At 37.8% G+C, this 144,179-nt stretch overlaps 1 protein-coding gene and 1 pseudogene across 4 annotated transcripts; both read left to right on the top strand.

Moving 5' to 3' along the window:
- Nucleotides 1–1,346: 1,346 nt before the first annotated feature.
- LOC309585970 (nuclear receptor subfamily 0 group B member 2-like) lies at nucleotides 1,347–6,599 on the top strand (annotated as a pseudogene). Its single transcript has 2 exons — nucleotides 1,347–1,952; nucleotides 6,346–6,599. The product of its transcript is annotated as a nuclear receptor subfamily 0 group B member 2-like (transcript).
- Nucleotides 6,600–24,087: 17,488 nt separating this feature from the next.
- Nucleotides 24,088–141,970, top strand: BCKDHB (branched chain keto acid dehydrogenase E1 subunit beta). Of its 3 annotated transcripts, none has more exons than XR_014227340.1 (12): nucleotides 24,088–24,248; nucleotides 26,775–26,852; nucleotides 29,396–29,464; nucleotides 47,135–47,268; nucleotides 47,956–48,111; nucleotides 51,900–52,008; nucleotides 61,197–61,294; nucleotides 64,509–64,619; nucleotides 92,865–92,951; nucleotides 135,328–135,480; nucleotides 140,490–140,685; nucleotides 141,308–141,970. XR_014227340.1 is itself a non-coding variant. In XM_082302639.1 (11 exons), the coding sequence occupies exons 1-10, from the start codon at nucleotides 24,113–24,115 to the stop codon at nucleotides 135,466–135,468; spliced, it is 1,119 nt and encodes a 372-aa protein (XP_082158765.1). In that variant the 5' UTR covers nucleotides 24,088–24,112; the 3' UTR covers nucleotides 135,469–135,480; nucleotides 140,490–140,826. The 3 variants fall into 3 exon arrangements, 1 of the variants encoding a protein (XP_082158765.1); XR_014227341.1 differs by lacking the exon at nucleotides 141,308–141,970 and adding an exon at nucleotides 139,518–139,561 and having other exon boundaries at nucleotides 140,490–140,826; XM_082302639.1 differs by lacking the exon at nucleotides 141,308–141,970 and having other exon boundaries at nucleotides 140,490–140,826.
- The last annotated feature ends 2,209 nt before the right edge of the window (nucleotides 141,971–144,179 follow it).

Genomic DNA, 144,179 nt, shown 5'->3' with positions numbered 1-144,179 from the left:
CCAAGGTAAGGATAAGATTGCCATGTAAGCTCCCCTAGCCCCAGGAATGGACAGCAGCAGGGAGCTGTTTTATGAATGGGGAGGTGAACAAGTAAACCCCACCAGGTATTCAATGCTGTGTGTGCCCTGGACCTCCACAGCAGTCAGTAGTAGCTGCACCTCAGCAGCACTACACTCCTAAATTTCTCAACTTTGGAGCAGTCACCTCTTTCTCCATTTTTTAACTCCTCAGAAGGGGAAAATTTTGCAACATAAATATCATGAAGACGTAAATAAATGAAAATTTTAAAATGGCCCAGCATGGAAAAAAAAAATCCTGTTGTAGCAAAACCCAAATTTGCAGCTATGCATCTGATGGAGGGGGGCTCTTACATGCCAAAGGCTTGGAGATCTGTCAAATGAAGACCTTCAGGCTGTTGTTTTTAATGCTTGGTTTTTGCTAAGACATGCTAAGAGCCCAGATGGTAGGAATGCATAAACATTATGCTTGGTGAAAAAAACTTAGTACCTTTTCCCCTGTATAAGAGCAAGCAAGAGAGTGTGAAGTAACAAAAACCTGAAGTTCAAGTTCTTCTTATTAAGGCAGAGTTTCTTTCTTTCCTGCTGCTTAGTGTTCTCTGAGGTTGAGTGAAGAGTCCTGACAATTCAATCATTCAGCTCTTGAGCTGCTATAGAAGTTCACATGTACAGCAGTATGAATTGCCATTTTTTCTTCATCAGTTTGTATGAGGAGAATTTAATTACACGGCCTGTCTGGGAGAAACATTCTAAAGTTAAGGAGGAAACTGTACTGGATGTCTTACGTTGTCTTGTTCTGCATCGCTGCCCAGATGCCCAGACACCATTCCCAGAGGCATTTAAAAGCATGCAAATGTGGCACTTGAGGACATGGTTTAGTGGTGGACTTGGCAGTGCTGGGTTAATGGCTGGCCTTGATGATCTTAAAGGTCTTTTCCAACCTAATAAATTCTATGACTCTTAAGCCCTCATATTCTGAGTTTGAAACAATCATTTGTGAAATGCAAGAGAGAACACTGTCATGAGCTCCAACAGCTGACTTTCTCTGAAGTCTCTCTCAAATCTCACAGAAACAAGAGGTAATTCTGAAACACAGGTTTTCCATCCCCAGGACTGTCCCCAGGACTGGCCCACACCACCTGCTGCCCTGGGGCTACAGCAACCTGCAGCCACGCCTTGTTCGAAACACACTGGTGCAAGCAAAGTTCAAGGTAACCTCATGGATCAGGGTCATACTGCTTTTCAGCACCTGCCCGTGTGTATGCTAGCACACAATGCCTCCCTGCATGGCAGAAATGCCCTCCCCTGCTGCTGACATAGCTTCAGACATGCTGTTTCCTGCCACAGGGAACTCTGCCTCCATGGCTGTCAAGATCCCAGCTGAGAAATCTGGGAAATGCCAGAGTGAGACACACCATTCTAAAAGCGTCCTGTACCAGATCCTTAACAAAGAGCATGGAAGTGAGACCAAGTGGCACCAGCAGCACTGCAGTCCCCACTGCTCCACAGGAAGCAAAGGCTGCCCTTGTTTGGGCAGGAGAAGAGTTGTCCTGAAAACACCAGAAGCCACATGCTGAAAAGCTTCTGAAGTGCTGTTGAAGACTTCAACTTTTATTAGAAACTTACCTTCCTTTTATCACATGCCTTGGGAGGATCAGTTTGTCCTCATACAACAGAACTGGGCCCCTCTTTTTGTTCTGGGTGTGGCACAAGAAGGGGTGGATTTTGACCTGAGAGAGATTCCAGCCATTAGTTTATTGAAAAAAATCCTCTTTGTCAGTCTTTGACAGCTATGAATGAACTGGGCAGCTCATCAGCAGGAGCATCTTTAGCAGAAGTTCAGAAGATGAAGAATTTAGTGTGGAAATTCTGGGACCTGGACATAAGTGCAAAATAATATGCCTCTCTTAAAGGAATTATTCTTTTTAATTCTGCTAAGTCCTCCAAGAACTTACATAGATGATTATGTGCCTAGAAAGATATTTGACATTTTCATTTACATATAGGCAAATGTTTAGTTTTATTCTTTTCTATGACTGTAGTTAAATGTTCTCAAACACCTGTATTCCACGATTTAATGGTTTTTCTGCCTGATGTGGTTTATTTTGGTTCCTTCGACATGTGCAGTAGGTCACTCACTGTAAGCCAAAACAACCTCTATTAGACAAATTTTAAGTCATGAAGAATTAACTGTGTCACTTCAAACTGATTTCCAGTTCAAAGGTAATAAAGCAGCCTCACCCTCACTTCACAGCAAAGGAGAGATGGTACCTGGGTACGTGATGTGAACATTAGAAGTATTTTAACAAAGGCTCCCTCACTGGAGGAGAAGATAAAATAACCATCTGACTTTCATCAGTGAGGAAAAGGATGCTGTGTTGAGGTTACACAGCCTTTATTTATTTATATCCTTTATTTATATAATTTAGTATGTCTACATTGAAACCCTGGGACAGCAGTCACAGAGCAAACTAGGACTACTGATTGCATCCTCTCGCTTCTGATGCCAAGTTCAAGCTCCTTAGGAAGGAAGGTTGCCTCGGTCAGCACCATGGAGTGCATGAGTCAGTAAAAGCTGAGCTCTAAGTACACTAAAGTAAATGGAAAGACTTATTGACTCCAGCTTGCGCTGGCTCAGACCCCCGGCTCCTTCCACAGCAATCACTGCTCTTGGCTGCACTGTCAGCAGTGTGCTATACTTGGGACTGCACCAAAAGGATACTTGAATGCTTCGGTTGTTCCATTATATTGCTCGTGGTGGATGGTTTATAGGCTGCTCAAAGGCTGTGTGACTTTATATTTGTTTCCAGTGGGATTCAAATTCTGATTCTTGAGGTGTAATGTCATCCAGATGCTTGGTATTGCCTTGAGTGTCTATGCTGCAGCATCAAACCAGCAGAGTTTGTTTCAGTGCAAACTTTTTTCACAATAAAATCAGGCTGAAAGATCTGGGGGATGATAAGAGGAGAAAGGCCTCATCTACAGCAGCTTACACAGTTTAACTAGCTGGCATTTTTATTGTCTCTGTGGGTAAAATGCAATTTTCACCTAAGTAGAAAGTAGCAGAAGCAGGGTTATGTTCTGGATTTGTGCCTTCTAAGGCCTGCTGCTTCCCCCGGGTGCTGTATGAGAGAGCCAGCAGCCCTTGATTCTGTCTGCAAGCACATTCCACAGTGTCATTCAGCTCTTAGGTGGATGACCCTATTCTCTAGAATATTTCTCCATGAGCTGCAGAAGGCAGCCTGGAGAACTTCAGTTAATCCTAAATTCAGTTAAGCCTCCATATGAAACAGACTCACCATCTAACTCTGGGCTGAAACAGGTACTCAGAGTTTATACACAGCCCAAACCACCCTTTGCTGCAAACAAAGCTGTTGTTTCACAATTACTATTTTTAATAGTTTTTCAGCACTTTCCACCAAACTCAGAAAATGTTTTCTACATATTTGCAACACATTTTCAAATTTTTCTGGTTTGGCTTGATGTTTGGCAAAATGTTAATATTTTTGCAGGCTTCAGTTCTAAGAGGATTTCAAGAAGCCACCAGCAGTGACAATGGTACAATTGACAATCCAAGAGAGCAACATCTCTCTTGGATTATGGAACCTCATAACCACCCTTAATGTTTTACTTCTTTTAAGACCACCAAAACTGACTGAAGCAATGGGGAAGGGCCAGGTACAGAGCAGTCCAGAGCTGGGTCATGAGCTGGAGTTCAACAGGACACCCAGGCATGCAGCTGTATCAGCAATTGCTTGGAAAAGAAGTATACAACTATGCAAAACTTTGCTTGTACCCTGAGTGATCTCTTGTGACAAAGATATTGTGCTTACTATCATTAGAAAAATCCCCTTGGCAAGAGGGTGGCAGGCAGCATGATGGAGTGTAGAATGTGCTAGAATCATGCTAGAATCATAGAATGGTTTGGTTGGAAGGGAAACTAAAGATCATCTAGTCTAACCCCCCTGTCATTAGGAGTGACACTATCCACTAGACCAGCTTCCTCAAAGCCCCATCCAGCTGGGCCTTCTGGCCAGCTTCCAGGGCTGTGAATATGGCATTCACATGTCTGGGCAAGCTGTTCCAGTGCCTCACCACTCCCACAGTAAAGGATTGCTCTGTACACATCTGGCCTAATCCTGCCTACTTTATTTCAGTTCAAGGCCATTCCCCCTTCTCCTATCACCACAGGCCCTTGTAAAAAGTCCCTTTCCAGCTTTCTTGTAAAGCCCATTTAGGTACTGGAAGGCTGCTATAAAGTCTTTCTAAAGCCTTCTCTTCCGCAGGCTGAACAACCCCAGCTCTCTCAGCCTGTGTTCATAGGAGAGGTGTTCCAGCCCTCTGATCATCTTCAGGGCTGTCTTCTGGAGTCATTCCAGCAGGTCCATGTCCTTCTTATGCTGAGGGCCCCAGAGCTGGAAATAACAACAGAATCTGTGCAGAACCTCAATGTGGGAGGCTCTGGCTGGGTTACTGATTGACCACATCTGGGCCAGCAACAACATGCGAAGAAGAAATTGTATACCCAGCCCCTGAGGGGAAACCAGCACCTCACATCAACAGAATGCAGACTCTCCAGAACATATTGGCATCCCTGCTCTTCCCAGGGGAGCTTTGGCTGGGTAGCTTTGGAGTGGTCTCAGTGTCTGTGGGTTAAGGGTCCAGCTGCAAGGCCTTCTCTACTAGGACCCAGGCAATAAGTCAGAGGAAGAAATAGGACTGTTCTGCCACACAGAAACAGCACAGAGTGAGGTGAAAACATTCTTGTGTTTTTGACAGTTGTCTGAAGAGCAATTGGGATTGCACAGTGAAGAGATGGGAACAGTGAAACACGGTGCTGTTATTATATCAGTGCCATAGATATACATATTTATGTGTGCATATATATTCAAAAACTCCATCAAGGCTGTGACAGGGCTTTTGTTAAAAAAAGAGATACTCCCAAGAGAGTTACAGTTCAGCTGGAAACATGTGTTTTACTGAATATTATTACAACAGATCTCAGAACAAGAAGAGTCTCATTATATGTAAATTAAAACCAGTGTTTGGTTACATAGAAAAGAAGACCAAATGGAGAAATTAAACATATTTGAAGGGATATAAACTATTTCAACTTCATCCTGAATCCACAAAATCCTGACAATTTCCTTTCCATGAAAAATCTAACATTTGGAATTGTGGTAATCCTGGGGGAGATGATGACTTTTCCAAACTCTTCATTTCTGGCTAGCCTGGTTGCAGGTTTGGCTGACACTTCTCCTCTGGAAGTGATGTTTAGGAAGAAGAGAATTGCTGAAGGCTGACAACAGTCAGCCAGTTACAGACTTACAGAAGAAAACCCAACCAGGTTGGTTTTGCCCTAGTACAGGGCACGAGGCAAGAATGCTGAACTTCCACACTTAAATGAATGATCCTGTGTGAAACACTCCCTGCTGTAAGATATTCAGATTCTCTTCCAGGTAGGTATGGAGTCAGTCGCTGTAAAAGATGACAAATGGTGTGTTCTACCTTCTGTCCAGACTGCAACAATCCCAGGAAAGAAGAGATACTGTTATCCTTAGAGAGTGAGGACAGGAGGCAACAGGTTGCTGAGAGCTACATGACAAGGCAATCCCTCCAGAGGCAAAGGATGAACACAGGGTGTCCTTAGCTCTGAGTTCTGGCACCCACAAAAACACTCAGTGAGCCAGCAGGTCACAGGCTTTGGGAGGTATGTGATTGAGGCTCCAGACCATGACTCCACAGGGCAAAGACCACTCCTTCTTCAGAAATGGCTGAGGCAATCCTCTTGCACTTTTTAGATTGTAAATGAAGATACCCACATAGTGTGGTGAACCACAGTGCCCCAGGTTAGTCTTGTAGGCAACAGTAGGATGGAGATGGGGCTGGGTGTACTGGAAACCTATGTCTTGAGGCTGCGAGCCTGCTCACTGCTCCAAACCATCACCTCCATCTCCTGATGTTACCTGAGTAGGGTAGATTAGACCTGGAGTATTTCCACCTGCCCAGACTACTATATCAGCATCATTTGGTGGCTAGACAACACTACAAAACTTCTTCTCCATCTGTACTGAGTCAAAATTACCTGCTTTTTTCAAAGCTGAATTTTAATGTAATGGGCTAGATTCCAATGTGCTTACAATGCTGCCCAATGCTCATTCAAATTATTGAGTTACACATATATTCTTTTTCCAAAAGCTATGTTAGAAAGTGGTTTTTTCTACAGAGAAAGTAATGCTATAAGCCAGAAATACAGACACCCACTATGAAGGGCACAGAACAGAAGTGTTTACTCAGGATTCGTTATTTTACTTTTTGTTTCAACAGAATGTCGTGTCCTGAAATGTCTCCCTTATGTACAAACACTGCAGCAGGAAGCTCAGAAAGCCCTGATGGAGTTTATCTCAACAATGCTCCTTGGAAGCCTTGGAAGGTTTGCTTGGATTCTTCAGGTAATCACCTCTCTTTGAGACATTGATGCAGATGCTATTGACGAGCTCTTCTTCAGGCCTGTCCTAGGAGAGGCCACCCTAAATGTACTATTTAGAGAAACCCGATATATCAAGCCAGACTGGCTTTGAAAACAAATGACATCTGAGCTCTAAGATATTTAATTTTGAAGAGATGAGAGAATACTATGAGCTAAATAAACACATTTTGAACAAATCATTGATGTATATTTGTAAGCCATATATGCTTCGATGATGAAGTGATTTTGTAACATTTTAGAATTAAAAGCAGAGAAAATGAAGCATTTCATGATACTGTGTGCTTTAACCTTGGTCTAAGTATTTAAAGATTCTCTAGGAGCACCAGCATGCTTTGCAGTTGTGCTAGGTTCAACTGTATTATTTCTAGTGAGCATTTTTACAGCAGTTTATACTGTATGCTTTTGGCTTTAAGGACCAGGGGCAATGGCCAATTTTATTCAATTGAAGATAGGTACATAAAAGGCTGATCAATGGTAAAATCAGTATAAATCCTTCCTTTTCCTTGCCAGTCCCTGATCCCAAACCTTTTTCTGTTCCACTCAGAACTCTAGTCCTTGGCTGTAATTGCTGGATGGAGCTCCCCCTTACTACTTTCTTAGAGGTTCTTTTCTAAGTCTTGCAGCAAGCAATGGGCATTAAACCCCTCTAAAAAGTCCTTCCCTAACTAAGGAACTACACAACATGAATCAAAAGTTTGTTGATGGACAAAAGCCATTGTGCAGGATTGTTTCCAGAATGGGAATAACAAAGGCTGAAAGTTACTGTGTCATGCCATAAGTGGCAGAACTGATGTAGCCCAGTTTCCTACATATTTAAGACCTTTTCCCTTTAGCACTCCATGTACCCTCTTATAATTACCCTCACTTCCTTCCAAATAGATGTCAGATATTCCTTGGACAGCAGAAATGCTAAAATATGGTTTCCTACAGATGTGTACAATCTGTTCCTACGTCTCTTACTGCAAGAGTTCCACATCTCCACCTCCAAATGCACTATGGCATGCCCGAAAAATCTCTCTGTCTCCTACCCTTCTGGCTGGAGAACAGGCAACACGTGTTGGGATGGGTGCCAAGTGATGTGTGTGCTGACTGGCCATCTGTCAGGATGAAAAAAACATTGAGCTTATACTTTAGTGGCAATAGGGGAAGCTATTTGTATCCATTTCCTGTCCCGTTCCTCTCCCAATGGTTTCCATGAAATTTAAGGGAATTAATTTCTGAGTTTTTTCAGTACTGGGTCTAACCTAGTTTTGCTTGGCAAGGGGGCTCAAATTCACCAAATGGGGGCTGACAAACAGGGAGACAGACAGGTCAACAAAAAGTATGATAGCTTAGAATGCCTTAGAATGTCAAGCTAAAGTCAAAGGAAAGAGAACTTGTGTACACATATATGTGTATATATATATATGTACCAATGCACATCAACAGAGATGGATGTTGAAAGGACTCTTAGAAGTCAAACAACTACAGGAAAAAAGAAGTTTAAATAATAATAAGAGTTTAGTACCTACCAGTTTTGACAAAAGAACACACATTTTCCCCCCACTTTGTTAACTGAGGAGTAAGTTGCAAAAATAAAGTGGAAAAAGCAAAGCCCAAACAAGACAAACCAACTAAACCCCTGGGTACTAGAGTGATCATGGAAGTAACACCCTCTACACAACTCACCTCCCTATGTCCCTAAGCTAATGAAACCTTTCAGAACTGAATATTTTTGGGCTGATATTTTCCATGGAAAGCCCTCAGAGCAGAAGTTTTTGGTAGCTTTTCTTTTGTTAAAATGGTTCAATAGTACTGCCACAGACGAGCTAGTGCAGGGTAACATGGTTAGTTGTTTGTGATGCTGAATGAAAATATTAGTTCCACACATTTGCTTTTTGTCTGTTCTTCTTAAAATTTAAGCAAGCAGAATACATCCAAAACTGGCATTTGTACCTTTGGTATTTACAGTATCATTCGGTAGCAGATGTACGAGTTTCTCAAACACCTCCCAAGTCCTATAAGCTTCTACCTTTACTACAGATGCTCCACTTGCACCGAGACAGTGCAGCACAGACCAGGGTGGAAGGAGCAGGGCTCAGCTGACCTTGCACATGCAGCCTCTTCTGTAATGGAAATGGGAAGAGCTATGCTCTCATCTCAGTGCTCCCACTGCTGGTGTGAAGAGTGAAGAGAGGGGAAGAAATACCCTCATCTCAGTGGGATGAGTGAGGAATTTCAGAAAGAGGTAAAATGTACAGAAAACATGTAAAATGAGAAACAGCCTTGGGGGCTTAGAGAGAGGAGCAAAAAGGATGAACAAAAAAAGGAGGAGAGAGGGACAGAAGCAGCTCATTAAGAGTGCTCATTTCTATGCAGAATCCAGCTTACCTTCCTAAGTCAAAGGCCTGCTTAATGACTCACCAACAACTTGAACCCAGGAGAGGGTTCATGGTTCTGTAGCCTGAATTTCAGGCTAATGAGAGCACGCCAGACAGTCTCTGCTCACAGCTTTATTTCTTATCAAAACCTGTTCAAGGTCTTTGACTTTATCTACATGATATACAACAGCTTCCACTCAGCTTTCCTTGAACTGGAGGGCACAACGCCAACAAGTTCCCATGGCTTGGCTCACCTGGAAAACAATGCTGTATTTGCTGATGATTCTTTTAGCCTGGTGTGTGTCTATGTAACCAGCTGTCTGAAAAGAATGCCTAGTGCTCCACAGGGAAGATTGTGGTCAACGTCTTGGGTTTTCAAGATGACTTCACCTTCTACCATGAAGACAAATACTAGGCTTCAAAGGGAACTCCCACAAGAACTGATACTCATGGATCTCACCTCACCATGCATTGAATACAAGATTCAGTCCTTCAACAGGTCTTTAATGAAACACATCTTCTTTAGTATGTATACAGTTAAAAACCACAACAACCTTGAGCTAATGCTGTGTAACCAAACATTCCCTATCTCAGACCCGATCATGTAGGGAGCATGAGTTGTAATAATCTTGGTATCTTGTTCAGAGGGGCTGAGATACCACTGTCTTGCTGAGGACAGAGTAAGAACCTGTATTTACTGTACTTAAGCTTCATATGAAGGTGGAGGCTGTGCAGGTACAAGAAACTGGCAGGAACAGGAGAGGTGAGGGATTGTGAGCAGAGGTTAGGAGCAAAAACAGGAGCTCTTCCTGGAAGGTGGAAAGGCGTAGCACCAGAGAGCCTTTGGAAGTCAATGGAAATAATGCATCAGAATGAAGGAGCAGAGACAGAAATGAACAGAAGGCAAGAAGATAACAACAGAAAATCCCTACACCAGAAAAAAAAAAAGAGAGAGAGTGAGGGAGAGAGAAGCAACTAGGAAAGGTTTGTAACCACTTTCTTTAGCTTCTGGAACTGAAAACAGAAGGACTGTTTCTCCAGCTGTGAAATCCACCAACGAAGCATGTGTATCCATCCCCCTCTAGTGCCCAGGAGATGACAGCATTGCCATCACCTAGACTGTGAGCTTGGCTGCTGGAAGCGTGCCAGATAAAGCACCTACCACTGCTGATGACCCAGGCAGAGCTTTCACTCAGACACCTCTCCTCTCCTGTGGCTGACTTATTCAAAATTGTGTATGGCAATATTTTTAAATTGTTAGAAGAAACCTATATTTGCAAAATCAAGAATGAAAAAGTAAATTCAAATTGCTTGTGAAACCTTACTCCAGTCTCCTTCTGAACATGATCATAAACTCTTTTAATGACCTGGTTACAAACTCCTGTGGTTTCCCCTCAGGACTCCCTGCCTTACTTAGGGCAAAGAATGGCCTGTGCTGTGGGAGTTTGTTATGACTGTGAAATGGAGGAGGCTGCTGTCGGCTGCAGCTCAGCTGCTTTTGTTGCAGCACCATCATTGCAGAACCTGAATTAAAATGGATCTGCAGGGCCAGGAACAATGCCCTTACAGTGAAATTGGATGAATGACACCTTACAGACTGTGGGCCAGCCATGTAAATTCAAGTGGCATTATTCCAGAGTAGTATTGTCCCAGGAAAAGATTGCTACTAACAGTGCTGACTGGAGTAAAAGGTTATAGTTTTTCACAGTGGCAAATACAAGACCTGGGAAAGGTCACCACAGGCTGTGTCTCACACTTCCAAAATGATGTATAGTGCTGTAAGCTCTGAAAAATCAGTCTGTGCACACCTGAAGTGCAGGAAGCTTTCAGCGACTCTAATCTAGGTGTTTTCATTCCTCCTATGTAAAAGGAAGTGATAATAATGCCTTTCTTTTTAGACACATCTTTGAAGATTTTAATCAGTGTTTGTAAAGAGCTAACAAATACTGTACTTGAGAACATGAGGGAATCCCACTGAAAATTAATAAATTCAGTGTTCTATGCTAAATTCAGCAGCACACACTAAAATAATGGAGAAGCCTACACACTACAGGGAAAGGATAAATAGAGAAGATACTGAAGATCAAGCTTTAGTAAGCACCAAGTAAGGCAGTGATCCTGTAGCAAAAGTAACATGCCATTTCCAGTGGTGGGATCCATCTTGCAAGAGAGTCACTTGCACTCTTTCTAGAGCATGGAGAGACACATGCTCTGAGGGAGATATGCCTCCCTTCTCTCAGACACCTACCTTAGTTTTGGATGAATCACACTATGAAGTGCTTTACCTCTGCCTATTGATACGGCTGAGGAGCCCACCTGACCATTTGAGATTCACTGCCTAACTTCATATAGTAAAAATGAGATTAATCCTATCTCTGCGGCATATACAGAAGTGTTCTGGATCTGGTTTGCACCTGCAATACTAACTTTAATGTCTTCCAGTTAACGTCAGAAGCATGCTTGGATTTGCAGTCCTGGTCTTCTTTAAACAGTAGGTTTTGGACTTATGCTTTCAGCTAAACATGTATTTCTAATAACAAAAACCTGATCTAGGCTTGGAAACAAAGCTAATTGTGTGATTTTATTCATCTGCCCATAAATGCCTAAGAAGGCACACACAGGACATCACATTTATAAATCTATGTCCTATCTATATTATCTATGTTAATATTTCTATGGACTTTTTTTGTTTGGTTGGGTTTTTTTGTTTTTCCTGTGGAATGCCTTTCTTACCTCTTTTCTAGAAACAAAGATATTTAATTCAAAACCTAAAATTTCACTTTTGCTAGAAAGCACTTGTAAGTTACAATCTCAGACAATTTTATTTGCAGACAGGGCACTCTTGTAGGGTATGGGTGTGTGAAACGTGCAGTTCTTTACTTCATATTAATAGAGGCACACAAGGAAATACATGCCCCTTTTCTATCACAGGTCTGCTGATAAAAGCAGCCTGACTCAGGGGAAAAAATGGAGACAAGTTTCTATAATAAATGTATAGTCTAAAAAAGCATCAATTCCTTTAATGGCAAAAAAGGGATCTCATTGAAGACAGTGTTACTATTTGTACAGAAATCATCAGTCTTTCCCAGTAGGCTAGGAGGGTGAGTCAGTACTTTGGTTTTGCTTGGGCTTGTTATCAACTGTTGTCCTTATTAGGTTGTGATTTTGAAAGTACAAGTTGTCATTCTTCCTGTGTTGTCTCTCTCTTTCTCTGCCTGGGGGGTAGCAGAAATGTTGCAAGATGAAGCACTCCACATCTCACCTAAGATAAGAACATCTTCATCAAAGGAAGACATGGCCACAGCTATCTGCAAGTAATCTCAGGAGCCAAGAATGCCAAGCTTCAAGTAGCATGGGAATGGTCCCCTTTCAGTCACAGCAGAAACAGTGTGACCCACACACACTCATAAACTGTAGATTTTTACTTGGAGGGAAAAACGGAAATCTAGTGTGAAAAATAAAGGTCTTGTTTGTGCAGACGACCACACTGTGAAGGGTCCAATAATCTTTCCTTACCAGGATCTTATTAGCAATAAAACATAATCTGTCATACACCTATAACAGACAAATGTTTGCTTCCAAATATACAAATATTAGTTGGTGCCTTGGAACATGACTTGATGCAGTAGATGGCTGTGGTCACTGTGGCATGAGCAGGGCGTTGCAGATCTGTTGAGAAGCAATGCAGCTCCTGGGATCAAGACACAAAGTGTGATCACAGACAAGGAAGGGATGCTCTAACCAGGAGGAACAGTGGCACCATCTCCACTGTGCAGCGTTGTCTAGGAGCTCAGCACAACTGGGAGGGCAACCAAAGGCGTAAGAGTAAGTTGTCATTCCTGGTGACATGGTACATAATGGTGGTGTATCAGACCAGTCTGCTACCAAACACCAATCTGTCATACAGAAGCAACCACAGAGATGTTGCATGTGGCTCCTGACCATGCTGCTGTGGCACCCTGGACTGGCAGATGTTGGTACTATATTTCTTCTGGGATCTTGAGTCCCCACAGCTCTGCTACATCATCCTGTACAGTCCCTCCATCCCTAATCTATGTAGTTTTCACACTCCTCTGAGGCACCGAACATGTGAGCTCTGCACAGCTTTCTGAGGGTGTGTGGATAGGTGTGGACACCCTCGCCCACACTCCAAGTTGGACGAAAGCAAGCCAGTTCAGATCTGAAAGTCATGTATTTGCACAGATTCAACAACTTGGGTAAAGCCCTGGGCCACTCCAGCTACACAGATTCCAGAAGTGGGTGGCATCCAGTTGGCCTGGAAAGTGAGTGAGGCAAATGTGTGTCTGTCTGCACCTGTCCTGGTCAATATATATGAGTCAACAGCATCATTATTAGGAAAATAAGATTAGGGCAGGGACTAGGAAGGTCCTCCTACAACATCCAATCTGGTCTCACTCATCGTGGATTTCAATTCTGTATATGATTGCATCCCCAAACTTATCAAGTTCCACCTGAAGATAATCTAGGATGTGTTTGCATACCCTCTTCCTAATAGGACAGAGCATAATGGGACAGAGCCTCCTGATCTGATGGCTGGAAACTTTCTAATTCCAGAACTTTCTAATTCCAATTCTAGATTGCTAACATTTTATTATATGTACATACTTTCTACTACCGGTATCAATTCAAACAACTTTTCTCACTCAAGGTGTTGGATATCCAAGATGTTTTTAGACAACTGTGGTGTTCCCTATCCATCTGCCTCTCCTACTCTGATAGGTTGCAACTTCTGGTCCACATCTCAGTCTCTTGTTTTTGACTGATGAGCTAACATTATGCTCACTTGACCTCCTTGATGAATCTCTCTGATACAGAGGTGAATCTCAGGTTTGCTTCCATCTGTTCTTTCCTTCACCTGGAGGTCATTTTGTTTCCTGTTCTATGTCAGTATCACATAAGGCTTCATTGCTTCTTCTGAGACTCCACCTCCTAGCTATCTCAACCATATTCTCCCTCTCCTCTGTTGCAACTGGCTTCCCTAATTTTCTCTTTTGCCATTCCATCATCTGCCTGCTTTTCCACATCCATTCCCATTACTGCAATTTAATTTCTCAATTTTTTCTTCTCTTATCAGTCTTTTTGTTTTTGTTTTTGTTTTGTAACTGCATCCTTCTTCCTCTCTTACCCTTCAGGTTGGTTTCCTAGATCCCAGCCTTAAAGAAAGGAGGAAAATTCTCAGATCTCCTCCTACAAATTGCTACACAAGCCACCCTTGCTGTTGTTTGTTTTGGGAAGGTAGAGCATTGCTTGCAAGAGTAATTTTTCCTTTAGTCTTGCTTATAACAGTCTTTCACAAGAAGCTGAATGTGTGCAGTCGTAGGCAGTAGCTTTGACAATACATATGAAACCACCAGTAGGTCTTGTACCACCTCCTGGCACATTTGAAGGAAAACAACCCTAGGCATTCTTCTACTGCAATGTAAATCATCCCAGTATCTTCAGACCTGAGCAAAACCATTCCTGTTTTCTATCTCATCCTCCTTCTTGCTATCATCTTTTCAGCATGCTAAGGAAAGTGTACTAAGAAAGCATACTTCTTTATTTCCACTAATCTCATCTCTGGGTGATGCGAGAAGCCTATCAGGAAGACAGAGCAGCATGTTAGATAGCATGAGTGTTCACAAAGTCGTCGTATGCCTAGGAAATACACTTTGTTCTGCTGATCTCCAGAATATTTTGACTTCTCCAGCTAACTTGCTTCTGCTGTCCTGCCTGAGATCCCTTTTTCAAAGGAAACAGTTTTCATTCATTAATCTGAGTTAGTTCAGACCAAGGGTTTTCCTACTATTTTACAGTGAAAGATTATCCCTTCTTTGCATTCCAAAATATGTTTTAGTTTACTGAGGGTTCCTCAAAAGAAAGCACCGGAAAGTACAAATCTACAGTTTATTATTTAGGTAGCTCAAGAAAAACAAAACCAAACTGTTTCATGCTTTCTATAAAAAGGAGATGATGCACAATACCAATAGTTGGGTTTTTTTTTTTGGGGGGGGGGGGAAGGGGGTTGAAGCAGATGATTTTTCAAGTTCTTGTCTTTATTATATCCACCTCAGAAAGTAAATGGAAGATGACAAAATCCCGCAAAGGGGCTGAACTATGTCCTCTTGGACACAGCTTAGGAGAAATCAAAAAGGTGGTTGTGCCCACTCTCGCAAACAACTGTAAATTCTAAGGAGAATTCAGGAAGACTGAATCTTGTTTAGGTCCTTACATTATCAAAATATCACAATAAGTCAGAACATATTTATCCTCTTCTTGAGTAGACTTTCACATCTGATTGTAAAACAATGAAGGGACCAAAGGTAGAAACAGAAATATTCAGGATTTCAGCTCAGCTGAGTAAGCAACTCTTGACACTTCTGATGAAACTGTAAAGAACAACATAAGGAAAACAGGCTGATAACATATAAACAGTGTTTCCTAGCTGCAGGCATATGGTAACCTACACTTGAATTATGCAGAGTGGAAAGACCTTTCCTTTGTGGAGATCCAAATATTTCGTACTACTTATCTGTGGTTTTAAAAATATAAGGCTTGATCATTATGATTGTTCCTCCCTTTCCCACAAAGATAAGTAAACCACCTCTGCCCCAGACCGAATCCCAGCATTAACCACTGTCCCGTTAGGCTCTGTGCTAGTGAAAGCCCAGCAGCAGCATCAGGATGTGCAAACAGAGATCAGTTCCTGTGCAGCCCACCCCAGGGCTCACAGTGCGCTGCAGGCTCCAGGGACAAATTGCAATGTGCACATGGCTTGCACTGCATGTTGCATTGCATGGCACCCACCTGCTCCCAGCAGCCCATCCTTCGCAGAGCCTGCGCAGCCCCACTGAACACAACCCCCTCTGAGAAATACACTTGCTTAGTGATTCCTGTTTTTCATCAATCTCTCAAAGACAAAAATGTTTGATTATTGAACAACTCACAGTGCACCAGAAAAAATACTGCTTGTTTGGTTTTGCACAGTGTCCAAGCTCAGTCTCCAAACACACTGCACTCCTCTCCCATGATCTCCAGGGCTGTGTTGCAACTTTCCTGGGAGGGCCATGATCTACACAGTTAGAAGGTAGAAACAGGGTAGGGTGATCTATAGATTGACTGCAAGACTGATCCATTGGGAGTACCAATACTGCTGTCAGATGCTAAGGCTGACAGCATGTTGAATGAGATTCAATCCTGCTTGGCAGCTTTCTGAAATCTGTAGCTATTATTTGTGAAGGGAAGAAACTGCTGTTGAAGATGACCCACCTCTTATGCTTACAGCCATGGTGGCCATGAGACTGTGATGAGCACAGGCATTGAGTATTTATATCTGGAAGGAATCTGATTTTCTGCAATCCAAGTTAATAGAACCTGTTGCTTAAGTCATCTTGTGGTACCATCATTATTATTGGGTTTGGCATTTTTAACTATTGAAGATTCCTGTATCAGATAGAGAGTTTCCCACAAGATTGCCTATGTCTGAACTGTGTGGATACAACACAGTGACTAAAACTCAGAGACTAAGATTAAAAATATTGAATTTTAATTCAAGCAGATGTGGACTTCACAGATAGTGAGGTTACAGTTTGTGTAGTTACTGTCAGTGTTTTCAGGCAATGCTGGGGCTGAACAGGAGGAACAAAGGACTCCTTGCTTCCAGAGGCAATTGCCTGACACAAGAGACACACTGTTAACAGTTCTCTGAGTTGCTACCACACATTTTTTTGTGAATAATGAATTTCCATCTCTTTACTGTCACTCACTCACTCACTGTCACTGTTATGTTAAAACTGCATTGAGCTGAATATCTCTGCTTATCAGACTAATCAATAACAAACCAACAAAATGTCTCTCTTGTGCTTCTCTTCCTCTCAGGCATTAGCTTAGCAAATGGGAATGGCAAACTGCAGCTGTAAAATATTTTCTGGAATTGTTACTTCTCTGGCACTAGATTATTACATAAACATATGGAAAAATCTGCTTTGGGATTTTCCAGTTAAGCACGTGTGACAATATCTGTGGCACAGTTCCTACCAATAGCACTTGACAAGTTTGATGGAACAAGGATAAATCTCTTAGAGGCTACTCTTCCAAGGGATTTAATTCCACATTTCTGGGAAATGCTGAGCAAAGATTTCCTTATCTCCTACAGTCACTAGTAGTGCAATTAACTTCCCATACATCAATCACTGAGTGAGTTATCAAGCAGGCAAGTTTTGCCCTGTGATTCCTGCCACCTATCCTCTCACCAGTGACATCCACTGCAATTCTAAAATCAGCAACCAGCTGGGTTGAGAGACACAAAAGTTGCTGGCAGTATAAATTCCCTATCTTTTTACTTGCAGCTATCTGTCTGTCAGCCTGGGTGTCTAAGCCTTGTCAGTTCAATCCTTTTGTACCTATGCTATGTAAAAGGTCCCTATTTATAGCTGGATCCAGACAAAAGTGTAGCCCTTACAACCAAGGCTCTCAAAAGAATAATAAACTTTCTTGCCTTCCACCAATGCCTACTGAATTAGACTGGCCTAGGGACTCCTTCCAGCAGTCAGATTTAGCCTGACCAGAAGCAGAGGTTAGAATAGTTAGATACACAACAGTGCTGATGTTTAATTTTAAAGAACTCCCAGTAGGGTGAATATGCCTTGGGTTTTTTTTCTTATTTCACAAAAGGATTGCACAAAAATGAATCTGAAGCAGTTTTGATGAAAGCAGTGAGTCCTGCTGATAAGTCATTTGATAATTAGCTAAACAAAGCTCTTGACAGTTCACAGTAGGAAATCTGATTCAAAAAAGGGTGGAGAGAACAATCTGATAGATCTGTATTTCAACATATGTATTTCATCAAGTAAATCTTTATTGTTCCCTGCCACCTAATGGTATACATGAAAAAGTACAAATCAGTAAGACAATTCTCAACTTATGCTATATCTAATAGACTTTGATATATTTATTTAAATATAGAGAAAGATGAAAGTTGGTGATAAAAATGTGAATTACTATTGCTGACTTTCACTGAGGTCCAGGCTGCCTAAATTAGTCTAAATTCTGTGTTTTAGTGAAGCTGTATTTCTGCATTAAATGCCTATGCTACCTATGGGTGCCACTGAAAACCTATTTAAAGATGTTCTGTTCATCTAAATGAAACGTAGGCAGAACTTTTTCATATACATATTTGAAACAATCTTTTATATAAATTTAGAAAGCTTTAATGAACAACATTGCCACGACCTAGCTGAATTTTTGAAATGGGGCATAGAAATGCTGAACCAATCCTAGATTTCCTAGAGTCATACAAATTGCATGAGTGTTAAGCATTCCTTCTCTTAGTGGTGACCAACAGAATTCTCAGGTACTCCATGGTGATGAAAATCATTAGTCAAAAGAGACTATAGAAAGATACACTCTTTCTATATTAAAATTAAAAAATGTACCTAGACATTTTTTTCTCAGATGAAGAAAATTGATTGGGTGAAGGAAAAGAGAAACAATAATAAATACCACAACCATCTACTTTATTTAAAGACAGCTGGGAGTGGGTGACTGCAGTGGTGCAGACACCAGTGCTACACTGAAAGAAACCTTAGAATCTGAATGTGATCTGATACCTGAAAAAAATACATAGAATATCCTATAACTGCACAGATGATCAAACTAAAAGGAAGAGATATGTACAAGGAAAAAATCCCTTGCAGTTTGGAATAAATTCAGGCAAACTGACAGCTGAGTATGGGGTTTGGCTCTTACAAAATTAATAGCACAGGTATCCCTAAAGTATGATCTGTTTTTGGGTAGCTTTGATTATTGACACTCTGACTACAGTTCTCTTCAATCTTCTCATGCTTGACAGCAAAGAAACATGGGGCTGGATACTGCACTGACTTATGCAATACTGCTTCTCTGGCTAGAGATATTAGTTCAACAAATGGCCAGGCGATGCACAGAAATTGATGTCTCCATGTGTAACAGTATGGCATATTTTACAATTTTATGGCAGCAGTAGGACTTTCACTTCTTCACCAGCTGGTAGAGTACAAATTCTGTATGTTTAATTTCAGAAATTACTATTAACATTATGGGGTGATGGGAGATTTATTATTTTGTAACTGATCACAGCTCCTTCTCTGATCAGCAGCTAAAGGCCAGTCTGTAGCAAGGTGAACAGAATCTCAAACATTTATTTAAACCTGTTGAATGTGTTGCTTGGTACATGGTTATCTCTAGAGCAGCACCTGCCAGCAGCAGGCAGAACACTGTGGAAACCTGTTGGGAACTCATGTGATCCAAAGGTGACTTCACATCACCATTACTTAAAGCCATCTCTGTATATTTGTTTTTTGAACACTGCTTATAATGTCAGCTGTATGTATGTATATACATATATACAAAATACATTCAACGTACATCACTCCACTTGTTTCTGAATCTGATTAAGATTTTTGGCATAGTTTCCTGACCAGTCAAATAGCAATTTTCTCTTATTACTGAACAACAACAGGCATTTTAGAACTGCAAGGCATTAATAAGATTATTTCAGTATGACTTCACCCGGTAGTTTTGCTATCAAGATCGTAACTTCTGCTTGAGCTACAGTATCTCTTCTGCAAAGAAATCTAGTTATGATTTGAAGAGTGGAAGTGATGAGAATCCAGCATGTTCTCAGGTAAATTGTTCCTACATTTAACTATCCCCAGGATAAAAATGTGATCCCCATTCCTTATACAAATTGGATTTCATTATGACTTTTTTTGGCATTAGAATTATAAGCTGTCAACTATTAGAAATCATTTCCCTGTACAGGTATTTCTAGATTGAGTCAGTAGAAAATAGAGTTAAATATGTTCTGCAGTTTCAAGGCAATTAAAACTGATTGAATTAAACAGAGGAGTGGGATTCTCATCCTGTAATTATGAAACACTGAAATGTCGCATAAAGAAAGCTGAATAATGTCTCTATGGATAGACACTGCAGTTTCTAGCCTTGATTCACTTAATGTTATGAATTACTCATGTAATTTTAAAATAGAACCGTCTTCAACTTAAGAGTGCAGTGTTTAAAAATCTAAAACACAGCTGGGGATGAAACCCACAGTTACTATTCCAGACTCAGCGGGAAGCACTGTCTTACCACAGAGGTGGGTCATATGGCACAAGTAACTGGATGATTTCTGACCTTACATGCAAATGAGCACAAAACTACTCCATTAAAGCTTCTTTTCCTTTTTTTTTCCTGCTCTCTGCCAGACTACAACTTGTCTGGTTCCAGATAGATTGCCCCAACCTGCTTTTTATCAAAGTGTAAAATAATAATTTCTCTGCTAAACTGCAAAAGGGTCCCTGGCTTTCATGCTACCTAAGATGAAACCATTTACTTCTAAGTCCTGTTGATCAAAACTATTGCTTGCCTTGTTCAGTTTGTCTTACTCATTCTTAGGGGCAAGACAACCCTTTCTGTTCCCACATTTAATCTGTACAGGACTGATAATAAAACCAGTCAAGTCAAACTTATCCTTCTCACGTATGCAAGAAAGACTGTCCCTAGTCAGCAAAATACCCCATTTGTCTGAGAGGGGAGGAATGGGAGAAAACAGCTCCAAAGTACCAGCACAGAAAAAGAAGGACAAAGCAGATAAATAATTAGGGTAGCAGGAAGACAGAAGACAGCAAACACACGAAAACAGCTGTAGTGCCAAGACCCAGGATCAGTGTGACAAGAGTGCTTACTAACAGCTCCTATTAGAGGGGGTGAATCAGCTAATCAACTGTTGGGGTGGAAACATGCAACAGGGAGGAAAACTTACAGCAACACTATAGCATGTCAGACAGAAGTGACAAGAAAACAACTGTGCTCGAAGGAATGCAACAGAAATCACCTGGATGCTTTATCATCTACAGAAATGTAATTTCAGTAAAGTAACACCTACTGGGAAATGTGATAAGTTTAAGGTTCAGCTGCAAGCTATGTAAATATTTTGAGAGATTTTGAAATAGAATAGTAGACTTGGAGCCATATGTTTATGTCCAAATCCAATACTGCAGCTTGCTTACAATTAGATCCATGTCAATCAGAGGAAACAACATAGACTTCAAAGGAGTTACATCTGATTGATGCTGGCACAAATAGGGGCATAATCTGGTCTGTGTCAGTAGGGTCTGCAATCATCATCAGATCCTCATTAATTGCTCTGCATGATTATTCACAAATAATAGTAATCCCTGCCAGAGTTTTAAAATGGTTGTCAAAAATACTAAGGATGTGCAAAATGACTAATACACACAGATGGGGAATGCAGCTGATTTCAGCTCTTAATATCTGCTGTACAGATTTAACAGAAGTGGCCCAAAGTGATTGAACAACTTCCAAAAGAGAAAAATGTCTTCAAAATGTAATTGAAGTTGCTGGAATATCATAATGCATACCAGCAACAATGTGGATGTAATTATTACCCCATCAGAACTGGAAAGACATGAATGCTGGGACTCAACTCCACTAAAATATTGGTCAGCCAAAGTACATTGGGATAAACCTCTCTGATTGCCCCCTTTTTTTTTTTAAGTACCAGTGCAAATATCCAAGGCCATGTGGACAAGCCATCTTTTGTACTCAAAAGACAATAATAATTCAGGTGTTAGTATACCTATGGATACTTTTTTCTCTTTCACCTAGGTCTGACTAGCAGGTGAACACATCTTACTGAAGATATTTCTTCTTTCCACCCTTCCATCATAAATGCTGTAACTTCCTCTATAAGATACTGGGCCACATGACCATTCTTTTCCTTTTCAAGTTCCATGTATCACCAGGTATAGGAGACAAGAGTCTCTGAACTAAGGAAGTAGTATCTTTATTTGCCTGTGCTGAAAATTGAAGCCTCTCCTACAAGGTCATCACCACATTTTATAAATAACAGCATGGCATATATTAACTGTACATAAAGAGAATATATCTTACAGTTTATAATATGAGTTTAGCAATTCACAGATCCAACAACTGAAATATTAGTAATAGACAACAGACTCACATGTAAAGGAATTCCTTTCTATACTATTGCTCTCCATTTTTAAGTTTCGCAGATCTTGCCACAACGATGTGAAATATAGCTAAATTCCTCCTACTCAGATACACTGCTTTCTGAAAGAAACACAATTATTTGAATACTAAACTTGGATATTTGTAATATCTTGCACTATTAGCAATATATATTACATGATTATATATCACTTGATGGTTATGATGTTTTCCAGGTACTAAACTTTTTCAAACATCTATGTGTAGCCTTCAGATGAAGCTGAAAGCAACCTCAATATTTGACATTTATACTCCTCGTTCATTGCAAAGATGGATTTTCTATTGCTTATTAAAATTCTCACCCCTTTAGAAACTTAAATAGTGACTTGCTTCCCTGGGACATACTGGAATATGTTCAAACTTGTTTGATGCCATGATCAATCACTCAAAATTTGAGTGCATTGTCAGCAGTTTCTAAGGATAAAGGGCACGTTAAAGAGCAAGTGGATGGTCTCCCTAGTTAGCAGCAGGATTAAGCCTTTTATTTTGCACAAATCCTAATGATTAAGAAATTCTAAGTCAACATGAAAAAAAAATTTCACAAAATACATAATGAAACAATAGTCTTCACTGAAATGGAACTGTGGTCATTACAGGGATTTTCAGTAATGGCTTGGAACTCAGAAAAAAAAGAATATCTAATCATAACAGTTATACATATTTTAAGTTAGACATGACATCTCATATTCCAGTATTTAAACTAGGCCCTGTTCATACAGGGTTACATATGAGCCCTCTCATTTGGAAGAGGTGATGCCATATAGACATCATTCTAATTTCTAGCCTTTTCCTTTGAGGCAGGGTTTTGAGTCAGAGCTCTTGGAGCAAAGTAAAAATGCTAACCAGTATGGTTGCTCTTACAGATAATATCAAAACAGACAGGGAAGAACAACTCAAAGCTTGTCATGTGTTGGAGGCTGCATGAAAGGGGTTGATGAAGAGGTATGCACACGGACAAGATGTGAAGCACTGACAAAAGGGAAAGGATTGATGTGGAGACAACTAAAAGGCAGCAAGGATGGCTGCACAGAGGAAGATATGAAGGCTGCAGAAGTAGACCAAGAAGAATCACGTGGATGATGGAAGGAATGTGAGGTGTTCACTTTGGCAAGGAGAACATTAGAAAGAATGTTTTTATAAAACCTTACAAAGAAAATAAGTGCATATGAAAGATCATAATTTCAATAAAATACTGTAGTGAAGGTATGAGCAAGAGTGTTTGGAAGAAAAGAACTTGGAAAAAATTAATTAAAAATAAGACAGACTGAGAGCCAGGTTGGGTGGGCAGCTGAGAGGGGTTTTGAGAGACAGAGTGTAATATCTGCAGATCTGTGAATTCTTTTTACCCTTCTGGGGCACCTGCTGGCATAGCATTTGAGGATTTCAGATATAGGTGAAGGCAGCCTAGAAGAAAGATGGAGAGATTTCCAAGGGCATGTAGAGACAGGATAAGGGGGAATGGATCCAAACTGGAAGAGTATAGGTTTAGATTGGATATCAGGAAAAGAGTCGTTACTGCAAGAATGGCGAAGCACTGGAACAGGTGGCCCAGAGAAGCTGTGAATGTCCCATCCATAGAAGTGCTCACCGCCAGGTTGGATGGGGCTCTGAGCAACCTTGCCTAGTGAAACGTGTCCCTGCCCCTGGCAAGATTGTTGGAACTAGATCATCTTTAAGGTCCCTTCCAACCCAAACCAGTCTACGATTTGTCGATTCTGGGGTGGCGACACGACAACCCCTGCAGTGGAAGAAAAGAGAAGAGTTTAAGGGGAGAGGTGCAGCCTTCGGTTTCAGCTGCGACTGTGACTGCACCGAGGGGGCGGCGAGGCCCCCTCTGGCCGTGCCTATGCCTGCGGCGGCCATGGCTGTGCCTGTGCCTGTGGCCATGGCTTGTGGCCGTACCTACTACTACACCTGCGGCTGTGGCTGTGGCTGTCCCCAGAGCTGTGCCCGTGGGCGCGCTCCCGCCCTCAGGGCGCGCTCACAGCTGCCCCGTGGCCCGCCCCCCCCGCGCAGCAGAACGCCCTTCTCTCCCCTTCCTCCCTCCCACTCCTCCACCCACCACGGAGCCGCCTCTGATTGGCCCGTGTCCCGGCGGCGCTGGCCAATCGGAGGCCGGCCCGGGACCCCGCCTCTTTAGAACCTGGCGGCGGCGGCGCGGCCGGGGACAGCGGCGATGGCGGCGGCGGGGCGGGCGCTGCGCGCGGCGCTCCCCTGCGGGCTCTGGGGCCGCCTGGCCCCGCTGCCGGGCGCGCCCCGCCGGGGCGCTGCGCACTTCGCTTTCCAGCCGGACCCGGCGCCCAGCGAGTACGGTGAGAGCGCGGCTGGGCCGGGGTCCACCCCGCGGGCCGGCCTCAACCTCGCTCTGCTGCCGGGTCCGCCCTGTCGCCCCCGCCTTCTTGGGGGAGGCCGCCAACAACCCCGTCTGGGATGGGAGGGAGGCAGGCAGGCAGAACCCGCCGAGGGCCCGGTGGGGCGCTGCGAGTCGGGCCCCGGGCGGCGGAGGCATCCGCATGGCCGCGTGACCCCGCTGCGTCCTCGGCGCTTCCACGCTCGGGTGTCCCGCAGAAATCCTGGGCTGTGGGTGGGAAGGCCCCTGTGGGCCGCTGGCGGGGCCGGGGGTGCCGCAGGCCCCCTCGGCGCGGGGCGTGGTGAAGTGTTTCGGGCTGCCAGAGCTGCGGTAGATGGGCCCATCGTGTGCTCAGACCTGCAAGGCCATCCACGGCCCCTATCCTGTTCCAAAAGCTTCTAACAGTAACTTACTGACTTGACATCTATCCCGGTTTTTGTACTGCGTGCTTAGGTCATGAGTGTGATAATAAATCTATGATGAATAAAGACTGCTGTCCGCTGAAAGGTTCGAGGTCATCCTCGTGGTCACATGGTTGAGAGTAAACACAGATAACTTGGAAATGAACAGCGCAGGTCGTTTGACTTTTATTTCTGAGATGCATCCCTGCAAATGGCTGGTGCTGAGTTCACCTGGAAGAAGCCTGACAGCTGCAGAACATCTGTTTCTATCACATGAACCTCAATATCCTCTAGAAAACTTTTTACTTAGTTGGATACCTTGGTGTTGCATCTTGGTCATGACCAATAGAAACAGAGTTTTCTCTGGTAGTGATAAAGATGTACAGGCATCCAAGGTGCCACTGGTGAAGCACATGTATGGCAGGTTCCTGCTTGAAGTCATGTGAAGAAGCTCTGGTGTGGCATGCCAGTTATTGCCATTTATTAATAGAAAACTAGTTCCCTGTGAGTTAAAATACACTTTGAAATTATGTGAAAAGTAGTGGAAGTGAAATAAAGTTTTGTCTATACTGGTCCTGATATTGTTGAGATAATAATGCTTTTCCAACTTTGCTGTTCAAATCTGAAAGGCCCAATTAAATCCCCCTTTCCTGTGTGGGCTGTTTTACAAAGGCCTGTTTTATAAGCAAGAGAAGCAGGTTAGAACTATCATGGTGAGGAGTTTCTCACAGTAGCTTAAGTAATAGCCATTTATATAAAATACTGGAAGGATGGTATCTTGTAGAAAAGATAACCTAAGTACTAATGTGGATGACTTGGGAAAGAGAGAAACAGCTGCTGTTCCCCAGCTTTTCTTTTCTTGAATTTGTAAATTTTGTTCAGTAGGGATTTTGTATAACTTGAACAGTTCCCGTATTTTTTTTTTTTTTTTTTTTACATTTTCCTTTCCTTAAAGGGCCTTGTAAAGTATAACAAGTGAAGTTACCACGCACAGGAATGTCTAGGAAGGCAGCTACTGAGGTGTGGCATGACATGAGTCTTTAACAAAAAATACTAACATTAATTAACAATTTAGAAGAAAGGGAAGCTGAACATTTGTTGGGAGGTTCTGTAACTACTGGAAAAAGAATGTAGTTCTCCTTCCTGAATTCTATCACTTGTTATGTTTGTGTGGGATCTTCACATAACCATCTTATTTATTTATTTAATTTTACACACTGTAGTGTTGGTAGGTAGCATTCTCCTGGTCTGTGGCTTCTAGTCATGACTTAGAGGTTTTGCAAGTTAAAGAGCTACCAAATGTCAGCCAAGCAATTTCTTACTTTCTTGCTTTCTTTTAAGAATTATTTTATTTGCTTGGAGAATCTGAATTGGTCACAGTAGTGAGAACCAGGCTGTTGTTTTTATCCATCTTTGCTTTCAGGCCTCCTTGTTTTTCCCCGCGGTGCTGGAATGAAGAGGGGCACTCTGGTAGCCCTTCTTGGTTTGAATTAAAATTCAAAGATTTTAAGACAGCTTGCTTTTCTTCAGCAAAGTAAACCAAGTTTCTTTCTTTGAATGATGGATTTGATGCTTCAGACACTTACTAACTGCAGTGCAGAGAGCAGGCCAGTGGTCTAGAAAACTTCTGGTAACAATAGGTGTCGGTAAATGGGAAAGGCTGGAGCTTTAAAAATTGTGATTAAAGAATGATAAAATAAGCTTCATGAGATCCGGTGAATTTTAGCAGGGGGGGATCCCAGACCTTAAAACAATAGTACGTTGGTTTCTTCCTTTGTAAAGGAAGTAATTGTTCCCAGTGTTTGACTGAGCATTGCAAAGCTGCATTTGCTCTAGGCAAGAGCATAGTTTTTTGAAAGGAAAATTGGATTCAGGGTAGTAGAATTACAGTCCCTGGGAAGGCAAGGTATACAATGCTCAATCCCATCTATCCTATAATTTAAGTTTATTCAGCAAATGAATCTTGGGTATTCCTAACAGGGATCTTGTTTTTAATGGTTAAGTTTTTAGACATGCTTGCACCAGTGTTTTCTAATGTACTTTGTGTTTTGAACCAAATTGAATTGCTGATGATCACTTTCACACAGGGCAAACTCAGAAGATGAATCTCTTCCAATCCATAACAAGTGCCTTGGACAATGCTTTAGCCAAAGATCCAACTGCAGGTACCTTATACTTGTTAGTGTGTTTTGCTTTGTGTTTTGGTTTACCTGTGTACAATATTTAATGTATTTCTCATGGCCTTTAAAGTTTTCTAGTAAGTTATTTCTACACTTCGATCTCAAATCTTAAAAATGTGTTGCATTAACAGATTACTAATGGATTGTATGGTCTAAGATGCAGTTGTATCTTCTGTATTCACTCTGTGTATTTCATTTGAAAGTGAGGACAGAAGATACATTATTTAACATGCTTATAAGTATTATTGATGAGAACTGTACTTAAGGGCAGCTTGAGTCCCACCAGTAGGAGTTTTAAAAATGTAAATGTTACTTGTAAATTTCTTAAACTTTCTCTAAAACCGGTATTTTTTTTGAGACCATATATTCCTCACTCCATACATTCTGCTTTCTTCTGCCCTCCAAAATTAATTTATAGCTTTACAGATATCTGTTCATTGTTGTGCATAGGCAGTGTAAGATTTGCTAGGCTTTTGCAGTCTGGATAACCCAAAACTTGGAAGATGCTGCTTCATTATAGTGGGATTTAAAAGGCTTATCCTAAACTCTTGCACAAAATTATTTAGTCCACTTTTAATTCTTATCTATAACAGGAGGTCTTTTGCTTCTGTTGTCCTAACAAAGGCATGATGATGGCCAGATATCTGAAGGAGATGCTTCAGAACACAGCTGCAAAGTCTGCCTCATCTTGTGTAATTTTGGGTTTTCTTTTAAGTATGTTAGTAACGCTTTTTGGCACTGCTTGAACCACTGCTCAACCTAAAGTCTGACTAATTGTCTAATCTGTTGGGACAGATTCCATGTTGTCTGTCCCGTACTATGCCTGTATACGTTCCCTCTCAATCTACAGCTGTGTTATATGCACCTCGATTAGATTAAACTTAGACAACTGAGGGTAAATTCGGGCCAAGAACAGATTTTAGTACCACTTCTATAGAATCTGCCATATAAAAGCAAGTAGAATGTTAGTCCAGCAGGAACCTAGACTCATATATAATGTTCAGCCTTCAGAGAACCAGTTGCTCTAAGGTTCCAGTCTTGCTCATTGGCTTTGCGGGGCTGAGTCTTTGTAAAGCCCTTTGCAAGACCATGTTGGAGTTCTACAGTGCAGACGTGAGTTCTCGGAATCGCTGCACTTACTGAATTAATTAGGACTTTTCGCAGTAGAAAACATCCTTCATATGTTTTTTGTTGTATGGGAATTGAGCAATTGTTTAAGTGTGGAAATCCTCATACTTGTGTTGATGAGAATTAGAATCTCTCCAGGAAAATATATTTCAGTGGCTAAACTGAATGAGTAAATCCATTCAAGTTTGTGGATACCAGCATTAAATGGGAATATTTTTTGTAGATGCCAGCTGGCTCAAAAGTAAGGAGCCATATGGTAACAGAAAGGTTTTAGTACATTAAATCCCTCACAAATTATTGCCAAAAATTAATTAGAGAAGTGATCTAGGGACATAGTTCAATCATACACCCCATGAGTGCATTCATTTTATATCATTATAGAAGTTATTTTTCTTTAAGCGGTGTCATTGATGTGATTAGCACAAGAATCTTAATCCCTTTTAGTGATTCCAAACAGAATTTTATTTTATTTAATTAAGAATAGTATTTGAAAGGCAAGAAGGTTAACTTATTATTTTGTGTCCTTTGGAATATGGAGAATATTGAGGAATTGGGGAATAATCAGAACTGACCCTAGTTCATGCAAGCAGCTGTTGGTGATACTGCTGCACATTTTACATGCTTAAAAAATTGAAATGTGCAATACTTGTTTCTGTGAAATAAATAATAAAACTGTTTTAAGAAAAATTAGACATAACCGTTCCATAAATTCAAAGAAAAAAACCCAAACAGATTAGTTGATATGAAGCTAAGTTTTAAAGGCAAATACTTTTCGTGATAAAACTTTATTGACCACAAGAATAGCAGTGTTAAATACTGAGAACTGTCCTAGTTGATAAATAGTCATAGTTTCTGTAGGAGTTTCTTAGAAGTCATTCTTCAGGGATCTGGCAAGTATATTTGGAGAAGGTTTGAAACTTCATATTGGATTGGTATTTTTGAAAAAAACTTCAATTTGATGATTTTCAAAACACTGTATTACTGAAATCTGTGGATGAAGAATGTAAATGGTTGCCAGTTGAAGCAGAAGGCTTAATTTCAATGACTCTGTAGTGACTGAATGTGATTGCTTTTTGGAATTTTACTCATTTAGACACTGTGTTGTTATAGGATATTTCAGAAAAATAATTAGTTTAATGAAAGCCTAACAGAATCAGTTTTGTGAATTCTGTTTTGAGACAGCTGTGTTGGTGTTCTGATTTCTCATTAACCTTGGTTCTTCATTTGTTATAGTCAGGCTGTGCATAAGAAGTGCTTAGATCTAAATAAATCTTGAAGTGACATGAAATTTTAGGTGTTACTTTTTTTAGTGTCTCATATAAAAAGCCTTTGGAACATGATCATTTATAAGTAAGATGTGTTGGAGTAATATTAGCCTCCCCTGCTGTTCTTCTTTTCAGTTGTATTTGGTGAAGACGTGGCCTTTGGTGGAGTCTTCAGATGTACAGTTGGCTTGCGAGACAAATATGGTAAGTTAATTTATAAATCTGACATCAGTTTCATATTAACATCTCTGCTCTTTTTTTTACCCATCTTGCTGTGACAAGTACTGTTACTGGAATGCTGAAAAACCGTAAAATCAATGTTTCATGTATGGCAGGCTACTTAGTGCACAGCATTTTACAGATCTTGGAAGCTGGTTGTGGATACAGTGACATGATACAGCTTTTAATTTGGCAATTGCTACTCCCCCCCCGCAAATGCTACTCCCCCACTGCGCTGTTAAAGAGGAGGTTATAAAATATTAGGTTTCAGCAGCTTACTTTCTTCAAGGCACAGAGATGATTGGGACATTTTGCAGCTAGTGGTTAAATCTGTTTAATGATAATAAAGATGTGTTACAGCCATCTAGGAGAACAAAGATCCACATTTTTTTTGAGCAAACCAAGAAAGGGAGAGGACAAAGACTACACTTACAAGTTTCAGAAACACAACCATTTTTTGTTGCCTTGCTTCTCTGCATCAATTATTATGTGCATGTTCTCTTGCTCTCTAGTTTACATGTTAATGTTCAAATAATTTGGATAGAACTTCTGTTAGCAATGATCTTTAGTGCTGCTTGTTGAGGTTGAGTTACAGTTCTGTAACTGGTGTGATATGTTGTCTCTGTGTACTAGACTCCATAAGAAAACCAGGCCTCTGAGACAGGAACCAGTTGCTGGAAACATAGGTAACAGAAGACATTGTTTGGGAAATAAGCAGCAGGAACAGATGGTTGCATAAGCAACCTTCTTGGGGTTTAGTGAACATCTCCAGTTTAAAAGACAGAAGGGACAAACTTTATTTGTAAGGGTGGTGCTTTGAGGGTCATTTGATGGGGTTTTTGATGTAAGACAGTCATATAATATTGGAATGAAGGAAAGAGAGGATTTAATCTTTGTTGTAGCATTTTATTGATAGTGTATTCCAAAGTGCCAGTGCTGTTCAAAGACTCTGTGACAGCCCTGACAGAGCACAGGGGGTCTGTTGAGGGAGTGCAAAGGACTGTTTACACTGTGCTCATCAGGATGATAACCAGCAGTCACAGCAAATCAGCAGCCTAGCTAGAATCAGGTTTATTTCATGGGTATAATGACAAAGATTTTAAATTAGATTTTTGAGGAATCTATGATGTGACTTTGGGAGTATTTGGAAAGAACTCCTTTAAAGTGTGAGAGGGAACATGAGAATTGGGGAAGTACTTATATGAACACTGAACAAGGACTAATGAAACTGGTATTGCCATTTGCTCAAAAAGGGTACTGACCTCTTCAGGGTGAATAAGAGGATAGATTTTATGAGGAAAAACTAAGAAGTACTCTTGTTTCATGGGATTGTAAAGTAAAATGGGTACGTATATAAAGTGTTGGTAAGATCAGATTAACAAGGTAGGACTCTGCCTCTTCACATTCATTCAGACTATTGCAAAGATCTTACTTGCTAGAGGAAAAGTGTGTCAGCTAGAAGAGAAAATTTGAATTTTTGAAAAAAACTTGAAATTTGAAAAATTTGAAAAGCTTTTTGATGTTTTCCTACATTTATAAAAAGTTTTGCAGATTCTGGTGTTTGGTCTAGGTGAAAAGTGAACTGAAGATGTTGATAGTGATTGAGGGAGAGGGAGGTGGAGAAGGCAGAGCTTGATGCGGGTGTTTGACCCTGGCTAGAGGCCAGTACCCACCAAAACTGCTCTATTACTCCCCTCCTCAACTGGACATAGGAGAGAAAATATAACAAAAGGCTCATGAGTTGATACAAGGATATGGAAAGGTCACAAACCGATTACTGCCTTGGGCAAAACAGACTTACAGAAATCAGTTGAGTTTATTACCAATCAAAATCAGAATAGGATAATGAGAAATAAAACAAATCTTAAAAACATATTTCCTCTACCCCTCCCTCCTTTCTGGGCTTAACTTCACTCCTGATTCTCTACCTCCTCCTCCCCCACTGCAGCACAGGAAAACAGAGAATTGGGGTTATGGTCAGTTCATCACTTGTTGTCTCTGCCACTGCTTCTTCCTCAGGGAGACAAGTGCTTTCCCTGCTCCAACATGGAGTCCCTCCCATGGGAGACAGTTCTCCATGAACTTCTCTAGCACGACTCTTTCCCCTGGGCTGCAGTTCTTCATTAAGTGCTCCAGCGTGGGTCCTTTCCACAAGGTGCAGTCCTTCAGGAGCAGGCTGCTCCAGCGTGGTCCCACATAGGGTCACAAACCCTGCCAGCAAAGCTACTCCAGTATGAGCTCCTCTCTCCACAGGTCCACAGGTTCTGCCAGGAGCTGCTCCAGTGCAGGCTTCCCACAGGGTTACAACCTTTTTTTTGGCATCCATCTGCTCCGATGTGGGTTCCTTGAGGGGGCTGCAGGTGGGTCTCTTCCCCCATCGTGGTCTGCAGGGGCACAGCCACCTCACCATGGTATCCACCACAGGCTGCAGGTGAATCTCTGCTTTGGCCTCTGGAGCACCTCCTCCCCCTGCTGCTTCACTGGCCTTGGGGCCTGCAGGGCTGTTCCTCTCACATATTTTCACTCTGCTCGTCTGAGCACAATCATGGCTGTGCCATAACTTTTTTTGTTTCCTTCTTAAATAGCCCTTGGCCAGAGGTGGGTTTGTCCTGGAGCTGACGTTGGCCCTCTTGGACACAGGGGAAGTTCCTGGCAGCTTCTCAGAGAAGCTACCCCATCACTCTTCCCCTTCTATCAAAACCTGGCCATGCAAACCCAATACGAAGGAAAAATAAAAGTTCTTTATGATGCTGCTGAGGTGCACATAAGTAAATGAAGACAATGTCTGAACTGAAGTTTGAACAGAAAGAGTGTCTGAAGATAAGGTCCTGGATTCAGGACTCATTTACAGAATGGTAATTCAGCTTTGTAAGGCAGGTAAGAGGACATGTGTAACTCAGCTTCTTTCTTCATTCAGTAGAAAACAGGCAGTGACTGAAGAGGGAATGCCAAAGATGACTTGGAGGTGGTACTGAAAATGTAGTTACAATGCTGAGGAGAAACAGAAAAGACTGAAAGTGCAAAAATTGAAAGAATACAATGTTTTGAAGGATGTGTCTGCCTATCAGTGTAGTCTCAGAGATTAAATAAGTTCTAGATGGAATGCTTGTTTTATGAAAAGGCTAGATTCCTTGTAAAATAAGGAGAAATTCCAGATGGAAGTGACAACCAACCAACCTGATGAATCTTATGAGGAAGATTACATACACTTACTGACTCTTTCCCTTTTCCCCTCCTGAATTTACCGTCAAATTAATAATAAGCGATACAAGTAATATAATATGAGGTTGTTTGTATGTGTTGATATAAAATATGAAGGAATTAATGGGGTTTTCTTCTCCTATCCTGGAAGAGGGAGGCTGACTTTTTTTTTCATTTTTTTAGTTTCTTTTCCTTGTAGATAATTAAAATCACTAGGTGGCAGTCTGTGCCTGTAAGTTGTTATTTTGGTACAAATTGGTAGTTCCTTTGTAAGCACTTTTATAGAGGTCAAGGTATAAATATCATCTAATATTACAGTAGGAAGAATTTAATATATTAATACTCAGTAGCAGTATTATAGAGATGTTGGTTGCCATCCAGAATGTTACTGAAGTCTCTCTGGAGAGACAGAGAAGAAATTTGCTTTTAGAATAAATTTGTCATTAAATATAAAAGCTGCCTCTTTCCATTTTTTTTTTCCAGTGTAGTATTATGTTGCATAAGCACAGCCAGAGGCCTGTACTAGTAAGTGAAGGAAAGCTCATTGACTTTTTAAGGAAATAAATCCAACCTTTTGATCAGATGAATTTTTAACATGCTACCAGGAATTTTGTTTAAAAATATTTAGTTAAGAAATTGTATGTAAATAAGTCAGTGTGTGGGAGTTTCATTTCCGTGATAGTATGACTAAAGGTAGTGTGTTTGTTCCTATAAATCTTACGTCTAGATCTGAAATAGTGATTCTGGTTTTCTGGCATTGAATTGAATGCTTAAAAATCTGTTGCTGTATAATCCTCCATTCTGAAAATGAGTAGACTTTCTGAAATATTTATGCAGAATGCTCCTTTCAGATAAGGGAAGTAAGTGTTGTACAGTTATTTTCCTTTGTCCCCTCCCTCTGGTCTGGTACACTGGAAGGCATATTCATGTTTTATTTCTTATCTCCTTCCCCATCACCCTCTGACAGGTTTTTGATTGTCACTGTTTTGCAGAAGTTATATCCTCTAACCTCTAGAGTATCTTTATTGAAATAAGGCATGCCTGCTGTTCCGTAGTCCTACTCTCTGGAGGTGTTTCCTGTCTTTAGAGCAGTGTGATGCAAACTGCCTCCTGTATTTTTATAGCTTAGGTAATGTGTGCAAGCATTTTAATTTTTTTTTTTTAAAGGGAAGTACATTATTATTTCAATCCTTGGTATCTATTTGTCCTTGAGTCTGCAAATGCATTTGAAACAATGATCTTGGAGTGGGAATACATATCCCATTGCTCTGCCTGAAGTGTGAAATAAAGTTGCAACATGTAAAGATCAGTATCATCCACGTTACAGAATATATAGAGGAGATCAGAGGTAGGAATTAGATCATAGGAGATAAAGAAATGGGAGGAGAAAAACAGAGGCAAAAATAAGGTAAAAATGGAGAAAGTGGACAGAAGTGAAGACTGAGAAACAAGAATAGCAGAAATAGTGATTGACAAGGAATGTCACTCAGAAGAATGCTAGGGCAGGTTTTTTTGTGTAACTCAAAAAAATACCAAGAAATCTATCTATCTGTCCCACTGTGGCCAAGAAAGGAAAATTACATAAACAGGGACAGTGAGATGTATATATATAAAATACCTTTCCTTGAATGGTCTTTCTCCTGTTCTCTGAGCACCTACAGCTTCAGGGCTTCCTTTTCTTTCACACCATTCTGGCCTGCACTTGAAGGGAGGCTCTAATGTGCACTTGCTGCCATGTCAAGAGATTGTCCTTCATGAGGGTAAGGATCAGGAGCTTCCTGACGATTTTAGAGCTTGATGTTTTGAGAATGTGGAATAGGATCAGTCCTTGCTCAGAACCTGGAGAGTCCAACAGAAAAAAGGTGAGCTTGGCAGGTCTTTCCCATAGCAGTGCTTGGGTAGAGGGTGACTTCTTTTTGGGTTTATATGTTCACTTTTACAGATGATGTTTGCAAATTTTTTGAGGTTCTGCTCAATTCCCTATTGCACAGCAGCCTGCAGTTCCTTGTCATGGAATGTCCTTCTATTTGCCATCGAGGGAATTTAGGCAACTGTAAGTTAGATTCCCAATATTTGCAGGCCTGAATAGATTGTTTTCTAAGTTTTTGAGCTATTGAAAATTGTTTTTGACTGAAAGAGTAGTGTAAATGAGTCTTTTATTTTCAGTAGGGAATTCCTGAATAATGCCATTTTAATTTCTTTGCAACTATTTGCAAATGCAGGTAGAATGTGACTACTTTGAATGGGAGTTTTTATTTCAAAGATTCTCTCAGTTCCTCGAGGATGTCACTCTGGAGGATGGCAAATGCTTGCCCAGGGTATGAGAGACTTGGCCTAGTGCTGTCCCTCCAGAGTTCTGAACTTAGTCCACAAAGAGTTGACTGAGATGCCAGAGCTGATCTTTGTAGTGATACAGCAGAAATGGTTTTGTCAGCAGTTCTTTTGAAATGTTTTGGAATTAATTTTTCTTTTGCTCATGTGATTCATTTGTCACTGTTTGGGATCCTTTGTGTGATAGTAGAGTGAACAAGAGGAAGATAAGTTTCTTCCTTTCTGGATTAATGTCCCATCACTGGTGGGAGGGTTTTTGACTCATGGCTTTTTATTTTTCATCTGTTCTGTTTGGTCTCTCTTACTGCTGTTCCCCTCCTTTTGTTTGTCGGCGCTCACAGAGATGTGCTGCCCACAGCAGCTTATGGTGCTCTCAAACACAGTCAGTTAGAACAAAGTGCCTTTCACAAGGTTTCTGTGTAATATTGCTAAAATGTTCTAGAGCGATGTTTGCTGCCTTTGTTAGTAATGCAGTGTTGACTTCCAGTTTGTGGCCTGATTTAGTCCCCAAGTTTTTCTAATCTACTGCTGTGCAGCCATGAATTGCTTTTTTTGTGGGTAGACACTTGATAACATGAAACTCAGATGATAACAAGAACAGCTGTGTGTCCCTCCTATACCTATGTAGGCTAAACCAAAATCAATCTCAGATCATTTCCTTTTAGGTAATTCTGAGTTACACACATGGCTAGAGACATTAATACATGCAGACAGTAGTAAATGTGTAATAAGCAGCTTGATTTTTTTTCTCCTTACTCGTTTTTCAGTTTTGTCATGTGGAGTGGAAAGGGTGTGCCCAAGTAACTTGAGATGTAATTCTCATTTTTCGCTAATATTTTCAAGCATATAGGATTGTTTTATATATAATCCTTCCTGTGCCTAATTATTATTTTGATGCAGCTAGAAGTGTAAATATAGTTGGTAGGATTATTTTCTTCCAAACCAGCTTTAAAAAAAAAGTGTGAAATAGACGGGGAGCAGATTGTAAACAGTAATTTCTGTCTGTTCAGTCAGTTCAGGATATTTTCTTGCAAATTGATAAATCACAGGAAAAAAAGGAACATCAGGAGAGGTAACACTTGTGTTGAATTCTGTGAGAACAGGGGGAGTTGAATCAGAAATTTCCCCTGTGGAAAATTTCAAACACATCAAAAAGCAAGTGACTGAACAACATATGAAACCACAGTTGTAGCAAGAAAATAGTATCCTTATGTTCCCTATGTTCCTTATGTTAGGATGACCGAGCCACATGAGCCATCAGCTGGATGCTTTAAAAATGATTTTATTTATCACTTCCATATTTGTTTTCCTTTCCTTTCTGTCTGCCTTACAAAATTTTCTCTCTGAAGCACAGGGAATGTTTTGGGATAGATCAGCTGGCAAAGGCTGTTTTTAGCCTTCAGTGGTGGGAGTTTCTCTAGCTTTCCTACACACGGGGTCCCAGTGCAGGGTTATTATTATGGTTTGAAGCTTTTCTTTATTGATCAGTTTTCTCTGAACTCTGATTGCTGCAGCTGGAGGATATAGAGCATTCAAAACTGAATACTTTACTCTTGTGTTTTGCTGAGTAAAACCTGGTTGCTTACAGCTCTCTGTTGTTACATCTCATGATAATGCTAGCTTTTCTTGCAGCAATAATGTTTATTTACAACACCTGATCCACTATAATCCCTGGTTGTTATTCTGTAGACCTTGTGTCTAAGGTGTAAACACCTGTGTGAGTTTTCAGGGAACACTTTATTCTCAGTAAATGAATCATTTATTTATAGTCCAGTAGACTAATTCAGGAGTCTTCGTTTATTTGGCCAGGAGATGGCTGTACCTAGCCATGCCCAAGGGACACCAGCCTTTCTAAAAAAATGGTAGTCATTCTTTGAAGATAAGTATTTACTTGAGCACAATATTATTCTATGAGCTTTAGCTGTAGAAAACTCCTGAAAGCAAGTTCTGTGTTTTAAGTGAAAAGCTTATGGGGGAAAATACAGGTGAGAGGATAGAGTTGTTATGGTATTTGGTGAAGGTTTTTGACTGAAGTTTGGATGTGCTTGCAAAAATTGCTTGATGTCCCAATGGCTTTTAGTAGCATAAAATGATGGGAGAACCTTTTGAAGCTGAGCTAACAGAAGTAGATATAGTATAGGGTTGTTTTTTAAAAAAATTCTGACAGTTTGCCTTCAAAATACATAAAATACTTTAAAATGTTTATATCCAAAATATTTTTGTTAGTGATTTCAGGACATTTTTTATTGTGTAGACTACACTTAATGTTACTGGTAAGGGAGCAGAGATCTGTCAATGGACATTCTGGGTTGTCCCGGTTGTTGTTCTGGTCCCAAATGTTACAGTGCAAAGGTAAGAAGTACAAGAACACAATGTGGATGGGCTTTAATGCAGTATATTAAGGCAGAGTGTTCTGCCTCCCAGAAGCTACTAGTAGTTGGGTCTTATCAGCAGGTGGGAAGACACTCTGAGGTTTTTATGTGGAATTTTTAATCAATAATCATGGTGTCTTTTACATTCTTTTAGAACATAACCATATGCTATTATAAGGAGGAGGAAAAACTCAGCCTAAAGTAGCATAAGTGTTAGGGCTTTACTGTGTAAGTAGATAGAAAAATGTTATCTCAGTGCTTCAAAAGCAGACTGCAAGCTTGCTGAAGAAACATGGTGCTTCTTTGGCATAGGTCCTGGTCCTTCCTAAAACACTGTATGTGGTAGAAGGAAGGAGTTCAGAATTTTTGACATCATGGACATATGCTAAGGGTGGAACATTTTATTCAGAGTTCAAAATGACTGCTTGTGTGTAGATTGAGTAAAACCTGAATAGCCTGGGGTTTGGTTATTGTCATTTCTTTGTGGATGGAGTTAAGTGGAGAATTCTGTAACTTGCTTGCCTGGTTCTTCCAGAACAGTTTGGCAAGACCTGGATTTGTTCTGATTTGTATAAATGTCTTTGAACAGTAACATCTGGAGAACGTGTTCCAGACTCATTACACAATAGTACATTTTGTTCAATTTCATCTTAAATAGCCAATTCTTTTTTTAAGATTTACAGTTGGAAAAAGAAGAAAAGTTATTTGAAAACTTGCTAAAATGTAGTATATCCTTTTACACCTTTTGTATCTGTGGGATAATGATATAAATCAGTCTCTTGTCAGAGCTAAATAGCTTTTATTTCAGTTTTGTTTTTCTTTTCTTTTTAATGGTTCTGATGGTGTGCCTGGTGTGAAAACAGTATTTTATTTATTTGTGACTTAATAATATATATTATGTTTCTTTTCATATGTTGTAAACCTTTTTGAGGGAACAATAAGGAATGTATTTTTTAATGGAGAACTTGATACTCAGTACAGAGCTTAAGAAAGCTGTTCTCACATTTTTAAGATATTTCAAGATACATTGCTGGGCAAAAAAGTATGTGCTGCTGAACTTCATAAAAATGGAATTTTCCACTTTAGAAAATACTTGCAGTGAAACATATAAAGACAATATTTTGATAATATCATGTCAAGGAGGATGAAACTTTATGTATTTAAGACCCAAGATGGAATTGATGAGCATAACCAGTCTTTGCAGTCTGTATTAATACCAGGTCTGCAAGCACATTTTGTGTACCTTCTTTTAGATGTCTCTCTTTATGTCTTTGCCATTCCATAGGTGGAATTAAGTGATTCTCAATTTCTTGGGTTAGTCCTGTGATTCTTTCTGTTTCATTTGTATGTTTATTTATCCCACTCATCAACTGGGGTTAATTCAATTCGTTTGCTGTTTCTTCTGCTCTGAGTTTGGTGGTAAGAGGGTGGTAATTTCAATTTAAGAAAGTGCTGCAGACTTTATTACAGGGAATAAAACTCTCCAGAGTTTTCTTGGAAGTAGTTTGCTTGAAGCCTAGAAGGGTGAAAAAAGTCAAGACTAATATCCAAGTCTGGGAATTGTCTAAGCAGATTTGCAGCAGAAGCACTTTGAGGTGCAGGTTAATCTCATTTTGACTTGATTCAGAGCCATCTTCCAGTGACCAGGTTGACATAACTTGCTAGTCATTTTTTATAAAAGATCTGTTTTCTTTTTAATTTGCAGAAACATTAAATCCTCAAAACCTGGCAGGGGGTTTTCATACTTACATGGAAGCACCAAGTATAGACCAATTTATTAATTTTTCTCACGCACATGCTTTGCATTATGAAGGGACAGGCATGGTTACCAGTGAGATTTGTAAGATGGTTTCCATTATTGCAGGTTACTGGTCACTGAGCTCTTTGCTCCTGAGTACTTCTACAGCAGCATGAAATCCTTGCTCTTGTGTTGAAAATACTTGCTTCACAATTCCAGGTAGATCCACATTGCTTTCATGTTCACTGTAAAATACGTCTACACTGCTGATACTGAGGAATGCAAGAGAGGGTAACTTGTATTTGGCATTTTTGCCTACTCCTTGATTTGTCATCCAGATAATGTGCACAGCTTATTACAGCAGAATTTTCATTCACAGGCTGCAATACTTAGCTTTGATAACTGTTCTGTGTTTCCTGTTGGATCTCTGTCATGTCATGTGATGTTGCAGACAATGTGAAAATGCACAGAACTGACCTAAGCCTTGTAATTTAAGCTGGTATGTTGTCCTCTGCTTCTATCCACATATAAGTATTTGGTAGATGTCAATTTTGGGGCATATCTTTGCAAGTAAGCACTCTGTCATCTGGCATAACTTCTCATGTCAAACCATATGTCAGCTATGCTTTTCTGCAAGTGTGGTTCTCACACAGCAAAATTGTTTTGTAGTTGAAAAAGGAATGTTATTAATCATAGCTGGAGGAATATTTGAATGCCTTGTCCAGTTAGGCATTGCTCTTTTTTTATTTAGGCTGCAATTGGGTATATGAGCCAGATGATGAGGAGGAGTTCAGTGTGGAGTGCGCAGCCTGCATGAATGTTTGAACCAGCAGTTCCAATTCAAAGTGTTTTCAACAAGTCATTCTCTTACTCAAGATGATGTGTTTTCTTTCTAAGAGCTCATTAGATCACAGCTATTCTTTCACCTCTTCTTCCTCCAAGAGTCCCTTAGAGAAGTAAAAAGAAATTCTGGTGAGGAAATCTGCCACTGAGATGTGAGCTGTTTTTTAAATGCTTTCCTAAGAGTGGGATCTGAATCAGTACTATTTTACCAATGTCATTAAAGGCTTCCATCAACAGGACAGGTACAGGCATAAAAAGTTTTGGCAGTGAGCATGTATCCCTGCTTGGGGCTGTTAATAAAGCATGGAATATTAGTGGTTGTAAGGAGAAGACCTTGAAAGTCAACTCTTTCAAACCAGTACTCAGCACAGAGTTGAGTTTAGGTTGCCTGTGGTCTTGTCCAGGTGAGTTTTGAACATGTCCAAGGCAGGAGCTTCTACAACCTCTTGGAACAGCTTATTCCATCGTGTGACTACTGTCATAGTGAGGATTTTTCCTTTAATATAATTAGTTTAATTTTTGCATCGTTTTTTCACCTGACACTGTACCTGAGAAGAGTCTGGTCTTTCCCCTGTTCATACTACTGCTTGGTTGCTCCTGAGTTGTGGAAGGATTAAATGAATTGCAAGGTTACCAGCATCCAAAGCTAAGGCAAAGCTTTGCATTAACCTCCACCAACTCCTTGCACTTCTTCCCTGAGAAAGGCAGAGAATTACATGATATATTTTAGTATTTTTGGTTTATTCTTTAGCTTTTGGTGGCTGCTAGTTTGTCACAAATGACAGGAAATCTGAACTAGGGGAGAGGGCTAAAAAGCAAGTCTTCACTCTTTGCTTTAGGAAGGCAGAGTTTTTCTGGGTCCTCCCTAATCCAAAAGGCTGTACACCTGTCAAGAACATTCTTAATGTTATATTCACGCTGTGAACTTTTAGAATTTACTAAGTTTTACTAGAAAGTTTTCCTTCCAAACCTGAAATTTGGTAACTGCAGATTGTAAGAATTTCTAGGTAATGGAGGAGATTAATGGACTCCCAGTCCATGGTAACCTTTTCTTTGTGCTTCAGCAGACTTCTCCTGACCCTGATATTATATGTGGTCTTTGAGAGTGAGGGTTAAATGAAAATGCAATAAACATGCTTTTCTCCTGAGGGAATCTTGGGGGAGAGGAGGTAAAAGTGTAGTTGTGATCTGATAAGCTTTTGGAAGAAAATGCATTGTCTTGAGTCAGAGGATGACTTGTTGAGAAGACTTTGGGCTAGAACTATTAGTTCAAACATTTATGTTTCTTCAAATGTATGATTTAGTAACTGGGGAAGCCTTAAAGGAAAATATACCTGTCAGCTGTTCCTAATTTCCAAATTACTTGAAGTACTTTTCTGAAGTGTTGGTTATGTCAGTGACATACGTGATAAACCTGTGGAGAATTCCTGTTCTTACCAGTTGCCAGGCAGAACAGGTGTCCTTTACTTTGGGCAACACAATGGTGACAAGTGGTTCAGTAGGATGCATTTTTTTGTGTGATTTTCTTTTTTCCCCCCAAATGAAACATAATTAAGACTCCTGTGAACAAGTGAAACCATGTAAGAAAGACTTATCTTTCATTTGATCTTTAAAGTTCTGTCTAGAATAAGAAGTCAGCTCCTTTGTTGCAGAGTAGAGCATAATCCTGGATTTTGCAGCAGCAGAATAGGAAGAAGCTAATTTAGGTTACTGCATGGAAATCTCATTTCTGACCCTGCTGTCAGTTGCTCAAAGATTTCAGCAGTATGTTTTTTTTACTAACTTTTGTATCTTACTTCCATAATGTGACTTTTTGGAATATTTATGGAAAATGTAATGGGAATGCCATGTAATTAGTTGCTAAATAATCAAAACTAAGTGTTGAAATTGTTGTGAAGGCATAGGCAGTGTATGGGATATATGTGTTTCTCCTATAACTGACCAAACTCACTGCACTTGACTTGAGACTTTACATTGACTTAACTGAGGCTGAGACCTGGCCACTCAGCCCTGTGGTTGGCTGAGTTATGCCAGAGGCATGGCTGGGTCCTTGAAGCCTGTTGTGAATGTTTGGACACGCACGAATTCTTTTGGCTTTTGCAGGATACAGGGCTGGGGAGGAACAGGAGAGAAGTAAGGTAATTTCTGTAAGTTGTTATTCTGTGCACAATAGGTAAAAGTCATCTCCAGAAGATAAAAGCTACTGGCGTATGAAATCCTTTTCATGTCATACAATCACTTTTCATCAGTTAGGTAGGTGAAATAACGTTTTTTAACATGGATAACTCTGGGAAAAGCAGCTTTTTAAACAACAGGGCACATTAGTGTGCAAGGTTTCAAGACTGAGAGTTAAACCATCTCTGTGTCAGTGAACCTGAAGCCCTGCTTTGGACAAGTAGGTTTGAAATTACTATATTCAGCTGTAAAGTTAATGTGTATGTAGTGGTATTCCCTTTAGAGTAACAGGGCCTGTTGCATTTTTTTAAAGCTGGAGAACTGTGACTAGGTTATCAGTAGAAAAAAGTGGTAGAACAAAATGATTAATAAGTTAGTAGAACTATTTTTTGTTAACCCAAGAGCTCTAAACCAGCTGAGTATAAATTAATGAAATTTACTTGCTGTTTGGCTTGCCCTCTCGTATAGTATCAGAGAAATGGAAGACTACAAGTGTCACTGGTTGTGGAAAGGGGCTTAAAAGGGATGGTGGGACCAAGAAAGCTTGAATGCTGGATAGATTATGTTAACTGTGTTGAGAAATAGAATTAGTAGATTTATGTAGAGGTGCATCTATGAAAAATCCTAGCTGTTCTAGGGTTAAAAAAGGTCTTTAAAGGCAGGACTGATAGGAAATCAGTAATTTCTATTTGAATTTTCTACAGGAAGTCCCTGGTGAGTAGCAAAAAAGCTAATCTGCTGGGGCTTCCTTTTCTTTCCAGTCTTTTCTGCATGTGCAGCCTGACTGCTGCAGTTGAGCACTTAATATATTTAGCTTCTTAGACTTTTCTATTTGACTTCTAATGGATGTTTTAAATGGAAGTCAGTGAGATCATGGGGACAATAAAAGGTTGCCCACATATATGATTAATACTGTTCAGTACTGACATCCTAAGATGCATTTTTTTAGCACCAGTGATGTAGAAGTATTATGAAAACAAAGCACTGTTCTCCTTTGACTAAATCACCAGCAGTACTCCTTAAACCACCCAAACAGTTCAGTGTGGACTTGAGCAGAGTGATATGAAATTACTCAGAATTGGAGCATTGGGTGGTGTGTTAACATTATAGGAGATTTAATATTGTTCGAATATCTCATTTCTGAAGTTAAATTAAGATAGGAACATGACTTGTTGCAGTTACTGAAATCTGAAATACTTTTTTCCTGATGGCTTGGAACAAATAAAGATGAAGCAGCCAAAACATTAATGCACAATAATCGACTACAAATGTCTGTAAACATGTTCTGTTAGGTTGCTATGAAACTCTTTATTCCTGGCGAACGAGAAGATGACTGTGAGACTGCCTTAAAGCTGTTGTCTCTTACACAAAGGGTCGGTGGTAATTTGTGGGGTTCTGAAAATCACAAAGATCGCTCTTTTTTTTGTTTAAGTAAAATTGAACCAAGTATTGCTTTTTTTTCTTAATGTTTGTTCTTCATAATTTCCTTATTAAGGAAGTCTTAATAATAGGATTTTCCTTATTAAGGAAGACTTCTAGGGTGTTTTTTCACTTCCTTAACATGCATCTAGTCCTACTACTGAGTTACTGGGATGGAGAGATGAGAAGAATTGTCCTTTTTTTTCACATGACCCTGTTTGCCATATTGCTTCCCTCAGTACCTGGCAAAGGGCACTGACCTGTTCAGATGGCTGAAACCAGGGATGTTTATAAAGCCAGGCAGGTTAATTGAAAAGCACATCAGCGCGATGTCCTCCTGCAGAGGCTGATGCACCTGGCTTCAGAAAATGTAGAGGTGCTACTTTCACCCGGACTGACAAGTCAGCCCGTTGAGTTGGTGTTAATTTGTTTTGAGCTGCGAGGCTGACGCAAATCCTAGGAGAAGAACACATTTTAGGAAATGTTTCTTTGTTGGTAAGGAAATTACATAAGGAAACACAAAGTATCTCTGGGTTATTTGCTTGAGTCAGATTTCAGCTGAAATCTGACTCAGCTGGTTTGCAGAGGGTGATTTGAGTGGCTGTTTATCAAAATGGACTCCCTTTTCACATTTTGAAAAAAAAGAGAAAAATAAGAAAATGTGAAATAAAATAGATAAAAATATGTAGGCTTAATTTATTTAAATGAATTATATTTAAATATTTTGTGTTAGTTTTAGAAATGATTTTTATACTGTATCAATAAAAATAGTTGGTTACAGCAACGCCATACAATTTTTAATGTTTGGGGAAATGAATAAATTTGCTTTATCCTAACAATGTGTATGTCTTTTTGTCATAAGGGGCTAGATTTTATAAAGAAAACCCTACCCCTTGATACTCTACCCAAGGTTGTTTTCCATCTAATAAATAGTAAAGTGCTTTAGGATTTGCTTTTAAGAGGTCAGTATTATTGTTTTAATGCTATAGTCAAAACCATTCCTGAGTAATAAATCTCATTCATTGAATTCCCTAGCTCACTCATTCCTGTTTTAAGCCATGATACTTCAGAATTGTGCCTTTAGTCCTGAAAGTCCAAATTAGGTACTTCACACTCCTCACATTACAGCTGTCTTGTTACATTTCACTTTTTGCTTTATTGATTTTCACTTCATTTGTTCCATCATGCTCCATTGATAGCAGCATGAGGCCTCTAATTTAACATCTCAGTAGTCTTTCAGCAGTTTTATTAGGATGTATTTTATATTTTGAATTATAGAGTGACATACTAGTGTGGTGGAGCTAAAATGCTTCTAAATTAATTCATCACCCTAAATTGATATTAAAAAATTATTTTTCAAATTTGTATCAATTATTAGTTAAAAGCTCATTTTACAGGATTGTTCAAATACATTTCAAGTTTTGTGTGAGGGTGTAAAATTACTTATGGAACCTATGTATTAGGCTATTTCAGTGTACTCTGAAAAATCTGTTAATAAAGGATAAGGTTAGGTAAGCTGTAAGTCTTATATCAAAATATCCTGTAAGCAAGTGAAGTGAAATATAGTGGTCTGCCAATGGACTTGTAGGAAGCAGGAAAGTAGGAAGGAAAATTACCAACATTACCATATGTCTTCATAATGTTAATGTATTTTTAGTTTATTAAAATAAGATTTGTTTTAAATTAAAATTTAAATGTGTCAGTGAAAGAGGAGGAAATCAAGATGGCTAATTCATGGTATGCTATATAAGTAAAAAGAAGGGAAGAAGATGTTTGCCAAGTGTTTATGGTGTTACAGATGGGTATGGGTACAGGGACAGCTCTCATGGTTTTATCTGAAGCAGGGCTTCTGCACCTTCACAATTGTAGGGGTAAGGCCTGGGGCAGCTGCACATTTGCATAGGAAGTTTATTTGCCTTTTTCTTTGGCCATGTTGTCTGTCAGCAGAGAGAGTGCACCAGAGGATGCAATACAGGAACTGAGATTACAGCTCCTTCAGTAATGAGAACAATTTACACAGTAAACAGTCCCTCTAGGGGAAAAAAGAATCTTGCATTCTCTTTGTTTCCAGTGTCTTGTATGAGAAATTGTGCTGTGTCCTGCAATTGTGGCAGCTCTTTGGACTTGGTGTTGGCTTGTGTGTAGCCTCACTGACACCACCAACATTACAGTGTCATTTGATGGCTTTTTTTTTTTTTACATGCTTTAAATGAATGTTCCTGGGGGGGGGGGGGGGAAGAAAAAAAGGAAAGCAGAGGGAGAGCCAAAAACATATTCACTGATACTTATACATACATACATGCATATGGACAGGATACAAGGAGATACTGGAGTGGTATGTGAGAATGAAAGATGTGTACTTAAAGATCTGTGAAACATGCCTCCCTTTAGTATATTGCAAATGCACCCTTGGACAATGGTTTTTCCCTAATCATCCCTTTCTGAAAACTTCTGTTAGCTTTCCTTTTTCTAGTTGAACTTACAGCTGTTGAAATTAGAAATTCTCCTAGTAACAGCTTTCCCACTTACTAGTTTAGTTTGTTTTTTTTGGTTAGTTATTTCATGGTTATTTTGTTATTGTTTCATTTATTTCATAGCCACTGGTGTGCACTGTGCACATTTTTTCCATCCAATTTGAAGTCTTGGCATTTTCATGCATGATGGATTCCTATAGAAACCTACTGTCTATTTCCCAATGTTCTAAAGGGAAGATTTAATAGCAGACTGAGATTTTTCTGCTGTACTCCCTTGACAAAAAAGTAGTGCTGGCAAATATTTTAAATATGTGTTATAGAGGATATTGTAGTGGTGTTTCATCTCCCACTCCTTGTTTTTGATTTCATGAACTGAACAATTTTGTATGCAGCCATCTATTAGACTGATGCATATTTGGTCTCTGAAATTACTGTGGCACAGAAATGTGGCAGGACTAAAATAACCTTTTGCACTCCCATAGGGAAGAAATAAAACGAAATGTTTTGGGTTTGTAGCAGGAGCAGCATTTTTTTGTCTTGCCTTGGAGGCAAAGCAAATTATTTAAATGTGGCCTTACCTTGTGAGAGAAGACTGGTAAGAATGGGCACTGCTGATGGGGAGTGTGGATGAGAGGCAGTGTGCTTTTGTACAGGTGCTCCTGTACATCTGTCTGCCTTTGAGTAGGGAGTAGGCACTTGTCAGTGCCTGAAAGAAAAAGGAAGAAACAACGCTTACCTTAATCGTAAACATTTTAAAATGCTTGTAAGTATTGTGTATTCTCATATAAGCATGAGGGGTATGCACGTTTCAGTGTGAATAGATCAGAACAAATTTTCCTTCAAGTATTAAGAATGTTGTAAGTTACAAACTGTTCTTATCTTTCGTTTAGTTTCTCCTTTTCTTCCTCTGAGTTGTTACAAGTTAAAGTATCTGTACCTGTAATGAATGGCTATTGTTTCTGCACCTAAAAAAGCCCATCTAAACAGCCATATGCTTAATTGCATGTGACTTGTTTAGAAGTAAAATATTTCTGGGACAATATTTTCCACTTAGAGCTGGTGTATTGAAGGAATTGTGTGGTGTTGTTTCTTTTCTATATAGGTAAAGACAGAGTTTTCAACACCCCTTTATGTGAACAAGGAATTGTTGGCTTTGGTATTGGAATTGCTGTTACTGGTGCTACAGCCATTGCAGAAATTCAATTTGCAGATTACATTTTTCCAGCATTTGATCAGGTTAGTACTAATAAATTTGAGAGTGGTTAAAAGAAATCTTACAACTGTTTAAATTACTCTTCTGTTAGCATTAGTACTTGGTTTGAATATGTAATTTTTGCAAATATAACCACAGCTGTATTACTAATATTTGTGCATGCTTTAAGTAAACAGGCATAAACTGCAAACAGTACTAGTACTGTACTGTAAACAGTAAACTGTACCAAGGCCAGTTTGAAGGCTTATTGAATAATGGAAATTAAAGATGTGGCTTGAGGCAAATGTCTGTTTGTTTTAATTTTTGGTTTTGTGGCTGTGTTGGCTTCAGCAGCCTTAAATTCAACAGCCTGTGTCTTCCGAACACAGTCTCTCATTTCGCCAGCATACAGCTGCAGCTGGCCATGTGTCCGCAAGACAAAGTACAGATCTGGTCTGGGCTGATTGACAGTATGGAATGAGGAAACAACTGGGTTATAAGGCTACCCCTGAGGCTCAGGCATCTAACTTGAACACAATAAAATATTGGTTTATTTGCCTTGGAAAATGTTTGTCTTTGCACTGACTTAGAGTATTCCTTTGCTTCTAATTTCATCCTCTGAATCCCATGCATGGAACAGATGATGTATTTACATTGCATGTATTGAAGTGTCTTGATGCATAACTAGAGGTATTGAACTGAATGTTACTTTTGTATATAAATCTTCCCAGATTGTTAATGAAGCAGCAAAATACCGTTACCGCTCTGGGGATCTGTTCAACTGTGGAAACCTCACCATTAGAGCACCCTGGGGCTGTGTGGGCCATGGTGCACTATATCACTCTCAAAGTCCAGAAGCCTTTTTTGCTCACTGTCCAGGAATAAAGGTATAGTAACTCTTACTTTATGAAGATTAATTATTTTGTTTGTTTGTTTTGTAATGGACCTGACTAGCAGTGAGTCTGGATGCAGACAGGGGAAGAAGAGTAGGTGTCAGTCCATAACAAAATATCTGACTATGTTAATTAAAAACTATTAGAAAACTTAAACTGTGCTAAGTGTTTGAGAATTTATAGCCATTATTGAAGCAATCTTTAGTAGACATAGCATTTCGTATTTGTCAGTTTTTGCACTACAGCCATACATTTTACATAGTTTTGTGTACGGTATAGTACAGAACCTAAAAACTAACACTTGATAGGTAGTACTTTCCTTTCTGTTTTTTTTCTTTCTGCATCTGTCTTAAGTGCATTATTGAATTAATTTATATGAAATTAAATTAATTTCACAAACTGGAACACCAGAGGTTCTGTCTGAACATGAGGAAGCACTTGGCACAGATTGCCCAGAGAATTTGCAGAGTCTCTATTCTTGGAGGTATTCAGAGTTTGTCTGCATGTGGTTCCAGGCAACTGGATCTGAATGGCTCTGCTTGGTCAAGGGCATTGGCCCAGATGACCCTTGGGAGGTCCCTGCCAACCTCAACTGCTTGGTAATTCTCTGAGTGAGAACTTTATGCAAGCTTTCTGCCTGAGACGGTGGCATCCCTTGAAATGAAGATGCTGAGTGCTTAGGTGGATAGCTTTCCTAGAGAAGAGGGAGGGGCAGGATCTAGTAATCTCACATTAAGATAGCACTGTTTCCCAGGCTCCCAATTTTTTTTTCTGAGTAAGTTTTTGTCTGTGAACTTGTTAGCTGGCACCCAGACCACTGAGCAATGGCTCATGGCAGATTAATGTGGAAGATTTAAGCAGAACCAGTATTAGTGTTCTAAAGGCGCGTTCATTGTTTATCTGCTGTTTAAACTGTTGTCTATGTATGATTTTGGTGTCCTAAAACTTCAGATATTACTCATCTACAGGGAGGCCATAGCAATTTCTCCTACTTGTTTTTCTCTTTACTTATGTAAAACCTGGTATTATTCACATTTTATTTCATTATATTTTGAGGAATGGGATACATTTTTGGTTTTGGGTATTCTTTATGGTATTTGAGGTTCTCTTCTGAACTTGAAAGTATTTCCTGATTATAGACAAAAGCAATCTACAAAGTCTTTTGCCAGGTTATTAAATCAAATATTTTCTGGAGCTTGTTTAAACACTAAAGTAGTTTATTATCATATGAAAGCGAAAGATAATTTAGATGATTCAAATACTGATGCCAGGTCTAGCTAATTTCTGCTGCTCTTTGTGTTAGTTTTTCACTTTCTTTCACTTTCCTTTGGGTAAAATGCTAAAATAAGCTGCTACCACTAAGAGCTGTCATCTCAGTTAAAGGTAAAGGCACATTGATTCTGTGGAACTGATGGAACAACCTACTAGTTTTTTGTGCACAGAGAAGTGTTTTAGACTCTATCTTTTGAATATTGTTGCTTTTTGAAAAGTGTTGTTCCTTTAATATTTTTTGCAAAGCTGTTTGTTAATGCAGTTCATAATGTTTCAAGATTGCAGGTATTTTTTATTAAACCTGGCTCTTAACGTAGAAATCAAGAAGTTAAAATGAGCTTGTGGTTCAGGTGCATTTTCAAATGTCCCATATCTATTTAAGTATATTTTCTCCATATTACAGGAGGAAAGGCAATGTCTTATAAGCTGAGAAGGGTAGAGTTTGATGTTTGGGAAGAGTGGCTTTCAAAACAACCCTCCTATTAAACTTTGTGAAAGGTTTTTGGCTTTTTACTTTGTATTTTTCTTAAGTGGCAGGTAAGGTTTGGATTTCCCAAGCCAAAGGGAGTTTGTACAACTTTGGTTATTCAGGGGAAGAACTGTGGTCATTGGTACTTAGACAAAGCTTGTTGGGGTTTGGGGACACTACTGGATGGCTGTAGCTTTTGTCCACTATTGTGAGGATATACATGGAAGACGTTAATATTGATTCTCTGCATTCCATTGTAAGAATATCTTCTCTCATGTTTAGAAGCTTTCTTTTTCATTTCCAGCCTAAATTTGTCCCTGACTAACTTGTATATTTATCTGTCCTTCTCCATGCCCTTTGTATCCTAAGAGTACCACTTGTACTCTCTTTAGTCTTTGTTTCGTTAGACTAAACAAAGTATCAAAGAAATATTAATATCTGGAGCTCTTTGGACATCTGTTCAATTTGTTTTCTTTTCAAAGGGTTGAAAGAATAATTAAGTATCCAGCTGAGTTTCTAGCAGTGATTTTTGCAATAGCACTAACAGTTCCTTGGTTATGTTATGGTTTTTTTGTAGAACTATACTGTATAGTATGCTAGTCATCCTTTGAGTAGATAATAAATTCCAATCTGAATTTCTACTGCTGAGTTCTAAATTTGTAACAAAAATATAATCCTTAGACATGTGACTTTCAGTATCTGTTTTTCAGTTTGTTTTTGTCAGTCATGTCCTCAATATGAACTGGGTCTTTTTGGTATCATCCTCTGTAGTGGTAGTGACTCCCAACTTTGGAATAGTTTTCGTTACCATGCTCTGACTTAATATCGTAAATGAATAAGGTAAATAAAATCTGTCCTAAAAATGGTTCCTAAGGAGCTGTACTAGTGACATTCATGGGTAATTTCCCATGTGTCTGTTACCAAATGCTTTGGTGAAATACTAATAAACTGCTTTTCCCTTGTTTAGAAAAATCACTTACTGAGTTAATTTCATGTAATAGGAGATTTAGGTTGTGTTTTCACTCTTTTATATTACTTTTATATAAATAAATGATATTACTCTCAAAATATATTCTGAAGCCATGGCTGTAGTTAACATGGATTTTTTTTTTTCAAACAAGTGCTAGAACTAATGTTTTCAGTGACTTCTAACTTCACAGCTATAGAAGTGTTTGCTGGTAGACTTCATGCTGCATGTTCCAGCTCTTTGAGGTCTCTGGGATGTAAATTAGTCAGTTCTTCTGATTTGAGGGAATTCGGCTCTTGCATTCTATTTTCTTTATAACTGCCATAATTGGGTAACTTTCTTCTTGTAATAGAAATTCTCTTAGATCATCCGAAGTTAACTCTTCTGTTGGCATATGAATTATACTGTTTCCTTCCAAGTATTTGGATTACATTTGGAGGCCTTGCTTAATTTTCTTTGCTTGATAATAGTTTAAGGTATTTATTGGTTATTTATTTCCAAAACGAACAGATTTCAGTCTTTCACCGTAAGCAAAGAAAGTCAGCTTTAAATAGCTTTTTCCTTTTGTAGCCTTCAAAACTTACTGGACTAAGTCTGAATACCTTCAAGGTCTGTTCTGATGAATCTTTACCCAAGCAAATGAGGATCACTCAGCTGAATTTTTTTGTTATACATCTACATTAATTTTACTAAGTTCATATATATATATATACTTACGTATGTATGATTTATATATACTTCATGTATCTGTAAATCTGACTGACGTTTTTCTGTTCCTTTTACTTCAGCTGTTACTGTTAAGATGTTAGTTCTGCCTTACCTGGGCAGAGTACCTTTGTATTTAAATCACTGTATAGAGGGGAACTGTTAAAGCCTCATCAATGAACAAAGTAAAATTCAAAATTTGGAGTGTGTTTTAATAATGTAGCACTGATGTTAATTCACTTTTTAAGAACAGTTCAATCTGTGCATAGATTTATTTAAAGCAAATAATTGCTTAGTGTTGAGTATTATTGAGGAAGTTTCTAGCAGAATTGCAGTTTTAAATAAACTATTTAAAAAATATTTTTACAGGTTGTTATTCCAAGGAGTCCTCTGCAGGCCAAAGGATTGCTGCTGTCATGCATAGAGGACAAAAATCCATGCATATTCTTTGAACCTAAAATACTTTACAGAGCTGCAGGTAAAGATATGTACGTTGTATTTTCCAATAAAGTAACAATGTTTGGGGTTTTTTGTACATATATGTTGATAGTCACAGCTAAAACAATACTTTAGTAGAAATCTTGACTTGTTTGGTCTCTAGCTCTGTTGTGGGCTGGGTTTTTAGAGGAATTGTGTAAACTGAATAAATTCTTCAAGTTTGACTGCAAAGATAAGTGAACATTTACAGTCTCAGGTTAAAAAAATAAGTAGAAGTAAGAGGTATTATTCTGTATCAAATTCTGATAAAAAATTGGCAGAACTTGAACTACTTTCTTGTGGTGACTTATATACTAAAATAAGTTTCCAGATCAGTTTTTATTTTTCCAAAAGAACTGAGCCCCGCCATCACCGTTTTCCCAAAGTTAAAATTCCTTTGAAATGCTTAATTTCTAAAAATCTTCAAAATCTGCCCACTTAGATTTTAACCTTATTTGAAAAGAACTGTGATTGCCATTGCTTTGTTTTAGTCATAGTGAACTTTCTGGTTCAAAGCCGTTTTAACAACTCTCATTATGTGTAATGTATTGGAACAGTGAAAATTGACAATGATGCTGCTTGAGTTGGTTCTAAAAATTAGCTTGATACTTGTTTGGAATAGAGAAACTTGACAGAACAGTGGAGATAGGCAGAGAAATTGGATGAGCGACTGATAAAATAGACCTGAAGCCACGACTTACCTGTAGCATTTCCCTGTCCTGTGGCTTTATATATGTGAACTATGCTTGATCCGTCAATCCAGTTTATAAGTTGACTGTGTGGACTGAATTTGAGTGACAGACAAAATGTTTCTATTTTGCTTTGGACCTTTTAAGAATACTTTTCCACCAGTGCATCCATTTTGTCCGTAAATTTATTGTCTTCCTAGAGAGACAATAACAAGGGAAAAATTAGAAAGCAGACATCAAAACTACAAAAAATTGTAATATAACTCAGGAACACATAGGATATTTACTGGTAAAACTGCTTATTTGCTTTTATATTTTCAAAAAAGACCCAGAAGTCCCATTAGCAATGTAAATTTAAAAGTGCAGCTATATTTAGTGTGGTGGGGTGTGATGTATCCATAAGGTATTGCATTCCTTAAGTTCAGTGTGTTTTGAGAACTTACTAAAATTCAGCTCTGTCCATTCATTTAGAGCAAGTAGTTTGAAAAATGAGCTTGAGTCTGAGTCCTGTTAAACAAAGAAGAAAAAATGAAGTGTCTTTAAAACAGGCCTTTATTCCTCCTCCTTCCCCCCAGTATTTGCAAGTCACACGTACAGACTGTAGAGTTAGTAAACTACTTGCTTTCACACTGGCATGAAAGGCTGCGCATCAGTATCACACAGCTTTTGAGAATATAGGGAGGCTTTTGTGCTTGAGGAAATGACTTGCAAAGCAATTGCTGGATCATTTAGTGAACATAAATCAGGCTTGTGATCAAAATCTTGAGTAAAGATGTGCTGAAATAGTGGTTAATGTGATACATGTGCTGGTCAGTAACCAGATACAGTGTTGCTGTTGTTGGTAATTTCTGAAAGACTGTGATTTCCTCCTGTATGCTCATGGCTGATTTTCAGAGACTTTACTTATATTTTTTATTTTAAAATTTCTAAGAGCATCAGTTTAGCTGTGTAGGTTGAAATTTATAGTACATGCTAATTTGTGTCAACATGTGACAGGAATGATTGTAACAGGTAATTTCCTTTATCTACGTGGATATTTTATTACTTCTACAATGTAAAGTAGGAATGTTTTACTATATGGAATAGTTTTTATGTTCCTTTTATTTTCATTGTAAACCTTTCTTTGTATCATTGTTACTTTGTCATCTTCACTGTTAAGCTGTCCTTTGGGGGTTGGGTCACCTTGGACTGGAGGATTACTGTTGTCTGGGAGTTTCTCCTATAAAACTGATCTCTCTTAGAGTTCATTCTTATTCTCCTGACCATAGTCAGGGTTTCTGGTAAATCTACCATAGAAACCAAGTGGCCTGGTGAATTCAGAAATGGACCAGGATCATAATGATTGATAAGATCAAGAGGCAGCAGCAATAAGACACAAGCCTGGTAAAGAATAAGATAAATGGTGGAAAGAAGGGTTTTAAAAATGTGACTGACATGTGTTTCATAGAGAAAATTTTTACAATACCCCATGTGAGTGTGTTGATTCTAGCAGGAGAAAGAAAATGTACAGATTCAGAAATTGACTTAGACAGTAAGCTTGAACTATGTCTGTATTTACTGTTTCTTTCCACTAGTGTCTCGAAACAGTACAGGGTCTTCTGAAGGCTGGGAACATGCATGCTTTCCAAAACAAGAACACAAAATGGTATCAGTTTCCCTCTATTACTTAATTTATCTTTTTTGTTCCTTTTTACCATGGTATAAAACTTCACCTAAGATTTGGGATCTCATTGTTCCAGACAAAAATAGTTTTCTTTATTTCCATGATGATGCCTCAGTCATTGAGTAATAAAATTATATTGCCCCTCCCATAGCTTTTTTTTTTTTTTTTTTTTTGCTGTAGCTTCATGTGAGTAGACATGTTTGTTCAGAGAGCTTTGTGACTGATGTTACAGTGGGTGTGTAGGGACTTAGTTGAAAAATTAAGGTGGTAAGGATGTTAATGGGAAGGAAGATTTTTCTATCTGTAAAATTAATGTAGACTTCTGAGCCTTGTAATTTTCCTCTAATGGAGCTTGCTTTCTTCCTATGAGATCTCGAAATATTTTTCCATGATATTTTGTTCAGTGTTGTTAATGTAGTTGAAATTATGGCTGAAAAGAAACTGTGGGTTGGATGGTCTTTAAAACACAGGATATCTGTCCTTATTTGGGTGGCGTGAAGCTAATAATGCATTGTTTAAAACAAGCAAAAAATCAAACTAAAATAATAACAAAAATCCCACACTCACTCCACTGCACCCACCAAAAATTTAGGCCCATTGCTTCTGCTGCAAAGTGTTGCTATTATTGTTGGAATTGGATGTTGGATGCCAGCGATGGAAGGTAATTTATATCTAGCTTAGAATGTATAACCTGAAGTTGCTTCTTGAGAATGTTAAGCAGGATGCCAGGTCATTGGTTTTTTGTGGAAGCTTTTGTGCAGAACCAACCTCGTGATTTTGCATCTGATACATACTTCCAAGGAGCTATATAGGCCCACTAACTGCTTTTAAGTTTATTGGTTGTTTTTGTTCAGGAAGTTGTTTTTGTTTGCTTGTTTATTTTGCTTGCTTTGATGACAGGGTGGTTCTGCAACATTCAAGCATAGATTTCATAAGAGTAAAGAAACTGTACGAAAATAAGAAGAATCTTCATAAGTGTTTTCAAATGTAGGTCTGGTCTCCAAGGTAAATCAGAGCTGTAGCATAAGTATTTCAGTGTAGCTATCACAGGGAAAGTGTGAGATTGCTATTTTTTAAAAATAATGTGTTTAGCTCAATTTCTTCCCAAATGAACACAGATTTTCCTATTCAAATATGTTGTGTGCTTATTCAGAAATGGGGTAAAACTAACCACACTAATTAACATTAATTCCTATAGGAATATTTGCTACCCAAACATGCCTTTGCCCGCACAAGATACAAGAGTAAAATTAGGCCTTAAGTCTTTGCTTTAGTCATCCCTGTGGATCCCAGGTGGATATTTAAGTAGCATTGCCTTAAGTTCACCACATTCACACTGTGATGAACCAAGAAGAAAAAGCAAATTCTGAAGTGAAGAACAAATCTGCAGGAACTTTTTGGAAATGTTTTCCAGTTCATTCAAAAAATAATGCACACCTTAAATATCCAAGAGCCCTAGTAACACCAAAAGGAGGGAGTGGACTTCAAGCTAAGATCACAGAATCATAAAATAGTTTGGGTTGGAGGTGACCTTTAAAGGCCACGTGGTCCAAGCCCCCTGCAGTGAGCAGGGACATCTTCAGCTAAATCAGGTTGTTTAGAACCTCATCCAACCTGACCTTGAATGTTTCCAGGGATAGAGCATCCATAGCTTTTGTTGGAAACCTGTTCCAGTGTTTCACCACCATCATAGTAAAAAACTCTTATATCTAACCTAAACTGACTTTATAAGCCCCTTTTTAATACTGAAAGGCCATAGTAAGTCCTCCCTAGAGCTTTCTCTTCTCCAGGCTGAAAAATCCCAGCTCTCTCAGTCTGTCGTAATAGGAGAGATGTTTCACCCCTCTGATGATCTTCATGGCTCTCCTCTGGACCCACACCACTAACTCCATGTCTTTCCTGTGTAGACAACCACAGAGCTGGATCTTAGAGTTTGCCTGGGTATCTGTTAATAGTAAATTTTAGAAGTTACAGAAGAGAACTATTTTCTTTGAATGAAGCTGAATTGGTAAGTTTCATTTTCTCCATTAGCTCTGGTGTGCAAACAATTTGAGCTAGTTCCCATATACGGATACATGATTTGACGTATAGGTATATATGTTATCTATGTGAATACATTTGTAGATACATATGTATGTAAGACATATATCAGAAAGCAGTAGCTAGATGGGAAAAGAAGTATACTTGCCATGCACAGTTGTAGCTAGTAATTGCGGATTTGTACTTCCCTCACTGTGAAGCAGGATGATGCTTTTGCATCTGTGGCTCAGCCCACAGGCCTGTTTCTCTACCCAGTCACCCACTTTGCTAGCAGTTTGTTTAGCAGAGGACCTGCTGTTCCTTGCTGTACCTGGGCTCTTTGAAGTGCTCATCCTTAATCTTTGTTTACTTCCTTGAACTGTTATGGCAGTGCCACCACGAACTTGGTTGTACATATGTGGAGTGGGAATTACAGTGATTCTGCCCCCGGATGGCTCTTTACCTTTCAAAACTTTTGAGTGGAGGATCTTAGCCAGTCTAGGAGCTCTGTGTGTTTCCCACTGGACATAGAACAGCTTTTTATGACCCTGCAGTCCCTCCTGGTGGGTGGTGTTCAAGCCACATATTATTCCCACACCAGCAGCTGGTTCCAAGACCCCTGCTTGCTCCTGTTGTTCACACCACAAGCCCAGGGTGTCTACACACTGGTTTGTCTCCACTTGCTGGCCCCGTGTCTTGTCCTTTCATACTTGTGTAACCAGCAGCTGGTACTTAGTCCTTGCAGCACACAGCCCTTGCACTGGACAGGATTTCCAAGGAAGCTGGGACTGAAGACCATGATGAGGCACTAGGCTCAGTCAGACAAACATGCTGACCAGCCCTGATAGGCTCCTCCTATTGTGACCCTTTCTGTTTCTTTCCTGCTTTGCTCCTCACCAACCCCCTTCACCTTTGTGTGCCTTCATCAGCTGGTGTAGTTCCAGGCACCCTGTTCCAGCACCCTGGACCCTTGGGTTTGTGTGCTTACCAGTTGCAAATTCCTGGATATGCCCGTCGTTTCTTATAGCCCTTCCCTGAGTGTTCCTGACAAGGTTTGTTTCTTTTCTTAGTTATGTTTGTCTTCAGGTTTGTGTCTCCATATTTTGGTCATAGCTTCTCCTTTTTCTTTATCATCCCATCAGATAATTTTACTGGAAGGAATACTCCCATATTTCCCATACCCTTATCAATAAGTGGGACTGAGCATGTTTGGTTCTTGTAACTGCCACCCTCAACCTTCGTGGTAACGTTTGTGTCCCTGTGTGTTCTTCTTTGTGGCTTTTCCCTCTTTCTATTATCCCATTTTGCATTGTAAAGATTCTTGTCTAGACACCCTTCAAGGAGCAGATGCTGTCTTCTTTCACATAACCATACAAGTGTTTATCAGAAATTTTCCCTTTCCTTTCCAGCCCTGTATTTTTCTAGCCACTTGTTATTTAAAGAAATCATTACAGAAGGACACTGATATTTTAGTGTATGTTAATTTTCCTTCAATAATATTAGGAAGGAGCAAAGAAATGTAAGCCTTTCTGAGTAAAAATCCAGAGTTAAATATACAAGTACGTGTGCAAAGAAGAATTCTGTTGCTATTTAACTTATGAGATCATAATGTTATTGCAAGTGCCGTAGTGACATCCCCCTAAATGTCAGAGATACTAAGAAAATATCTGAATTAAAAAGGAAAAGGAGGCTTTGATTTATAAAAAGTATTAACAGCCTGTGCAGTGTCAAGGGCACATAATGGTTATGAATCAAAGGAGAAGATGAGTCACCTTGACATTATCAGGTTTAGACATCTTGTGGAGAACCTACTCTGATGTTTTTTGACCTTTTCAGTTTCATTTAATTGTACTATATATGACACTGGTGGTGTAGCAATAAATACGACTTGCATCAGTGGTTGTTATAGAGACAAGGCAGGTAAAATGAGAAAACATGTGTTTTCTTTCTGCTGTTCAGACTGCTCTTTTAGAAAATGCAGCAGATGTTGTAACCTCTTAAAATTAACTTGTCATGGCCCTTTTTCACTGATAATTACAATTTTTTGCTAATTGCTGTATTTGAAATCTGTATTTGAAACATTTGATTTAAAATACTTTATTTCTTCAGTAATAGACAAATAGTCTGCTTTGTATATAAACACTGTTATCCTGAATTAGATAATTATTATGAAAGAATATTAACAGAATAATTTAATATGCTATTTTTCATCTTTATTAGTTGGGAGAGGAGTTTTTGCAAAGGCAATTGAGAAAAATCCTTCCAAATTGGACTTTCCTATAAATTTTTGACAAGCTGAATTTTCCATTTAAAATTGGCAGGTATTATAGATGAGCTCATTTAATGGGCATTTTGTTGCAGAATTGTTTAGCTATAGTAAGTAATTAGTTAATTTGTGTAATTGTGTCTTATATTTCATTTCCCTAAGTGGATAAAACCATGGCATAGAGAAAAGGCATTTATTTCTGTCATGTACACCTTCCAGTTCTTCCTCTGGCTCATCCCACTCCTTTCAAAACCTTCTCATTCATGTCAGTACCCTGGGTTTCCACTAGAAGGTCCTGTGGTATCTTTTTGAGTTTCTTGTTCTCCAGGTTTCATGTAGGTGACCATTTCATGACAAAGACACTTATGCAATGCCAATTAGTGTAGTTCTGGGTTTCGTTATCTCTCAGAATCTCTTTCTGTTGCCTGAGAGTTGTACAATGTGCAGAATCCATAGAAACCTGGTCTGCCACTAATGTGCAGTGAGCAAAGGCTGAATGTGCCTTTCTTCCCTTTCCTTTCCAGCCCTATATTTTTCTAGCCACTTGTTATTAAAAGAAATCGTTACAGAAAAACACTGATATTTTAGTACATTAAAAATTGTTTGCAAAGAGATCTTTGTGCTATGTTTAAAAGCACTTCGTGTTTAAAATACATTTTAAACATTTCCTTGATTAAATGGATATGTGTTGTTGAATTATGCTGAAAAAGAATTTGTTGTTATGTTTTTAGGAAGAATGATTTAGTTAATATGTATGTCTCTTCTGTGCCTGTTCAGGTGAAGTGAGATATCTCTAATCTAAGCACAGGCAAAAACATTCTTTACTGTGAGGGTGATCAAACATAGGCATAGGTTGCCAAGAGAGATGTGGGGTCTCTGACCATGGAAGTGCTCAGAACTTGACTGGACAAGGCCTTGAATGACCGGCTCTGAGCTGGGGGCTTGGACGAGGTGATCTCCAGAGGTCACTTCCTACGTCAGCCATTCTGTGATGCTGTGATATATGTGGATTTATATATCATTAGCAACAAGGAAAAAAACATTATCTGCTTTAATTGAAAATTACTCGCTACTTCATTTATTGAGGTTATGTTTGGAACTTGTAAGCCAGGAAAAAACCTAGGTCATTCTACTTGTTTTGGATCTACCATAACAATGAAGGAAAAATACAAACCACTTTACCACTGGTACCACTCACGGAGATTCTGTATCGTAACTTCAAGAAGCAATTTTGTTCAGCAGGAACTCAATAAGTATTTTATGAGCTATGAAATAAGTTAACAAAAAAAGGCAGAGTGTTTTCCTTATAAATTGTTTCTGTGTATTTAGAAAGAATAAGATTTTTTTTTTCCTACTATCACTAGAATATCTTTTAAGAAGAATTATTTGACTTGCTGGTGCATAGACAAGTTCATCTTTAGATCAAAAACAGTATTTCTTTTAAAATATGATATATGGATGTCTTTTGTCATTGATTTAGTCGTTAAACCAATGTATAGTGCATGGGAGCACTGATTCAAAACTAGCATAACTGACCTAACATTTTTCCATCTGAAAACTAGTAAATGAGCCTTGAATGGAATTACCTTAAATGTCTTAGGACAAGACAAGATGACTAATTCTTGCCTACTCTCTCGAATTGTGGTGTATTTTTGGTGAATAGATAACATTTTTTAAAAGGAAAAATATTTAGATTTATTTAAAAACGCTATAATCAGAAGTTCTTCCTGACACTTCCAGTGTAGGTTCTGAAAACTTTTAACCTCAATTTAAACATAAAACTGTAGAGCATCACACTTGGAGCTTCAGGAGGATGCTGGCACAGCTGTTCCTTCTTGTCTGAATACTAAAGTACGATTTCAAAACTCCTCTAATGATTACTAGAATAATCAAAAATTCTAATCAATTAGTGGTTACTTGAGATTTTTTTATCAACTGTGTAGCACTGTCCATCTCCAAATCTGATGCTGATATTTTGTCTTGATGTACACTGGAACTTATTACTATCTTTTGCATGTGCATATATGCATCATCTTGTTGTGTTGCATATAACATAAATTAAAATCTACACTGAACATATTTCAAACAGTGTAGTTAAAAATAATTTGAATTGCAGCTAAACATTTGAAATGAATGATAATACTCAGTTATTTTGGCCTAATGCTAATAGGGTCACACAGTTGTTAGGGTTGGAAGAAACCTCTGGAGATCATCCAGGCAGGGTCACCTAGAGCAGGTTATGCAGGAATGTGTCCAGGTGGGTTTTGAATTTCTCTCGAGAGGGAGACCCTACAACCTCGCTGGGCAGGCTGTTCCAGTGGCCTGCCACCCTCAACGTAAGGAAGTTCTTCCTTATATTGAGGTGAAGCTTCTTGTGTTTTAGTTTATGGTCATCCTGTCGCTGGGCACCAGTAACATACTCAGTGTAATTTTGCTCTGTTATTTTAGATGGCTTTAACATTAAAGAAATATTTTAGTGTATGTTTTTATAGGATAATACTGACTAATAAAGGAATCTAATGCTTATTTTCGCCTGTTTTCTCTTTATTCAGTGGAACAAGTTCCTGTAGAGCCCTACAACATTCCACTGTCTCAAGCCGAGGTGCTGCAGACAGGCAGTGATGTGACAATGGTTGCTTGGGGCACTCAGGTCAGTAACTCTCTTAACAAGCTATTTCTCACCCATCAAAGCCTAGCATTCAAGCTCAAGTGCAGGCATTAAAATGTGTCTTCCATCACTATACGCTTGAATGAATGTTTGTCAGTGTTTATATTTCTGTGAAACCTGCTTTTTATTGTGGAAGTTTTTACTCATTTTTGATTGAAGATGACTCTGGAAATGTAGAAGAGGTACCTGTGCATCAGGTTAATGATTTTTCTATGGTTATGGAAATGATAGGTTTAAGAATGGGGCAGTGAGATTTAACTCTGAGGAAGGCAGTGGGAAAGAAAAGTTCAAAATAGTGTACTGAAAGAAATGTATACATCTTCACTGCATGATTTAAGGAAGTGTAATCTGGGGTTCCCTTTATACAGAAAGTTAAAAATCCACTGAACATTTAATACAAGTAGGGATTGATACAGGTTTGTTCTAACAGTTACATTCTAAGCTGTTCAAGAACATAATTGGCAACTTTCCCCCCACTGCCAAATTAGTATCTGCAAATATTGAAAAAGTTCTTAAGAAAATGCATCTTCATTGTCCAGAATTATAGAAAAGAGATTTGAGTCTAGTTTGGACTTGTCAGAAGTTACTATTTCCTTGGGCTAGTTGAATCTGAGAAGCTTTTAGAGGAGAGAGTGTTACAGCTTTCATGACAAAGAGTATTGAACTGATCTCTGGGTTTGTGCCTTTTTGTCATTATTGTTGTTGGGTTTGTTTGTTTTGTTTCATTTGAAATTTCTAATCTTCTGTGCTTGTCTGTGGTAGTTTCCTTGTTTTCAGACTACTTGATCTCCTTCATATCTATAGTTATTCCTAGTAGTTTCTGATACTTTGCACTGGTGTTTAATGATGGACTTAAATATCTTTACTTGTACATGTTTTCCTCCAGCAGATGTTGATAAAGTAATTTGACTTGAAAAATAATGGCTTAGAAGCTGTCTATGATATAATATCCTGAATTTACTCAGTAGGCAGTAGTGCAGAGAGGACTTGGAGTGACATGCTTAAAAAAAATGATGTGTTCTGGTGCTTGGAAAAATTTAAGACAGACTTTTCTTTCGGTGTGACTAAAAATAGGACTGATGTGCAGACCTAATCCAGATTTAGGATCTGACCAAACCATGGGTGTGGCTGTGCCATACAGCATGGGGACAGATGTTTCACAGATATGCAGTAAATCCAGTGTGTTGGATTGTCACTGGAGGTGACAGGGTTCTGCAGATCAAGTAGGTTCAGTGAGTTTGTGCTGAGGGTGTATTCAGGTGAAGTACATAAACTTGGAGTTTGAGTGCTAATTGTGCTACCAATCCAGAATTTACTGTCAATAGGCAGAGGGCTTGCACAGACTCACTGGTAACTTGTCATATGGTTTTGGACATGAGGTAGTTGCTTGGCAGCTGCTGCTCTGGGGGGGTTCCCGGATGCTAATTGTCCTGGGTGGTGCTCATGAAGGGCAGCAAAGGCTTTTAGCTCCTCTCCAGTTGTGCTCAGTCTTTTATTGTCATTAACTAATCTGTTTATTGTCATTAACTAATCCATATCCCCTGTGAGCTAGGTAAATGTTTTCATTTGTACAGAGAAACAGCAAAAACATCCATTCTATGTGCCATGTTGAAAATTCTCAAACATTCTTATTGCAGCCACAGATGTATTAGAAGTTTAAACAAAAACACTGCAAGCTATGTTTTCTTTCTGTTATTGCAATACTTCTATTGATATCCCTTGTAAAATAGTCCTTTTGCATTTAGCTGTTCATGTAGGTATGATGTAGTTTAAATCCTTAATCATCTTATTTCAGTATAGAATTTATGCCTGTCTAGGATTTATTAATGCCCTCTAACCTTCAGGCAAGTGACGCTGCCTGACCATGTCCATATTACTAAATTCTTTTGCCTTCAAGATGAAGATGACCTCATCCAAGCTGATTATTTGGGATGGTCCTTGGCTTCAACCCTTACCTATGCCTAGAAGTTGCTTGATGGAGGTCATCTGCCACAGTCCAAACCTGTATTATGAAATGTTCTAACAATCAAGAGAGCACCAGAGTTTATTGGCAACATCATATCGAGAAATTTTTTTACCCTCATATCTCGTGAGCAGATGCTTCTTGCTGAGATATTTGTGGATGATAATCTGAGTTGTAACAGTCGTTGTTTTCCATGTTGGAGCATTTGCTAGCAAATGCTTGTTTTAGGGAAGCCAATGCTTGAAATACATTTTGCTGAGAAGTGTTTTATAACCAAATGTCAAGATACAGTTTTGAATGTATATAGTATTGCTTTATTTTCTGTTCTTAGCATAATATACCTTATGGAAAGGATGGTAATAGATGTGGATTGTTTTATATCTACTGTGATGCAGTTACATATACTACTAAATAGATTCCTTAACTGATGGATAGGGAATAATCTGTATTCCAGTTCAGTGATGGCCACTTGCTAGAGGGGAATACTTTTTTGTTTTAATAAAATGTTAATTGTAGTAACCAGCTAATGCAACATCTGTAATGTTGGTGTTAAACTGTATATTGGAAGACCAGTAAATGGTTAGAATATTGTGCTACTGCTATATGCTTTGTTTGTGGGGGTCAGGAATGGATATTTACAGGTAACTTTTTATGTGATGCTTACTTTCCTAGCTGTTCATAAGATAATGCTTTGGAGATGATCACTTGGTTATGTTTCACTTTCAGTAAGTTGTAGCAAGTGTAGTTACTGGGACTACTAGAACTGTTTCTTGGCTTTTTGGCTAAGATCAGATGCAGTGCAGTGTAGTATTTCTGAATGTACGTAATGCTTCTTTGCAGAATTGTGTGGGACTGCTACATCAAAGTACTTGACTGTGATGTATTTGGGTATTAGCTTAGTTACAGTCTTAACAAAAAACTTGTAAAACACATTCAAACTGATTACAAATAGTAAGGACCGATACTGTTAACTGAAAGTCACTTCTCTAGAAAGAAAATTTTGTTCTCAGTGATTCTCCAGTGAGTTTAGTTTTTGGGGTGGAGTTAAAATACTAGGAATAATTAGGTAGTAAATAAGAAGAATGAACTGAATACTAAATGGTTATTACTCAATAGAAAGGTCTGTGTTCAACGTGCAGGTGATATGTTAAATCACTGATTGTATTCTATATGTGTAATTTAGAACAATTTACGTAATTTAGATGATTTGGTGATGATACATTGCTTTTTCAGGTACATGTGATCAAAGAGGTGGCAACAATGGCTCAAGAAAAGCTTGGTGTGTCCTGTGAAGTTATTGATCTGAGGACCATCTTACCTTGGGATACAGAGACTGTTTGTAAGGTAAGGAAATGATGCATATTAATTTAAAAACAGCCCCAGTTTTTTTAAAGACCTAGATTTTTTGCTTTCTTTTGTATATATTGTTCTGTCTGTTTTGTTTCATATCATAAATTCAGAGTACATGCACCCTGCATGGACCAAACATTCGCTTTAGCATTAAAAGGGAATTCTGTTTCAGGGTTCAAAATACTGTCAGAATACCTGTTCTTTACTTTGAAGCAGAGGACACAATTTAATCAGACTTCTTCCTGAAAATTGCTTTTCCATGATTTCTGACTTTTCGTCTCATCTTTGTTGTCTTTGGGTCTGAAAAGATCCGGTGAAATCTTTATCTTTTTTTCTTGCTGTTTTAGGTTAAGATCTTCATCTAGTTTTAGGTGTGCAGTAATGTGCCTAAGTGTTGTTTATCTGTATTTTTAGAAATAAATGTTTTGATTTAAGGTATATTGAATTTTTGGGTTGGGTAGAAAAAGCAGCATTTATTCAGACTACCTAGTTTGAAATTCATGGGTACTGGAAAGTCCTTTTCTTCTTTGTGGAAGTCTTTGATGTTGCTAACAGAACACTTGCTGCTTCTGCTAGAGCTGAGAGTTTCCTTAAGCTGGCAAATCTACAGTCCTGCAGGACCATGGCTAACAACTCCTTGGGTCCTAATTCAAGCTAGGTACACTCACTCATGTTGCTGAACAAATCGCTCAGAAGACTGGGAGATGTCTGCAGCTTTCTTAGCTCAGGCCTGGTAACTGTAGTGCACTGAGTTAACCACAGGGATGAGAACAGCCATGGGCTTGCAAAAAGGTATGTGATTCCATCCAATACTTTCTCTGCTTGCAGTTTCTAGTTTAGAGCAATATGGTGTATATCTACAGCTAACTCAGATGGTACAGATGTTTAAATAGGGCAGAACAGGTGCATACCTGACTCTCTATATACTTGGAATATCTTAGTTGTGTAGACAAGGGTTTTGTCATTCAGTGTTTGCTCAATAAGGGCCTTGCTTCTGGTCAGGTAACATATAAACACTTTAAGTATGATAAAGGGAAAGATGCACCATTGATCTGCTACGCTATGGCAAAGCTTGTATTTCTCCTCAGTTTTATTTATCAGAGGGACTGCCAGTGGGATGGGATGGAATAGATTACGGGAGGAAAGAGCCATGTTGCACATCTGCTGTTGGCAGTGTTCTGCTGTCTGGTTGTGGATGTGTTACAAATTGTGTACTTATATGTGTAGCTATGAGTTGCCTCATAAATTTGATCTTCTTGGTTGAAGTGTTTTCATTCTTTGTTTGAAGTATATTTCTTGTGACTTGGCTGTACTTTCTAGCTGTAAAAAATGAAATGTGTTGAGTAACTGTCATCAATATGAAATGAAACTTTGGCCATAATAAATCCTTTACAATCTCTTCTGAACAAGCTAAATGATTCTTTTTTTTTAGTTAATTTTTTCCCCTCCTTTGGGTATTTGATCTGTCATTCTTTGAAAACAAAGTATGTCTTTGAAAGAGCAGTTAAGTCTATTTTTTTGGGTTGGACCTGCACTGAAATGCCATCAGGAAAAAACGTAGCTGTGCATAGGAAGTGCAGAGCTTTAGTTGTACAATATTTTGCAAATATGTTCTTTAAATTTGGATACTCTGTGAAGATTTTCAGATCATGTTCTGTCCTGAACGTCTTTTAAAGTATTGTGGCATAAATAAAAATATCATAGAATGGTTTGGGTCCTAAAGGACTTTAAAGATCATATAGTTTCAACTCCCCTGCCGTAGACAAGGACATCTTCCATTAGATCAGGTTGCTCAGAGTCCCATCCAAGCTGGCCTTGAACACTTCCAGAGGTGGGTCATCCACAACTTCTCTGGGCAGCTTTTCTCTGCCTCACTGCCCTTACAGTGAAGATTTTTTTTTTTCTAATATCTGATCTAAACCTGCTCTCAGTTTGAAACTATACCCCCTTGTCCAGTCACTACATGCTCTTGTAAAAAGTCTCTTTCCATCTTTATTGTAGGCTCCTTTCAGGTACAGGAAGGCTGCAGTTAGGTCATGCTGAATCCTTCTCTTTTCCAGACTGAACAATCCCAATTCTTAGTGTTTCCTTGTAGGAGAGGTTCTCCACCTCTCTAAAAGATGGAACAGATGGATCTGTTGCTTTAAATCTGTTAATAAGTTTACTACTAAGAATTAAGAGAGTAATTTCAAAAAAAGTATAGTGCCTGTTGGCTAGGCAGTTCAGCTATTTGTTATAATAAATACCAAATAATGAATGTTTTTAGTTAGCATTGCTGTTATGTTAATTTGGCTGTATTCTGGCTGGTCTGATGGGAGAAAAGTTAAATTCTCTTCTGTAGATCTTGTCTGTTTTGCTCAGCTGAAAATAATTAGTGGTTTGCATTTGTGCATTAGGTGGTTGCATTATGTAACCCTGAAACTTTTTAAATTTAATTTGCATCCTGTACAACTTTTAAGGTAATTGCCAATGTAAACAGAAGGATGGAAACTACACTTCTAGCTGCTTGCTGTAGCTTTATCTCAAGAGGAACTGCTTGTGGCAACTGTTGCAGTTGGTAGTGGCTTACAGCATCACTTTGCGTGATGGGACTTATTATTCCCTTCCTGAGATGCCAGTGTCAAGGTCCAAAAGAGCAGTAGGTAAGTTGGCCATTCCAGAGAAAGTCCTCAGCTGGTCATTGGTCTGCTTATGTTCTCTCTGTGGGCTCTTAAATGATAATGGAATTACTTTTACTCCAGTCCAACCAATAAGCAAGTTATCAGCTCTCAGAGGCTGCCCTTTGCCTCAGACTATTACTTGTGTCAGCACTCATAAACATCAGGCCAGCTTTTTGTTTTTCCTTGTCTCACATGTGTGTTTGAAATGTGTCCATTGTCTCTTTGTCCTGTTGGATGCAGGTGATGGTGCATGTAATACATCATAACCTTACTGCTCTTCTGCTGGTGCTGGGATGCATGGTCCTTGGCTGAGGGGAGTCTGTGTGGTGTTGGAGACCAGGACTTTGGGTTTTGCTGTAAAAACAAATCCCTCAGTTTTACTGCTAGAAGTGTTGTCCTTTGTGATCAGTAAAGGCTGTCATTTTAGTCTTTCTTAGCTGGAAAGATATTCGACTTTAATTTGACAGCTGTGGTGTAGGCATGAAGAGGGATGGGCTGAAATTGTTAGTGCTTTGGAGATGAGCAATAATATGTCAAAATTTTCACTGCAAGTCTAACTCCTTAGTCTGCTTTTTGTAGCTTTTTCTATAGAGGAAATTATGTCATCAAAAGGCATATCTCCTAGAAATATGAGAAGTTGTACTTCACAACTGCCACCAGAGGCCTCTTCTAGTCAAGTTAAGCATCTGTTCTGACTTTGCATTGCTCCTATGAGCATGTTTATGAATATATAGCTTTGAGGGAAATATAAATTTAAAGAATAAATATAGTGAGCATGAAAAAAAATTGTTGTCTAATTTTACTGATATTTTCTTTGCATTTTGAAGATTTTGAGATTATGCTTGGTTTTGAAATACGTTAGCATTTGCCATCTGCATGTGGAGATGAGGTTGCACCTGCCTGGAGCAGACTACCATGGACTTCAAATGGATCCCAGCAGTAATTGAAACTTTTTTTGGTACAATTTGTGGAAACGTGGGTCAACATGCAAACGGGGGCTGGATCTTGCTTTTGTCAATCTTCAGATGTCTAAGAAGGAGAAATGAAGTTTGACCTAGTTACAGCAGCTCATAGAGAGAGCTCATTCTAGAGAAAGGATATTTCCTAAGGGTCATTCATCAGAACTGCTTCAGCAGTGTGTTTTTTTTATGAGATAAATTGGCCTCTGGAAATACTATGGTTTAAAAGTTTGGTCTTTTTAAAAGTAAGTTAGAGAAACCCTAGTTTTCCTAGAGTAAAGTTAGGTGAGACAAACTGAACTCTTAATTTTGTAGCTGTGAGATGACACCTGCTGCTGACATAAGTAGTTGGCCTGTTTAAAAAACATATCTGACATATTTTTACTAGGATAAAAGCAAAGAATCTATGAGTGTATGTGTTTTATATACATTTCTATACATTAAAATGCATGCTGATCTGTAGTCTTTCTAAGGTCTTTCACAAGAAAAATTGAGTAGATTGTACCAGTTGTACATGCACAGAGCTCCAGTGTATTGCTTCTGAATGAGACACGAAGCAAAAGCAAACATGCTTTTCCCCTAGAGGGTTGAAAGTAAACCCAACATCAACTCCCAATATGTAGCTGTATAAATCAGCTTCAAAAGTTTTTTTTTTATGTGTTGGAAAAGTGACACAAGCTTGTTTAAAGAGTATGTGTTGCCTTTGCTGCTTTCTTAGGAAGTGTAATAGCAAAGGCCATCCTTAGATTGCTGAGCATCTTGTCTGTGTATACATTTTCAGTGTCATTGTGGTCAGTGAGAAATTTGCTAGGTCTCTTGTTTACTTTGACAATCTTCACTGATTTCTGACTAAAACTCTTGTTTTATTCACTAGGACTGGTATATGAGTGGTATAGCAGTTATAATTCAAAGAGAGATGAGCTAGCTGTCCATAGAGTTGATTTTTTTTTTTTTTTTTGTGAGGGAGAGAATGCATTCCCTGTGCTTATTCTAACATCAGCATCCTCCATCTGTGTTTTTTTTTCCATGTATGAGTGGACTGGGATCAGGAGTGATTTTTTGCCATTATACCTTCACCTGTAAACAGGAATGCATGAAATGAATGTGTTTCTCAACATACCCTGCTGACAGAGAAATCTCTGCCTTGAACGCTCTGCTGACTGTTGCATGTGCATGCAGACATCTGCTTTTAGCACAGGCACAGCAAAGATGTCAGTTCCTAATCCAGACAGGTAACACTTCCCCACTACTTCATTGTTTACCTGTGCTACTATTGAAAGAACAAGCGGCCATGAAGGATGCTGCTCAAAAAACTGAAACATGAATTATATATGAAATATCTATAAAAATGGTTTCTTTATATACCGCAAAACTGTTTAAAAGCACTTTTTCTCCCTTCCGGAATGAAGTTTTCAAATAAAAGTTTTATTTTCTTCACTATACTTAACAGATTTGCTTGGACATTCTGAATAGATTAGGCTGTGTGGACTTTCCTGTGTAAGAACTGCTGGGTGATGTGGTATTGATTAAAAAGCCAATGGCACATTTCCCAGTGCTTCACTGGTCACATTCAGGATAAAATTCTGTAGTTGTAGTGGGTTTTATATTGAAAAATATGCATGTGTTACTGGAGGTAGGAAATCTAGCTCAGGATTTAGTACTCTTAAGGGATTGTGCAAGTTACTGTAGCTTTTTCACCCTGAATTCAGCCAAGAATGTTATTTAAATGTTGAACTGATTAGTATCACTCTGCCATTTTAATTTCGAAAGTGAAAATTTGCAAATAACATTGTTATACTTTTGTATTATTTAGAAGGCAAGTATTTGCCACACAAAATGATACCTAATTAGTCATCTTAACTGTCTGTGAATGGTTGCTACCTTAGTGCAAAGAAGTGCTGAGAAAAAGTCATTCTGAAGTTGCTTCCTTGGGGCACTATGCTGCAGTCAAGTGAAGGGGTGTTTGTAGTTCTGGGCACTCAGTGTTGCTTTGCTCCTCTCAGGAAGGGTTCTGCAGACCCCCTCATGGAGGTCAGCATAAATGCTCGTCAGGCTGCAAACACATAGGCTGCTCATTGGAAAGAGCAAATCTGAGCAAAAGAAAAGCAGAGTTCCACAGAGGGAACCAGGGGGTAATGCAGACTGGGGCAAACTCTGTGCCTGTCTTCCATCGAGGCTCTTTGATGGGAACCTTTTTTCCAGCATGTACTAGAGCATTATCCTTAATGCACAAGTGGCATTTTTGTCAGATATGATCAGTGAATAATTTTCAGTAGTAGATCTTTCATGTCCTATACTTAATAGGCAGCATGTCCTAGCAGACCTATGGGTCTACCAGCTTGTTCCATTCCTTTAAGTTTACTTCATCGACTTGGACTGTGAATAAAAGGAAAATCAAGATCAGCAGGCCTGATGTGGGTTTTTCATGCATTAACTACACTCACCAGGCATTGAACTGTACAATTGTATCACAGGTATCCTGGGATCAGATTTATGTTTCTTGGCTATCTGTTCTTGATCTTTTGCCATTTTACATGTTGCTCTTTGGATTTCTTATTGAATGGATCTTGTACCTATAAAATGTGATTAAAATTGTACTGCTTGCATGATGACAGTTAACTTTGTCACTGTTTCCATAAGAAACTTGTGTCTTTTGGTCTTGTAGTTTCAGGTTGCTAGAGAGTGCTGTGGACTGTTGCTTGGCTTCCAGAAGCAGAATGCTGGAGCCATACTTGGAGGCAGACATTTTAGAGTTATGAGAATATATATGTAACCATTTTAGAAGCTAATTATTCATATCTTTCCTCTTCTGTGTTTTAAGAAAGCTTTGAATGGAAGCTTTGTTTTTTGTTCCCATGTATCTTGTTTTTTCAGGGATGTACCTCAGTGGCAAAGTGTTTGTGTATATATAGTTCTGTTTTCTCCTTTCTCCCTCCCAATATAAAAATAGTTCTCAGTCTTTTTGCCTATGTATTGACAAGGGATACTTGAGAAACAATCTGATTAGAGAAAACCATAGACAGAGAAAAGGCATTTGCATTTAGTTTCTGTTAACATAGAGTATAGTGCTGATGATACTGTCCATCAGTTCTTCATCAGACCTTTTCCCTTTTGCTCATGTTATATATTACAACCTTCAGATTTAAAGGCATTTAGGCAAATAAATGAGCAGTGGTACATAGTCTATAGTTAGAAGCTATTTTATGGTTCCAATATGTGCATTTATTTTTTTCCTTGCAAGTGGTGCTGATTGAATTCTAATGGAAGTTGGGATGAAGTTCCATGATGGTAATCATATATGAATCACTCTTCCATAGATGTAATTATTGCTTCCCTACAGTATTGCCTTTTTTTAAATGCCCATAGCTATTTATCCTGCCACTATCACTCAGTTGAGCCAGCTGCTCTTTTAAACTTTTTTTAGGATTCATATGCTGCAGATTCTTATTATTTGTGCTTTATTAACCTTTACCCCATGAGAATGTAGTTTTAAGTATTTCTACAATAATTTTGTACTTCTAAAGATAATGTTGAAATTTGTCATGCCAAGATTTAATGTTTTTTACTGAATTATTGTCTAACAATATGCATTTATTAATAGCACAATGCATTATATTTAGCTTCTTGTAAGTATTTTTCTATTCACAGTGATGGCAGTCTGAAATGCTTGTAATAAAAGAATAGACTGCAGATTTCCAAATTGTCATAAATATTGTTGGAATTTTTTTTATAGTAAGGCTTTGTTTTTCTTTAAGATATACATACTCACTGAGATCTTTTCCAAAGAGCTTAGAGCTATACCTGGTATTAGACTTAGTTTTCATTATGCTGCTACCTTCTCTGATACTACTAATGTGGAACAGGATACCATTTCCCATCCCTCCCATCTTCGTTTTGTGTTCAAGAGTCTGTACTTATGGATTGCTTTAATTTCTGTCTGCAACACAACAGTATTCTGCACAAGCAATGGGTTTCTTCTAAATAAACTCAGTCTATTCTATAATTGCTTCTTCTGTCAAGCTAATATGGACTACTCCTAAAGTCCCCCAAGCCTCTTGAAATTCTTTTAGTCTGTTTGACTGCTCCGTGCAATCTGGTGGGCTGATTTAGTGCATAAAATCCTGAATATCTGTTTACCTTATTGACTCATTAAGATAGAAACAGTTATTTTCTTGTTATACATATTATAACTTCTTGTTACTCAATTTTTGGCAGCTCTGAGACACATTAAGACCTTTACCATATTGAAATGTTTGAAATTCTGAGTATATGTTAATGAGTCCTCTGCTACTATTTTTATCATAAGGAGGTTGAACTAATCTGAAACCCTTGCAGTTTGCTTACTTGTTCTATGTATGTAATTTGCACTGTCCTGGAATTTATAATATTTTGCTGAATAGTGTGATAGAATAGGACAGAATTTGCCTGGGCTTGGTGGACATACTACTTTTGCTTGTGGATATAGAAAACCAAAAAATTGCTGTTTTGTAATGTCACAAAAAATGTCATAGAATGAGATGCATGTATTGAATTATTGCATGATTATATAGTGGTTTAACATGGAAAAAACAGGTCTGCATTTCTCTTTCTCTCCAGAAACAAATTAGACTAATTTTGTTTTCCTAGCTTTTTTGTTTGCAAAATATGCTTTTGAGATGTAAAGCTGCTACTGCAGAAATTTTCATTTGATGAGCATTTTTGAGAATCCTGAACTCTGTATATTTCAAAGTTCCTGAGGACTTTAATGTAAAAGGAAATTATAAACCAAAAAAATGAATTATATTTTTCTATGATACTACATTTCAGCAGTGTACTTTAGCAATTTTTCCCCTTTATTTGTGATTTCCTTTCAGTTGTTATATGGAACTAACCCTACAGAACCAAGAAGCTGCCTGTCGTACAGAGTATTCTTTTTCATATAACACATGACAAAATTTCAAGGGACAGATCCTAACTTTTAGTCTGTTCTGCTTGAAATTTTTCTTCCGGCTAAATTACATTTAGATTTTGGGTGTTTGTATGCTGGATACAGCAAATGATTAGTGATGCTGTGACACCATGTAGCTTCATCTCTTGGAAGATGCTCATCTAATTTACCTTTAATATCAGCCCATTAATATCTCTGGAGGTCTTTGTACCTGTTCATTACTGGCATCTGAGCATATTCTGTTTTCTGTGCTGAAAAAGACTAAAGCTTTGCTGTTATTCAACTTGATTCTTCTAGGCACAAAGGAAAAAAAAAAGAAAAAGGAAGTATCTGATTACAGAGGTTGTCTTTGTCTCTCCCAGACACAAAGAGCAGGAGGAATGACTGTTGCAACATTTGCTACTGCTCTTGTTGATCTCTTCTTTCAGGTACCCATTTGGTACACAGAGATGTGTTAAAATAATTTCTAGCCTTTGTACTTTAAATACCACTAGTTAAAATGAGGAGCCAAATGAAAGGAAGTACTTTGAGCTATGGCATGTGTCGCCATTACTTCGAGAAGAATGCAAAAAATTGGGCCTTAGTGGTAGGAAATGCAGGATGGACCAGTGACATCTGAGAAAAAGCAGGAGATTCCATTGGCAGTGCTAGAATGTTGTCATATGCTTGATTCATGTCCTATTCTTCTGCCCATGACTTGACTAGGAACTACACATCTGTATCATTCTGGAAGTGGTGTGATTTTACTTACTGTGTAATGAATCTCACTACAGTGGTAAATCTGCAGGGAAATTGGGTGTTCTCTGCTTTTTGTGAATATTAGTACAAAATAAATTTCCTGTACTATCTTGACACTGTTCTTCCTCTCCTACTTTTCTACTTGTGTGATTATTCTGCGAATAGTTTTGCTATTCAACCTTATAGCTTGTGAGATGGTGAGATATAGATATTTTGCCAATTTATTTAAAATAGGAAAGATTTTCATTCATAAAATTATAAAAAGTCTTTAGGGGGAATTAGTTCAAACTGATTTTTCATCTCATTGATGAGAGAATATGAAGGATAACATATAAGAAAAACAGAAATTAAATTAGTAAAGTACTGGTAGGTCTTAATCTGAAGCAATCTAAAATAACTATGTTAAACATAAGAATAATTTTTACTATTTTTTAAAATAGTGTGTTGTGAGGGGAATTGTTCATTCAGCCTACTGAAGAAGCTGCCAGCATAATGAATGCTTGCCATGATACAATTTTAAGATTACACAATTCATTTGTTTTTTTCCATTCAATTCATGTGTGAGGTATTTATTCACTTGCCTGAGCAGTATTCTGTTTAAACTGTAGTCACATTACTTGGATCAACAGTGAAGTGTGCTGTAAATTGTAATTGTGCTTTGATTTGTGTCTTGTGGCTTAAGACATGCAATTGTTTACAGAGAATGCTAATCAAACTTTCCAGATGAGAAAAAGTGGTAACTTAATACCGCTTGGTTACTGTATAATGCTCGTGCTGTAAATGTGCATTCTGTTTCTCTGTCCAGCTAAAAACCCCCATATTGCCAGTTTTAATAAGTTCCTTGATCTGCACATGACAAAACTGTAAAATCACTCTTTTGGCATGTGGTCAAACATTACCAATAAGTACTAATCTATACTATATTATCACAGCTGGCACTTGTGGTGCATTTACTGACATGCTACCTAGACTTTGAAATTCTCAGTAGTGCTGTGCTTGGAAGGTTACAGATTTAAGGAAGAAGGGCTTGAATGGTTGCTGCAAAAGGGGAATCGGTTTTGAGTTTAAAGAGCATGTGGCATCTATTTTTCATTTGCCATTAAACTGGTATGTTATTTTAGTACTGAAGGCAAAAGTTGATTTATTAAAACTTTTTCAAAGTTTAAAAGGTTTCTCTTAAAAATTATGATTTCTAAATAAAATTTAGAAGGTGTGTGTTTTCTTTGTGCTTCTTACAGGGAAAATGGAGTTGAGGAGAAAAAAAAAAAATTTGGGTTACTAAGCTTGGCAGTGGGATTTAGTTTTTCATGTGTTAGTATTGAACTATTTGCAATATGATGGCAAAAAAATGTTGCACTTTTACAAGCCCATGGAAACAATTAATTTCTGATTACCAGCTGTGGTGTTTTGCTGACATTAGAGAACCTTCTTGATACTGTCATTTTTTTGGCTAAGAGCTTAATGATGTTTTAAATAGTGGATTGCCTAGGGGAAAACGTGATTTTTAGATCTTAACACACTGTCAGCTGTTTGTGTTAATATAGTTTTATTTTCCAGTGAAAGAAAATAAATATTTCAGAGTAATCTGTCTACACAGTCACTCGTAAATTGTCCTTTCTACTGGACAATCAAAATGTATTTAAAGTAGTTAATGTATATGTTACTGTGTATCTACGTGTTAGATTTAAATTATCATCTTGATCATCTAGACATTTAAGTGTCATCAGGATTGGTGTATACATTCTGAAGTTAAACCTGAAAGATCTTGGTTGTTATATCTGATTTCATAGGTGCAAATGTTGCAAAACGTAGAGATTTTCTAGGGCAATTACTTGGGATAATTGAAAAGCTAATATATGGAACCTTTCTTGTTTCAGAAATGACTCAGTAACACAATGGAATTTGCTTAATAGAAAAGATGAATTTAGCTATATATTTTTTTCTCTGTAACTTCAGTAGTTCTCAAATATTTAATAAAATTGTAACTTGTTTTGCTCAAGTCATCAGTGTTAATTTTCTGACCTGGTCCACACTAGAATAAAATACCTTTTTTTTTTTTTTTTCCAGTATTGGGAAAAGGTCAAAATAAAGAAGTGTAGAAGACTCACAATCCCCCTCTCTCCTGTATTCTTCATTAATTTAGTATTTATTTAATTATCACCATTATATCAGAACCAACACGATTGAGCAACCGATGATTCAGCAAAGTACAAAGGAAATTGCTGATGTGATCAAGTTTTGAGCTTTCACCATCTGTGTTCTAAAGAAATAAAATATTTCTTGGTAACACAGAAATGCTATCTTTAAATAAATAAGAAACTCTGAGCAATCTAAAATTATGTAATTTAGAGGCTCAATGCTTTTATAAGTAAACATCATTAGAAATGTGAAAGCATAAAGGAAGAAATTGTGATTTGCATTAGTCAAGTGCCTTACAGGTCCTTTAAAATAATTGTCAGATTATTCAATTTCTTTATGCCATGGTCTTGCCTTTCATAAAATTTGTATTAATCTTCCATTTTTCCAGTGTTGCCTAAGGTAAATACATTAATTATTTGGGGCTTCCAGTAACTTTTAAAGCTATGGATCTTTTGTCTCATTTTCTTCAAGGCACTGCAATACAGAGCTTTAGTCCCCCTTTCCAATTTTCTGAATTTAGCATGCTGTTTAATTTTTGCTTAACCAATTCCCCTTTGAGGAAAACAAGTGACAACAAAGACTAAGCAACAGTCTTTCTCTAAAATGATAAGATTCCACTCAAGAAAATTTTACCTAAGAAATCTAGAAACTGTGATAAACTTGCTTCTGAAAAGCTTTTTGCAAACAGAGCTCTAAAGAATATCAGAGAACACAGAATTTGTTACAGGGCAGTAAGGTGCTCAGCTTCTGTGAGAGGTGGTGTGCAAGTACTTTTCTGTAAGCAGATGTTGCTCAGAGTGAAAAAATGGAGAAAACTAGTAAACAACCTCATTTTGTTTGCCACCTACAGTGCTGGGTAATTGGTCTTCCCTCTGGCCCTTCCCCTAGCAAAAAAAGGTTTTTAGAGATCCTTAACAGAACTACAGCTCTGCTAATTACTGCTTTCCAGAAATGGATTGACATTTTGGTCAAATACGGTTTTGCTCCATTGACAAGCTTAGTTATGCTTCTTTCATCATCATGCTCTGAGATGTACAGAGCTTCTTGGTAATTTCCATGGATATGTGTTTAACGTTTTCTCTCTCTGGTTCCTGCATATTTAGAGGATGTAAATGAGGAGATCTCTACAGGCATTTCAGTGATTACAGTGATGCAGTATTAATTCCAGACTGGGAATGAATGTTACTCAATGATATTGCATTTGGAAATTACAGCTTCAAGACAGGAAGGTCTCATTTGTGCCTTGTATGGTTCTTACAGCAACTTCATGGCTTTTCTGTCTCTATCCCATCTGCCATCTGCCTTAGTGATTTGGGAGAAAAATATTATGTGACACACAGTTCAAGACTATGACATTTCAAACTGTTTAGAGGAAAGACTGTCTGAGAGATGCAAATAGTATGAAATAAGCAGAAAGGAGGGAGCAAAGACTATTACTCAGCAATATTCAGAGCTCTGCAGTGAATGAATTACAGGCTTTGATTATTTATTTTGTCATGTACAAAGATGACTGCTGTCTTTTAGTTGGTAAGCATGTAAAGAGTTCAACATCTTTTAAGCTGCTGATCTAAGTGAAAAATGCAAATGCCTATGTATCATGTTAAACAGAAGAAGCCAAATAGTTAATTCTTTGAGGAGTATACACCAAATAGATAAGGAATACTTACAAACTCTTATTGCTGTTTTTTTCATGCTGCTGACTTGTAATGCTATTTTTTCATGCATCACTCATAATGGTGATCAGTGATCAATGAAAAAAATTTATAACATGCTGTTTTTCCCAGATTATTTTCACAATTTTTTCAGCTTACCAGGAGAGGCTATTTAAAAATGAAATGTATTTCTTGGTCTGTAAATGAAATGTATTTCTTGGTCTGTAGGTAGACTTTCTTTTGTGTACATTTTAAAATTTCTATAATTAGTGATTCTTGGGCTAACGTGTTAAAAGGTTCAATGCAGCAATTAAATATAGCTCTATTGTGTGTCAAGAAATATCTGTCTCAAAGATGAGGCTTGGTTTGGTGTTTTTCATTGAAGAGAATTCCATTGAGATCAGTGGCAAATGCATATATTTTGTGACAGTTTCTGTGTATGCTAATGCTTCCTTGTCCTGCCCTAACCCATCAAATGTCATTGGCTTGCTGTAGCTCTCAGTAGCTGAAAGACGATGAAGCTTTATGGAAATGAGTAATTGTGCAATGACTTTGGTTGAATACAAGTAGCACTAGAAGGCATATGATTCACCTTAGTAATGTTTTTAAGCACTGGAAGAAGTTCTTATTTTACTGTAGTTTAACATTTTTATTAGTTTTAGCTTGGATATGGAAGACATATGGAACATGCTGGAAGATTATAATAGTGGCATTTTCCAGAAAATAGAATCATAGTTTCTGAAACTCAAGTCTATCTATTAAAGGAGATTGCTGAATATTAACCTTTGTTAATATGATACAACTTCAGACTTTTTGTTACATACAATTGGTCCAGAAAACAGGAATAATAAAACCTGCACATTTGTATAGACTTGAGTCATCATGTGATCTTACTCAGCTGATACAGAGAAGTAATGTTTTACCTTTATCCTGAGCACTGCAGCTTTAGTCCCTCTTCTGGGGAAAAAGAAGTTTTATCCAAATTATTGGTTTGAGTGATAGACATCAAAAAGATCAAATTAATTGTTGTAAGGGCAACAGAGTTATTACTTAAATGGAAAACAACTATTGTTTCATGGTATTTTTATAAATTATGGGCAAATTACTGAGTGCTAACTCTGTGTTAATGATTTAAAAATCGTAACAGCATAGTAGGAGTGTTCCATGAAACAGAAGCCTGAAAAAACCCCCAGAGAACTCTCAGATATCTGTTCCATGGGTTTTGGATTTGGATTTACCATCTTTTCCCTTCCCATGCAATGTTGTGAAGGCACAGAAATGAATTTATTTCTTTACTTTGGAAAACAACATTATGATAAAGAATGAAAAATAATTACTTTTAAAAAGTAAAAAATTGCATGAGGAGTTAAGCTTGTTTTTCTATGAATTTATGTCCCATAGTTTCTAACTTCCACCATTCTATGTCCTCCATTTACCTACGTTAAGATGCTCAGCTCCTTTCTAAAATGGATGGCTAGATAAAAAGCAACAGGGACAATTTGTTGGTGCTTACTGGCTGCTGCTGAAAGAGGTGTGGGAGAGCTAGTGCTAAGTGCAGCTTGTCTTTTATGAGGTTACAAAATTAGTAGGAGTACTAATCTACCTCATAGGGACTGATTTTTACCAAGCTTTTAGGAACTTAATATTTTTAAGACTTGCATTTGGCTGCAAAATGTCTATCAGGACACTGAAAAATGGACAGAAAAATGAGATCAGGTTGCAGGACCCTCATTATCTTGGCTGACAGGCTGAAAATTAATATATACCTAGAAAATGACTATTCCTTCTTCGAGGTCAGATAGGGAGAGAGTGTAACTGATAGAAAAGAAATGGAGATTGTAGAAGAAATGACATGAGGATTGCTGAGATGGTTTGGATGAAGAGAGCACAAAAGATAGAAGGAAGAATAGGACAAAATATGACACTGAAAGAATGAAAAGAGAAGACGAGTTGGTTGTTGCTTTAGAATAAATGGGAAGTAATACAAAAAACTATATTAAGAAGAACATAAACAAGGGATACAGTAATTTTTAAAGCATAGGTTTGCAAGATACTTGGCACAAAATTCTGTAAACAACCTGTTATTCAAATAGTTGTCACATCTATCACTTCACCTACTAATGCTTCTTTTTGGAAGGGCCAGAGATGGCACAGCTCTCATTTTCAGACACCTACTTGATCATCCTGGTCTACTTAATATTTTTGTTTAATTATTTATTTTGCTCAGATCTTTCCCTTCTATTGCCTCATGCTTTCCCATATAGTCCATGTTAGTAATTCAGATACTAAGTCCAGTAAAGCCTAAGTGGGTTCAACATCTTCAGTGAAATGAATTCAGCTGTCTATGATGAAATTAATGAATTTATTGATCAGAATTGGAAGTAATTTAGGATATAGGAATGAAACAGATGCTGGATGCACAGATGCTGAAGCTCCTGCTTCTTTGGGAGCTTTAGTGAAACAAAGTCTCACTGCTGTCCTGCTCATGCTACAATTCCCGGTATGAACCAGAGTGAAAAACAAACAAGGGGTATGCCACTAGTGGTATAGCCAGCACTTTTCTCAGTTCCTTTCTCCATACCTTCCAGAATCCAGGTATTTTCTTTCCAGAACTTGGCATGTCTCTTGCCATGGCCTTTTCTTTTTTCTTGCTGTTCTTTGTGGATACAAGAAAATTCTTGCTAGCAGCAATATTGTATCCACAGTTCTTCGTCAACATTCCTGCACTTTTCATTTTCCAGAATTCATGTTTTTCTTCTGTCTGTTCTGCCTTCAAGTTCTTGTATTCTCACAGTCTTCTTCTTCATCTACAACTTTAAGGAACAGCACTTCTATTTTAATCTTTCTCTTTGGATCAAAGCATGTTTTTTGCTGGGACACTCTAACTATTGTTTGTCCTCATGGTTATTTGAATTGTGTTAGAAGCTACTGAGCAATTCATTGGGGGAAAATGAAGTATTATTGTCTTCAGCAATAAAATTCCAGTCTGTTTTACTTATTTTATTGGTGACCTGATGCTATTTTTCTCCTTTCTTTTAAGAGCAGTTGTTGGCTTTTTTCAAGCTCTCCAAACCTATATAGTTAGCTTCAATAAAATTATTCTGAAGAGACCAGTTATGTGGGTCGTATCTGGCAGCATAGTGTTTTGCTTCTGGATGAATACTGCCAAGATTTGTTCCAGACAGTGTTTTTGTGTGTGTGTTGGGGTGTGAGTATGGCAGTGAATTAGCTGGCTTGTCCTTAGATCCTCCAGAATAGCTGGGGAAGTTGTCTATCTGGTGTTTTTCACAGAAAGTATAGTACAATAGTTGTGTTAGTAGAAGATGTATGAATCTTACAAATAACTGGATTGTCCATGGGAGCCCTTTAAGAATTGCCCAGGATCCCATCTGTTTTTCAAGAATAAAAGAATAGCTGAGGCACTGTTCATCCTCGTGTTTTATAACTCAGCTTTGCTGTCTGACTTTTTGATGTGACTCTAGAGAATCAGAGCACCTGGAAGAGCAAGGGTACTGAACAGAGAGAATGGTGGTGGCTGTGAGGAAGGGGGATAAATAAAGCTATCTAGATGCTCTTAGTATTTCAGATACCTTTATAGTTCTGGGGTAGATCCCTCTAAGATTTTGGGACTTTCATCTTATGGAATGTGGGTGTTTTCTCTGCCTTTTTGGCTGTGGAAGACTGCAGTCTTTCCTTAAAGGTTATCTTGGAGGAACCTCAAAAAACACTCAGACTTAAAAGCTTGGATTTTATTCTTTTGTAAAGAAGTATTATAGTGAAAAGGAGATGTACTGTTACAGCCTGATTATTCCAGGAATTTGAGGGACAGATGAAATTTTCAAAACCTGAACATATTAATAAACAAGATGCATGTAATTTCTGAAAGGCAAGAGGAGGGCTAACTAATCTCAAATTTTAATTTATTAATAGACTTACAACATTTAAGGCCTAAAATAAGTGCTGAATTTGAACATGAATATAGAAAACTGGAGAAGCAAGTTAATTTATGAAGACACTAATTTGTAATGTTTAACAATTAATTAAAACTCTGAAAAGTACTTCTCTCCATGGAATGTCAGATGAATGTGGTGATGCCACACAAACCTGATGGGTGTCTTATAATGTGTTAATGAAGATTTTTGGGATGAAAAGGATCTCTTTAGTGCAAAGGATCTCTTTGGTGCAGTATTGTTCATCTGTATTTTCTGAGACTTTCTAATTTTGCTCCCATAAACAGGGAATTAAAAAGTATAGAGGATGAAGGGAGGATAGATCTGTCCATGGTGTTTTATTAATTACTGGTCACACTGGTGAAGGTTGGAAGCTGCTGCAAAAGTTCTTGTTTTCTGAAACCTTTGCTGTTAAATTTTATGTTTGAGGCTATACACAGAGAAGGATTATTTGAACAGATGTATTTAATTGTGGTCAAGTAGGCAAATATATTTCAAAGTATTGAGGAATCACGAGTTGCCAGTCCAATGGATTCATGAATATTTTCCTTAAGTTTAGTTGCCATTATACTTTAAATGTCTATTTAAGGAATCTGCTCATAGTTATTGCTAGAACACAGTGACTGGGAGATCTAGAGGCATTTGGTTAAAAGAAGTTTATTTTAATATTCATGCTACTTATTTCAGTAGTGTAGCAGATTGTATGTGGAGATCTCAGAAGTAAACATACTCTTGCACCAAATGTATATTAAAATTATTAATTGTCACTATTAAGGGGAGATTCCAGTGACAGAAAGTAAATGAGATGTGAAGAGGTGGAGGAAAAGAATGCAATAAAGTCAGTGCAGTGTATGTAAAGTTATAAGAATGAGCCAGATGGGTTTTATTTTTAAATTTGCTTTTGAATTCTGAATCAGTTTTCTTCCCAAACCAATTCATTGTAGTTTGTGTGTAGCAATTTGTCTTAAGGATATCAAAAAGCCATGCTGTGGAATCCCAGAAATATGTTTTCTTTGCCTATCTCTTAATGAAGTTGATTGCTGTGTTGTTACATACTTTTAAGTTAAACGGGAGTACCCATCTGCACAAAACATAAATTGTCCCCACAATCCATGACTATTATTATCACCTATTGTTTTCTCAGCAATTTTCTGTTTTAGGGTATGTAGAATGATGTTACAAAAGTATTAGAAGAGGGTTTGTAGCACAGTTGTATTACAAGAGTAAGTTTACTGAAAGGCATTGGAGACTTAGTCACTACTTGATAGAATGTTAGTCCTTTTAGTCTGCTTTAACCCTCTCCTATTAAAAATTATATCAAGCAGTCCAGACTGTATTGAGATGCACCCTGCTGTGTGTCATACCTCATTTCTCTTTTCACAGTCTCAGCTCTTTAAATTGCAAGTTCTTTGGAGAGGAATTCTCTGCTACTCTTTATAGGCTACTCTACACATTGGCGATCTGTCTTTGGTTCTTGACTTTGCAGGAAGCTTATAAATCTCTATGTTGGTCATCTCAGCCATACCTTGACAATGTTGTGTAGGGTATAAAGGCCATAACTGTTTTACTATCACCTCTTCATTGCTTCTTAGGATGTTCTACCTAGCCCTGGAGCAACCCCTTTTGGTTTTGACTGCAATTTTTAAAATTTTCTATGTTACTTTGCATTATTCCTGTGCTTGTTTTCATTCTTCCTTATCTCTGCACCACCGTCTTCATACTACAACAGTTTTTGGTGCTATGCAGGAAAAACCCACATTAGTACTTTAGAATTATTTTTGGCATTGATAGTGTAAAATGATACATACTGGAATATTAAATACTAGTATGTTGAGTCAGTAAGTTTTATGGTAGTGTTAACATTTCTGTGCAAGATGTTTCATATGTGCATCCCTGCTGTGGTCACATTAGTTCTTTATGAACTGTTCCTGCCATACATACAATGGGGGAAAAGATCCGTCCTGATGTGGATTTCAGTATGCAACATCAGCATAACAACAGAAATTCTGCCTCTGGGCACCACTGAAAAGAGCCTGGCTCAGTCTTGTTTGCGCCCTCCCTTTGGGTATGTAGATACATAGATGAGGTCCCTTTATCCCAGTTCCTTAATCATCCCTGTGGCCTGTTGTTGGACTCTCCAGTATGTCCATGTCTTTCTTACTGAGGAGCACAGAAGCAGATCCAGCATTCCAGGTGTGGCCTCACCAGTGCTGAGCAGAGGGGCAGCATCACCTCCTTTGTCTGGCTGCCAGCACTCCTCCTAATGCAGTCCAGGACACCATGTGCCTTCTTTGCTGCAGGGGCACATTTCTGGCTCATGGTCAATGTGATGTCCCTTTCCTGCCAGGCTGCTTTCCAGCTGTGCAGCCCACAGTGTGCACAGGTACATGGAGTTGTTCCTCCCCAAGGGCAGGACTTGGTGCTTCCCTTTTTTGAACTGCATGAGGTTCCTGTCAGCCTGTCCAGGTCTCTCCAAATGGAAGCACAGCTCCTTCAGCCTATCAGCTGCTCCTCCCAGTCTGGCTGAGGGTGTACTGTCCACCCCATTATTCAGATGCAACTGCAGATTTGCCCAAGAAGAAAACACCAATAACATTTTCTAAATAATGATGTAGAGTGCAGTTCTGAAAATGTGTGTTGAGATTGCTGGAGTGCTCCCAGCTGTGGGTCATCTCACTGATACCACTCAAGACTGCTCACAGGTGCATGTCTTCTGCTTCAGTGAGCACTTGGTTGCCTTTTTGTGATCAAATTTAAGAGAATGTTAAGTATTGTGTGAAAGAACTATCAGTAAATGCTTTGAAGCTGTTTTTAGTAAAATTGGTGTTCTTCACCCAAACTGAAAGTTTTGTGTGATTTCTGAATGTATTAAAGAGATGAGGAAAAGTAAGCATGGCCTTGCTAAGGCTTAATCTGTGATAAGTGTCTGGATCTGTGGACAAAGGATAAGCAATGAATGACACCTTGACTGCAAAAAAGCTTTTGTTACTCTCAGAATACTCCTGTATCCAATGAACAGCTCTGGTGCAGTGGACAGCTGGATAGGCAAAATGCTGTTTGTGTGCTTGCATGGTCATGGTTAGTGGGTAGAGTACAATATTCTACATGCAAGCCAGTGACAAGCAAGGACTGCAGGGGTCTGTACTAGGGCCTGTCTTCCCTCTCTTCCTTCACCCATGCTACTGTTAGCATCCTCTTCTGCTTCTGCCTTTGCATTCTCTTTGCATTCTGCCTTTGCATCCCAGCTTTTCTCTGTGCTCCAGATTATTTGTGTGTTGCTTCCCCTTCCTTTGAGCTCTCATTAGGATTTTCTTCCAGCTATATATTGCTAGTACTAAGGAGTTGGTAAAAGAAGAAGCCAGGTAGAAGCACAGTTGGACTGATCGTTTTGGAGAGAACAGATTTAAAGGGGCCATGTAAAATGAACTTAAGTTTATTTTTTGGAGCTTTGCTCCTTATTAGAAATCAATATTCAAATGCATAGTATTAATTTTCAAAGAGCTGAGTGAACAGTATGGCAGCTGTCTACAAAATGTTACATTTTAGTGCATGGTTTGATAATTTATTTGATGAAACATTTGGTTTGAGGTAAATGTCATACATTTCTAATACTTCTCTTAATTTTCCTACTCTCTGTTGTTGTCACTGTTTCCTGTTAGTGTTGTCTCCTCCTGTGTTTTGCTTCTCCTTGATAGAAACCAGACTCAGAGTGTCTTCATCTTTGTGCTCTTTGCAGTCGGGGAACCCTAAAGGATCTCCTCATCATCATTCTTGACATGTAAATTAGTTATCACAAATTCTTTTGGTTTGGGGAAACTCATTCTGCACTTCCAAAGCTGGCAGTAGGTCTGAGCCTGGCCCAGCAGCCCTGGCTGTGCCATCTGCAGTCAGTGAATTCCAGACTTGTAGGTCAGAAAGCACAAACCTCGGTTGCATCAGCTGAAAAAGCAGACAGGAGTGGATTAGATTCTAGCCTCTGTTTTGGTTAAGTAGTAACAGGAAGATTAAGATTTGTGCTCTGCTAATGTGGATCAGTTCAAATTGTTTAGCTGTTTCTCTCAAGCTAGAAAGGTGATGGACTTGTTTTCCACTCCCTGCTGTTAATCAGCATGCTCATCTATTACAGAATTGCCTATGTTTTTTTCATTTTATTGTTTGAGAAGTTTTGGTTAAAGATTTTTGTCCAATGGCCTCCTCAAGTGATGTAATAAAAACGACTTCTTTTTCTTTCCAAGTAATTTTATCTTTGATCTTCCTAGATTGTTGCCAGTGTTAGGCTAGGATTCTTTGCTATACAATTGCAATACTGTGATAATGTTTGTTATACTTAACAGAATCTTAACAGAAGGAGGGGAAGGCTGACTGTCTCCTTACCAGTAGTTGAGAAATCTCATTCATGCTTTGGGCTGTTGAGCTGATGAAATAATGTTTTTTCATGTCATTTGTTTATCTCATAATTGTCTTGATTTTATTGAAAAATGTCTCAATGAATTTCAGTTCACTTTTGGAAGTGTAGTGTAGACACTGTGATAGAGTACATCTCTCATTTTCCTTCTCTGGAAATTTAGTTCTGTTGAAACCCACAGCAAATGATGTTGTTTTGTTTTCTTCTTCCATTTTTTCTTCAATGTTAAGAATTATTTTTGTTGGTAGGAGCTTTAAAGAGAGCATACTTTTCCTATCTTTTCCTTCTTCTAGAAGAAGGCACTCTTGGGCAACTGATGGCTATAATTTGCAAACATGATTGTTCGGAAGCTGCAGGGCTTTCTTGTGTCCAGGGTTCTAGGACACAACCAGTTCCCCTTCCCTTCTATTCCTTCTCTTAGGACCTTGGGAGAAAAAAATGGTGCTTGAGGATCTATTCGGTTTTCCAGAGATCCCACAAATCCAGTGAGATTCATCTGCTGGGATATCTGGAAATTGGGGATGGAAAAACTGCATTTGCTAGGACTGTCAGTGTATCACATGCACAAACTGTAGTTAGGATGTGTCATTCTGTGGATCTGCATGTGCTGAGCGAATGTAATCCTCAGTGATTTATCTGGCAGATTATGTTACATATTTCTCTGTGGGAAGTGCTGAATAGAAATCTGGGATCTTATTTCTATCTCTATGCTTGTGGTGTTCAGTACCAAGAATGCTGCTATGCAATTTGTTATTGAAACATTAAAGGGAAAGTAGAACTAATGGGCTGGGGAAAGTAGCCTCCCTCAGGTTTTACATTTTCCAAGCACAAATTGATTAAAGCTGGTCTAAAAATGAAAAAGGAAAATGTTTTTCAAGACATTTATTGAAACTTTACCAAGTAATTTTTTTTTTAAATCTCCCACATTCTGATTTGTTTTTGGTAAAAGCACATACCAATTAATGTTCATTTTTATACAGTTTTATAATTGCTTCATACATGCTTAGTACAAAATGGGATACAATAAAAATATAATTTCAGTACTTTTGCCAGCTTTTTAAAAATTATTGTGGAAAGCTAGTTTTTCGATGATGCAGGAAGTTTTTATAGTCTCTAAAGAACACAATCAAAAGTATGCAAAAATATAAAGGGGAAAATGAACATTAAAAAAATTCCTTTTCTGTAAGAGATGGAAAATCAATTTTTCTGAAAACAGGATTTTCTTTTTAAAGAAAATCGCCAGCTTACCATTGTGACAAAATAACAACTTTATAAGAAAAGTTTTACTTTGATAATTTCTTTACAGGCAGTGTCTGTGTTACTGAAGCAGCTGTTTACACTGGAAGTAGTGGTGTTGCTATGTGTGGAGAGCAGTAGTGTTAAATGTAGTTTAGCGTCAAACTCATTTTGGTTTAAAACTGCTTTCTCCTAAGTCAGGGTGGATTATGTTACTGGTAGTGTCAGCACTTGGATTTCAAAGTGCTTGGAAGTGCCAGGCTTGCATTGTTTTCTTCTGTCATCGGTGCCTGTAGGAGAGGAGAAAACATCCCACATAATGAATTGAGAGTTGAACAGAAAAATGATTATAAAAACTCTTGGATAGAGAGTGCGGTCAGGGAGGTTGAAAACAATTCGCACAACTGCTTCACTGTGAAAAGACTGGGCTGCAGTTCAGAAAACCTTCAGAGTGCACCTTGAAAGCATTTGTTTTGCAAAGGCATTAGGTTTTTTTACATTTCCTTATCAGTGATCATGCCCTTAGCCTTTTGCTCTGATGCAGCGTCAGTTGTTGTCCTTGTGAATGACACCAAGCTAAAACAGTCATGACAATGAAATTGAAGTGAGAAAGTATAGTCAGTCCTGGTTTCTGATTTTGTTTTGGTGTTAGTTTAATAGTGTGAAGCCCTAGAGTCTCTTCTCTGATGACTGGATATAGCAGAGGTGACATTGGTGTGCTGTAACCTGGGTCTCTGCTGCCTTCCAGAGGGAGAGAGCACTGCTGAAGCTTTTTGTGTGCAATGCCTTTCATCTCTAAATCTGTCTCTGAAGTGGTGTTTGCTGCTCTGTGCTAACTGTACAGGACAAATCAGATTATCCCCTCCAGCTGGCTTTCCCTGTAGCCCTCTCTGTGTTGATATGTCAGGGATGGGCTGGGAAAAAGGAGTTCTGGGCAGGGTAAGACCTCTCTCTTTTGGACCCCAGGGTTGTATCATCTGAACTGGTCTGTGACAGCACAGAGTGACCATACAAAGAGAAGCCATACTCTCTAAGTGCCTGAATGTTGCCTCTGACTTCCCTTTATGGTCTGTTACTAAAGATGGCAAAAAAAAAAAAATTAAATTTTCATTTAATTTGAGATGTGGTATACATACAGAATCTCTGGTGCCCTCTGAAGTATATCTGGACTTAGAGATCAGCAAGCAACAACTTCTAGTTGTAAAGAAGGAACATTTTTGTCAGTGCCAATCTCTTAAGCCATACCACGTTCTTTGAAGATATATTTTCAAAAATACTCTCCATGAGCTGCAGAATGTGCATGCATTTCGAAATTTTATTTTTTTACTTAGGTACGCAAAAGTGTAAATCCTGGGGTTTTGGAAGACAGAATGAGGGTGTTGAGGAAATAGGGGAGAATCAAGCCTTTACAGAAATACAAGTGTCTGGTTGTGAGGGTACAAAATACATCATTCTTTGAAAAGCCAGCCTTTTCTCTAGCTACTCCAGTTTAAAAAAGCCACTCCATCTGTCCACCTTTTAAAAAGGTGGTAAGATGAGGGTAATTGATTCTATACTGGCCAATTTGCTACACTTTGCTGATTTAGCCACTGTTTTCTCCAGTTTTTCGCAGTGTATTTCCTGTTAAGTTTGAAGGTTGAGGACTGTATTACTTGATGTGACTGAGCTGCATTTATTTGTTGTGTAAATGCCCTTCTGAATATTGGGCTTTGGTTATCCTGGAGGTTGAATGATCACCTTATTTGAATTAACAGGGACTAATGTTTTGCCACAGATTTAAAAAGTGAAATTAATGTCTTATAGATGAGCATTGATACCTGCAAGTAATCATTGACCATGTCTGCTGTGCCCTATAGATAGTAGAGCAGCTAGTTTTGAAATTTGCACTTTTTACTGATTAACTATTTTGCTTCCAGGAAATAAGGTTAAATTTTCATTTGAAGATACAGAACATTCTAGGACACAACCAATGTATGAAAATGTTGGGGGTTTTTGGCGGGTTTTGTTCTAAGCTATATGGACTGAAACATTTTTGTATTGTAATATATATTTAAAAATTGTGTTTAGAAGAATCACATCTGTTGCTGTTGTCTGCTGTTTTTACTGTATAGTGCTGTCATATGTAAGATAGAAAAAACAGTATCATAATTAAAATTAAGAGGGTATACAAAGACCCAATGTTTGCTGAAAAAAGTCTCTTGATCAGGAATTTACAAGTCTGATACCTTAAGGAGCAATTTTTCTACAGAAAATCTGTACCAAATCAATTAGGGAGAATGATCCATAAACATGGAAGACATTATCAAGAAAGAAGCAGCTATTCAAAAATAATTAGAAATACATGATCAACAGTTCAGTCTTGTTTGAGAACATTTAATTGGTGCTCACAAAATAAATTGCCACAGTTTGAAAAGTAAGACATTAGTACTGAGCTGACTCTAACTGTATGGCATAGAAAGGCAGTGTTAGTTAATGGAAATTGTAAAGTCTCAAGGTCCTGCAAAGTTGGATTTTCAACCTGTTTTTTTAATATTTCTATCAAATATCTGGAAAGCATAACCATTGCTGGTAAAAGAGGTAAGAAATAGCTGAGAAACAGATGAAATAGACTGTTACTGATAAAGAGAAGATAAGATCATTAACTGAGCTAAGCTAAGGAACATAAGATATTTTTCAGCATATCTAAATACAATTTTGTGTCTTGAAATAAAGGCACACTATATTTTCATCTTTATTCCAGGCAGCCATTATCCTTTAACCTTCTTTCCCACAAGAAAGGAGTTGCAGTTATCAGAAAAATCTGGACTTGTCCTGTTATGCTTTGGCCAACAGGCCTCATACATCCAAGAGCCACAGTACTGAGGCTGCATTATCTCTGTATTTGATGGTGCTCTGAAAAAATCTGGAATGCTGGTTCCAGATGGGTGTGCTTCAAGAAGGACATAGAAAACTGGAGATGATTCAGGCTAGGGTTGTAAGAATGATGAAGAAATTGGAAATGGGCTGTTTGCTGAAAGATTTAGAGCTCAGTCTGCTTAATTTAGCAAAATTGTGGTTAAGAGACCATTTGATCACAGTCTTAATATATTCATTTGGGAGCTGAAATATGATAATAGATAGTGTCTCCTTCTAGCAAACAAGAAACAGCAGCTTTGAAGTTAAGTAAGCCAAATTATTTGGAAATAAGGTGCAAAATTGTAACTAGGAAGGGAGTTAAAACCTGGAACAATTTACCAGTAGGTATGATGCATTTACACACACTAGAAATACTTAAGATTGCATGTGTTCCTGAAAAACTCACTGTAGGCTAGGTTGGGTACTAAAAGCACCAAAGTTCTGCATGGTTTTGTACCAGGAGTGATATATATAGTATGTTATACTAGAGCTGAGATATTTGTATGCAGTGCTTGGTGACAGCTGCTTGTTCACTCTTAACAAGCTCCCACAGACATGGGGTCCTTGAAGCCCCTGGGAATCATATGTAAAAACAAGGATTACTCATACAGTAGAAGCAGGTTACTCATACAGTAGAAGCAGGTTACCAAAAAGAGATTATCTTCCCTTCCCTTCCCTCTCCCTCCCCCTTCCCCCCCTTTTCTGTATTGTTTACATGGATTCAGTTTGTGAACAGATGAAATAAAGTTATTAATTATTTAGTGCAAAAGACCATATTGGATTCAGGAAACCGGTAATGTGAAAATAATTGGAGGCTGAGACATAGTGAAGGAATGCATTAAAGGTCCTTCTCTTATTCTTCCCTAAACATTAAATTATCTCTTTGGGGAGATAATTTACTGGACTGGCAGATTCATGGTCTGACCCCATGTGAATTTGCCTATATGCTTTTTAACAGTGTTTGATTATACTCTGTTATATTCTGAGAAATGGGATCTGTAACTTCAATGATAGCTTGTAATGTATCAAAATGTGAACCTCTCAGAACAAGTATATGCAAAAGAATATTTTTTTTAAATAAAGAGGACTTTAAAAAACCCAAACAACCAAACTGAACTTTAACACTGATTACTTGTATTAGTTTTACTATAGCAACTTGTACCCGATTATATCAGTTTTATCATATCAGCTTAAAACTGGAGCATACATTTTGTTCATTGAACTGTTGTTTTGATGTACTGGACAGATTTATAGTGCAGTTAATATCTCTGTTTCTTTAGATACAAGTTTCCAGTGCTGGAAAAAAAAACCCCAGGAAATCAGCCTATGTAACTGAATTACTTTCCAACTGCTGAAATTACTTTTTCTGTTTTGTTTTCAAATCACTTCATAGTACAATATATGGAACATGTTTGTAGCCTGCGACTTGCCAGTTACATCTGTGGATGAGCTGTTTAGAACCACTGACTGAATCATTGCTAGAAAAGCAAAAGAGTTAGAAAAATACTTGAATCAGAGAGAAAGCTGCATAATTGGGACATTGCCTTTATGTATCCTATTATGTAGATTACATGGAGTTGTCTGAGTGGGGAATGTGCTGGTATAGACATTAAATTGAAGATCACAGTGTTCAGAAGGTCTGATCTCATAGCAAGCGCTGTCTTGGGCTCTTCCACTTGACTAATGGTAGATCAGCAGTACACTCTGTACTTATCTTAAATGTCAGACTGTAGCTGTTCTTGAAAGATTAACATAGACAATAATCTGATTATTTTTTTTCTGATGTGCATGTCTATAAGTTTATGAGACTTTTTTTTAATGAGCCTTTTTATTATAATAGTTTTTAAATGTGTATTATGGAAGCTGACGCTTTGCTGCTATATTTCTGACTAATGGTATTTGATAGGTTTGATTCGGGCAATTTAGCATAGTTGCAGTAAACATCTATGTATTTGTTGCGGTGGAGCTTTATATTTCCCATCAGATTAAAAATATTTTGCTTTCATTGTTATGTTTCACAATGAACACAGTTTTGGTTTTTTGATCAAAGATGCTTAGATCATCTATATATATTATGCTATTTATTTATCTGTGAAGTAGATCACATAAAACTGCACAAACATTGAAATCTAAAATTAGAAAATGGTACTTCTAATTGCCGTGTAAAATTTAAATATGCAGCACTAGTCCACATGTTTTCTTGCTGAAGTTTTTGTTTAGCAGTTCTACTTTGTGAATAGCAATGATCCATGACTTTACATAGGATCTGTTTGTACAGAGATACGAGTGAAGTATTTCTTTATGTGTCCTTTAGTATTTTGAGGATTCAGATTTTTACTGGCTGCTTGTTAAAATCCTTATTCTATTTCAGAAATGTTACAGTTTGCATTGATAGAGTAAATTCATATAAAATGGGTTCAAATTTATTCTTGATACTTGCTTAAAATAGAGTGGAAAATGTGAATACTTTTATAGTAAGTATAAAAACATCCTATTAATGACTCATTTAGTATTTTAGGATAATTTATCGTTCACTGGAAATGCAAGAGGGGAAAAGCAGGTACATTCTAACACTGCTAACAAAGTAATATATTTCATATATTCCACAATTAGTACAAGTAAGAAATCACAAGAGCTGTAATTTGATGACATTTTGGGCATTTGTTTTTCCTTTTTAGTCGGTGGCAAAGACTGGGCGGTTGCTGATTAGCCATGAGGCTCCCTTGACAGGAGGATTTGCATCTGAAATCAGTTCCACAGTTCAGGTACATGGGTTATTTGTTTTTAAATGTTCTGCATGACTGAATATGGTTGCCTGTAGAAGAAATACTTAACACTACATTAAAAGTTGAGTTTTTATATTTTTTAAAAGTTATTCTCTTTTGCAGTTTTGTGGATGCTTGCCTTAATTTATCTGAACAGCTGAGAAATCATGTTACCTACTAGGCACTATGCATAGTGTCTGCTAAGCTAGAAATTTAACTTTCACTGCAAAGCAGGGAGAATGGGCACTGTCAGATGCAGGGGAAAAAGCTTCATGTATAGTCTGGTTTTAATGTTCTTTTTTATTTTTCTCATATGCTTATCCCTTGAGCTTCTTAAAAATACATTCTAGGAATGTTGAAATCAGACACAGAAAAAGCACTCAGGTCCAGTATGGTATAACACAGTGTGACACACAGTGTTCAGAGACCTCATTAGAAATGGAGTCTGCAGAAGTTGTTCACATGTGTTTGTAGTGATGCTCATGCACGTGTTGAGCTTGTATGCACAGAACAGGTTGGAAAGGCTGAGATGTACATCAGTATCAGTTACATCTTGAGCATTAGGTTTTGGAAGTCCTTTTGAGCTTTCTGTTGTGTTTTATACCTGTACCTGCATGGAAATTTTCCCCTTAACTTGATTTCTTTCCATTGTGCATCAGTGGTACTGGTTTGTAGAAACACCTAAATTAAGCGTGTCCATCACTATCTGATTACTCTTTCTTGGTTATTCTAGGATAGTTAAATTATAGGACCAGAGAGAAATGGGATTGTAAAATTCACAAAGTACGAACCATGTAGGCTGTAATTAAAGCTTGGTAATTAGCCTTTTTATAGGAAGGAATAGAGTTATTAGTCCTGGAAGTGTAATTCTGAATAAAATATGCGAAGGAATCAGAATAGTATGTTTTTTTATCTTTGTGGTACAGTTTCTTTTAAAGAGTAGTTGTACTAATTTTAATGCAATTATATTAAGGTAAACTTATTTTTTTCTATCAAAATTTTTTCTCTGTTAAGAACCAAATATTTGATTTAATGGAGATCTCATAGCAGCCCTCCAGTATCTGAAGGGAGCTTACAAGGAAGCTGGAAAATGACTCTTCGTCAGGAACTGTAGTGATAAGAAACAGAGTCATGGATTCAAACTGAAAGAAGGGAAATTTAGGTTAAATGTATGGAAGAAATTCTTTACCGTGAAGGTAGTGAGGCACTCTAACAGGTTGCCCAGAGAAACTGTGGTTGCCCCATCCCTGGTTCATGTTCAAGGCCATGTTGAATGGAGGAGCTCCGAGCAACCTGGTCTAGTTGAAGATGTCCCTGCCCATGGCAGAGGTTTAGAACTAGATGAAGGTCCCTTCCAACCCGAACCATTCTATGATTCCATGATTTTTCATCCTTCTAAATCATCAGCATTTGACCTCCTTTCTTTTGTAGATAGTCTCTGATTAAACTAGGAATAATAAAATCATAAGGTACTGCCAGCTGTGAGTGTAGGAAATTAATTTTCTGTATAAATTCTCACAGAAGTGTGAAACAGACTCAAGCAAAAGAGCCTGTCTTCTAGCGTCTAGTGTTATTATCGGCACTTAAGGAGAAAACTATTCTAAGGTGAGCAGCAAAGTCAAAATCTAGTGTATAACAAAGGAAAGCATATGTGTTGAATAAAAAAGTGGTCTGAAAAAAAAATCTTATCAGTAAATATCATTGGAAGAACATGGGATGCCCAATATATTGCTAAAATTACATGAGTTTTTAATCTCCTCAGACCTCCACTGAGAAAGCTGCTTACATGATTGATCCTTCTTGAGGTGGTGTTTTTCCTATCAGAGATATATCTGACAAATATCACTTGTTTAGGAAACAAAGTTGAAAACACTTTAGTAAAGGGCCATTTATCTCTGTCAATATTGAAAGAAAATATTTGTTTTATTATAGTTGCTCATAATTTTATATTCATATTTCTTAGGAAACTAGGCTTTGTATCTTAAGAAATATTGGTCTATTACATATACTCCATCAGAATGAATTAGAATATAACTCTTTGCCATTGTGTTTATCCATGACAAGTTTCTTTCATATAAATTGACCAACTTAACTCTGTGTTATAACCATATTTTCATCACTCTGTATATCCATTCTTGAAGATTCTATCATCCATACTAAAATTTTGGTATGAGTACTTTAAAGATTATACTGCAAAAGAGATTAAAATAAAAAGCATTACAACATTTTAAAGAATAGTATTGCTTTAGGCATAATAAAGACCTTGTTTTTCTTACTCAGTTAAAAATCTTGATCTCTAAATGATCAAGTTAAGTCCATATGTCCAATATCACTGTGCTGTAAAAATGAAAACAAAAATTGAAATTCTCTTTTCCTGGATACAATGCATACTGAGAATGCCAAAAATTGGGGATTGCAGTTGGCTTTAGTTTCTTCTTACACATGGAAGTAATAAGACTTCAATAAAATGTGTCCAGTTGGATTAGATGATTAGTTTCCATATTGTTATTCCATCCTTGCTGTGAGGTCTCCTCATAGAAATAAGGTGACTAAAAGTACATAGGTTATTTTAAAAGTTAGTGGTCACATACACTTCATGGTGATATACACTTCAAGGAAAAGAGTACAAATGGAAGTGATGGCTTTCACTCATGGACTACAGGAAGAAAATACATTGAATACTTTCCTTTTTGCATACGAGAGATTAAAAGCAGCATTTGGAGAGCATGTTAAATCAGATTGGTTGTGTGTCGATTACAGACTATATTAAAGGGGCACATTTTTGCACTAAGTGGTCATTTACTCTGCTCAGACATATAAAACTAAAAACAAGAAGAGGTGGTGTACTTAAAAGTCTACATTATATGACTTTGTCCTTTGCAAAAAAAATTATGTTTCATATGTGATCTCAACAAGTGTTCTGAAGTGAGCAACAGATGCTAGGACAAATTCAGTACAGGTACAGTTAAAAGTCCAAATAGGTTATATTTGGTATAAAAGCTTGCAAAACTATCATGTTCAGCAGAGAAAGTGTTAAACTTGCATAAAGCATATGGTTGGAGCACAGTTTGAGAAGCCTTGGGAGAAAGGCCCACTGAGATGTCACTTCCAAAATAATGAAGAATTGTGTGTGGAAATCATCAGTACATTAATCATTTGTAATACACAGAAACATAAATTCAATAACTGTGTCCCTGTTTAAATGTAAAAATAAAAAAAAAGGGAAAAAAAAGAGAAAACCAGGGTGTCGGGGTCCCTCCCCCTTCCACGTAGCCCTGGGAGAGGGGCCCTGGGGGGGAGGCATAGGATCTCCCTAGCCCCTGGTCAGCCTCGTTCCCATGGGTTGGTTTGTATTCCCCTGCACGGGCAAGGACCCTCGGGTCCCGTGACTGAGCAGTTCCTCGGCAGAGCCCGGCCATGCGGCTGGAGAAATAAACATCTCTCTGAAACAGCTATCAAGAATTGGTCCATAGATATTTCTTTTCCACGGGCCTCGTTGTTTGGTACATCGTGTTACAGAATCCCCACTGTAACAAATGGTGGGGAATTGTGAGCAGAATGATCCCCGATCCCTAAGCAACTGATGTGTGAGTAACTTTGGATTCCTCTTCTTGTTTTTGGTTTGGTATTCCATATCTAAACTATGGAGGAACCCTGGAAAGACTCTTGGCTCTCAGAGCCGCATATGGACATTTATCTTAAACTTGAAAAGATTCTTGAACAACTATTTGTAAAGCTTAGCTTAATTCAAGCTCACAAGGAACTGAAACGCTTCCTGGCATGGTTGTTTAAGAACTTTTTCTACGTTTCTTGGGATTTAATTCTCACCAAAGACTTTTGGAACACGGTTTGGACACAGTTAATTTTTGAGTCAAAGTATATGCCGATGGAAGAATATTTTCGTGAATATTATTTAATTACTGAGACTGTTGAGCAATGTCAGCTGTGTCCTGGCAAAGGGAAGCGTGCCTCAGAGTCCGTGCGACCCAGGCCATGTGGACTGAGCTCTCTCCGAGCAGCAGCGAGGCAATTCCCGTGCACGGGCGGAGTGGCGCGAGCCGCAGTGCCGGCAGCAGAATGAGGCGCGGCGGGAGCGGCGGGACCCGGCGGTGCCCGCCCGTCCCCCCACAGCGCATGGTGGAGCGAGCCCCGGGAACGCCCGGCCAAGAGAAGTGGCAGCACAGCTGAGAGCAGAAGCGGCAGAGCGCAGAGAGCTGAGCGGCACAGCCCAGCGCGGCCCCGAATGCAACCCCAGGAAGAGCACGCAGGCATGAGCAGCCCCGACAATTCCAACATGGGAGCGACTGAAAGTGAAAGAGAAAGCAAAAACACAGCGAGACAGAAAACAGCAGCCACTCAGAAAAAGGGAAAGATCACTGTAGCTAAGGTTTTAGGAATAGTAAAATGGTATAATGTTAAACAAAATTATGGTTTTATAATGAGATGTGACCACCAGCAAGACATACTCGTTCATAGAACTGCTATTAAAAAGAATAACCCTGAAAAATGCATCCCAAGCTTGGGAGATGGAGAGGTGGTGGAATTCAAAATTGTACAAGGTAGAAAAGAGTTACAAGCATCAGAGGTCACTGGGCCTGATGGTGTTCCTGTAAAAGGCAGTATATATGCTAAAAATCGTAGTCATGTTAGACAATATCTCCATTATAAGCACCCCCTACAGTCTCCCTTTCCTAATCCCACCTTTCCCTTTTACCCTATATCCTATCACCCCCAGTGTATTCCCAATCTGTTTTTTCACCCATGGTTTCCCTCACAAAACCATGCCTTTGCCAATTGTTTCCCCAAAAATCCCTTTCCAATGCCGAGTGGGGGATGAAAAGGGGGAGAGGGGAAGGGAAAGAAATTAAACCCTCTCTTGCCTCAGTTTCCCCACAAAGCATGCTCAGAGAGTTCTGTCTCCCTTCTGTCAACCTTAAGATATTCCAGAGAATCTGTTTGGACATTTAAAGACTCAGGAGGGTGGCTCGTTTTGTTTTGAAACTGTTCTTGTTATGTTTATCCAGTTGTTTTCAATGTTAAGTTTTAAATCTCTTTTTGTTAAAAATAAACAGGTGAAATGTCAGGGTCCCTTCCCGCTGCCATGGAGCCCTGGCAGAGGGGCCCTGAGGGGACAGACACGGGGTTTCCCTGCCCCTGCTCAGCCTTGTTCCCATGGGTTGGTTTGTGTTCCCTGCACGGGCAAGGACCCTCGGGTCCCGTGACTGAGCAGTTCCTCGGCAGAGCCCGGCCATGCGGCTGGAGAAATAAACATCTCTCTGAAACAGCTATCAAGAATTGGTCCATAGATATTTCTTTTCCACGGGCCTCGTTGTTTGATACATCGTGTTACAGAATCCCCACTGTAACACCAGGGAGGATGGAGACAGCCAGCACAAGGAGTAAGGGACTATTTAGATTACGCTTTAGATTACTCCACAGGGTTGCTGTCTGCCAGCAATTGGGACTTGTTTTGAGATGTAGGAGGAAGCATTTTGGAATCATGCAAGTCTTGTGGGATGTTTAGAGGAGGAACCGAAACTGGAGAGATGTGGGGGCTAAGGTGGTTTGGGGAGACATAGATATGGGAAAACTGAGAGAGAAAGGGATAAAAAGGAAGCTTGTGTTATGGCTTCAATAATACGGTGCTTCCTATTTTCTGATAGGGCTGAAATAAATGTAGGGATTTAGCATATACCCTCTGGCACTGATCTTGCAAATACAGGAAATGTACATCTCAGGAGGATCTTGGTGGTTTTCTACCCATTCTCTGCAAGTATTGGCTAAAATTTTTAGAAATAGAAAATGACCCTAATAATTTTTAATGTTTCATTTAAGGAATTAAAAATTTCATTTAGGAATTTTGATTTTTGTGTACATTGATGACATTGTAGCAGGATACACCATGAAAATATATGCTGTTATTAAAATAAAAGGAATACATATGAGTAAAGAAATTTGTTAGCTGGCCTGGTAAAGGTCATTGCTGTCTATAAAATAACAAGTCAGCACGTTGTTTTTTGTGGAGGGTTGCACAGATGCGTCATTCTTGCAGGAACAGAGCAATTCTGATTTAATTGTGGGTTCCTGTCTTTGTAGCACAGTATCTTTTCTTATTGCCTGGTAAGTACTTTGTCCTTGGGCATCTGTCTGCACAGGGGATGTTGCGTCACCTACCAAAGAAATGCAGAGGTGAACACAGCTCAGTCCTCGGGAGCCCTTCTGGAGGACTTGGTGTGTTTCTCAGAATTACACAGAGGTATCAGTCTTCCAGAAGACTGGTATTAATCAGAGGATAGGACTCAGAAAATTCAGTGAAGTAACCTGTTTCTGAGAGTTGAGTTACATGATCTTTTTTCAAATCTTGCATTCTGTATCTACAAATTGGATACAACAGTATTCGACTGTTTGATCAGTGGTGCTTTAGATTTCTTCTTCCTGCAGCTAAATAAGGCCTAATCTCCAGTAAGTGGTGTAATTTCCTGCTAGAGTGTGGCATTAGGGGAAACTATTAGATGAGCTGGTTTTGTGAGAAACATTTCAGGAGAAGGAAAAATGGGTATATCATGGAATACCTTTCAAAGACGTAAGAGTTTCACATCAGTTTTATCCTAAAGCATGTTACCATAGGAAAAAATGTGCCCAGAAAAGTTAAACAAGAAAAAGAAATGTAATGATTTCAGCAGTATGAACATTTAAAATAAAATGAACCGGTATTGACTGATATTGAACAGGAACTGTCTTAAGTAACTATTATTTTACAGAGTCCTAAAGAAAAAATTTCACCTTTCCAACAAAATGCTTTCAGAATGTTTGTCCTGAATACTTCTTCATACCATTGCATTATCTGTCTTTAGAATTTGGGATGTTGAGATATTCCAAACAGTTCCATTATTTTAGTTTTCCCATGAGTAGAAGTTAAGGTGGGATTTCCCAAGGAAGCTGTAACAGTCCTCTGTGGCTCTCTGTGGTGCTTTGAGAAAGTGAATGCACTGCGGTATGTAAAAATATCCATGGGACCAGGTTTGAGTTTCCAATTATGCACCTGTGTCCATACTTCATGCAAAAAGAACTAATGAATAACTTCATCTGTGGGATTTACTTTGAAATTCTGGTGGATAGCATCAGATTTTGTGCTGGTGCCACTTAAAATCTTATTTTAATGAACAGGCTGTAAACTGGTACTAAAGTTTGACTTTATTGAAAGCAATGCTTCTGGTGTCATTGTTATTCATTTATAGTTAAATGTTTTCATTCTGACAAGATGTGTTGAAGCAAATTGCCTTTTGAACTGACCTCTGAGACAAAATGGAATGTGTATGTGTTAAGAAGCTGGAGGAGCTTGAGGTACAAATTGTTAGAACTGCATAATTATGGAAATGAAGGAAATTTTAATTGTTCTCTATTCAGCTGGTGAAATAATAAATGAAGACTCAAATATATTTCACCAAGTTGATTAGAAAGATAATTGAGGCCAGCCTGGACAACTCTTCATAGGACATAGAGTCACTGAGTACCGTTTCATGGAATGGCTAAAGAAAGAGGCTCTGGACTAAATGTAACATAGATATCCAAGGAAAAGGCACAGTAAAACATGCAGGTACAGCAGGGTGGTTGTTCAGCTGATGTAAGAAAATTATTAAATCTGAATTATGTTTTTTAACTTTTCTTTGACACAATTACAATAGGCAGTAAAATTGAAAGAGATGAAATATTGACACAATGTGGTCCTTCATTTGTTACTATCACTCTTTTGGCACATCTAGCAGCAATCACAAACTGGTTTTATAGATCACACCATCAGTTTCTGTTAGTAGGAGTGTGATCTAGAAAATATTGTTATAGAATATAAAGAAAAGCTAGAATAAATACAGGGAAATAAATTCAAGGTGGGCATAAATTGTTTAGCAATACAAAGAAGAACAGGGATTTGAAGGAAAAGAAAATAAAAGTATACAGAAATAAGCCATAATGATTAAAACCAATGAGGTTATTAAGTTAGGGATTGGGAGCAGTAAAGGAAATATCAACAAAGTTGCCATTTGGTGACTGGAGACCAAGGTACTTGAAAATGTTGCTTGTGTTTATTTAATGTGACTATAAGCAGTTCAGCAAACTCCCAATTTATGATGCAGGATGAACTAGAAGCAATTTTTGCTATGCAAGTCTGAAGCCTTGCATAATAGCATTGAATGTCAGCGTATTTTGTTACACAATGTAGAAAATAAAGGTGAATAGACAAAATGATACAAACCCAGGGTTCCTCAAAGGAAAGGAAGTTTTGTTATGCATCTATAAAAAAAAAAAATGCACTACAAAAAATGTTTGAAGAGTAAAATTCACCAGTGATTCTGAAAAGTTCAGTAAAATCTATATTAAAATAATCATCTTTCAGATTAGGAATTTGACTTAAGAATTTAATGTGAATCCTCTATATTAATTATCAAGCTAAGAGTTATTGTTTATCTTATAGAGCTTTCCAGAGAGTTTGGATGCAGCAGTAAATGTTTAGGATTTTTTTTGTTTTCTTTTGTAAATAAGAACAAATTTTGTGCCATGTGCTCTACTGTGTGCCCACTCCTAGTCCATTGCCTCTCACTGCTACAGTGCCTGCACAGTCCTGGGCTTCTGAGCCCAACTGTAGGGATTTGGTGGTTGTGTTTGTCTGGCAGAGATGGCATTTTTCTGAACCTGTATCACATTTAAAAGAGAACTAAAATCTAACAAGCAATGCCTGTTCACAAGGTGGTGCCTGGACTTTCTTCACACTGAATCTTTGAGGCCCAAATTGTTTTGGATGTTACACAAAAGTCTCTTATTAGAGTTTGGCTCACTGCAAGGAAGTATCTTAATTTTCATTTGTCTTATGTTCTGATACCTATACCCATAGAGATGTCTTGGTTAATAACTAAGAAATGCAGTACAAGATGTGAGAAATGCAGCACAGGATGAAATGGACTTCTAAGACATTTTGTTTGGTGTTATCATGTCATAAAGTCCAATTTACCCATGAGACTTTATGCATACTTATTTAATTTTAGATTTAATTTTAGAACATAAGGAAGAACAAATTCCTCTACAATGAAAACAGCAAATGATTATAATAGGGGCATATGTTATCAGTTCAGCTGCAAGGGAATGTTGTGTTCTCTCTAGGCTGGAATAAATTCAGTACTGAGCAGAGAAAAATGATTTAATGAATTCGATATAGCCAAATATTGAACAGGACACACAGTATTTTGTACTGTGCAAACCTCCCAAATATGTTTCTTAAAACAAACAAACAACCGCCAAATCCTAAAACAACATTCAACATTGGAAAATGAAGTGCTCAAAAATTATGGGGGATTTTCATAAAATCATCCCCAGAATACGCTCTCTAGAGGTGTAAACACTGAGTGTTTACATGTCCAATTAGTCCAGTCTGTAGACATAACAAATATCAAAATGTCTTATTCATCTGCAGCTCAGCTTGAAGTCTCTTCAGCTTCTGTGAAACACTTCATGAAGAGGTCCACGCAAGAGTGGGCACGTGGGCTTAAGAGTAGTCCCAGCCAAGAGGTTGCTCGTGCACACTCGCTCCTCTTGGCTTTGGGCACAGTCTCATTCCCCATGTGAGAGAGGACACTAACCAATGCTTTGCCTTCAGGTGATGTTTCAGTCAGCCATTTGTGGCACATCCTTCTGATAGCAAATGATTAAACCACATTTGAATCCCACTGGCACTGATTTGGACATGGATTTCTACACTGTGTCAGCGTGCCCTGTCTACTTGGCTTTGGGTCTGTTGTGTCTAAAAATTATGGTTTGGAGTAAGCTTTTCCCATATGCTATGGGGCTAAAGCTGTTTCTTTTTATTTTTTTTCTTCAAGAGGCAGAGGCAAAAATGAGACAAGAGCTTGGCAGTTTCCGTAGGCACTGAAAGGAGAGGAAAACAGTAAGCACTGCCTCATTAAAAGTCTTCTATAAGTGAGAAGACAACCCCAGCAGAAAGGTTTTGCAGGACTGTTCCCAGTGTATGTGGATAAATGCCTACTCTTTTGGAGCGTGCTGCACGTACCAGCTTTGCTGCTGTGGGACCAGAGTTCATAGATGGAAAGGAAGGATTGCAGGACAGGTGTGTGCCCATGAGCACCTTGCCATGGATGGCGTAGGGAAAGCTCAAGACGGTGATCAGCTTGAGACTGCCTGCTTTTCCAGGCAGACATTTATGGTAGGCAAGGCTCTGCAAGGTAGGCACTTTCAACAAAAGCATTCAACTGAGAAAAGAACATTTTTAAAACTTAGGGTTAACTTGAATGCATTCTATGGAGTTACTTATTTTCAAGTAATGTATTGAACAAAGGGTTTTGGCACTGAAACAAAATAACCCTTTCCTGTCCCACTTTCAGCTGAATTGTTTGTTAGGCAGAGAGCAGCATTTCTTCCAAATGCATCAAAATCTGTTTGTCTTCTGTCAGAACTGGTTTTCCTTGCATTGGTGGGGCACACAAGTGTGCAGCCAAGTACTTTTTTTTTAAATGCAAATTCCTGAAGAGGCACAAGTTTATCCCTGGGCAATACAAAGTGATAAAGTGGCAGAATATGCTGAAACTCATTGTGGCTCAGTGAAATCAAAAGTTCTGACTACTGAACAAGTTCAGTGTTTGATTCACCTTAATCAGTCTACTATAAAGTATGCTCTTAGTGTATCCAATGAGGACATTTTTTCCATGTTCTGATACATAATTTGGCATGCAAATGTTCATATGCCTGAGGCTGAGCTCCAGCATCATTGTCCTGCTGATACACCCATGTTCATTCATTGTGATTTATAACTTTGAACAATGTGTTTGTTCTTCCATATGCTGATTCTGAAAAAGACCAAAAACATGGGCACTGAGGCAGAATTAAAATTTTCTCTTTGCCATTTGCATTTTCATCTTTCTAGCTATCGGGAATTCTTCTAATGGAAGGAACTTTTTTGTGTTTTTACTTACTCTAAGGTAGAGTTTACATTTATGGTTTTAATTCAAACTGCTTTGATTAGAATAATGTTGTGATTCTAACATTTACATTTCTGATAGGCTATGGAGTTGATAGAAATGAAATGGTTTTAATCCACATTGTGAGGAGGACAAAAAAACCTTCTCTGAACTGCACATCCTATGTTTTCTGCCCTATGATCCAGTGATATTTTTCCTTTTTTTTTTTTTTTTTCCCTCTAATACCATATTAGAGTTCAGTGGCATCAGCATTTCTAACTGATATGTAAACATAGCTAATGATGATTTAGAGGGACAACAAAACTATGAACTTCCCTTTAGCAATTTTGGGTCTCTGTTAAGCCTGTTACTCAGCATATTATACCATGTCAAATCACTGACTCATTGCTTAATGAAATTTACTATGAATAAAGTTTTTTGTAATTCTGACTCTAGTCTGATAACAGACGATCTGTGACAAGGCTCTAGAATAAGGCAACTCAGTAACGCAACTATTAATTCAAGGATATTCAACTTCTGCCTGAAAACTGAACAATACTGTGTGTAACTTGCTTTATTTTGTTTGGCATTATCTTTTCTTCCCAATAAATTATGGGTTGCTTTAGAGCTACAAGTAAGTGCTTTGAACAGCAGTTTATGATAGCGAGCCCAGGAGTCCCCTGTAAAAGTGTAATAATGACCTTTCTTCCAATTTCCAGTGCTTTGGAGCTATAAAAAGCTTCTTGGGTGGTTGAAGTCACTCAGCCTTTGGCATCATTTCTCCAAATGCCTCAGTGGGATGCTAGAATCTTTTACTAGCCACAGGTATAGCAACTTAATACGTACTAAGGCACGCTGGCAAGCCAGGCTACAGAAAAATGTGGAGTTTTTTAATTGTACTATATGTCAGGTTTACTTCTTTGGACCATACAATCAGTAGCTTGTCTTATTTACTGAAAAAATTACTTTAGTGGGTTCGTTTGGGCTTGTAAAGTGCTGATTCCTGCAAGTATATTCTATGTTTTTCTTGGCCTTTTATATTTTGATATGGCTATTAGAAATGGTCTGGCTAGACTATTAGTTTAGAGCAACAGACATAGTTCAGAATAGCATGATTAGAGAAGAGTGGTCTGTGGCATATAAAAATCTGTGCAGAATGGGGGAAAATTATAGAACAAACCAGAAAAATCTACCCTTCCATGTTAATGGCTCTGTGAAGTTTTAAAAATACTGTATGTAAGGAACTTTGCCTTTTTATTTTTCTTGCAGTTTTAATTTAATTAATACATAAAAGGCCTGTAAAACAGTGTGTATTTATTGATGTTTTATATATGCACACAAGATCAAGTTAGTTCTGTGGTGAATGTATTTGTAGAAGAGGATTTGAAAGGAGCCTCTTGAGCTCTTCTGAGCTTCTGTGCTCTTCCAGAGTACCGTGAATTTTATAGTGTTGTTGTTGGCTACATTAAAATCTTTAATATAGAAGAGAAAATGGAGGCTGCAGTTTTACTACCTAAAAAAACTAGTCTAGGAGCTTCTGCTGCTTCGTTGAGAAGGGAACTGCCTGTTCTCCCTGGGGCAGACACAGCTTCTCAGTGCCCAGATGTCAAACTGGGCTTAAAGCCTCAAATGTGCATCTACAATGGTAGGATAAGTTATGACAGTGCTGAGGTTTCCATGTTGTAGGTAGGCACAGAGGAAGACATTTTTGAATAGTCTTATTTGTCCAATAGTCCTTTTGAATGCAAATGTTCATTGCTATCATATAGGGATCTAGCAGTTAAAGTGATGCAATTAAAAAGCAACAAAAGTGATTAAAGCCAGTTAAAAATGCCCGAATAGCAGATGTAAGCCTGGAACTAGTTCCTAAGGAAAAAAAAAGTTGCAGTCAGTTACAGGAGAAAAATAACAACACCGGGAGAGAACCTTGTGTGTCCCTCTCTTCCTGTGATCATATCTGTGATGAGATCTGTGCAAGAGAAAGCTCTATTCTGTAGTGTAACACCAGCAAAAGAGAATGAGCTAAGGTACTCCTAGTTGTGCATATAGTTCATATGCTATAAATCAGCAGTGCTTGTGATGCTTTTTGTAGTTGTGCTGTTTTCTACCACAGTGGGATTTTGAAAGGCAGCTTTTTTGAAAGAGCTGTAGCAATACTGGCATCTGTCTGCATCCTGTTGGAAATGCTTGTTACTCTTACCACGCTTAACAGTGAACATGGTGAGCCAGAGACAAAGTTCTAGGCACACAGAGCACAAATCCATCTAATGACACTTATCTGACCCGGAGAGAAAGCTGGTGAGGATTTAATGCTGGTTGTGACCGAGGAAGGAAGGAGGGGCTGCTTCCTCTGTAGCAAACACTGAAGTGATAATTTTGTAAAACAACATTCAAAACTGAAAAAAGTTTCTCTACAAAAATCCAAATCCATCTTTTATTAATCTACGTACAGAAGTTTCTGAAATTTCTGGAAAGGCTGATCTGTGTAGCTGTAGCTGGAATTGTTCCTCAGATACATTGGCTTGGAAATAATTTTTTTTTTCCTGTCATCACTGAAGAAGTGCCTTTTGTCCATGTTCCTGCAAGTGGCATGCTCATCACCCAGCTGTATTTTGCTGAAGAACTAAGCATGCACAAACGACTAACAGTTAACTTAGATGTCTAAGGAGTGCAAATGTCTTCTTGAATGGATGCTTGAAGTGGGCACTTCAAAAGTGTTTCACTTTTTCCCATTATCTAGTGAAAACATACCATTTCTGCTGTACATTTTAAAGAAACTGCTGTCCTACTTTTGGAGTTACAAAGATTAGGAAGGAATATGGATAAAATGTGACTTTCTACTCAAAGTCATATTAAAAAAATACCTAACTCTTTGCCCAGGAGGTGGTAGGAAATACAAGCTGTACAGATTTCAGTCGTTATCTGGATACCATATCTTCTCAATCCCTACATGCCTCTGGCTTTATCAGCTTGGCTCTCAGTTGCCCACAGTGAAAACATAGACCCTGGTGATGAAGTCTGTGAAATTAAGATATCATTCTGAATACCTCTTTTTTAGTATTCCACTCCTTTTACATGTCATGGAGAGGATGGTTTGCCCTAAGAGTCACCTGTTTTTTTCTTTAACAGATTGCACATGTGTACAATTGGAAAGCTCTAGTTCTTAGAGTGAAAACTAAGTGGTTTAAGTGCTTTGCTTTTTTGTATCTTCTTTTGCTCAGCCAACAAGGTTAGTTCTCCTGCACACTGATAAATAACCTTGCAATAAGTGAATAGCTTAAAAGTTGCAAGAAAGAATATGCCAAGACTGTATTCTAATATTACAGTGTTAGGAATAATATTATTGATAGATATACAAAAAAAGAATGCCACTGCATGTTCTTGAGAGGAAATGTTTCATGGTTTTGCTCTCTCTAATTTTGTTGATTTCAGTAATATTATATCAGAATCCTGTATGGCTTTGTACTTCATATTGCATGAATATCCAGTGCTTATTGTATAGTAGGAGACCTAAATGAAGCTGTTTAGCAGCCAGCTGTAAAATTAAACTTGTAACTTCGACACACTTATTTTAAGCTCTATTAGTCAAAATGAACTGCATTTTTTGAGAGGACTCAATGTTCCTCAACACAATGGTTCAGTTCAAAATTGCACCTATGCCACGTAAAATGGTAAAAGCAGCAGTAAAGAGAAATCTTCATTATCCAGTGTCTCTTGCCTTGCTGGAAGTTTTAAAAGGCAATGCAGTACATTTATGGGCATCACACAACCATCTGAAAAATATACCACAGTTATGGTGGGTCTGTCATGGAGAATCAGAAAAGGAAATTTTATTTTTTTAGCCTTTGTTTTTAAAAGCCATTTGTGGGATTCCGCAGTCTTCTGTTTTTCAGTTCTTCTCTTATAAGTTTTCTTTTTAAAGGTGTCTGGTTTTTTTTCCTTTAAAAGATACATGTATTTAGACTAAGAAGTCTGTATTTGGTTACCTAAATATATGGCCTGACCCCCCCCCCAAAAAAAAAAAAAAAAAAAAAAAAAAATTAAAAATCCACATCTGTCCTGAAGCTTACTGAAATATTCCTGCTGACTTCTTCCTCTTAGAACTTCTCATTCAAGAAAAACTGAGTGATTGCAAAAAGGTAAATCTAATCTAATCTCCTAGTTCTTCCTTTTGAAGTTGATAGTCCATAAATCATCTGCTTAAGAAATGAGAGAAAAATGTCATAATCACAATGATTATGTGACTGACTTTTTCAAAAGAAAATACTGAAAGAAAAAAGGAATCTGTAGCTAAGTTTTCTGTTCAAAGGTAATGAACCACTGAGATCAACAAGTCATTAGTTAACTTTGGCAGAGCTAGGATTTCAAAACTTTTTTGTAAAGAAGCTTTTCTGTCTTTTGAGAGAGATCTGACTTTTACACAGCAATTTTGCACTCCTGATTCTGTGACTGAAAAGTGTTGAGTTTTCTGTCCATATCTGCTCATTTATTTACTGGTTTCAGAACTTTAAATTTAGAGTGCTTTAGAAATAAGAAAATATGAAGTTGTGTGGTTTAAAAGGTTCTCTTAAAATGGATTGTAGATTTTGGAGTATCTTATTTCTTGAGGCAGCAGCACTTTCATGGTTAACAGTGATGTGTTTTATGGTGTGCAAATTTAAATGATGAAATTCATCTTCCCATGGACGGAGATTGACACTTGGCTTGCACATAGATACAGAAATCTACTATGCTAATTTAATGAGAATTTATTTTGAAATAAGGATAAAATTAACATGTGGAATAAAAATTACTTTTCCTGTCCTTCCTTCTGATTTATTTCCTTACCCGTGGGCTGAACTTGCCCCTGCAAGCATTATTAATAGGTGGGATGGCTTGCAAAAAAGGATGGCTGAAAATTATTGCAGACTATGTTTCAGACATCTTTCTGTACTGAATTCAGAGTTTTCATGTCAGAGATGAGAACCTTTTAATCACGTAACTTGTAGAAAGTTGTGTGACTTCTGTGATGATGTGAGTACATAATTTGAGCCTTCTGTGGTTAAAAACATGGCTTTCCCAGGAACTGATTCCGTTAAAAGATGCAGATGTAATAATCTGTACCATGCATGTAACATTTGTTGGACGGAGTAATACCCACTGTGGTAAAATAATAGGGGTTTTTCCTGTTACACTGATCATATATTTTGTATTTAATGTGTGCAAACAGTCTAACAGAAAGTAAGGAGAAATAATTGAATAATAATTGATGCCATGGTGAGGCGATTAATCATTATCGCTTCTTGGGAACATCACAGCTAAATACACTCTAGATGACATAATAAAATTAGCTGCTATGAATGTAAAAAAAATACCACATATCAGTTTTAAATACGTAATTATTGTGATACATACTAGAGTTGTACTATGAAAACTGTTGAAATGCTTGCAGCCAAGTGACTTCATATTGCAAAAGTGAATTTCTGGTCTGAGTTGTGGTAGTACACACTACTACTCGAATTAAAGATGAAAGAAAAATCTGCTACTGAAACTTGCATTCCAGTGTTAGTAAAGTAAGCTATGACCAGAATAAAATGTATTTCTAAGCATACAAACATGCATTGCCAAAGAAAATATCTTCCCTAATCTGACTGCAGCCGGTAGTTAAATAAAATCGCTGAGTATCTTAAATAAAACAGTTTTACAGTGTTAAATAAAATACAGTTTTCATTAGTTATTGAAGTTCTATAGACTACACATTTTTATAATTACATGGGCAGTTTTTCTTTAATCAGCCCTTAAAATATTTATTAGGTTAGGTATATTTTACATTATTAAAACCAGGTTCTCCTCACTGACATTGTAAAGTATTTTCTGGAAAAAAAAATAGCTGCTTGTTTGCATATGTTCCAGTGCTTTAGTGCTTTACTGTGGGATGTAGTTCTGTTTAAGTTAGTCCTGCTCTGAGTCACGAGCTCGGAGTGCTGCTAATAATATGATGAAGAGCATTTACACCTGTGGAAGTAAATCATATTTATTTGACTTGAAAAGCCCTTTGCAATATTTAAAATTCATTGCAAGAGTGAGATCCCAGTCCTTTATTTGTGTGCTAACAGGTATTGTGCCGGCTTCACTCGGGAGCCCAGCGCTCACTGCCTTGTGAGTTACCTGGCACTTCGAGCATGAGAGGTGTGAGGGCCAATTATCAGCCCTTGTGTAACATGCATCTTAATAGAGTCCTGGTTTGCAATAGTTAAGGTTGAGTAGCACTGAGAGGCAGAAAAATAGAGCCAGCGATTGCAGTGTTACAAAACAAGGCTGAAATAAATTATGAGATATGTAAAGGCCAATATATAGGTTGCTTCTACTCTTGACTGAATGTGACAATATTAATATCACAACCAGGATTGCGGTGAAAGTAAACACTTAAAATGCTGATTGAAAACATCAGGAAGAAAGATCTGTAAAAGTGTGGGATAACATTAGGAAAGGCTGTGCTTCATGATTTACTGGATATACAAATCTGACAAGCCATTCAATTGTGACTAAGTTAAACACATGTACATTTTCTTTACTTTCCTCTTTGTCACAAGCATAGGGAGGAAAGTCTCTTCAATTCCATCCATAGGGAATAATATGAAGCATGTTGTCCCTGAGAGGAAAAGTACAACCTGAGTAGTATCAAAACACTCCAAAGCTGCCTGCTGTCAGAACTAAAGTCCCCTCTGATATTGGCTAGAATGGAGTCTCACTGGATATCACAAATGTGTTTACTTGAATAGAGCAAACAGCATTATTTTCAACAAAACCTGAAGGCGGCATCTTCTCCCTGTCCCCTGTGATTTTTGCTGAGGGCTAGAAGGAAACCCCCTGTTTCTCTTTAAGATTGTAATTTACACCCGCTTCAATTGCTGGAACCTAAACAATTTGCTTGGAAATAGCTGCACTGTGCAATAGCTCTTTATTCTTTGTAACTGACAGTTTCTGCAAAGGTGTAGAGACAAATTTCTGGCTGTATTCCAGGCAGCTTCACTGTTTATGAGTCCTACGTGTTCATCATACCTTTCTTCAGTCAGTTGCAAAATACTCTAATCTGTATTTGCTTTTAATTTTGTCGTAATTTACTAGCAGTAGATATACTAGCAGTTTTAATAAAACATGAAGCAGATGAGGAAGATGGCTGAGATAAGGGTTTCAAATTACTCCTAAGTTTGGCTTGGCAGCTGAAGTGATTAAAAGCAATCATATTGTAACATGCCTTTGTATCTCCCCTGAATGAAGTGGCAGTGCTTGTGCTTCCTGAAGCCTTAGGGTACACAAATCAGAAGGAAAAATAATGGAGAAATATGGCTGCAGGTTTTACTGGCAATTTCAAAGTTTGAAAATAGTGAAATAAATATTGTTTTGATGTCCTTCCAAAATGGAAGAATAACTCTTAGATTTTTTAAATGGTAATTTTTTTTCCTTTTTGGGGGGGAAGGTTTTGTTCCTCCCACAATTTCATTTGGACTAAGTTATACAAATGATGCTGAATTGCTGGTATACATCAATCATGACAAATCAAACCAGTCATCACATTAAGCTTCCTATATAGGTGATTTTGTTTTCCTGTCCATTTTGACAAAACATTTTTTTTTTTAGATAACAAGAAATAATAGGAAAAAGTAATTTTTGGGCGATATGTGCCAGCATGCTGCTTTTATACTCTTCTCTTATTATCATGCTTACAAAACCCACAGGTTTGCAGTAGCCATTCGGCTAAAGAGTCATGTCTGTGTTTTGTCCTAAAGATGAATATGAATTGAATAATTGTTCCATAGTTTCTTTGGGGCTGAAAAGGATGTGTTTGTGCTACTGTTCTTCTGGGCTGTTTTCCCTGCTTTCTCATTTGTACTTGGCAAACGTGAGCTGCAGCTCTCTAGAAGACCATTAAGATTGTTAACAGATCTTAGGGATTTTTTCACAGCCATGGCCACTCTTCCTTCCACTTTTGTGTGCCTTGGTGATGGCATGGGAGAGAAATAATGGCTTTTGATTAACAGAGAAATGCATAATCTTGTGCTCTGTATTTATGGATTTTAAATTATAATATGCTGAAATTCAAGAGTGTTACGTCAACAGAAGGCATGATACCTCTGTCATGCAATGCCTGGGACTGTGTCCTCCATAGCAAAGAGTGTTAATTAGAGAAAGCAGAGCAATGAGGGCTTAGAATTTTCTCAGTTCTCACAGTAAATCCATATCTGTTATTTTAGAACGTTTTCAAATCATAAAAGCTTTTTGCAAAAGGTTGTCCAGTGTCTAATAACCTTACGGTCCTGATGGCAGTGCCTACGCAAGCAGGCTTTCTGGTTTACTTTGCACTTCCCCATATACAATGCAAACAGATAGCTAATGACTGGGTAAATATAATGGGAATGTACTTTGTGCACTGTGTGTTCTGAGCTTGAGTGTTTTGGTCTTTATTTTGTTTGCCTATTTTTATATTCTTTCACAAGCACATTTTGTAATGATGGAATATTACAGAGTTTCTAGTACAGTACAGAGGAATAACACAAGGCATGTATTGTGCTCACTCTCTTTAAATCTGAAATCTTTGCTGATGCCAATTATTTTTGGCTTTTATTCTTTTGAACTAATAGTATGAACAGGGGTTATGTGTTATGATTCATTAGCACAAGAGTGTTCATTTAAAGTGAAAAAAAATAACCCAGACAAAAATGTGTCTGTCAGACTTCGGCCTATCTGTTTTCTTTTCCTAACTTTTAAAATTATTTTTTAAATGAAAATCCATGAAAAGTCAAAATATGTGAAAGAAAAGACAGCGAGAGCTGAGGAAGAAGTCATTAGCTGAAAACTACTCCCAGTTGTAGTATTAACCCACGAGGATTACATTTATGTCATGTAAGGAATATGATTTTCAAAACCACAAAACAAAGACATTGAAAGCAAAGTCTTTAAAACCAGTCTGATCTTGGACTTGCTAACACAGGCCAGAACACCATTCCTTGCCCTTGCTGGAAGTGCCTGATGCACTGTACCTGTTGTACAGCTCATTGCCTGACAGGATTTCCAACATCTTTTCCACAGAGCTGCTTTCCAGCCAGCTGCCCTCAGCTTGCAGTGGCGCTCAGGGTGCTTGAGTACTGGGTGCAGGACTTGTTGTACTCCATGAGGTGCTTGTCATTCAATTTTTCCGTGTGATGAGGTGCCTCTGAATGGCTGCTCCATGTCCCAGTTTATCAATCCTTATCCCCCATGTTTGTTGTCACCTGTAATCTTGCTGTGTGTTCTCCATCCCATCATGAAGATTGGTAATAAAGCTATGGTGAACACCGATCCATGAGGAACATGTCTCCTAATCACCTGGCTATTGGATTTTGTTCTGCTGATCGCCAGACTTGGAACCTGACTGATCCAGACAGTTTTCCACCAATGCTCATTTTTTCAACTTGTGTTTCATCAGCTTGACTAAAGGAAGGCTGTTGATAGCCTTGCTGAGGTCCTGGTAGAACAGTATCTACTCTTCTCCCCTGGTCCATTAACTGTGACATCTCAGAGGGCAGTCATGTTGATAGGCAAGATTTGCCCTTGTTAAATTCATGTTGACCATTCCTAAACAACTTTTGCTGTTGGGCATGGCACTGAGGCCCCTTGGTGTTCTTGGACATGGCATTGAGAATGATTTGCTCTATCCTTCTAGAAACTTGCTATTAGGCTGACTGGCTTACAGCTGTAGCTTCACATTTCTGTAGATCCTTCTTGCCCTGCCTAAAAATGTGAATTAATTATATTGCTTTGTAGATCGCATCCCTACTGTATCTGATTCCTACAATCATACAGGATTTGAGGAAGAAATAAGCTTTTATAAATCTTTCTGTGGTACCAGGGAGTCCCTCTAAGCAAAGAATCCAGCCCTGTGTCAACCACCTGATTTAATGGTCATGCTGGGTTTTGTTTATAAGGTACCCAGTGGCCTGGATGGAATAGATTGGCAGAATTGCATGGGCTAGTCTATTCTTACATAACTAATTTTCCTAATTAATTTAGAATATTATGGTGGAAAGAAAAGAAAACTAATGATAGCATTTCTGAAAAAAACCCAAAGCAACTCAGTGCCTGGCAGTTATTGTGTCAATATGAAAAGCTGCAGTGACCATATGAGATGGGAATGTTTTTGCTATGTATTGTGTTAACATCTTTCGCTGCCTAAATTACCTCTCATCTGGTCTGTCAAGCCCAGTCATCATCAAACAGGTCAATATGGGGTTTCTTTGAACATTCTCTTGACATACTTATCTTTAAGGTTCAAACAGTGACATTTTGAAATATTCGAAAGAGATAAGCTGGATTAATATTTTATTATTTTTGAAGGAAGGAAAGTATTTATTTTGGAAGTCTGGTAGGCTTCATATCCTGCAGGGATGCATGGTTTTCAGAATCAGATTTCTCTGAAGGTTTTTTTTTTTGCATTGCATTCCTTTGCAACAGCTGGAATTGGGCTCAGAAAGTAGACAAATGGAACAGTGCTCAGAAGGAAATCTGGAAAATTTTCTCTCCTAGATTCCTGGTTTGTATATTGCTGGCTGATTTAGATAAAATGGAACTTAAGTTTGGAAATTTTGGGAACTCATGATGTGTTTGTGTGGGAATAATTAGCATGAAAGTCAGAGCATTGGAGCATGGGTGTCCATCTGTTATCTCAGATTGCTTGAATATATTTCTCCTGATCCTTGACACTGGATAAGCCTTGGCTGCTGTTGACAAATGACTTTTACTTTATCTCTTACTTTTTGGTGTTAAATGGTTTCTATAAAGTTTTAGTGCATGAATCAATTTTATGTTTGGGATTACTGGAGGTGATCTGTGTGAAACAGAATGGTTCTGTATGGGACAGTGGACTAGATGATCTGGAGAACACTTCAGATCTCCACTCTATCAAGTTATATGACCCTGTTGCATAATTAAAGATTAGTTTTTATATTTTTTTTCTTATTCTCTATTTTTAACGTACCTTTCTTATTTTCATCTTTGCCTTTTCTCATATTCAGCACTGTTCAATTATTTTAGCAGCTCTTTCAAATATTCTTGGAAAGGAAGCAATCATATGGTCTCATTTACAAGAAAATATTTTTAAATGATCTAAGGAAAACTTGTAATGGTAAACTGATTCATTTTTAACTCAGGCCATAGAAATAATTCAAGAAGCATTTTGAAGTTGCAAGTAAACCTGTTACTGTCTTAAGATGCATTGCAGAGTAAGCAAGGACACTCCATAAGGGATTTTGCAGAATGCAGCACAAAGTCTTTCCAGAAGTTGCAGAGATGCAGTGACTTAGAATTCAGGGGACATCCCCTAAACCTTGGCAGTATTGGCAAGTAGCTAATTGATCTTGCTGAGACTTCTGCTCGAGGTGGGTGCTCATCAACGATTATTGTGTAGTTGTATTAAATTACTGCTTAACTGAGCTCCACTGCTCATGTAATTTACCTCCACTTGGCATCAGTGCAATCAATAAAAATGTCAACAACCGAAAATAAGTTCTTTAAACTTCGAGTTGTTATATGAAGCTTGCTAGCTACATTTACAAACAATAGTGACATATGATCTTTGTAACTCAGAAATGTGTTGATTGGTATCTGTTTATTTTGCATTACTTAAAAATTGTTTAATAACAGTTGAAGCAAATGTTGAATTTATTTTATTTGTGACTATTTTATATTCTTACGCTGTATATATCTGTGCTTGACTGGGAATGTTCTCCAAAGGCAAATGTGCTGCTTCTGTAATTGAATATTAGCCAATAGTTTACACTGTATTGTGGATAGATAGTTTCTAATTGCAAACAACTTTGTCAGACATAGTTTTAATTTATTAAGGTCAGATTTTTCTTACCTAAGTTTTCTAATAGCAGATGAAACAGGATTTTACACGGAAGACCTGACCCTTCTCTAAAACTGATTGACATATGCAGTGTGTGTTTAATCTCTGCTGTATCTGAAGTTCGGTGCTAGATTAGGATGCCTGACTTAAGCTGAAGTTAGGGAGAAGTTCCACTCTTAGAGGGAATAATAACAGACAGCTGAACTAAATAGAACAAACCGCATAATTTACAACAGAGGATTTATGAATTCCATGTCTGGTAAGAATTACATGCTGAATATCCCTAATTTTGAGTAAGGAGTGCTAATGTCATCTCTTCAGACAATTCATAAACATTCATAAGGAAGCACATTGTTTTCAGGAGTAATTGTTCAGTTTTATTGTTTAAAGGAGACGTGTTAATAAAGTATTGTGATTAGCACTTGAAGACACTCAGGTTTGTCTATTCAGAATCAAAAAATTTATCTCCAGATAAATGATTCATTACCAAGTAAAGGAGGAGTATTGTGCTATTTCAAGGAACAGTTATTTATTTAGGATAACTCAGTATTTCTAATAAGATAAATAATGCATTTAGAACTGAGATTAATGTTCTTATCGCTGAAGATGTGGTATGGAGGAGATTAGGTTTAAAATGCAGGGGCGATTAAGAATTTCACACTGAGGGCAAAATCTAATAGCTGTGTACCCAGCCCTCTGAGCTGGAAGGCAGGGAGAGGGAGCAGAACGAAGATCCCATAATCCAAGGGAAATGGTCAGTGACATCCTACACCATATAGACACATACAGGTTTATGGGTCTGGATGGGATCCACCCAAGGGTATCGAGGGAGCTGATTGAAGTGATCATTGAACTCTCTGAGACCTTGTTGCTCTTTGCAACTACCTGTAAGGAGGTTATAGCCCTGTGAGGGTTGGTCTCATCTCCCATGTAACAAGAGGTAGGACAAGAGGAAATGACCCCAAGTTGCACCGGGGAAGGTTTAAGTTGGATGTTAGGAAGCATTTTTTCATGGAAGGATTGTCAAGCATTGGAACAGGCTGTCCAGGAAACTGGTGAAATGACCATCCCTGGAGGTATTTAAAAGATGTGTAGATGTGGCAAATTGGGACATGGTGTAGAGGGGGCCCTGGCAATGCTACTTGAATGACTGGACTCAATGATCTTAGAGGTCTTTTCCAACCTTGTAAATTTGGTGATTCTGTGAGCCTATTAATAAAATATAAGTGAAGCAGAAGAACTAGCTACCCTTTAAATACCTTTGAATATATCTGCATACTTCTAGATTGCTATACAATAAGGACTCACAAATCTCAGTGAGGGAAATCTGTGAATAAGTATTTATGGTACCATAACCCAATGAAAATTACTATTTAAGCTGCCATGGCATAAAAGATCCTGCATGATATAGCAAGATACAGTTTCCCAAGTATCCAGAAGCCTCAGTTTTAAATGTCTACAGCTCAGCGGATTGTAGGAGTGCCTTGTCATGGTGTCCAGGAAAAGGAAAAATTAAAGGCTAAAGATACACTTCATTTTCTGAAGATGACTGAAAAAACAGCCTCTTACCCTATAATAGCAAATACTCAATGGGAAGTTTGTAAGGGACATCAAACTAAGTTTTCAAATCCCAACCTTAAATTATTCTCAAAAAAGGGGTAGTGTACCCTTTGAAACATTACTACATACATAAAGAGTAAGCAGTAGTCCACAATGCAGCTGAGAAATGTGAGGATTAAAAGGTTTTTAAAATGACTTAAATAATAATTCTCTCAGATACTAAAATACAAGAAGCTGAAATAGGTCTGTCAAAAGTCTGACTTGTGTAGTGTAGTGCTATAGACAAAATGACACTTTACAAAGTGAAAGAAAGCAGATAGTCCTTGAAATGTTTAAGTATTAGCAAGAAATATACTAACATGAGCTTTATCACTGTGGTGTGTTTGCTCAATGCCTGAGTTTTCAAATATCCTGAAACAGTGACAGAAATTTGAATTTCTGTGCAAAGCAAGTGCTCTAATTCTCTCACTAACAGTACTGAAAAAAAATAGTCTTGGAGTTCAGAATAGAGTCCAAAAGGAGAACTGAGTTCAGGGGATTTCAGAAGAGTCTGCAAAGTTCATAGTTCATAAAATGGAGGGGATACACAATCCAGATGATAGTCTTGAAAATGACAGATGACATTAATTCTAGAGGACAAGCATATGAAGCACAACAAAATAACTAAGCGTGATGGAAGCTCTGATACAAAATTGGCATTACCCTTGACTTACTATCCTGAGTAATTGTACAGACTGTGAGGATTACATACATAAAAATATTCACAGGTTGCATTTAAAAATGCAAGAGGACTATATCAGGAAAATGTATTCTGTTGTTGAGAGATATTCTTCCATGTCACTCAGGCTTTTCCACAAATATTTTGTTATGGAGATTTGTTGTGTATGGTTGTAATTATGTTGACACTTATCTGGACTTTCAGTTATTTTTTTCTTCACTGCAAACACAATTTCTAGAGGATGAGAATAAGATGAAGAATAAAACATACTTAATAGAAACTTTAAAGGCTGTTCTTAGTTTCTTGCTCAGGTTCATAAGATCCACATTGCTATGTGCTTGCCAGATTTTACAAGTTAGCACATTTTACTATTCAGAAGACTCAAGAATGATCTCCTGCATTTGAATTTCTGAAAATCCTGATGTTTGCAATAATTTGCTCTGAAATGCCGTTGGTGTTTTGATTTTATCATGTGCTGTAACCTCTAACTACTCAGTTGGTTGGAAAAGCTGATTCAGACTTAGCAGAGCAAAGCGTTTGATCCAGTTGGAACCACTGATGGTTTAATTTCTGTATCTGGGACATGGTGAGTGACCCATTACTCATTTTTCTCCTGTGAGTCTTCACCCTTGAGTATTAAGGAGAGAAAATTCCTTCTCAGCTCAAAAGTGCTTAGTATTTATAGCAAGAGAGTTGAAAATTAGGATTTTCAACTGCAAAACGCAGGTATCTGTTTTAAACTGAGGAAGGCAAGAGTCATTAATCCCAGATATATGCACTTCTTTCATCTAGGCAATGAGCGATGCCATAAAATGGTGAAGTCCTGGAGCCAGAGAAAAGATTTAATCTTTGATATAAGACAAATAGATTAAAGATGCTGGCAGACAGATAACCATGCTGATGGGCAAGTGTGTTACAGTGTTAAAAGCTGTTAAGCATTTCCCCACCACAAAGTATTTTTATACTTTCCTTTTAATCCTGTAGCACTTTTTGGCATGAGGGAGATTTTAGTGCTGCTGGTTCTTCACAGTTCTTCAGCTGGATAATTTTTAGGTATTCTTAGTGGCTCTCTTTTGATTTAGACATGCTCTATGGTGACATCTACCAGCACGATTTATTGCACTGTATGAAAAATAAAGGTTCACCTCACTATGTAGGCAACCGTCAGGATGACCAGGGCTCACAGTAATTGTGTATGCTCTGTATGCAGTTTCATATATTCTTTATGGCTCAAATAACTTATATTTAGTAGTGATAACTTTTTAAAAAAAGGGAGCTTAATTTTTGATTGGATTGTTGCTTGACTGGACAATTGCCTGGGCCAGGGTAAGTGAAGGGACTGGGAAGTTTTGGTGCCGTAAGCTCCCTCTGCAGTCACAAAGCAGAAGTCTTGGTCATACAGAGTGCCCAGGGTCTGCCATGCCTCGCGGGGGGCGTCTCTTCTCCTTCAAACTGTGAGGAGGTTTGACAACTGGCTTAAACCAGATGCTGGCTCTAAAATAGTCGGTCGAGGTTAGAAACTGCCACTCTGTTGGACCAGTTCCAGACATTTTGTTGACAAAACAGTTTTAAATTAAATATTTTGCTGTCCCAAATGCATCTTGGAAGTTCTTTCAGATAATACTCAGCTGTGGTTGCTGCCATTTTCCTCTGGGTAGTACAGTAATACAAATTTATTCAGTGGCTTCTGAGTAACAAAATCTGCTTTTAGGTGTCTTGAACCTGCCAAATGTGGGTATTTGGTGCTTGTTTTGTGACCTGAGGGACTGAATTATATGGCCCAAGGTTGGAGAGTGGTCATTATGCCATCCCTGCCTGCTCAGTGGAGGGGAGGGCTCTGTCCCCTCTGGGAGATGCCCCCTCCAGTGTGGGGGCTCCACCCTGAGGAGCTTTGCCAGTCGCTGCAGTGATGCACTTACGTCTTGAAATGCGTCCTGAGGGAAGTGGAAGTTTTGGGTCTGGAAGTTGCCTGGAGAATTTGCAGGTGTTCGCATTTGAAGTCAGACATAAAAGTGGAAGAGGGCCCACAAAATTGATTTTATTGAGTGGAACAGATGGCTTTTCTCAGGGCCCGCTTCCAGAGCAGCGGTTGACGCAGACTGGTTGCTGTCTTCGAGTGAATTGAATTACAATAAATATAGAGCAAAATCAGTTGTTTTAGCTCTTACAGTTTTTGACCAGATATTGCAGAAATGTGAATATTTGGTGGCATGGAGGCCTATCTTCCTGTACAGCCAAAATACCCAGGGAACTGAGCTGGAGTCCTTGCATGAGGGCACAAAAGCCAGACTGAGGAGTTGTTTTAAAAATGAAATGTTTCTTGCTTTTAGTCCACAGTTTAGTGGGCTGTAACATGTTCGAGGAGTAAAAGAAGTAAAAGTAAGAGAGTTTAGTGCATTAGCATGTTTTGTACTGTTTCTTTCACAAAAAATTCAGACCTAACCCTTCGGGTTATTTATTGCTGTCACCTCTGACTGAAATCTGAGAGTTTTAAGTAAACATGGGAAAGCATTTCACAACTCACAGGGCTGGAGTCATTAATGTCTATGCAACCTTATATTTTTTTTGACAATTCTGAGCCAGTTATTTTGTTTACATTGTAGAAAGAATTCAGAATTGTGATTAGTGGAAGTAATGAAAGAATTTAGTGTGCTTATCTATATAAATATTAGTAACAATTATGAAATATATTCCAGAGAAAATGTATGGGCTTATTATTACCTCAGTAATACAGTATATTTCTTTGCATACTTTGATACTAAAAAATAATAAATTACCTCTAATTATCTTGATGCATACCCCAAGCATATTTGCAAATTATCACAATTTTAAAGAAGTATTTTTAAAGCTCAGTTTTCTATAAACACAGCATAAGATGATTGCAATCTGAGTTAATTGCTTCCATGTGCTCTGGTTTGTAGTAGCACTACAGCTTTAAAATCTGAAAGCCATTCTCATGCTATTTCATAGCATGAAATGTAACACTGAATTATGGAACACACATTCAGTACTTAAATACAGAACTTTCATTTTAAATAATTTCTTTCTGTGCTAAATTAATATGTTTATCATTTATTACTTTTTAACAAATTATTACATTTAATTCTAAAGATCAGAAAAATGTTGAGCATATTAGTAATCATCCTTCAGCAAAAAACTCATAACTTTTTGATTTAAAAAACCCACTGATTGATACACTGTAAACCTTAAAAATTAGTTTTCCATACCTTAAAAATATGAAAATTATTTTATGATATGTGGAACTCTGTATGTGTAACTTTTTTACATTTTAACTCTTTTTTATAACTTATGACTAAAGGAAAAATTATTCTTTCTACAGCTGTTCATAGGTTTTACAATCAAAGCCAGTTTTAAGTAATTCAGTAGAAACTTAATGAGGCTACATTTGTGTTTTTGCCAAATAATGTAATTAATTAATTGCAAAATACATTATTTTATAATATAATTTGTAAAAATATACAAACTTTAAAATTAAGTGCAGGCATCTTCATTTAAAACATTTTACTGTATGTGAATAGTTTGTTAGCTGAAGTTGAAACACAAGTTTAGTTCCAAGTGCTTTATAATCTGATCTCAGTGTACAAAATCTTTGGAGCAGTATAAACATATGTGTAAATGAATTGTTTTAACATATAATTTTTATGATACAATTGCTCTGAATCATGAAACCTCAGACCTAAGATGTTCCATCAGGAAGGCAGAAATACTGGTAACAGTGATATCCAAAAAGCATACAAGAAACAGTTGATGAGGCCAAAGACAACTCACGTGGTGTTCCTGCAAAAACTTGAAGGGGAAAAAAAAAAAGGCAGAAAACCCCACTCCTTAAATCCTGCATTATAATGTGAAAGCTCCATGCTTTTGTTGGACAGCTGAGATGGATGAATTGTATTTTAAGATTGGCTGCTGCTTCAAATACAGTCAAACTTATACTGTTCAGTGTTGCCACAGAAAAGAAGTTATCTGCAGGCCCGAGTTTCGGTAATTAAAACCTGGAAGGCCCCTTGGGTGGCTAGCATTGACTGGTGTTATTCCAGAGAAACAAGCATTGCAATTAATTTATTAAATATTAATGTAGAAATAGGATGTATCTGTCCCTTTGCCTAACATAGTTTCAATATTTTTCTTCAAGATGAACTATAAAAGATGTTCAGACTCCTATATTTGAATATGTCTGCAAGTCATGGCTAGATCCAAGACATTAATGATAGGAGAAAAAGAAGACAGATGAAAGTTGCTGAGGACCTGGAGGAGGAATAACCAATTCCACTGGGGCTGCTAATATTTAGTCCCTGCCAATCTGTTGTTTCAATCAAGCAGGAAGCTAATTACATGCAACACTTTGATTCTTTAGCAAAAAAAAGATAAAGCGCTTCTATTTTAAGACTGACCATGTTTTTTTAGGCAAAATACTGTACTGTCAGAAAATGCCAATGTCAAATCTTCTTGCCAGTTTTAGCAGGAGGTTTTTCAGGGAGCAGTAGTTCTGTCTTTCCAGGTGGAATTTCTGACAGACTTGGTGTTCTTGGTTGAAAGTTTGAGTTTCTTCCCTGGACTGTTCTCTGTTTTGCATTCGCGTCCATTGGATAAAGTGCTTATGTGGAGAGGCATGGGAGGTGAGAGCTGCCATCCCTGACATCAGCACCCTGGCCATGGGCACAAGTGCCATACTTGGGCTCCCTTCTTTGCTGTGACTTTTCGGGTGCTGCAAAGTGAATGCCCCTCTTTCCAATTTTACCCCTCTCTGTGGCTATTTATTATTCATTTGAGTACTTAAAAAATTAGACTTTGTTGTTTGTTTGTTTATTTTTTGCTTGTTGTAGAATGGCTGCAGCTATCTTACTTGGGCATTATGTTCCAAACATCAGATTTTTGCTGGCCTGGCCACCAGTTTACATTAAGAATACTGTTTGACTGAGAATAAGAAATACTGATTATAAAAAGCTAACATTGAATATTCTGAGTATTGTAGGTGTCAAGTTCAAGTCTGTGTGTGCCTATATCTGAGTCAACCACAATATATATTGATACTGATGGAATTAATGTGATTATATGCTACTAAATATATTAATGGACTTATGCTCTATTCAGTCCTGAAGGGCAGAAGTGAGACAAAATGTCTCTGAAATATGAGTTATAATACCGTATATTGCTATATGTTGAGTCAGAAAATTGTTCCCATTTATTCAGAATGCCTCAGGTAAGCAATTTATCTCCAAAATGTATTGAGAAGGTTTCAGATGCACAAGGAACCTGTAAGTAACACAGAGGAGACAACCCACTGTTACTCAAAAATCAAATTCTGTCATCAATGTTGCATTACCAAAACAATTTTAACAACTTTTCTTTGAGAGGAATCCTACTTGGTTAAACTAAAATTGAGAAATCTACTTTCCTCTGAGGCAAAATCTTCTAATTATTGTGTATTTAATCACTGTCTATATTCAGAATACTAAGAAAAGGATTTCTTATATAAGTAAGCATGATGAGATTATGTGAATAAATGTGGATGTTACCATCTTCACACAAGTTATAAAGAAACTTTTACTGTTCTTTAATCTAGAAGTTCTGATTTAACTTTGAGTAGGAAGATCTGAACTTAGCCCATTTTCATATGGAGTTTTGAGCTACTGGGGGGAAACATTTGGTTCTAAATACCATAAGTAACATTATATCTGGATTTCAATGTTTTGAGAAGCTAACGGGTTTACCCAAATTATAGGAACAACTTCAGAAGTCGCCTAATGAATGGCTTTTTTTTGCTTTAATGTTTGATTACCTGCAGTCTTCATTCACATGTAAAGCTGAATATTATACCAACTTTGAATTCCAGGTAGTTGAGAAACTTGAAAGATCTGAAGGCATTTCACCATCTGTGTACTGACAATATATGTTGTCCTGTATTTTATGTCCATAAAGATTTTACCACCTTTGACAGTGGATAAGGACTGAAAAGAGAGGGAAATATAGATCAATTTTTCAAGTATCATTGTCTCTTTCACTGTTTTTGATGGACACTCTTACGGGGTACTACAGATTTTGTAGTGGTCTAGCTTCTGCAAGAGCTCCATTTAATTGTGAATATTTGTCTCTGCAACTACCTATGTAAGGACACTGCAATGAGGTGGCATAGATTTGAGTTTTTCTTCATAATTACTCAGTTGGGAGTGATCTAAAAGTTGCATCTCTAATCTATGCAGTACAAGCTTGTTTATAGTCAATAAGGATTAAAATCATCAAAGGATGGTGCATTTCATTTTAGAGTAAATCTTCCTATGAAGAGATTTGAAACTTTTTAGCAATGCCTGAGAACTAGAGATTCTGTTGATTGTCTCCTAAAATTGTCTCCCTTTCAAGAACATAAATAGCATTACTTGATTTTTAATGGTAACAAACCAATGAATTAGACAGAACTGACTGTTTTACCCCTAAGTGAGTCTTTAGTTGGGGAGAAATAAGAAAGAAAGAAGTCTTGAAAACAGCTGTAATAATTTAGAAAAGTTATATCAAATAATTAAGAAGACTTTCAAAAGATGTTTGAATAAAGGAAACCATTGTATTCAATAAAAAAAACTGCAAAGCAGCAACTTGAATTTCAGCCTGCTGTGGTCACTGTGCTACAGAAAATCTCAGCCATTGATTTGTTTGGTCACTGGGTCTTCTAGGCTGAAGTTGTTTATTAACCACTACAAGCTAAGCTTTTCTTTCTCCATATAATTTGTGGTGATCACTGAAATAAGTGGAAATGCCTTAAAAAATTATATACTGTTCAGAGAAAGATGCTTAAACCTCTATTTTTGTAGAGCATTCAAATATTGATTTTACAATGGATAGGAAACTATGCAGCCAACAAACCCCATAATTTCTGGATATCATAGAGATACAAACCATGGAAATAATGTTACATGTGAACTTTATTTCATGACTTTTTTTAAGTCAACCACAAAAGAAGACATTTGAGAGCATGTTTCTTGTTTGATCAAGAAAAAGTACAATGTCAAACACTTAAACTGGCTCTTTAGCAATCTGAACCCATGTCAGCAGTGTCTGCAGGTTTTGTTCTTACAGTTGTTAGCAGGATTGGTTGACTGTGTTTCTACCATCTGACAAGTGAAAAATCTCACCAAAAACAGTGAGAAAAGCCCCATAATAACTTCTGTACCATCTGGATTTTTGTGAATATTGTTTTTCTGTCTTCATAGCTATGAATTCCCTCCTAAAAGCATGAAGTACTAATTTTCTTCTGTTATTGTGCTCTGATAAAAATGTTGTCAGCCTGATGTTTTCAAAACTTAATTTGTCAGTGAATTTGCTGGGCTTTATACAGTGAGTGTAGATTGTGCCAGACTAACCTAACAGATTAGATCCTGACCTTACAAAATCTTGTCAGTACAAGAACTGCAAGGTATTTGATTTGGGGATTGTAGTATGGTGGGCTCTCAAAAATATTACCAAGTTGTAAAGAGTAGCATTTTTTAAGACTTGGTTGGATCTTAACACTGTTGTAGTTTCTTAGTTACAAACCCCAGAATTTTTAAGTCACAAAGTCCGTCTATTATTGATATAGTAAAATTTAGAATCCTATAATGAACCTGCCTGATATTGAGGGTCTCAGAAGCAGAGTTTCTACATGGCTAGGAACTACTAACTTTTTTTTAGCATAAGCTTATAAATGATTAGTTGGGCAGAAGAGGAAAAACTGGTGTTATCAGTTACCTTTGGCTCAATTGTGTGTCATGTAGTTGGATAAAAAGAGAAGTGAGTTTGGAGAAGCCCTTATGGTAGAAATAGTAAGGACTGACTTTGTTGTAGAAAATAGTGGTATGGTGAACTAGTTTTTTTAAAAAAGTGTTGAAACCAAATGATGTGAGTCAAGAGCTTCTAGGGTCATCAGAAGCTGTGGAGAGCCTGCTCTATGAAAATAGCTTAATGGTGCCTTCCTTCTTCCCACTGTCAAAAGGAAGACTAAATGAATGTAAGTCCTGTTTATAAATTTACTGGAAAAATAAGCAAAGGTAACCAACAGAAAAGTGTTTGCTAAAGTAATACTGGGGAAAAATCATATATGAAGGAATATGAAATCAATAGCTTGAAATTAGAAAAAGAGTTTCAAGATGACCTGTCATAGAGAAGGAGTGTGGATAAAAAAAACCAATAACCACATTACAGCATTATCACCACAGTAGAGTACACTACAGTTAAATATGATCAATTTGTGATAGAAACTGGGGCCCTCTGTGATGGCAGAGTCACGACTTCAGTTCTGAGACCTTGCCAAGTGTTGTATTCTTACACTTTCTCAGAAGTTTGGAGAAAAAGTCCCAACTTTAGCTGTGCATGGCCTGGTGGTCTCATTTATTAAGAGGAAATCAGATGTATGGGCTGGTGGGTACAGGAAATTCCATGACTGGATAATTGTTATTTAAAAATGTTTTGATTTCGTGGTTGTCCAGCTGGAAGAGAACATCAGTGTCAGTGCACCTAATCCCTGACTTCTGACATCAGTAGTGGCTTTAGGTAACAGGAAATCTGATTCAAGCAATGGTGAGTTTGGCCACTAGCAAAGGAAATGGACCTAAATAAAAGCTCAGACTTTCACAGAATTCTACATTTTAGTTTCTCCCTTTATGCTTCCTGTTGTATGTCATGTATCACAGTCTCTGTGATTGCAAGAGGCTAGAGTTTATGCTGCTGTACAATTACAGTACTGGATACTGGATGAAATAAGAAGCCCAATGTGCTTCAAGAATTATGCTAAATATTGAAAAAAAGAATCTGACATAGGGAACACTTAATTCTCAAATAATCCTGCCTTAATATAATACTGGTGGGTTTTTTTTTTTCAGGGCAGATTTAAAGTAGGATCGCTGTTTAATAATTAGCTTCATAAAATCAATCCTTGTAAATAGTAAATCAATGTCCATTTGTACTATAATTCTATTTTATATTTATGATATTGTGGTTTTATGTAATATCCTATTGAATGCCATTTCTTAGAGATATCTAGTCCTGTAGAGTCCTGATGGATTGAGATCTGCAAAAATTTTAGTTAGTGAATAAACTGAGAATTTCTCTCAAATAGTTACATGAGGTTAGCATTTTTTTTTAAATACTGTTTAGTAGACACAGGGGGAAAAGAAAATCTCAGTTTAAACTGCATTGCAGTTTTATTTTTGGAGGTATTTTTACATTTCACTCATGGAAATTGTATGTTGAGTGCTAACAAACTGAAAAGAAAATTATGAGAGGCGCTTCACAGTAACTAAGGCAGCTGTGTAGGTATTCTACTTTGTTTCTTCATTAAGAAATTTCACTGTACAATTGATAACATTGGTGGAAGACAGTTTAGGTTATGTAAAAGATTTATAGTTTTTACTTTAAAGCAGTAAGTTCATTAGTAGAGTGAAAATTAAAATTGTGTAAATGCTTTAGTATAAAAGTAAAGTTCACATAACCATTTAAAGTATGAAATTTATCTAAACAATCAGTTCTAAAATATAGACCAAGTTAAATACTTGGGCTTAATCCAATGAAAACTTCAGTGAGACTCCTAAAATATACATTTGACATCTACTGTTATGTTTCTCTCTTGTGTAAAAATAATTAATTCTGTTATCTGTGTTTCTGTGTGTAATATTGCTGGATATGTCACAGATCCCACACATTTGTTTTTATACATGCATTTCATTGACTCTTCAAAATCAGGGCAATAATTCTGAACTCTTTGTTCTGGCATAAAAGAAACTCAAAATTTCACAGCCTCTGAAATATGTCTTCATTTTTGGACCAGTTTTTAAATTAAGAGATGTAATATGTATGTAATAACTATTTATGGTCTTATTAAACATTTTAAAATAAAAGTGTTTCATTTGCAGCCGATTTCTTGGTCTCTTGTAACAGAGTTGCATTGGCTATTTATAGCCGCAAAAATTAATGAAGTATTTATTTCTTACTTTCTTAGAGGTCTTGTTTTCATTTTTTTTTAGCAATTTTTCATTACACTGGAATATCAATGTACCCTGCTTGAATAGTAATTTAGGAAATGAAGTGTAGAATGATCAAAACTATAAAAAATTGCACCTCTCTAGGAAAGAAGAAAATCTAATTACTGTAAGAAATTTGGTAAAATAATTATTTCATGCTTTTTAGGTTAGCCTGTACCCCAAAGCTCAGTCTCCAATATAATTAATTTAATGTTTCTGAGTATTTTTTGCATAAACCTTTATGTTAAAACCTCATTACATTTTTCTCCAACTTTTTTACACTTTTTCTGAAGAATAAAAATTACCTCTGTATTCTCACCAGTCAGCTTTCTTAACTGTTAATTTTGCCTTTATATGAGAGAATATTTATTATTCACTTGAAGCTTTTCACTAAATTCTTCTACCTGAGGGCTTGAACCATCAAGCAGCTTCTGATAAAATAAAATTTATAAGTAAAATGACGTCTTGGTTTAAAGAATGCACTATAAAATTCCTTATATCTTTGTGTCAAGTAATCTAATAATCCCATCTACTCTGAGCCTGTTTTGCAAAGGTGCAAAATGTAAAAATTTCTGGAAAGATATTAGGTAAGTCCCAGCCTTTTCATGAGAGGACAGGGTAGTTCCTTTGTACTTGTCTCTCCCTGGCTGCCTGGCCAAGCTGTGGGTTTGCCCTGGAGAAGGATTTGGTGACAGTCACAGTGACAGCATCGTTCTCACTGTGCTGTCCCAAAATGCAAATGCTTTGACATAAGAAGGGAAGTGTGCTGGTTTAAATTGTTTTGTAACAGCAGCTGAAATTGCATTTCCTTTGAAGTTCATTAGTGTGTGTGTGTGTTGAGCAAAGTACTTCTATGCGAATTTTACTGTGCCGGATATGTAGACTGACAAGGCTGTCTTTGCAAGAATCTCTCAGCTGCCTCAACAGCTGTAAAAATAAAAATACCACTCACTGAGTCTTAAAACTCTTAGCAGCAAATCCTTCCAGTCACTTTTGTCATGCTGAGCTTAACCAGAAGATGTTTTTACAAAATACTTAAATAAGTAATTAGAATGGTAGGTGATAAATGATGATTGAATAGTATAAAGTCTGATTATATTGGTAGCATATTTCTAACTTCATTAATAAAAGGGAGGAAGTAATTAGAAGTAGGTTAATCTTTACTGAAAAGCTTAACAAGTGTTTTTTTGTGCAGCACAACTGCTCATTCATGCAGAAAAATGACCTGTGATCTGCAAACATTTTCACGTAAGAATAATTTTATGCAGGCACTTTAGCTCCATTGATTTCCCTTGGATTATTCAGCCATGTTATCGTGCATGTAGCAGTTTGCAGGATCATTTACTGAACAGATGAGTCAGTAATGCCAAGCAGCTAAATAAAGCAAGTTCAAATACTCATGGGCCTGGGAAATCATTCTAGCTCTGGGGCTTTGGGCATGGTTTTAGAAAATATGTGGGTCCCGGTGCAAATGTTTGTAATTGCCACTTAAGAAAGTGCACAGGCAACTTGGAATATCCTAGAGAATAACATAACATGTAGTGAATTTGCTGTAAGGTGGTTTGCTGCTATACAGAAGAACAACTTCTAACATATAGCATATGCAATTTAGGAAAGACCTTAGATTGTTTCAGCTGTGATGTAGCAATAATTGCCTAGGAAAAATAGTATTTCTAGTATTTGTAGCATAAAGGTGAGAAGTGATCATCTAGTGGATTGCAATTAATTACCAAAAACCTGACTTGCCAAAAGACATTTTTTTTGTTCACTTAAATTAGCCTATTCCATAACCTGAAAATTCATGCTACATCCTGTTGAGTGTATCTGTCTTGTGCCATTTATTTTATGGAGAAGAACTGTGCTGGCTGCTCATACCCCAGACAGTGCAAATTATGCATTTACTGGGAAGAACTTAGTTCCTTGTCTGTGTTCTTCTGAATTGACTATATTTCCTAGATTCTACCAGAGGCAGTTTAAATGGTGTAAAATTTTTATACAAAGTCTTTGCCTTTTTGCATAAAATGTAGGATAGGTTGTGAAGAAATAAAAATTACTTTTTATTAATTTTTCTCCTTGTTGAAAAGATAATCTATCTGACATAAATAAAGTTTTGGGGTTGTTTGGTTAGTGGGTATTTTTTGTTTTGTATTGTAAATACCTTGGGAATGTGGTGCTGATTTCTTTGTGCAGTTCTGCCACCAAGACAATTAAGCCACTGACCAAGGCTCTAATTCCAACAGCTTCAAGTTAATGCTCTTGCTGTGTATGTTTGTTGGAGTGGTTCTGTTGTTAACTTGATAAGGAAAATTTGGCAGACCATAGCAGTCATGTATTGGGTTATTAAAGATTGTTCTGTTCATTTTCGAAGCTGGCTGAAATGAAATTTGAAGGCATTCTTCAAGCCTGTGTATGAATTGTTCATTTTATGTTATAATACTTTATCTTTTCTATAATAAATTTGACTTATTCTGTAAGTACTGTTTCAGGTGATTTATTACAGCAAAGACAATATTTGCAATTAATTGCTTTTTAATGGTAACAACGCAATGAATTGCACAGAACAGACTTCCCCCCTCCCCCCACCCATTCTTCTTTATTTTATAATTACAGAAGTATTTTGTAAATAAAAATATGATCTCTTTTGGCAATCGTAAGATAAATAATTTTAGCAGTGAACTATTTTTCTGTATTTGACAAGGTATTAATTACATACATTCAAAGAATTGGTGACAAAATGGATCATTACTACTCTGTGCTAAGTTATAAATAGATAGTCTTAAAGTGATTTGGAAAGGAGAAAAACCTTTGATAGGAGTTAAAGGTTTACAACATATAACTGCAGAGGTCTCAGGAAAAATTGTGTCACTGTTGTAACTATCAGGAAAAGATTTATAAAAATATTTTAAGACAAGAATGGCTAAGCTTTTGGAAAAAAAAAAGTTCCTCTAAAGAAAGAAAATATATATCTCTCTTTACACATATCTCAACTTGAAAATATCTTGTGGGTGTATTGTATAGTACTTATGTAGCACATAGAAGTGGCTGTTCTTAGGAATGTGACATATATATGTTGTCAAAGCAAATTATGTTTAAAATGTGTAGCATTTGGTGCTTGCAGCTGTAAAGGAAAGTACTGTACTATAATTGAGAATCATATGAAAACTGCAGATGCTTGACTTTTCTGTTATTGCAAGTAAATTTTTCAAATTAGACATTATTTTTGAGCAGAAACCAAAGAAAAAGACCTTTAATCTTTATTTAGTGTCAGGTTTATTGCATGAAATCCACGTTTTCTAAAATGGGGCTTGATTGACAACCTCTTTGGAAAGCTTCTTTTGAAAATCCATCTAAGCTAAGAGTTAAAAAATATGTTTTATTGTAAATGAGATTGTCGTGTTCATTATTAACCTATAGTAGGTTTCATTTTATTTTTACAATAGGTAATTTACAGTTGCAAATCCATGTGGGGAAGTAATAGATAATACACATGTAACAATCATCAACAAAGTGATCTGAAATAAATTTTCTTAACTGTTTAAACCCCATATTTTAGTTTATGGCAACAACATAAATAAATCTGAATAAAAATCCAGAATAGAAAGTGAAACTGATGCAATAAGTTTTCCCTCTGAAAGTTCTTCAATTATGTATGTGGTTTTTAAAATTTTATAATCTGTAAATGAGATGGCAAAATTCAGAGTTCTAGTCAGCAGAACTGACTGCAATTTAATTAAACTTTTGCAACCTGTCACATGAATTCCTGAGTCTAAATTTTGTAGTTATTGTCAGCAAAAATATGAGTACTCTTGCATGAAGAATGTTCCTATGGTTTGTCTTGTGTAATGGACTTTATGTTTAGTCTTCTTTTTGTTAGAATAGCTATAATACCAAAATAAGTATCAAAATTTCTGTCCAACTCTTTGTATTTTTATTAGTCTTTAATATAGACTTTTTGTTTATTATCCTTCAGAAATTAAATTCCTATACTGAAAAAGGAGTTGTAAAATCAGTGGTCTCATATAGTAGTCATCTGACATTTTAGGAGCTGTTGATATTTTGGGGTACTGCAAAATGTGATCAATTATAATACCTTTATATACTACTGCAAAATAAAAATAGTGTGGGAGAGACCCCGAGGATGTTGCAGAAATAATTTATTTTTAAAGGAAAGCTTTCTCACTTAGGAAGTATTCTACACACCAGTAGAAATGAAAACTAAAAAAAAGAAAAAAAAAAAGAAAAAAAAATCCTGTTTAGTGATTTTAATCCATGCCAGCTAGAGGGGAAAAACGAAATAGATCAAAAAAATACGGAAGTAAAGAAAGACTATAATAGGGGGAAAGACTGAGTTTGAATTTGTCCGATTTGCTAGCGATGCATAAATAGTCTCAAGCACCTGATCGTGCTTACCAAAGTGTTTGCATTTGAAGGTTTGTTTACTATGACTGTGGAATTGTAGAGATTCCCTTCAGAGGAAGGACAGGCTGGAGCAAAAAGCTCTTTTAACTATTTTGTTCTTGTCCAGATGCCTAAAAGCACTTCCTCCAAATGGCTGATGAGATCGCTTTATTTTTCCATACATTCCAAATGGATGAGTAATGTTTTCTTTCAGTAATGTCCAATAATGGACTTGTTTTCTTATTTTATCATTTTTGTACAACTGAATATCTCTATAAATGTCTGCAGTTCTCACTCAAACTTCTAAGAGTTTTTCAATCAGAACCCTTATTTAGCAATGCGTACCTGAATCTCTGATAAAAGTAAAATATACTTTTAAATAAAGGTAAAATAAACTTGGAAAGTTTTCTGTATTAGCATATTAGGATATTGTAATCTGGGAAAATACATTGGCTGTTCCAAGTACTGGGGGATCCATTTCTCATACAATTATGCAACATCCAGCAAGTCCTTGGTTTTAGCTCCTATTCTAAAAATCAAGGCATGTGACTGTTTTCAAGTGTTGTGTGTGTGATGCTTTTGACTGATTGCTGTGAATTTCAAGAACAGATTTTTACTGGGATCTGTGCTCTTGTTTTGAAAAATCTTAGTGTGTATTAAGCATCACATGTTGAGATAGAATTATGTGATCAATTATAATGCCTTTATATACTAATATAATAATGTATTTTCCAGGAAGCTTTAAGTGAAAATCAGGCAAATGAAGGAAAATTGGCAAAGGTCACATTGAATAACTGAGGCCAGAATTTGGCCTCTGCAGTTAGGAAGCAGAGCAAGAAGAACAGCAATTTAATGTTTTGTTTGATTTTTTTACATTAAGGAAAATTTAGATATATTAAACTAGTAACTATATCTGTTGCTTTTGTAAACACTTATTTTTCTAACAAAATAATAATTTTTTACTTTAATCGAGTTTTGGAAGTCATGGATATCCTGCTAAATGAGTGACTTTTTCATACAGATTTTCAAAACTGAGTCTAACACTTTATACTGAATCAGAAATTCCATGCCTACTACTTTACTTCCAAAACCATTTACCTTTAAAGTTTTTTTCTAAGGTCTTTCCTTGAAAGATATCAGATTGTTTAAATGGTCTGTCTCCTAGATAGTGGTTTGTGTTGGGTATTTGAAAACAGCAGTGCAGGACTGGGAACCTGTGGGTCTAGAATGGACTTGCCTGTTTTCGTGTAATGCAACCTGACAGGTGGATTGGATGGTCAGTTTTGGGATGGTCCAAAAACTATTGCCTTGTCTTACTGGTCAGTTACAACATGGGAATCAAGGTCTCTTCAGTATCAAAATTACCCTTGCCAGCAGGTTGGAGTAGGACATCATGATCTACCTCATGGACATATAAAGGATTTATTACACTCTACTTCCCAGGATTTTGTACTAATGTGAAACTTTTGCTTTACAAAGAAAAGAGTGCCTGGAAATGGATCTCAAAAATATTTGTATTGTTTGCATATATATTTTACCTCAGACCTACTCAGACTGTGAAGTTTTTCTAAGTTAATTAATTCACTATTAAGTGTAGTTGATACTGTGTGCCATCACACAACTTCTTGGACTTTTTACTTCCATTCATTGTCCAGAAAAAAACACTTCACAATGCTGGAGTGAGAGGTTGGGATCTCTGTGTGTTTCCAGTACCTTCTATACTGCCAAATACTGTGATGTGTAGAAAGCACAGTAAGTAGAGTTAGGCTGACATGGACTGCAAGGCAACGTGCATTCAGAACAGTTCATCAGTCTGAGAAAATACTTAATCCTCTTTTGTAGAGAAGCATAGCTTTTTAACTATTTTCCTCATGGGCCTGGCAGAAAAGGACCAGTAGATAATACTTCATCTTCCATTTTGCTGAGCCAAGTACAGGGGAACTTGGCCAGGATGTCTCAGTTGCTGCACTCCATAAAGGAGAGACCAGGAGGAGACACATTTTATCACTTCATTTGTCTGCTTTGGAAAGCAAATACCTATGCTAAAAATATGTGGAGAAAGGGAGCTGATAATTAGCATCAACATCAGTTTGGTCTGGCTGTTATTTCTACATCTACTTCTTGCAGATTTTTGTGGTCCATGCCATCATTCTGGTGCTTGAGAGTAAGAACATTGAAACTCCACTATTTATTTGGTTATTAAGGCTGGTAGTGCTACATATTTACAGGTTACTTTCAAATTAATGTGGTATGTGTAATATTTTGTGCCGTTTTAGGTCAAGTAATGAAACTCTCTCAGTTGTTACCAAATCTGATCTCCAAGTAGAACACAAGTTGTGGGGTTTTGGGTAGAACATGGATTTGACTCAAAGGTTGGAGATATGCAAATCCACTTAATTGTCATAGCTGCTTAATGCTTAGACAGAGCCTTAATAATATAAGAGTTCAAAGAAGTTTGAATATGATGTTCTTGTATCCAAAAAACCATATGCACTCTTTGATGATATAATTTTTCTATATGTTTAAAAGTGGTACAGGAAAAAGACTCTTACTCCTTTGTTCCTAAAATATTTGTTTCTTGGCAGCAGTTGTCTGGATGTACAGCAGATGTACTAAATATAACCTGCCTATGATTTAATGCAGCACACATGTAGAGAATGAAAGTAACATTAATAAAAGTTGTTATTTTAATAAGGACCTTTGGACAAAAGGAAGCACTATTCTGGTTATGACTACTTATTCAGTGATATAAATAGAAGTTTTGAGTTTCCAGGACTGTGAGTCTGGCAGAGGTCATTTGACTTCAAATTGTGATGCAAGGCTCCTGAAAATAATGTCCTCACTAACATTTATTCTGTATTTCTGTTAACAGGAGGAATGCTTTTTGAATTTAGAAGCTCCTATTTCAAGAGTATGTGGCTATGACACTCCCTTCCCTCACATCTTTGAGCCTTTCTACATCCCAGACAAATGGAAATGCTACGATGCTCTTAGAAAAATGATTAACTACTGAGCAGTAGTACAGGTGAGAAATAGCATCTTATACTGACAGATTACCTGTAAGGATTCTGACAGGATGACTGCGAGGTTTGGGGCTATAGTACTACTCATTTATTTAGTTTATTTACAACTAGTTTATTTAGTTATTTATAATAAGAATTGCTTCTTACGGCTTTGGGCCTTCAGTCTTAAAGGCATCTGAATATTTTTGAGTACTGCAATTGTAGTCAATGTTTAAAATTAATTACCTTGCTTAATCAATCTGAAAATTAAATGTCTTGAATCCTGAGAAGTGAAAAGAGTATAAAGTGAAGGGTGAAAGGAATACTCATGCAGAGAATATATTTTCATCTCTATTAGAATACTCAAGAGTTACTTCATAGGCAAACCACAGTGTTAAAATTTAGAATTTTTCACTCCTCAGGGTGGGCTGTAGTCCTGCAAGGTACTAATAACACCCAATTTACCCTGAATAACTGCTCTGTATTGTAAACATACACAAATCATTGAAAATACGTGAAGCATCTGTAGTGTCTTACAGTCCTGTTGAAGTACTAATATTCAATATATTAATTCTAAAAATAATCTTTCTTTTTGGTGTTCAGTGTAATTTGATCATGCTTGAAGATTTCTGTTTGCAGAGTACCAAGACTGTGAAGTAATATATATTTCTGTGTCTGTTTTTCACAGTCTGTAATATCTTTTGTTTCATTATCATATTATACTAAGTGGCATTTGACTGCGGGGTGGCTGACCAGGATTTAGGATTGTGTATGGCTGTGGGAGAAGTTCTGGTGTTTAATGACCAAAGTTTAACAGTTTAGAAAATGTGTTTACACAATGTATTCTCTGCTTCCTTTAATTGAACAAAGTAACCTAGTTTTTGAGATACAGTCTTGATGGATCTTGTACGTGGGAAATAAAAAGAAAAGAAGGAAACAACAGGCCTGTTTTCCTTTGGAACTGGGAGATTCTGTGGGCAGGCAGGGGATTTTTAGCTGTTGACACCAAAGACGGGAGGGCCAAGGTGGGCCCTATATTAGGGGCACTATCTTCTGTCCATTTTACCTCTTCATTAAACTGTGAATTTATTTTAGAGCCATGGATAGAAGGCTGCCAATACCATAGTGTTAATTTCCTTTATATGCATAGTTACTTTCAGAAGACTTTTTTGGCACTCTGTTTCCCTCAATAGCTGATAGTGGAGCGCCTTTATGAGACATGGGATTGCTACCAGTGAGGCAGTGTCTCCAAAATATAATGTAATTCTACTTTGCTCAAAAATCACTTGTTACTGACATATCAGAGCATTTCATAGAATCATAGAATATGCTGAATTGGAAGGGAGCCATCAGGATCATTGAGTCCAGCTCCTGGCCCTGTGGAAGACAACCCAAGGATCACATCATATGCCTGAGAGTGTTGTCCAAATGCCTCTTGAACTCTGTCAGGCTTGCTGCAGTGATCTCTTCTCTAAGGAGCCTGTTCCAGTGCCCAGCCACCCTCTGGGTGAAAAATCTTTCCCTGATATCCAACCTAAGCCTCCCCTGACTCAGCTTCATGCTGTTTTCTTGAGTCCTGCCTTATCATGAGAGTGAAGAGATCAGGGTCTGGTCCTCGTCTTCCCCTCATGAGGAAGTTGGAACTGCAGTGAGATCTCCCCGCAGTCTCCTCCAGGCTGAACAGACCAAGTGACCTCAGCCACTCCTCATACGCTTCCCCTCAAGGCCCTTCACCATCTTTTTTGCCGTCCTTTGGACACTTTCCAATAGTTTAATGTCTTTCTTACACTGTGGTGCTCAAAACTGCCCCCAGCACTCAAGACAAGGCCTCACCAGTCCAGGCAGAGCGGGACATTTCCCACCCTTGACTGGCTGGTGATGCAGTTCTTAATGCACCTCATTTCCTTGGAATTAAAACTAAAGCTGTTTTCTGACCTGTCGTCTTTTTTTGTAGGGTATATAGTCAGTGCTCTCTTTTTTATTACAGTTGTCTTTTATCTGGGTTGAAGTAAACTCATTAAAGACTTATTTTCTTTTTTTGTTTGGCACCTCTGTAACAAAATCATAGAATCTTTCCTAAAGAGAATGACTTGGTTGTATCTGTTCCTTGAGGCAAATTACTGGGTCATGCTAGGTACCTTCTGATCTGTTACTTTTCAAAGGAAACCAAAGGACCAAATATTTTTACCTCTGTAAGAAAAGGGATACAAACTGAGGACATTTGGTGGTTCAGAGACTTAGTTAACCCTCTGTTCCTCTAGAGGATGGTAAACTGAGGGAGATACAAGCTGAAAAAATGGGTTCTGAGATTGCATCGAGTTTGTGCATAATCTGGTTTCCGCACTGGAAGTCCACACTAAACCTGGTCTAAAACATGGAAAAGTCATCTGCATTTATATTTCTCTTGTGGTCTGGACCATACACAAATATCAGAGGAAGTTATTGGTCAGCTGAAAATGTGGATTTAGCATGTCAAGGAGCAGGTTTGTTAGGGCTTGTCTGAAAAACAGTGTCAAGACACAGAAAACTCTGCTTTCTGCTTTGTCTACAAAACGTCCAGATGTTCAGGCCCATAGCACCACATCTTTCAGTTGGTGTGACTAGATATTAGTGTCAGAAAATAAGCTGCTCAAAGTTTTTCTGTGTTTTTCTACGAGAGAACATTAATGTGCCTTGTAAGGCACATTTCAGGGGAGTATTCCCTTATTTTTCTGTGTGCTACACATTGGTCTTACATACTTGAGTTGCAGTACTTACATATTGCAGCTGCAGTCAGTTGCAATAGATCTCCATTCTCCTGTCAACTCCACAGAGTTGGCCTGTAAGGTAGCCCGCTTTTGTTTCTGAGAAATGTAAGGATTGCTTTACATTTGCTTCTTTTTGTACTCGTTGTAACAATTATTACTTGCCATTGGTACGGAGTGATGAGGTTATGTGTTCCAAATCATCTCATGTGTAGTTCTAAGAAGTGGTTTACAGTTCATGTGGATTTGAGCACAGTCAGTCCTTCTGGGTGTTAGAGAAGTTGGGCCCCTTCTTGTCCTACTGCTGGAGAGACAGAGGAGGTAGGAGTTCCCCGTAGTGAAGAGGGATGTAGGGTTGGCTTTTGAGTTACAGAAATGGTCAAGCTGGTGTCGTGGTTTAACCCCAGCTGGCAACTCAGCTCCACACAGCCACTCTCATTTCCCCCCAGTGGGACATGGGAGGGAGAACTGGAAGAGTAAAAAAAGCCTGGATGCTGTGGTTAATAATTTCTAAAGCTTAGCAATATTATCTTAATGTACATTTAGTTTTATTCAACCTGTGTTGACAGCATCTCACACACAGGTAGTTGCTTATCTTGAGATTGTCAGTACAGATGGATTTCCTGCTCAAAGACAGTGTTTGTTAATGTGTCCTGTATACCTCACCAATTAGACAGGCAAGAGCAAAGTCTTAATCTTTCAGCAGCTTCTCAGTTATTAAAATTTTTAGCCATGTTAGCTATAAGAGAAATAGCTTCCAGGTAGGCAGCTGTGTTCCAGATAACTCTCCGTAGTTGGAAAACAGATAAAGATAAAAAAAGCAGTGAGCTTAGGATGGATATACATTTCCTGGGTAAATGGAACAGTGTCTTGCTGTTTGTTTTGGGAGGGGAAAAAAACCCTAAAAGAAGAAACAGAAGATAGCCATGAAACCAAAGAAAACAGTGATAAATTTTATAAAATATACTCTTATTCACAAATATGTTGAGGGCTGACTGTAGCATAGAAGTGGGATATAGTTAAGTGCTTTTCTGTTATCTTTTGCAACTTTTACTACCACATTTGCTTATTTGGTTTTCTTTCATATTCTGAATTTTAAAGCTGTTCCTTGCTAGGTTACAGTGTACCTCTGTGTGAGTGTGTGTGTTTATGGAGAGCCATTGCTACTGTTACAAACTTAGTCTCTAAAAATGCAAAGTTATCACACTGAACTTCATTGTGGAACTATTTTATGAGAGGTTTAATCTTGGTGCTTAAAGGTTTGGTGATGTTAGGGGATCTTGAGGGGTTGATTAAAGTTTATTTTTCTTTCCAAGCATGCATTTGGAATTGGTTGTGCTGAGAAACAGGAAGGGACCTGGTAGGTACTTTAGTTAGTAATTGTGTCTTCCTTGCACTCCTGGCTATTTGGCATGGCTTCATACAGGTTAACTTAAGCACAGGAAAACTGTAATTCCTCTCCCTTTTTAATAAGTAAGATATGAGAGATCGTGCAAGATCTTTTTAACCTGAGACTAACAACCAGTTTTTTTCAAGACATAAATCACAAATGTGGCAGGCTAGACTGCCTGCTTAATAATGTGCTCACTGTAACCCACTAGAACAAACAACCTCCAGAGGCTTGAGTAGGACACAACATTCCTGGTTTATAATCTTCTCCTGCTGGATGACTAAAATCATGCAAGTGGCCAGTGAATCATGTCTTATTTACAACCAGTGAGTAGTCCACATATAAGATACCACTCTACTAGAGCAATGAGTTATGCTGTTAGTATGGCTGCTGCAAGTCTACACTTAGATTCAGATCTTGCTGAGAATTCATGCAAGATCAATAATGAAATTATCTTTAAAAAAAAATCCCTCTAAACAGGAAAGATGTTGACTGTAGTTTCTTTACAAGACCCCTCTTCTCTGTAACACTAGAATGATAGTATATGTAGTAGAAAAAATACAAAACATTTGCTTAACATTCTAGAGTAGGAGGGAAGATAGTTCATCATAAAATTTTTTGCGTAAATGGCAATAATTAGTGGTGTGTTGACTCTAGGTATCATTTGCAGCATTTCTATTTTCTGTGTGTCTACCCTGGCAGCTTTAAAGATGTAATATAGTATTTGATACAAAATGAGCAAGTAATTGGTAGTAATTTGTTTTAGTTCATACATCTTGAAGTTCAAACATTATGAATTTAAGAAATAAGGTTACCCTGGAGTGTGCTGTCTGTTTAATGTGCAGATATTAGTTTTGGTCTTCAGATGTTTAATTTATTTTGTCATCTTTTTCTGCAGAGAAGAGAAGAACAACAGGGAAATACAGAAGCTGCCTTCAAAACTCTTGACGCTTTAATCAGATCTTTTGGGTTTGGAATTTACGTAGCAGACTTTTCTTTTAACTCAGCTATCCTTAATATTCATCTTGGCTGTTCTTCAGCAAGTTCAAATTTTCCTTAAGTATGAAATCAGTGATGGGCAGGTGATTGTTACAGTAAGTAGTTTCAGATGTATTTAAAAATATTCCAGATGTTGTATGAATATTGCACATTGCCATGCTTCACTAAGTTACATCTAGACTTCGCTGTGTATATATTAGAAGCAGAATTTTATTCAATAAAACATATTATGCTCATGTTGTCTCTTAGTTTTTCTATTGTTTTGGAAAAGCCCAAAGAAGTTATTTGAATGTGACTGTATTTTCAACAAAATAAACCTTAGACAGCCAGACCAACTTGTGTGATAGAGACCTGCTTTAACTGGTGGCATTAGTGTTTCACTTGAATGGCTTCATGCAAAATAGTGCCCAATACTGATTTCATTTTCTGCAGAAGGAAGTCCATTTTTCTTGAGAAGGGAGGAGGGGTTTTTTTGCTTTGTTACTGTAAGTGAGAGGCTTAATTGGTACATCTTTCCTGTGATATCCTTCCCTCTAGAAATGGAATGCGTCTGCTACTAAGCAGTTATGCAAAAAGCAGTTCCTCATCTTTTTGCCTGCTTTTGTCGGTACAAATCAGTCTCATGCTGCATTGCTTCTTTTCATATGGGGGAAGGAGTGGGGGGGTTGAGGAGATGGATGCCAGTAGCCAGATAATCACATTTCTGTGATTATTCAGGGGGGTCTTTCCGAGAGAAAGAAGAATACCTTTGTACACAAACCTGCTCAGGACAATCCTCAAAGTGACAGCTGAAACACACCAGGGAGGAAGCTGAGGAGGATAACTTCGCTGTGAATATCAGTGGATCTATGGAAAGTGGTAAATTGTTACCTTTTCAGGTCCTACCATTTTGTGTAAGATTCTGTGTTCATAGTTTGTGCATTCCCTAAAGAATCCCACAACTGATAATGAAGGTAGTTCTTAATGTGTCCGATCAAAATGAGGTTGTTGTCAAATCTTGTAAGTCTCCTGTAAATATGATGTATAGAACTTGTTAATTGTTTGAAATAAGATAGATGCATTACATATTTTATATTTTTTTGCGCTGGATGGAATCTATTTTGGTCATATGAAGAAAACTGGTTTTAAAAATTATTTCTGTCTTTGTAGAACATCAACAGATATTTTAGTAACTGTCTCCTAAAAATGTACTGTTACTGTATTCCAAAGCATATAAAATAGATGCAATTACAGTACTGCCTTAGTAAAATGTACTTTGGTAATTAATAGCCTTAATAAAATGTACTTTGTATTTGCAGTTTTCATAGATAAAATGGTTTCTAATTTAGTGCAAAGCTTAAGTTCAAGTTGCCTGTATTGAAAATTGGAATAATATGTTTCTTAATAAACATGTAGAAAATATTTGCTCTTAATGTGGACTGCTACAATCTGGTTGAGGTGCAGGTTTTGTATTTTCGGTGACTGGTGTTGTATCAGTTTTAATAGTATAAAAAATTGTTCCTTTCTCCTCTGTTTTGGGTAATAGAGTATTTTTCCCTGGCAGAGATGGATGATGTTCTAAAATCGGTGCTGCTCCCAAAAGCCTGCCTAGATGGCAGTATTCACTCACATAACCTGTGCTCAAGGATGGAGGCTGTTTCAAGTGTGTGTTATGGAAAAATGACTTACAGTGCTAAATTGGACAGGAAGATGTATGCTGGTACATACAAATAACTGTTTCTTATTAAGTTTCTTAATAATAAAATCCAAAGACAAGTCATATTTTCTGGTTTTTAACTACTTAGGTCTCTTAATTAGATATTCTCAGATTTAACCTGAGCAATGATTATTTCACTCTAAGTAACTCCTAAGGGAAAAACCGTGTCACTACTCCTGCTGATAGTCCAGAAAATTAGTAATCTATCTAGTCATGCTCATTTATCACTGATTGTGGGAAATACTTATGGTACAAAGTTTAGTGTTGGGTCCTTGAGATCTTCACCAAAGGGGTTGTCAAGTATTGGAACAGGCTGCCCAGGGAAGTAGGGGAGTCACCATCCCTGGAGGTTTGTAAAAGATGTGTAGATTTGACATTAGGGACATGGTTTAGTGGTGCACTTGGTAGTGCCAGGTTAATGGTTGAACTTGGATGATCTTAGAGGTCTTTTCCAGCCCAAGTTATTCTGTGATTCTATGAAAGGCATACACAACCTTCATGGGACCCCAGATTTATTAACTGCAGATGAAAGACTTGTATCCTCTTCTGTCATCTAGCTCAGTTAAGACTGTAGTGCCATAACAACTTCACTGTAATAAACAGTGCACTGATTATATAAAAATTGGATTTAAATCATTCAAGGTATTCTTCCTCGTGGAAGTGCATGTGCTTATAAGAGGATTAGCCAGTAGTACATTCTCCCTGCAGTAGCCAGGAGCCTTGACACAATGACCTTCTGCTCCTATGGTCTAATAATCAATTCTGAGCCCATTAATCTTTCCAGACAGCTTTCTTGCTCCCATAGCTAAAACCTGGTGTTCCCAGTGCACTGGTATACTGCAGAAGCTCTGTTCTAGCCACATAACTTCAGAGGCAGCAACTGAAAGGAATCCATTCAGCAAGCTGGCAGAGATTGTTATCACAGCAGCTCATGGGGTTCAGTGAGCATTATATGTTCATAACAAAATGAGCTGACACAGTCTGTAAGCTCTGCCAGTTTTCAGCAGACCTGAAATAAGGATGCAATTCTTTTGTAGCTCTTTTTCAGCTTAGCTGCTCTGAAAGATACATGTTGATTAAATATGGGAGGGCTACAGCTGACTTCAGTATAAACAAGACTTTTAGAACTTAGTTTGGTTGCTTATGCTTTGGCATCAAATACCATTTGAGACACCCTGGGGTATCCTGCATGGTCTCCATGTCTCCAGCTGCTGCTTCCATACATCCTATGTTGTATCTGCCAACCCCATGTGTATCTTGGGTGCCTTAGGGCATCTCAAATAGCATAGGTGCTGGCGTTCAGGCATCTAAATGGAGCCTGTTGTTTTCTGGAGCTTTGGATAGCTGATGTCTGACTATTTTTCTGTGAGCTTGCATAAAATGCCAGCACTGAGACTGATGCATTCCTTGATTTTCCAAATAAATTGCTCAAATCTTCAGTAAGTACATAAGGTGGGATACATGATGTTGTATGTGAAAGAATCGTTTCCTAGGTGATGGGCTGATGCTGCACTGGACTGTTAGTTCCTCAAGGTGAATAATTTAGAGCAAAACCCCAGCCTTGGCAGTGTTACCTGGCTGGAGTTAGTTGCCATAAGTCACAAGGTTTCTGATGAATATCTGAAGATAACATGTGGGCAGGACCTGGTTCAATTTCAGCAAAGCCATGAGCAACAGCAGTGAGTTAATGGGAGATGAGTCCCCTTGCTTTCTGTAGGCTCTGTGTGGGATTCAGCTGAGGATTAAGCCACCTAAATGTGTTAAGATCTTGGTGTGTATGGCTGAGCATAATAGTTGAGCTGGTTACTAAGTTCCTTTAAGGTAGTCTTGACTCATTCTGCAGGCTGAACCGACTCCACTGACTGCCTCGGTTGTCTGCATGGTGCCACATTA

The sequence above is a fragment of the Coloeus monedula genome, assembly GCF_965178545.1.
Source record: "Coloeus monedula genome assembly, chromosome: 2".
Classification (NCBI taxonomy): domain Eukaryota; kingdom Metazoa; phylum Chordata; class Aves; order Passeriformes; family Corvidae; genus Coloeus; species Coloeus monedula.
Note: the sequence above shows the minus strand (reverse complement) of the source record. Positions and strands in the feature narration are given on the sequence as shown.

Excerpts from the sequence above, each read along its gene's own strand:
- BCKDHB (XM_082302639.1), top strand. The coding sequence starts at position 24,113 with ATGGCGGCGGCGGGGCGGGCGCTGCGCGCGGCGCTCCCCTGCGGGCTC. Across the intron at positions 47,269-47,955 it reads TTTTTCCAGCATTTGATCAG|ATTGTTAATGAAGCAGCAAA; the intron begins GTTAGTACTAAT and ends AAATCTTCCCAG. Across the intron at positions 92,952-135,327 it reads AAATCAGTTCCACAGTTCAG|GAGGAATGCTTTTTGAATTT; the intron begins GTACATGGGTTA and ends TTCTGTTAACAG.